Source organism: Mchenga conophoros, linkage group LG3 (assembly GCF_057382185.1).
Source record: "Mchenga conophoros isolate Kocher_MC1m ecotype Shallow Benthic linkage group LG3, M_conophoros_male_GT1.1, whole genome shotgun sequence".
NCBI lineage: Eukaryota > Metazoa > Chordata > Actinopteri > Cichliformes > Cichlidae > Mchenga > Mchenga conophoros.
The window spans coordinates 15,098,470-15,218,090 of NC_140528.1; the positions used below are offsets into that span (position 1 = coordinate 15,098,470).

Consider the following 119,621-nt stretch of genomic DNA (forward strand, 5'->3'; position numbering starts at 1 on the left):
AAACATTAAACATGCAAACACTCAACACAGCAACACTGAAAGCATTTGAGTGTAACTGTCATTCAAATCAAACTTTATACACAATTACAACATGGAACAAAAGACAATCTAAACATTAAAACACTACAACCAATGAAGAAACAAATGAAACCAATCACAATCAACATCAAAATATGATCATGGAAAAATAGAAGAGACATATCATACAATTCATACACGTTCATGTGAAATCTTTGGGTTCAATAACCTTCAATCCTTCTTTTAAATTACATTTAAATTTCAGCTGGTAGCAAAGAAATGAATCAGAAATTAACCTCAATGAATCTGCAGCTTCATCAATGTGATGCTGAGTTTCTGACTGAGATTGAGTCTGAACATGTCTGACTCTGTGAAACAGTCAGAGTGTTTCTCTAACAGCAGGAGCCTCTTTACACTCAGCTTCACACAGACGAGCTGAGGAACGATCAAGCAAACTTCTTCTTCTGTCATTTTTAACAGCAGCTTGCATCCAAAGATGTTGCACTACTGCCATCTCCTGGCTTTTACTCTTACTTCTCCTCCAGATCCTCAGATCCTCTTGATGAGATCAGTATTTCTCAAAAATGAAAAACCACTCCTTTCACCTCATCATGACTTAACTGATTAACCACTTTTTCAAACGTAAGTTTCATTTCACCACCAGTTCCCACCCTCAACACTCTCCTTTGACTTCTATACTTCAACTAATAACCACATGTTCAACCGTCTCCACAGCATTACACCATCACATAACCCAGTCGGATGTTTCCCCATCATAAAAAGAGAACCATTCAGAAAGCAATGACCTGTTTGTATTCTCCTGCTGCCTATTTAACCCACTACTCCTCTTAACTTCTATTGTGTTTTGTACCCATGTCTCCCTTTTGTTCCATTATCCCATGCCATTCTCCAGAAGTTCTTACTTTGTGTCCAAACTATTCTTTTCCCTCAGATTTCAACAATGGTATCTGCACATCTATGTCTACTTTTTTAACAGCTGCTTTAGCCAATCTGCTCTTTCATTACCCACAATACCTCTGTGAGCCAGAGTCCACATTATCACTATATGTTTATTTTCTTCAGACACTCTATGATGAGCAAAAGGACGTCATACAAATTTACTTTCAATGCTGACAACGAATCACTACATATTATTACTTTTGAAATTCTGCTGTCTTCCACCCATTCTAAAGCCAACAGTGTGACATATAACTCAACTGCATATATACTCAGAAGATTTGATGTTGTTTTTGCAATCTTGAGCCTTAACTGCAGAATTACCACTACTACACTTGTTGCTTCAGGTTTGGGATCTTTCGACCCGTCTGTATACACCTGTAAATAGTTCATTATAAAATTCTTCAATTCAATTCAATTTTATTTATACAGCACCAAATCACAACAGCAGTCGCCTCAAGGCGCTTTATATTGTACAGTAGATACATAGAAAAAAAATTACAATCATATGACCCCCTATGAGCAGCACTATGACGACAGTGGGAAGGAAAAACTCCCTTTTAACAGGAAGAAACCTCCAGCAGAACCAGGCTCAGGAAGGGGCGGGGCCATCTGCTGTGACCAGTTGGGGTGAGAGAAGGAAGACAGGATAAAGACATGCTGTGGAAGAGAGACAGAGGTTAATAACAGATATGATTCAATGCAGAGAGGTCTATTAATACATAGTGAGTGAGAAAGGTGACTGGAAAGGAAAAACTCAATGCATCATGGGAATCCCCCAGCAGCCTACATCTATTGCAGCATAACTAAGGGAGGATTCAGGGTCACCTGGTCCAGCCCTAACTATATGCTTTAGCAAAAAGGAAAGTTTGAAGCCTAATCTTAAAAGTAGAGATAGTGTCTGTCTCCCGAATCCAAACTGGAAGCTGGTTCCACAGAAGAGGGGCCTGAAAACTGAAGGCTCTGCCTCCCATTCTACTTTTAAATACTCTAGGAACAACAAGTAGGCCTGCAGAGCGAGAGCGAAGTGCTCTAATAGGGTGATATGGTACTACAAGGTCATTAAGATAAGATGGGGCCTGATTATTTAAGACCTTGTATGTGAGGAGCAGGATTTTGAATTCTGGATTTAACAGGAAGCCAAAACAGGAGAAATATGCTCTCTCTTTCTAGTCCCTGTCAGGACTCTTGCTGCAGCATTTTGGATCAGTTGAAGGCTTTTCAGCGAGTTTTTAGGACTTCCTGATAATAGTGAATTACAGTCGTCCAGCCTGGAAGTAATAAATGCATGAACTAGTTTTTCAGCGTCACTCTGAGACAGGATATTTCTAACTTTAGAGATGTTGCGCAAATGGAAGAAAGCAGTTAAGTGAGATTAGTGCTGTAAAACTTCCATAACACTGAACAGATGCCACCACAGATATGTTGAAATCTCAGTCAAAACTAGCAAAAACAAATGAAATCCATGAATCAGAAATGCTGATTGTTGAACAGATAATTCAGTCTGTACATGAGGAGGATCCACTTTAGACTAAACTACATACAGAAACACAGGAACCAGGGCACAGTGTAAATCCAGGACCTCTGTGTGCAACAGCTGACCTGTATGAACACAAAACACTGATTGAAGTCCACGTTGATGCTTTCTGTCTGTTTAACTTTTACATTTGAAGCAACACATTTTACTTCAAACACACAGATCAGGTAGAAAACTGTGGATTAGAAAACAAATTCATCAAGAAGGTCCTGAAGCAAGAAGTTCATCATTGCATAGAGTAAGAAAAAGGACATGAATCATCCCACGGGTCTGTGCAGTCGTTATGTTATCATCACCTAAATCATGTCTGCATACTGTGTGTGTGTGTGTGTGTGTGTGTGTGTGTGTGTGTGTGTGTGTGTGTGTGTGTGTGTTGCTTTTTTAAATCTTCTACTTAGAGTTCAAACTTGGATAGTGATAAAAACATTGCACTGCTTCATTTAATGTTTAATTGAACACATCTGTGGTTGAATTTGAATCTTAAATGTTTTTGATTTCAAACAGAAAGTAAATTGTTGCCATGGATACAGTGAGACAGATGCCTCAGACCCTTATTTTTTATTTCTTTGACTTTTTATTTTATTGATTCATTTCTTTATTTTTACATTTTAAAAAGTGTATTTGTCTGAATGAACTAATCCCCATTTCCCATGCTTTGTATCACTGGTCATACTGGGAACAGCCATAGAAAATGTTTGTAAAGAAGAAATCTTAAACATGAGCAGATTCTCAGGCGATTTCTGTTTCCTAACCATTGTTTCAGTGCACACGTCCCATCACTACATGTGTGTTAAAGATTTCTTTGGGATCAAAATCATCCACTGACAGTTATCAGTACAAACAGGATGCAAAAATCCAAAGTTCAGACTTCAGAGTTACTAAAACAGAGATCTGAGGAAAACTGGTTCTTCACACGACGTTTCATGTGTGAACAGTAGAGGTGGTTTCATTTTCACATGTAGGTGTTGCAGTGAGGATTGCAGGGAGACATTTGCTGAATAGCTGCAGCTCTGCTCCTGTAGACTGCCTCTGAATGTGTGTGTGGTGATAAAGTCACTTTAATTAAATGTCACCTGTCAGGGAAAACTTTGTGTTGACTGAAGAAAGTTCACTTCTCTTTCATTGCAGCTCCACTCTTATTTTTGATGTACTCATTTGTTTAATAAATGATTTCAATGATTTTGCCACAGCTCTGCATTGTCAGGTCGGAGCATGTGTGCTTTTGATGAAATGCTGATATGATGACGCTTGATTGGGGAAAGATTTCCACAGGTGGTGTTGTTGGTCTCCTTCTTCCAGTTTTCTTGTTGCTGCCTCTCTCCTCGCCTCAGTTGCTGCAGCTGTATCATGTATGTTGTTATGTTACATACAAAGAGGAATTTGTGACATTAAAGAGTAAAGATTCTTCTAATTGTTTTCCATCTCATCTCCTACTGCTTTAGTCTGCGTGGACAATATATGAGTAAATCATTACCAAGCCAGATTATATTTGGAATATTTCAAACAGAGGACATTACAGTGAAATCTGCTTTCAATGTGACATTTACTTTGATCCTTTAAGACACAGTTTATACATCAGACAAGCTGTTTGCAGAGCGATTAAATGTTTGATATTGTTGTTAAAGTTGTACAGATGAGCGTTAATCACCAACAGCTTCATTCATGTGGATGAACTGGACGGTTCCAGGGAAACTATCAGGATCACACGCCTCCAGTGGTCACTGTGAGTAACTACAACTCTGCACATACAATAATTAAGATGAAGAAATGTTTTTATTGTAGAAAGATGAACCAAATGTAGTTTGACTCTCTGACAAACGATGGCAAGATAAAAGTAGTTTGTTAAAAAAGACACAAAAATGGTAACAATGCAAACAAATACAAACAACAGCATATCCTGATATGAGGCTCACAGATCAGGATCAGTACAATACGTAGCAACCGACATTGATGTTGCCATGGTGACCGCTGCTATATATAGTGTTTCTGTTACCTCACTTGTCTTAAACATCAACGCTGGCTGTTTTTCATTTTACTAATGAGTCCACTCTCTTCCCTCACTTTCGTCTCTTCCTCGTGTTTGAGCTCCTCTCAGAGAGGATTTAAGAAAGAGCTTTGATGATGGCTGTAGCTCAGGAGACAGAGCAAGGCATCTAATGATCAGAAGGTTGGTGGTTCAATCCCTGACTGCTCCAGCTGGCACACAAAGCATCCTTGAGCAAGACACTAACCCTCTCCGATGCATCCATCAGAGTATGAACGTGTTAAACAAGAATCAGTCCATTCACCATGGAAATATCAAAGTAGAAAGTGATGGCAGTTATGATTGGCTGCACAGCTGGATCACATGACCAGGTGAGTGGTACAAATAACAGGAAGCTTCTCTTGTGGCTTTAATAATCATTTGAATTGATAACTTGTGATTTACAGACTGTTCTTTATCTTTTCATTGTCGTCTGAAACACAGAAAAATATCAATGTTGGAAAATATGACATTTATATCTAGTTTCTACAGGATGGTTTAATTCTCCAAAGGCCACCACAGACATGACAAAGTTATTTCATCATTATAATGCACAAAAACAAAAAGCAGGATGAGCCCTGCTGCTCACCAAACTTGTGTTGAATAATAATTTGTGAATCATTTAGTTTAAAACATCAACTGACTGAATCCATGAATCTCATCATGTGTTTCTGAGTGAAAGACACAGACATGTAAAGACTGAACTGTTTCTCTAACAGGTAAGACTAACTACACAGAGTCACTGACTCAGGGCCAAGTAAAACTCTTCTTATTACAGACTTCTGCATATAACTTTCTCTAAAACTATACGATGGATCCCAGAACCCAAACCCAGGATAAAGAGTTTGAGTGAATGTGGTGTTGAAGGTGTGGAGGTGGATCAGAGAGTCAGAGGAGACTCTGTAGAAGGACAGAGTGCCAGCAGGACAGTCCACACACACTGCTACTCTGTTAGAGACAGAGGAGGAGGAGGAGGAGGAGATGGGTGTTTCTCTGTTATTGTGCCACACAGAGGAATAATGATCAGAGCAGCAAAGACTCCAGGACTGATCATTTCCACCAAACACACACTCATCACTCCTTCCTTTCCTTTTGATTCCTCTGTAACTCACTGATATCCAAGCCGTCCTCGTCCACTCGACCTCCCAGTAACAGCGACCAGTCAGACCATCTCTACACAGCAGCTGATAAACATCAAATCTGTCTGGATGATCAGGATATGACTGAACCTCCCACACATATGTCACCTTCCTGTTGTTGTCAGACAGTTGGAGCTTTGTGTTCACTGTGTTTGTGTCGATTGTGAGTTGACAGGAATCTGATGGAGAGAACAAACACAATCCAGCTGCAGTTATTGATCCATCATCTGTTCATTGATTGACACTTTGATGATGACTCCTGACATGATGAAGATGGTTGAATGTGTGCTGCTTTGTTTTCATGAATCCCATTAAAAACACACTTACACTTCCTCAGACCTGGTCTCAACCATCGGACTCCAGCAGGCTCCACCCTGAAAGGAGGAGGGGGGTCAGAGCAGCACAGTCAGCATGCACACATGGACATTACATGGCTCTCACACACACACTGTTACACACTGATAAAGGAACAGTCCAACATTTTGACACATAAATGTTTAAACTTCAAAAGAGCAAAACTCATAATCACATCAGATTTAATCTCCTTTATTAAGCACGATGTCCAGGGAGCATTGACATGTGCCACAGTCAAGGTCCAACACACTGTGACATTCATGCTGTCAGGGAGTGGGTGCATATTAAATGTAAAGACTGGGACTGGCTACAAAAACTGATTCAGTACAGGTAGAGTGCAGCAGCCAGTGCATCACATATTTTGAGCTAATGCAGCGGTCATCACACCACATACTGCTTTCTATGTAAAGGAGCCTTCATTCTCAGATTAGGGTGTTTGTGACCATAAAGTCTGTCTCACAAGGGCAGCCACTGGTCCAGGCGAGGATGCCTCCACAGTGGGATGTCTGAGGCTCGTCATTTTGATTTATTTATTCAGAAATGATATTAAACAACAATACAGGGAAACCTTGAATTAAATGACACAATTCTTGGTCATTGATGGTTACAGCTAACAGTGTCTCTGGGACCACTTTTGACAGCATTTGACTGAAGTGCTGGTTGGCTGCAGGGCCACCATGAAGGCTCTTTCTGGAGCTCTCCGGCTACGTCCACACTAACACGTTTTAGTTTGAAAACGCCTTGTTTTCTCTCCGTTTTGGCCTCCCGTCCACACTGAGACGGTGTTTTCCATCCATCCATCCATTTTCTTCCGCTTATCCGGGGCTGGGTCGCGGGGGCAGCAGCCCAAGCAGAGAAGCCCAGACCTCCCTCCTCTCCTCCCTCTCTCCCTCCTCCAGCTTGTCCGGGGGAACACCAAGGCGTTCCCAGGCCAGCCGAGAGATATAGTCTCTCCAGCGCGTCCTGGGTCTGCCCCGGGGCCTCCTCCCGGTGAGACATGTCTGGAAAACCTCGCTCAGGAGGCGCCCAGGAGGCATCCTTGTCAGTTGCCCGAACCACCTCAACTGGCCAAACTTCTCACCCTATCTCTAAGGGAGAGGCCAGCCACCTTCGAGAGGAAGCCCATTTCCACCACTTGTATTCATGATCTCGTTCTTTCGGTCACTACCCACAGCTCGAGGCCATAGCTGAGGGTCGGGGCGTAGGTCGACCGGTAAATTGAGAGCTTCGCTTTTACACTCAACTCTCTCTTCACCACGACGGACCGGTGCAGCGTCCTCATCGCTGCAGCCGCTGCACCAATCCGTCTGTCGATCTCCTGCTCCCTTCTCCCATCGCTCATGAACAAGACCCCGAGATACTTGAACTCCTCCAGTTGGGGCAGGAACTCGACCCTGACCCGGAGTGGGCACTCCACCTGCAATCACGCCTCGCCACCTTAACGTCTATGCTCTCTATGCTGTTGTGTTGGTGTGTGTCGGACTTTGAGCTGCAAAGCTACAGCCGGCTGTGTGCGTACAGCAACCATGTGTGAAAAGTGGTCAATAAAGAGATGCTGAAAAGCGTGTTCATGCAAACATCGTGGGGTCTGCCGTGATATGTTTACAAAGGAACTTCTGCTCCTGAACCTCTGCACACAGTGTCTGCAGATCGGGGCTGTACGAAGTCACTTTCATCTCTACAGGACTGTAAGCTGTGAGACGTGAGGCGTGAGCGGTGCTTGTTTTAACATAGTTCATGGTGGAGAACAGCTGCTGACATAATGTGGATCCGAAGATCTATAACTGGCCTACCTGGGGCTGAAAGTCTCCATAAATGCACAGCGTTTTGGCGGGTACACCGGCTTCCACGAGTGTGACGGATATTTTGAGCGATGAAGAAATAATAGAATATAATTTTATTTTTATATTTCAATATCACAATAATCTTCCAATTTAGAACTACAAGGTAAAAAAGAACTAACATAAATAAAATACACTTCAGCTAAATACTTCTAATGTATTTTCCCGGAGCCGCACTATAAGGACTAAAGAGCCACATGCGGCTCCGGAGCCGACCCCTGACCTAAGTGAAACCACTTGGCTACGCCTAGAAATTCTGTCCATAAAAATTATAAACATAATCGGTGACAAAGGGCAGCCCTGGCGGAGCCCATCACCCACCTGGAACGAGTCCGACTTATTGCCGGCTATGCGGACCGAGCTCTTGCAACGGTCGTATAAGGACTGAATGGCCCGTAGCAATGGGCCAGACACCCCATACTCCCGGAGCACCCCTCACAGGACTCCCCAAGGGACACGGTCGAATGCTTTCTCCAAGTCCATAAAACACATGTAGACTGGTTGGGCAAACTCCCATGCGCCCTCAAGTATCCATGAGAGGATAAAGAGCTGGTCCAGTGTTCCAGGACTAGGACGAAAACCGCATTGTTCCTCCTGTATCCGAGGTTCGACTAACGGTCGGACTCTCCTCTCCAGCACCCTGGCATAGACTTTCCCAGGGAGGCGTTTTCGCTCAAGGAAGACGCTGTGTTTTGAACACGCTCTCGAAAATGCATACATTTGAAAACGGTGCTTTCCCTTCGCAGTGTGGACAGCAAAAACGCAGACTTGAAAACAATGACACCTTTTTAGTCATGTGATGCAGTCATGTGACCAATTAAACAAAGATAGCGGAGGGCATTATACAACAGTTGTTTTGTTTGCTCTCATTTTTGACACCCCTATTAAAGGTTAATATCAGTCTGCACATGCTCCAGATAGCTTTTCTTTAAACTCTGTAACTCTCACTCGCTTTTGCAACTTTGTACTTTTGTGTTACTCGCAGCAACAACTCCACCTCATTGTTAGTCCATTTAAAAACTCAGTGCTTTTCCTCATTTTGCGGCGACGTTTCAACGAGCCGGAAAGTGAATAGACGTCGGACAGAAATGAGGCAGGCCGGATCTTCCTGCGTTTCATGCATGAGCAGGACTGCAACATAAGCGTTTTTTTCGGCCGTTTCAATGTGGACACACAACCTTGTGAAAACGACTGAAAACAATAGTGTGGACGCAGAGCATTTTCAGACGAAAACACCGTTTTCAAATCCATCTGGGCTAGTGTGGACGTGGTCTCAGTGGCACAGCACATATCCTGCAGTGCAGGCTGCAGGGTAACAGCACCAGTGGTTGTCCTTGCTAGATTGGCTTTACAGTCAAAAACACCCACTGGTCTGGGCCTAACACACAACCACCAATCCACCAGCTCCATCCCTTTGTTTCTTAATCTTTGTTTTCTGTTAGCAATGAATGACTGATTTGAATTATTGATTTATATTATATTTAGTGCCGTCAACATTAACCCGTAATTACGGCGTTAACACGGCAAATCCTCATTAACAAGTTAATGCAGATCAGCCCGATGAGGGGTTACACGGCGTTGAAGCGTTAATGTTGACAACACTAATTATATTATAATTTGACTTTGAATTTCAAGGTTAAACATGTCCTGGACATGGTCTCTGCACACAGATAAAACTTAAAATAAATAAAGAGAGTGAAAATGTCAGTTCCTTTCCAGAGATCAGTTTGAACAGGCTGCACCGTTGTTGCTGACAGAGATTTTGTCCTTTGAGACCCCATACAAACATCTACTGTTTATGTTAGACCAGAATGGAAAAATGTTCCTATATGTGTGATTGTTCAAATAACACTGGTTTCCAGCGTTAAGTAATCAGACAGAGCCAGTTTCCTTATCTATCAAACACTGTTTGTGGCTGTAACGGCCATCTACATACCTCAGAGTGTCCAGTCTTAGCTGCTCAAGCATCTTCACTCCTGCCTGTCCTGGGTTATTGTAGCTCAGGTCCAGCTCTTTCAGATGGGAAGAACTGGAGCTAATAGCTGAGACCAGAGACTTGCAACCTTCTTCTGTGATCAGGCAGCCTGACAGCCTGCAGACATGACAAATACTCTTAGAGAAGAGAAAAATAGCTAAATGCAAACAGGAAATTGCAGCCAAAAGTGAAACAGGAGTTAAAAATAGCCATTAGTCAATCTAAACCTTAGATTGTAAACCTCTAAACCTCATCTACTGAACATTTCAAGAACGCTGACCTGAGTGTTTCCAGTTCACAATATGGACTTTTCAGTCCAGAAGACAAAACTTTCACTCCAGAGTCCTTCAGGTCATTGTTACTCAGGTCAAGCTGTCTCAAACTAGAGGGCTGGGAGCTGAGTAGTGAAGACAGAGTTTCACAGCTTCCCTCTGAGAGATTACAGACACTCAATCTGAACAGACAATAAAGAGAAAAATAATAATGTTAAACTTTGTGGTCTGAACCTTTGAAAAATACATGATCTAGATAAAATATCATCTCTATAGAGGTTAAATCATGTGGAGGGTTAATTAATCATCAATAATTAATCAATTAGTCATCATTAAATAATTAATTAAATGTCATTAATGGATTAAGTTCAAAATACTTAATAAATTAAATACATACATCATTGATTTAGTCCCAATTAAATTAACTAATTAAATTAAATTAATTAAATTAATTAATTTTACTGAAGTTTAATGTGTCAGCGGAGCACATGTGGAACTGAACCATTCGCTTGTCTTAATTATCTGATGTTTATATGTGTTACACTTTTTTAATCTTTAATTTTAAATTGAAACTAACATTTAAAAACATTTGGTACAATGTGGAAAGAGGAAGAGTATTTCCACCAGGAGCAGAAACGTCTGACTCAGCATGACGATGCTGTTGGTGGATACTGAAGAGCTCAGCCTGTCAAGACAGGATTAGGTTATCGTTTTCAAAAATGTTTATTCAATTATATTCTGAGGCCAGTTATCTGGTATAATCTTTGGAAGTCTATTAAAATAAAAATGAAATCAGATGTGTGGACTTTTGGTTGTTGTTGTTTTGTTCAATAAGCAGATGTTGGTGTTTCAGCAATGCAGTAACTTAAGTTTAAAAGGCTTGTTAGAAACTATGAAACACATCATACAGACTTGTGGACATTATTGACCCCCCCCCCAACAAAGATCAGATCTTAATCAGACTTATTTTAGAATACAGTTTAATAATATTTTTTTAAAGCAGTTTAATAATTTCTGGAGCAGGCTGAACAGCAGGCTCCACTATCTACAAACAGCATGAACATGCTGTGGTGAAAATGCTCTCTTTCCTCCTTAAACATCTTTTTAATGTTAGTTTTAATTTAATGCTTGTTTCAGATGCATAGTCTTAACTCAAAGTAACGTAAAGTCACAAAGTAAAGTCAGACTTCATTGAAGTCATGAACCGAAAACTCACAGCTGCCAACTCTAGTTTATGGCTAGACTCAGTTTGTTGAACCTGTGCCTTGAAAAGGGTCCTGTTTGTCACATTTTAGACTTTGCTTCTATTGCACTTTTTATCAGTAACACGTGCTTACGTTTTGCTGGAACAGTTGAAACTAACATAAATAAATAACTCCAGAGGTGATAGTCAGCAGGGGTTTACAAGTTGTGGCCGCGTTGTCGGCGGTATGCAAGCTCGACCACTTGTGTGGTCTGGCAGACATCACTGAAATCATCTGAGATGATTAGGTTCATTAAATGTGTCAGTAAAATAATTAAAATAGAAAACAAACCAATAATTGATTAAATATGTAATTAACTAATTTGAATTGCACATAAATACATAATGAAACATTTTAAATGAAATAAATGGATAATTCATTATTAATATATTTCTTTAATTATGTACTTTTTTAAAATTAATTACTGAAATAATTAATTCATTAGTGATGTATTTATTTAATACATCCATTAAAATTATTGCTATTTTACTCAAAATAAATTTAATACATAAATATTAAATAGTTAAATTATAATAATGAACACATGCAAATATAACTGGTTACATAAAAATGAGGATTTCTTAAGCTGAAGCCAAAGTGCTGACTCATTTGACATGTTACTCTCAAATGTTTTCCCTAATAACAAGAACATAATTACACTTCAGCCACAAGAGGGCAGCAGCATTAATACAAGTCACATGTATATAAAGGTACAGTGATTATATTACAGACGGTGATGGCAGTGGGTTTTTCCATAACAGATCTACCAACCAATCACAAGTAATTTTTCTTGGTAGTTTTTTTCCCTGAAGTTCCTCCTTTTGAGAATTGAATAACTGACCAGATCTCTGTCAAACCCCACTGTTGCAGTTTATCTATCCTGCCCTGCGGTTATTTATCTGTTCATTTCTGACACTTTCTCAACTTCTTGCACTCCTTTGAAAGAGATATAAAAGTAAGGATATGTCAGTATAAAAATAAATGTAGTGTTTAAGTTGCAAATTTCAAGTCAAATCACAAACAACAACATCTGACCTGAGTGTTTCCAGTCTCCAGTTTCCAGTCTTCAGTCCAGAAAATAGTGTTGACAAACCTGAATCCTGGAGGTTGTTGTTACTCAGATCTAGAGCTCTGAGCTCACAGTCTTCTAGTTGAAGAGAGGAGGACAGAGCTTCACATGCTCTCTCTGACAGGTTACAGCTATTCAGACTAAAAAAAGATATAAATCATCATAAATAAAGTTACGATAAATTAAATAATAAAAACTTTATAACTTACAGAGCTTTTTTAGAGGCTTTGACCACTGGCAGCAGCCTCAGAAGAGCCTCCTCTGAAGCAGAGTATTTCTTCAGGTCAAACACATCCAGATCTTTTTCTGATGACAGTAAGATGAAGACCAGAGCTGACCACTGAGCAGGAGACAGTTTATCTGTGGAGAGACGTCCTGATCTCAGGGACTGTTTGATCTCCTCCACTAGAGAACGATCATTCAGTTCATTCAGACAGTGAAACAGATTGATGCTTTTCTCTGCAGACAGATTCTCACTGAGCTTCTCCTTGATGTACTGAACTGTTTCCTGATTGGTCTGTGAGCTACTTCCTGTCTGTGTCAGCAGACCTCGTAGGAGAGTCTGATTGGTCTGTGAGCTACTTCCTGTTTGTGTCATCAGGCCTTGCAAACGAGTTTGATTAGTCTTCAGACCCAAGAGAAAACGAAGGAACAAGTCCAGGTGTCCATTGGGGCTCTGTAAGGCCTTGTCCACAGCACACTGGTAGAAGTATTTCTCTGTCTGAGAGCTTGTTTGTTGCTCTTCCAGCAGATTGAGTCCAGAGTTGATGAAGGTCAGGTGGACATGAAGAGCAGCCAGAAACTCCTGAACACTGAGATGAACAAAGCAGAACACCTTGTTCTGGTACAGTTGTTTCTCCTCTTTAAAGATCTGTGTGAACACTCCTGAGTACACTGAGGCTGCTCTGATATCGATGCCACACTCTGTCAGGTCTGGTTCATAGAAGATCAGGTTTCCTTCCTGCAGCTGATCAAAAGCCAGTTTTCCCAGTGACTCCATCATCTTCCTGCTCTCTGGACTCCAGTGTGGATCTGTCTCAGCTCCTCCATCATACTTGACCTTCTTCACTTTGGCCTGAACCACCAGGAAGTGGATGTACATCTCAGTCAGGGTCTTGGGCAGCTGTCCTCCCTCTCTGGTTTCCAGCACATCCTCCAGAACTGTAGCAGTGATCCAGCAGAAGACTGGGATGTGACACATGATGTGGAGGCTTCGAGCTTTCTTGATGTGGGAGATGATCCTCCTGGCCTGCTTTTTATCTCTGAATCTCTTCCTGAAGTACTCCTCCTTCTGTGGGTCAGTGAACCCTCTGACCTCTGTCACCATGTCGACACACTGAGGAGGGATCTGATTGGCTGCTGCAGGTCGTGTTGTTATCCAAAGGCGAGCAGAAGGGAGCAGGTTCCCTCTGATGAGGTTTGTCAGCAGCTCATCCAATGAGGTGGACTTTCTTGTTTCAGTCAGGATTTTAGTTTTGTTGAAGTCCAAATTAAGTCGACACTCATCCAGACCATCAAGTATGAACACAACCTGGAAGTCTTCAAGCCTGCAGATTCCTGATTCGTTAGTTTGATTAAAGAAGTGATGAACAAGTTCCACCAAGCTGAACTTTTCCTCTTTCAGCACATTCAGCTCTCTGAAAGTGAATGGAAATATGAACTGGATGTCCTGGTTGGCTTTGTCTTCAGCCCAGTCCAGGCTGTATTTCTGTGTTAAGACTGTTTTCCCAATGCCAGCCACTCCCTTTGTCAGCACTGTTCTGATTGGTTCGTCTCTTCCAGGTGAGGCTTTAAAGATGTCTTCTTGTCTGATTGTTGTTTCTGGTCTGTCTGGTTTCCTGGATGCTGTTTCAATCTGTCTGACCTCATGTTCCTCATTGACCTCTGCAGTCCCTCCCTCTGTGATGTAGAGCTCTGTGTAGATCTGATTCAGGAGGGTTGGGCTTCCTGCTTTAGCGATGCCCTCAAACACACACTGGAACTTCTTCTTCAGTTGGGCTTTAAGTTCACGTTTACAGAGTGGAGCAAATATTTCTGAAGGTAAGAAATTCAGAAAAAAATATTATATAATAAATATCATAGCCTTTCAGTACTCTGAAAGGATGAATGTCTATTGGTCCATTTCTTGAGCTATTAGGAAAGATCAATATTCAGTCTTTAGAGAAATTCTCTTACTGCTCTGCAGATGGTCAGCCATCTCATGCTGCTTAAGTCTCCTCAAGAAGTGGAGTGTGATCTTCAGAAATGCTTCTCTGCAGCTCTTTCTTTCATCTTCATCCTCTCCTTCAAACATCTCCTCATCCTCCATCTGGCTCTTTAAAGTTTCTGGGTGATCTGGACTCAGAAGCTTCTGGATCTTCTTCAGCTCGTTCTTCACAAACATGGTGATGTTGTCCTCCAGCCGCTGGAAAAGAAGACTATATGAATTACCCAGTGGTAAATGGACTGGTTCTTATATAGCTCTCTTTGATACTCTGTGCACACAAAGCTTTTTATACAACATGCCTCATTCAACCAAGCACATTGTTCTATGCTTAAATACTTTCTTTCACACTCTGATGGATGCATCAGAGGGCAGCTTGGGTTTAGTACGTTACCCAGTACATTTGCCAGCCAGGGTTTGATTCACAAACCTTCTGACTAGTAGCTGACCTGCTCACCTCCTGAGCTACAGTCACCCCAATCTGACTGAAATCATGGAGCCCAAACTCTGATTTATGTTGGACACACTGACAATCCTCTGGTCCACAAAGTGCAGCATAGAGGTGACTGAAAAGAACAAATGTAAACGTAGTACTACAAACCATAACCACAGAGTCCAGGTGTGTTTGATGTTGCTGTGCAGACTGACCAGTGGAAACCTCTGCTCTCTGCTGGTCCACTCTGTGGAGGAGTAATGTATAATTAGCTCATGTTATGTCTGTCCACACACAGACACAAGCTAAAGGTCCATGAAGTGATGTTTGGATGGGTTCAGTCAATCAGATGACTGTCATGGTGAAGCTTTGCTAGTCCTGCTGATCCCACTGAGAATTAACAACTCAGTTCCAGATGTCTGTAGTTTTCTGCTCAGTTTCTTTAGTCCCAACAGCTCTTACCATCTCCTGCATAAAGCTTTCCCTCCATGCTCAGATGCCCTGGAACAAGGTGCTCTCTTTATATCAGTGACTGGTTTAAAGTGACAACTCGCCAAACTTTGTGTCAGCAAAAGTAGTTCTAATGTTTCTTACATTTATTATATTTTTTACATTTTTACACACACAAATCAATGAACGCAAAAACATAAACTTTCCAGATATTTTGTTTTACAATGTTACAAAACTCAGTTCAAAACTACACAGTCAGATTTACAAGTACAAAATATTTATGACCACAGTTTGAGCCGATGTATGTCCCGAGTCTGTGGACTCAGTAGTTTTGTTTTGATTGTTCTTGTCTTTTATTACAATTTCATTCTGATTAAGATTTTCTAGTTCTGAGGTTTTGGTTTCTGTGTTCCCTCTGTACTGTGTTAGTATTGTGTCTCTGTGTTCACTTCCTGTTTTATTTTGACAGTGCCATGTCCTATGTTAGTGTGTCTACTTTTGCTTCCCCTTGTCTGGTTATGTCCAATGAATCCTGCTGTGTCTCCCTTTTCTCATTCCCTGATGGCTCTTTTGTGTATATGAGCACTTTGTTTTCTCCTGCTTGTTGCTGGTTCGTCTGTGTTGTCTCCCCGTGTCTCCGTTTAAGGTTTCAGGTTAGTTTTGTAGTTTTTTCAGTAGAGGTTATCTTAGCTTCTGCACAGGCCATCTCCACTGCACTTCACCGTTTCAATAAAGCTCACTCACTTCACAGCAGTGTCGGCATCTTGGGTCCTTTATTAAATTCAACATGGCTCGCCCCGCTAGCCGTGACATAAGATGTGAAAACAATATCCAAAAAACATGAGGGACAAACAGGGAATAGTTTTAAGGTGCAGGGCCAACAAACTGAGTCTAGCCATGAACTCAGAGTTGATTGAATTAGCATTTTGAATTGGCTGATCTGAGTTACTTCAATCAAGTCTATGTTCACTTTGAGTTAAGATTATACATGATTAATGTCAAAGAAAAAAGCCGTCATCAGCAACTGATTCTGATTTAGCAGGTTTTCAAATCTAAACGGTACCCATCCCTAGCTGGCTGTAGTTAAACCTTTACTTAAAAAGCATCCCTAGACCCAGCTGTCTTAGCTAATTATAGGCCGATCTCCAACCTGACAATCCTTGAAAGAGTAGTTTGGGGGGAGACAATCAGAGGGGCAGTGTGATGATCTTAGGTTACAAACTACTGCAGTCAAGTCATTAAGGGAGACGGGATCAAACTGCTCTAAGACAGCTGAGCACACAGGAGAAAGACTCGGATCTGAGGCAGCAGTCGGCGAGACAAGAGCCCTAATAGATAGAAGCTTGTTGTTAAAAATGCTAAAAAATCATCACAAATACTTGGTGAAGAAATGACTCCGACATTATCACGTAAACGAAGAAAACGATCGAGGACATTAAAAAGTACCTGAGGCCTGTGACTGTTTACTGACACTAAGTTTAAGACAAACTGTGTCTGCAGGTTTTACAGCTTCTTGGTGAGCAGAAAGACAGAAAGTCCTTAAAATCTGTAGAGAAACATACAATCTGTCCTTTTTCCATCTCCTTTCAGCGCGTCTACAATCACGTCTAAGGGAGCGCGTATGTTCATTCAACCACAGCTCTGATAAATGCTGAGCACGCAGAGTCCTGAACGGAGCAATAGAGTCCAAAATATCAGTGCAGGTAGAATGAAGAAAGTCCGAAAGGTCCTCAACACTTTAACAGCTGGAGTTCATTATTCCAGAGTCCATAAAGGCAGCAGAAAAAGCGGCGCTGTTAGAGCATTAAGCGCTCGCTTTTTACACGCTGAGGCGCACGGCTTATCTACCGAGCGGCGCATAGTTACAGTGAACAACACAGGAAAATGATCGGAGATGCACAACTTAGATATTTCAGTGACGCACACATCCCGCCCGTGGGAAAGCTCCAAGTCTAGTGTGTGACCTTTTTCATGAGTGGGACCAGTAACCCACTGGGTCAAGTTAAAAGAGTCAATAATATTTAAAAAGTCCTTGACCAGAAGTTTAGAGTCACAGCAGACATGGATGTTGAAATCACCAAGGCAGCATCATCAGAAGACATAGCACACCCAGCTCTATCTGTCCATGAAGCCAGATAACACACACCAATGAGTTAAACTGCAGGAATGTCTTAAAGACATAAAGACCTGGATGGCCGCTAACTTTCTGCTTCTTCATTCAGATCAAACTGAGGTTATTGTACTCGGCCCTGAAAATCTTAGAAATATGGTATCTAACCAGATTCTTACTCTGGATGGCATTACCTTGGCCTCCAGTAACGCTGTGAGGAACCTTGGAGTCATTTTTGACCAGGACATGTCCTTCAACGCACATATTAAACAAATATGTAAGACTGCTTTCTTCCATTTGTGCAACATCTCTAAAGTTAGAAATATCCTGTCTCAGAGTGACGCTGAAAAACTAGTTCATGCATTTATTACTTCCAGGCTGGACGACTGTAATTCATTATTATCAGGATGTCCAAAAAACTCACTGAAAAGCCTTCAGTTAATCCAAAATGCTGCAGCAAGAGTCCTGACAGGGACTAGAAAGAGAGAGCATATTTCTCCTGTTTTGGCTTCGCTTCATTGGCTTCCTGTTAAATCCAGAATTCAAAATCCTGCTCCTCACATACAAGGTCTTAAATAATCAGGCCCCATCTTATCTTAATGACCTTGTAGTACCATATCACCCTATTAGAGCACTTCGCTCTCGCTCTGCAGGCCTACTTGTTGTTCCTAGAGTATTTAAAAGTAGAATGGGAGGCAGAGCCTTCAGTTTTCAGGCCCCTCTTCTGTGGAACCAGCTTCCAGTTTGGATTCAGGAGACAGACACTATCTCTACTTTCAAGATTAGGCTTCAAACTTTCTTCTAACTTAACGATTAAGTCCCTGTATTCCACCGTTATATGGAAATCAGCCATTATAACTTGTGTCAAATCTACTTGTACCTCACAGTTTTCTAAGCACACAGAGAGCAGTAAACCTCAGAGCAGCAGCACATCAGACTGTGTGCAAAAAATCTAGAAGAGAAAATATTTCGACCCATTTCTAAATGATTCTTGTGACCATGCTGCACCACAACACCTGATCTCTGGTTTCCTCACCTCTTCAATCCCACTTTAATACTTGACTAAACTCATTTTCCTGTTTAGGTGTTGAGGCAAAGCCGCCCATCTACAATGCAGGCAACAGCAAACGGAGCTATTTTTTATTCCCTTTGAGTTTTTTCTACTTTTGTGCTACAAAATGTTCAAGCTGATTAAATTTATTAGAATAAAAGTTCAGATAATTTTCTCATATTAATGTTGGAGGTAGAAATTCAGGTAACTTTGCTCAAAAACTGGCAGAAATTTCCTTCAAAGATGGAGTTTTTACTTTAATACTGTGAGTACATTTCAGAGCCTGTACTCTTTTACCTTTACTTGAGTAAAGAAGCTGAATCAGTATTTCAGCTTTAAGAGGGTATTTTAACACAAACATCAGTCCTTCTACTTAAGTATGTTTGACACTTTGTTTACACCTAAATTAACTTTACTGTTAACCAGTTTTCATGTTTCTGTAATCCACCAGTGTGCTCATGCTTTTTTAAGTGAAAACATATTTTTAATGATCAAATATAATTATGTTTGTTATTTGTGGATTTTAAATGTCCTTGACAGAGACAGATGATGATCATTATCCTGCACTGGGGTCTCAGGTTTGGTCGAGCTAGCACAAAGAATGGCTATGTTGAACTTCCTCCTGGGATCTACACTAAGAAGTGAGTCCAACATTAGCAGGGTCTCTTTCCTTTATCTGGATTCACTTTAGCATTCACAGTCACGTGAAGCTTGTTATTAACTCGATAAGTCAACCCAGGGTTTCAGCTGAGCGCTCACATGAAACACATGGTGTTGGCAGCATCTGATCAATCATATTCATGGAGACGTGTATCAGCAACAGAGCAGCTGAGTTTGCAGAAGGAAGTCAAACTAAACCACAGGAACAATATGAGGAGATTACACACATAATAAAATACTAGCAGTAACACAGCTGCTGCAGACAAATCAGTCGTGTGATCGTGTGTGAGCGGAGAAGGACTGTAAAGGAGTTTGGTGTTAAAAGCTCTGTATGAATGTGGGAGACTTTGAAGGGCTTTAAAAAGGCCAATATAAAATAAAAGGCAGCAAAATTGCTGAGTGTGAAAGTCACCAGACTTATCAGACCTCTGTGATTAAGACCTGTAAGAACACCTATTTGTACTTGTTGGCATTATATCAAACACACACGTATATTAAGCCTTTGTTTGAACTCTGGTTGAATTTGTTACTTTCAGACTGTGAAACATCACAGAGGCTGCAGCTGCAGATCTTTTATTCACCTGGAAATTTACTTTAAATGTTAGATGGAAAATGTATTGCTCAGTTTAACCAAAGTAAGAACAAGAATCCATAAACCTTCATAAAGACAAACATCTCCCAGAACATTGAGCTGCTGAAGTGTCACTGAAGGGAAAAACTATTTGTCCTCCTCCATCCAGCAACACCTGAAACACCTGAGTGGAAGCTCCTCCCTACACTGTGTTTGAAGCAAAGCACAAAGGAGACACCTGCTGGAGCAGCTGGAGTCCTACAGACACTCAGCCTCTTCACTACACAAACACCTCCTACAACATCCACTCTTTCCACTCTGACTGCTGTGTTTGTGGAAACACTCCAACACACACCGCTTCACATACCAACATAGAAATGTGTGAAAAAGAGCTGAGCTGATATTAAACATGAGGATTTATTCAAAAATACAGAGTCAGGAACAACATCTAGACACACATTACCTCTCAGCAGCAGAAGAACAGCCTTTAAAGTTTACAACAACACCCTTCGATACGTTGCTCTTTAAGGAAACACAGCTGGGTTCAGGTCCAGGAGATTCTGGCCTCTTATTGATCCTAAAAGAAAAACAATAAATGTAACAGCTTCATGAGACAGGAAGGAAAAACTGGAAATATTAAATTAAAGACATGATGAACAATCTCATAAAAATAATGTACTTACTCTTTGTCACATAACAGTCTTTTCTTAAAATCTATACCGATATCCTTCGACACGTTGCTCTTCAAGGAAACACAGCTGGGTTCAGGTCCAGGCTCTGGATTAGTTTCAGGGTTATGTCCAGCTGAGCCTGGTACGCCCCACAGCTCTGGGCTTTAAAACAACACACACAGAGGTATGAGTGTGAATAATGATGGAGCAGTGATGTGAGTGCTGAACTGTGACATGGAGAAGAGTCATGGACAGTTAGAGATGGTCATCTCACCTCTGAGCTTTGGTCTGGCTCTCATGTTCCCCACACAGAGTGCTTTTAGAGGGAGGGACTCCCTCCTCTCTGTCCTCACACTGATCCATGCTGCTGAAAACGTCCAGATGAACAGAATCAACTCTTTGGGGATTTACTGGATGATTGAGCATCAAGACACTTTTTAATATTTTACTAATTTCTGAAGCTTTTTACCAACTTTGTTCAAATTGGTCTGCTGTCATTTTATTGTTGACAAAAAGAGATTTTGAGTTTGAGTGTTGACGTTTCCATGTGGGACTGTTGCTGCAACACCAGGATGTTACTACAGAATACACTTTATATTGTGAGCACTTGGATGTTAGTCCAGTGGTCCTAAACTGACACACCTGCACCTGGATTCATTCTGACCAGATTTTAACCCAACAGTGTTTCATACTTAATACATCAGACACAAACTCTGCAGCTGTCATTGTGTGCAGTGTGTGTGCAGTGTGTGTGCAGTGTGTGTGCAGTGTGTGTGCAGTGTGTGTGCAGTGTGTGTGCAGTGTGTGTGCAGTGTGTGTGCAGCGGGACACTGTGTCCTATGAGTGTTATACTACAATAAACAGAGCCTGACCGCGGGCATAAAGAGGGCAAAAACCCACTTATGCTCTAAAGATGAAGTTCTGTTTCTCTTCAAATGAGCCTCAGAGCATGTGGAGGGTCATTGAACGCATCACAGATTACCTCAAGAACAACAGGCTGAAGAACATAAAAACAAACGCAGAGTTTCTGTCTGACGGTTTGAACATGAAACAGGAATTATTGAGCAAAAACGGCCAGTTTACTAATTTATGATCAATCATCAACGCATTCACCTACAATACACGAATGAACATCACCAGTTAAACTGAAAATAACCTGCATACAAATACGACAGCAGACTATAGCGAACGAGCAGAGAAATGCATTTTATAGATGAAGTGTTGGCAGCGACTCTTAGGACAGCCCTGTCTCACTGTCAGCAGTTAAACAACATCCACACACTGGAAGCCCGTTTGCGTCACTAAAAAAAAGAAGGATCCAGAACTCGAAATTTCGACTTATTTTATCGTAATTTCGACTTATTAACTTGGAATTTTGAAAAAACTAACTCAAAATTAAGAGTTAGTGCTGTCAATCAGTCATTTACGTGAATGACGTAGTTTCCTTGTTACCTGGAAGCTGAAGCCCTCAGCTACAAATGCTACAGCTAAGACACCAGAATTACAGCCAGTCATAAACGCACAAGTCGCTGATTATTGTCTGTGTGGCTTCACAAATGATGAAATCCTTCTGTTATTAGCTGAATCACATGGCGTTAATATCAGCTAACGTACTCTCGAAAGCGCCGATTTGTTGCGATGCGGGTTTGAGTGCGCATTGTAGCTGGATTACTGATTGGCAGAACTAACTCGACATTTCGAGCTACTTTCCTCAACATTTCACACGTATTGCTTGGCTAAGTCCACACACAAATTATTTTTCCACCTACAAATCCTGATTTACAAGTACAAAATATTTATGAGCACAATTTGAGCCCATACAGCCACAGACTGATGGAGGCAGGAGAAGCTGCCTACAGACATCAGTCAGTGGATCCACAGTAACATCGAGTTCAGCTGCTGATCATCAACTGTTTCTGTCTCGTTCCCAGACTCTGATCTCACATAAAACGAAGCAGATTTATGCTGAAACTAAGCTGCACACAGCTGATGTCAGCCAGGAAAACAGTACAGACTGCTAACGTTACCTTAACATGGAGACGATCAACTGCGCCACAACATTCACGAAAACGAAAGTAAAAGCGACGGAAGGAAACGCCCAGAGAGGCGTTTGAGGGACGGTCAGAGTCAGGAACCTCAGAAACGCATCAGGCTGGAGTTTAATTCTGTTTTCATCTTTAGAAACATCTGGAAATAGTTATAAAAACACTGCGTAATAAAGAAAAATAGTGTAGATTAGTTTGAGTTGTGTTTAGCTGAGCTGTGTCTTTAATCTGAAGTTCATTTTGTGGAGGAGCAGCAAGACTTTCAGTGTTACTCTCAGAGAAAGCCTCCCAAATGTCTGTTGTCTTAATAGTGGAATTATCTGGAAAATGAACCAGTTCTTATGAGCTGCTTTTCTGTATGAGCAGTCACAGCATTTTATACAGCGTGCTTCATTCACACAAGCACTTCTTTTTCTAACAATGACACTATGATGGATGCATCGGAGAGCAAGTCGGGGTTCCACATCTTGCCCAAGGATACCGTGGCGTGCAGACTGGAGCAGCCAGGGATCAAACCTCCAACCTTCCAGTTAGTAATTCTACCTGCTGAGCTACAGTCTGTACTTCCTGAACATCACACCCTCCTTTTGTTTCTTTATTTCCAGTAGCAACCAGGACCATAATGAACCCTGACTCCAACAGACACTCAGGATCCACCTGCCCAGTAAGTCACCCGCTAACTGCAACTATCAGAGCCCTGACCTTCTGCAGAGACGAGTCACACTGAACACAGCAAGTGTCCCTGCTCTCAGATACAAAACCTGCCTTTAAAAGTTCAGAGTAATGAAATCAGCAGTTCTGATTCTAGAATCTGTAGTCTCACACACTTTTGTTGTTTTGGTTCACATCGGTTGATATTCTGCTGTAAACAACTAATGAGAACATTTTATAAACCTTTGAGTGTCCATCAGGATCCTGTAGAAACAGCTTCCATCTCAAACACTAAACATCATTATTTACATTCTGTTTATTTATTTTTTTAAAGTCCCTCTAGCACAGATTTCTTTAGCCGAATGTCTTTCTGTGTCTTCCATACAAACATTAAACATGAAAACACTCAACACAGCAACACTGAAAGCATTTGAGTGTAACTTTCATTCAAATCAAACTTTATACACAATTACAATAATGGAAAAAAGACAATCTAAATAGTAATACACAACAACCACTGCAGAAATAAATAAAAGAAAACCAAACACAATCCAACATGAATACACAAATATATTTAAATCTATATATTTATACATTTTAATATGATGTAAAAGAAAACAAATACGAAACCTATCAAACTACCAATATATAAAAAAACAAGACCAGAATCAGAGAGACTTTATTTATCCCCAAGGGCCAATTAACATACAACAGAGCAGCATGACGTTGAAGATCAGCACAATAAAAGTGAGATAATAAATACACAGAATATACAGTTTTAAAATTACACAGTTTTAAAATTAAAGTGACTGAAGGTGAATAAATAACTGTAAGCAGTGTTGGGGAGTAACGGAATACATGTACCGCCGTTACGTATTTAAAATACAAAATATGAGTAACTGTATTCCGTTACAGTTACCGTTTAAAAAGGTGGTATTCAGAATACAGTTACTTTGTTGAAATAAATGGATTACACTGCGGTACTTTCCTGTTTCATTTTGTCGCGGGTCAGGACTGTTTGGGTTTTGTTTGACAGCTACGTTCTGTCGTTCCAGGCGGCAGCGTTACGGTTGCCATGGTTACAGGGCGACGCTCTCTCTCTCTCTCTCTCTCTTTCTGCGACTGTGTGTTTCCTGGGTGAGAGAGCGCCTTTTCGTTGTTGTTATTGTTGTGCTAAGCTAACAGGCAGAATGCTACAAGCATAGCTCTAAAGAATGTAGCATCATGGGCAGTGTAGTCCGTGCTGCTGGGAGAATGGACTGCCATACACGTTATGTGTCTGTGAGCGCCAGGAGGGAGAAAAAGGGGAGTGGAAAGGTACGAGCAGTCATCGAGCAAAAACGGGAGCTGGAAGCATGTAAATATAATAATAACCACTGCAGCCAAGAAGAGTGCCTGACGAGCCCAGTTGTAAGTAAGCTATTAAGACTCGACTGTACACCGTGTTCCTGTTTTCCTCCGAAAACAATAAGTTCCGTTGGAGCAGCCTTTCAACGCCTCTCTCTGTCTCTCGCAAGAAAAGTTGACCCACACAACAAAGTAAAGCTATTTTTCGGCTACGAGCTGACAGGGACCCCGCCGTATTAGTCAGAGGTCCCTTTACTACATGTCGCGGACCTACAGTAATAGTAATAAATCACACAGCAATAGTACATTCACGTTGTTGTAAAAAGCATGATAATATATTAAGTAATCCAAAGTATTCAGAATACGTTACTGTCATTGAGTAACGTAACGGAATACGTTACAGAATACATTTTGGGGCATGTATTCTGTATTCTGTAATGGAATACATTTTAAAAGTAACCTTCCCAACACTGACTGTAAGTGACTAAAAGTGAGTAAAGTGTTGGTATAAGAGTGTAGTTTATGTTTCTGTGGGAAATGTTCTTATCAGCTGGAGTTAAAAAGCAGAGCTGCTTTGGGGACAAAGGTGGCGCTCCTCCTCCTCTCAGTCCTGCAGGAAATGCAGCGGAGGCGTCGCCCAGAGGGGAGCCATTGAAATGCAGGGTGAAGAATGTGAGAGGGGTCACTGATGATTTTGGCTGCCTGTCTAAGGGCCTGTTGATGAAAACCTGCCAGAGTTCTGACAGGCAGGCCAATGATTTTAGAGCACACTGATGCTGCAGTCTGTTCCTGTATGAAGGCTGAGGGAGTGGGACCAGCAGGTGATGGAGAAGGTCATGATGCTTTCCAGGAAGGTGTAGTAAAAAGTCATCATGATGGGTGTGCTGACTCCAAAGGAGTTGAGTTTCCTAAGGAGGTTTAGCCACCATGTCCCCTGCATGCTGGTAAGGCCTGGTTAACACACACATCAGCGTGAACAAAGTGGGAAATGTGTTTCTTCTAATTTTGTTACCATTTTTATTTAAGAAAAAAGCATTAAAAGTGCCAGGACACGTGTAAGTAAGTAAATGCCAAACACAGCTTCTTATCATTGCAAACTCTTATGGCTGCAAATGTTTTACAATAAAAGCAAACGTAAGCATTTGTGAAAACAACAAAACAGCTCAATGATTTGCTAAATTTGTACTGTAGCATCCATCCAGAGGGTTTCCCAGGTTTTCACTAATGCTGCTAAAAAGCTGCATGTACATGTTAGCAGGCGTAACAGGCCCCGGGAGGATGGACAGTGTGCACCAGCTGGTTAGAACAAAGGAAATAATCAAATAAAATCATCGTTTTATTTCATCAACACACATAAAGGCCAGTTCACAAAAACTGACAAGCATTAGCTAACAGCTAACATGTAAAGGACGTGTGCAGGAGCCTGGATGCAGTTTGTGGAGTTTATATGATCAACATAGTTTTTGGGTTAAAGGTTAAAACTATAAAGTTATAGCTCACTTGCTTAGAGTTGTATTATATGGGAAGCAGTGCTTACAGACTGACATAGTTTGATTTCTTTTGCTTCAAATGTATGCTTTTATTTTGATAGTCTGGCAGAGACAGGAAGTTAGCTGCCTCTCAGTCTCTCTGTTTGAACTGAACTTTGTAAGACTTTGATCCTTCTGGATTCAGGCACGTGTAGCTGCTCTGGACATTTGTACGGAAATATTTAAAACTGGACTCCTGCTGATTTTTGGAGAAACAGGGACTCAGTGGAGCGTTGAGCTGAGGCTTCATTCACTGCAAAGCTACAAAGTGCATTCATTTATCTTAACAAGCAAAGTTGATGTGATGTGACTGAAAAAACAAATATTTCTATGTTTCTGAACTTTCATCAGCTTGCTGAGCAGAAACATCTATGAAGAGTCCAGTCAGTGATTATTACTCATTAGAAGGGAAGATGAAGAATCCTGGTGTTGGAAGCTCACACTGTCTGCACTGTGCATGCAAAGTCCACTGAATGAATGAACCAGTGAATGTAGGAAGTGCCCACTGTTTCTGTAAGTATGGGAGGACCCACCTCTCTCTGCAGATGTCCCTGACACAGGCGGCCCTGGCCAGGATCTGCTCCCACTGGGCGTCCCTCCCCAGCACCACCCTGCTGTCCTGCTGGCTCATTAGACGCTGCAGCTCTGGGTAGACCCGGTCCTTACAGACATGACCAAAGCAGCACACAATCAAAGACAAACAGAAGCTTTGAACACATGAATATGACATTTATAGTAATGCGTTATTATTGCAAACCTGTTTTTTCCACAGAGCGGTCATGAGGCGCAGTCCCACTGCTCTCAGCTTGGGGGAGCCGGCCAGCATGTGCAGACTGTGCAGCACGATCGGGAAGCAAAGCTGGAATATTACAGCACATATGATCAGAGCCAAGTTTACAAGAGAAACACACGGTTACAGCTGAAGAAGGCAGATGTTAGACGATGACTGCTGGTTTGGAGAGTCCAGCTCACTGACAGAGTGCTTTATACTACAGAGCACTGCATCTATCCCACACAGAGGCTGCTGTGGTGGAGTCCAATCCCAGCTCCTACAAACTGGGTACAAGAAACACTGTCTGTGTTCACACAGAGAAAACTGTGTGGAAGACGTGGGAATTTCTCTTTGCTCCTTTGTCAAAGTGCTAAACATCGAGAGGGGAACATTTCAGTTATGTGCACAAACTGATTTACCAACATTATCCACACACAGTGTCCTGCTAATGGTGCTAATATTTAGCACAGTTTGTTTAATGCAGTGTTTGATTTGTTGCTCTTGATATTGTGCCATTCATTTGTGCACAGAGATGGCGTCACAGAGATTTGATGGACATCAGTCTGATCTCTGCTTTTACACTGATAAACCTCAAAAACACATCTTTGTTTATTAGGTTCATTTCAGGACCACAGACAGCGCAGGACGATCAGCTGTGCTTTATGGAGCTACATAAACTCAGCTGCATTTGATGTGACAGACATGAGCTGTAGATCACAGATACACACACCCCATCAGCACAGATGTGTTAGTGGTGCTGTTAACACCAGCTGGAGACATTTACAGTTTGTTTTATCCCTCAGGTGTTGTCTAAATATAAGAATGTATGTATAGGTAAAATACAGTAGGTTGCAAAAGTATTCGGCCCCCTTGAACTTGCACACATTTTGTCACATTACAGCCACAAACATGAATCAGTTTCATTGGAATTCCAAGTGAAAGACCAACACAAAGTGGTGCACACGTGAGAAGTGGAACGAAAATCAGACATGATTCCAAACATTTTTTGCAAATCAATAACTGCAAAGTGGGGTGTGTGTAATTATTCACCCCCCTGAGTCGATACTTTGTAGAACCACCTTTTGCTGCAGTTCCAGCTGCCAGTCTTTTAGGGTCTGTCTCTACCAGCTTTGCACATCTACAGACTGAAATCTTTGCCCATTCTTCTTTGAAACAGCTCCAGCTCAGTCAGATTAGATGGACAGAGTTTGTGAACAGCAGTTTTCAGATCTTGCCACAGATTCTCGATTGGATTTAGATCTGGACTTTGACTGGGCCATTCTAACACATGGATATGTTTTGTTTTAAACCACTCCATTGTTGCCCTGGCTTTATGTTTAGGGTCGTTGTCCTGCTGGAAGGTGAACCTACGCCCCAGTCTCAAGTCTTTTGCAGACTCCAAGAGGTTTTCTTCCAAGATCGCCCTGTATTTGGCTCCATCCATCTTCCCATCAACTCTGACCAGCTTCCCTGTCCCTGCTGAAGAGAAGCACCCCCAGAGCATGATGCTGCCACCACCATATTTGACAGTGGGGATGGTGTGTTCAGAGTGATGTGCAGTGTTAGTTTTCCACACAGAGCATTTTGCATTTTGGTCTCATCTGACCAGAGCAGCTTCTTCCACATGTTTGCTGTGTCCCCCACATGGCTTGTGGCAAACTGCAAACGGGACTTCTTATGGTTTTCTGTTAACAATGGCTTTCTTCTTTCCACTCTTCCATAAAGCACAACTTTGTGCAGTTGTGATGGCATGCCACACATGGTAAGCGCCACACCTCACCACCCGTGATGGCGTGCACACATATTAACCTTGCAAGGTCAAAGTTCCGTTTTATGTTATATTAATACATCTTTTCTTTGTTTGAGTTACCTGGGGGTTGGCTTCTCCTCCTGTCTGGCAAAGGGCTGGGAGACCTGAAGGAGACCTGAAGTACCACTGACAGCCTAATTGGATTGCACCACATGCTTCATTGCCTGGGGGGTGTTTCATGATTGTTTAAATGTTTTGTATTAGTTGGTTATATGGCAGCCATCTTGTTTCCCCCGTGTGTGTCATTTGGTTTAGCTAAACCAGTATTTAAGTTCCCCTGTGTGTAGTGATGGCCAAATGATAGTGATGGCCAAATGAAGCTTTCCGAAGCACTGAAGCTTGTATTGAAAAACGGTTCATTACTCGAAGCTTTTCAACACAGTCCTCTCCGGTGACATCTGGTGGTGAAAATTTTGAAGAGCAGCTTGAATCTGCAAAATAAAACGGACTGCTCAATTATCACTGCTCACTCAAGAGTGGAGTTCTCTCTGATATTGGGCCACCGTTCCGTTGCTTTGAACATGTAATTGGTTTTGTTTTCTCGATTGGGGGGCTGAAAAAATGTAATGCGTATTTGCGTAATACATTTTGATCAATAAACTTTCCCTATTTAAACATGCACTATGGTGGCCTTTATTTGCTCATAACTCCTTGATGTTGGTAAATACAATAAGTGAGCAATATATATAATATACATATGAGAATGCACAGCACATTATGGAGTATGCCCCTGCTGTGAAGTCCTGCCTCCATCTACTTGTCATTTAATCACTGGACAGCTGGACAGGTTCATACAAAATATTAGATGAGGCCAATTGTCCTATACATATTTTTGACCTAGGGGTGGGATTGATTGTGAACTGGAAAGGGAAAATGCTTAGGAAACTGAGTACGGCTGCATCGTTACTGATTTGTAGAATCATTTTGATTCGATACAGGATCCGATTCAATTTGATTGGAATCTGGAAAGTTTTGCCTCAGTCAGAAATATTACAATTCTGGTCATGTATCAGTATATATCCGGAATTTCGTATCTATTAAAAGAAAGCTGACACATGTGAGACTTAATTAGAGATGTAAACAGAGGGTTATGAAACCTGCAGCTGCAGAAGCCAGCGAAGAAAAAAAGAGGCAAACACAGCGCAGACCCGACGACACACCAAAATCTGATTCTGACGCGTCGGGTCCGCGCTCTGTGTTCACGTTTGTATGCAGAATCCGTAAACCTGGGCCCTGTTTCAGGAAGCCGGTTTAGTGGAAAAACTGAGTAAGTATACCCTGAGTTAACGAAAACTCTGGGTTTTCGGTTTCACAAAGCGAGTTCAGATGAAGCCTGAGTGAGTCACTATGACGACACACTCCGTGAAGCTAACCTGCCCCCTAGCAGGTTTACTACAACTAACCCTGACTGTCTCCGCCCCTTTGTCGGAAACCTGACAGTAGGAAGTGTCGGACATGGCGTGCTCCTTCCTTGAAGAGCCAGTAGATCGTGAAGCCCAAATTCTCCGCAGAGCTCTCCGCCGGGAGAGAGTGATCAGAGCGCGTTTGGACATTTTATCATTTCCTGATGATTTTCTGTGCGAACGTTACCGTTTCTCAGCACAATCTATAAGTTATTTGAATAACATCCTCAGGCCATATATTGCTCATGTGACACATCGCGGACATGCTCTCAGTTCTGTACATATTATTTGTATTGCACTTTGGTTTTTTGCAAACGGGAGCTTTCTGTATAATATTGGTGACGCTGAGCACGTTTCCAAGGCTACCGTCTGTCGGGCAGTCAGGAATGTTACAGTTGCACTGAAACGTCTCCTGTACCCGTTTGTGGTGTTCCCCGGTCATAGACCCACAAGATTCATCAAAGAGGGATGCCACAAAATTGCAGGTATCAGGATGACCAAAACTTAATTTATGATGTGGTGATACTTGAACTACTACTTAAATTTTACATTTATTTTCAGGGTTCCCAGGCGTGATTGGCTGTATAGATGCACTCACATTCCAATCATTGCTCCTTCAGTAAATGAAGGAGACTATGTGAACAGGAAGTCTTTCCACAGCATTAATGTACAGGTACATAGTTCCCTGTAGCATTTCAAACTAACAAATCATTTCATTATAGTAATGGATGCTAATTTGTGTTCTCTGCACTGTGAAGATCATATGTGATGCTGCCAACATTATGACAAATGTGGAAGCCAAGTGGCCAGGCTCTGTCCATGACTCACAAATATTCTGTGAATGTACACAAAATTTGGACATGGTGAGTTGAGAATACTTTAAAATATATAAAGACCAATTGCTTCAGGGACATTTGAACTGAAGTGTATCCTTCTGTCTTAGGAGAGTTCACTGGCTACTTGCTTGGTGATAGGGGTATCCATGTTTACCCTATTTGCTTACCCCTTACTCTGACCCTGAACCGGGCCCACAGCAGCGATATAATCTGGCTCATTGCAGGACAAGAGCCAGAGTTGAAATGACTATCGGAATGCTTAAGGCCCGGTTCCAGTGCCTGCAAAGACTCAGGGTCACCCCAGAAAGGGCATGTGACATTATTGTGGCATGTGTGATTCTTCACAACATTGCCACAATTAGAGGAGAACACTGTCCTTCTGAACCAAACATCAGCAGTGATCCAAACCATGAACATCCTGACCCTCCCACGGACATACAAGATGGAAGAGCAGTCAGAGACACCATATGTCACAATCATTTCTTTTGACCCATCACCTCAACATGTTGAAAGAAGAATAAACAGATTTTCTGTTCAACTGGCTTTATTGGTCGCCTGTGTTTCCTGTACACAAAGTATTAAAAGATGTAAACCTCATAAAGTGTCTCTGTTGCTTCCTCCTCTGTAACAGCTGTCAATGTTTCTTCATTATTTTCCTGTAGTAAAGAAATAAACAACATTGCTGTTCTACTGTAAACTCATATAATCTGTGGAGTATTAAGAGTACTCACAACTGCATGTTGGTCTGGCTCAACAGGAGGCTGCACCAGATGCAGTACACCATCACCATCAACTGATAGAATATGAGGTTTATACAGGTCACTTATAACTTACAAGGGACCAAATGGCAATTAACAAACATACCAATCACCTTACACTTCATTGTCATTATGCTCTCAAAGACAACCAAGACTGAGGGAAGGCAAAATCAGTCGGAAAATAACTTCACTACAAAATAATCCATTATGGTAAAGAGTTTATCAAATGAATGAGTAGCACTGCAAAGGTGACTGTGAAGAAAGGATGTATGCACATCATGTATTATTTTGAATTTACCCCCTATGTAGGCACTTGTGTCTTGCGGGGTTATTGCCTCAGAGGATGTCCCCGCAGAGATGCCTTCGGCCACAGGGCGCCCACTGTTTTGGCTGAGGGCCAACTGCTCAGCCTCTGTGAGTGGTGGTGGTGGAGGACCCCCACCTGTTTTTCGGGCCTCCGCTTTTTTTCTGTTGGCTATAACGGGGTCACATTTGAGCATACAGAGTAAGCAAATATGTACTTGTAATGTGCTCAGATAATTTCAATAAGTGCTTACAGAAAGAAAATTAATGTAGCCTCTAACTGCAATTGATTTACATCGGACAAACAGACCAAGCACTATGGCTCATAATACAATTACACCTTACCTGTTTGGACTATATTTTTATATTTCATTTTTACTTGCTGCCAGGAACGTTTGGGGCCTGTTGGGTTGCACCTGTGCTCACATCACATCACAAAATAAAATGTATAAAATAACAAATAAAATAACATGATAAAATAACGTGTTAAATGGGTGGAAATCCCTAGATCAATGTTTAAATTAACACTCACGCATTGACTCTGTCGGCTATGTTTTGCCATGCATGCTCCCTTTTTTTTGCAGCTGAGGCTGTGTTACTTTTTTTCTGCAAAATTTGCATGTTATCGGCATATGCTGCCATCAGAATTTCGGCCTCAAGCGCTGTAAAATACATTGACCACGCCTTCTTTCCCTCCGTCTCCATGGTGACTCGCTTAATCTGTGCTCCACTAATCAGGGCTTTATGTATCCTCGTCCGCGCGCTTAACTTGGGGTTAAAGCAACTCCGCGTTGACTGAACTACTTGTTATCAGCCTTTCTGAAACCGAATATTCCGAGTTGGACAGTTCGGGGTTACTCAACCCTGAGTATCGTTTTTCACTCTGAGTTTTCTAAACCGGCTTCCTGAAACAGGGCCCTGCTCCCAGGTACTGTTTTAGCTGCATGGTGTTTGACGACATGTTGTGAGGTTTAACCTGAGATGCTGGCGTTTCAGGCATAATGATCTATGTAAGGTAGCCCTTTTGTTATTTACATTTAAAAAGAGGATTAGTGTTACTGTGCGCTGGCTGAGTCTGTTTCTTTTCTTAGAAATAGTTTCTCCTGCCCTGGAGAAAATCCACTTGCATGGAACAGAAGAGGCTGTGGAGTGCAGGAACTACACTGCAAGCTGGTAGATATGCAGGTATTCCTGGGTCCTGCAGACTATCACCTAAAAACAATAAACAAAATGATTTTCTAAACTGTAGCAATGTAATGTACGTATAGTGTCAAATACATTGTTGTAGTCTTCATCAGCTTTAATTCACATGGAAGTGTTCCTAAAGTCATATGCTGTAATGATATTTACATTATGAAAACATGATTTTGGACATTTCAGGTGTTTCACTTCGGCAGATAAAATGAATTGAGCAAAATCAACTCAAAATCCCGTGGATGATTCACTTCCTTATATCCGTTTGAATCAGGTACCGAAGCAGTTACGTGCGTAATGAAGCTTCGGACGTCACTGGTCACGTGACTTTTGCCAAACGAAGCAGGCCTCGATACAGTGCTTCTGAACCAGTGTGTTGTTTTTTTCGACACACGCTCCGGAGCGCCAGCTTCAAGCGGGCCATCACTACCAAATGAAGCTTTCTGAAGCTTGTATTGAAAAACGGTTCATTACTCGAAGCTTTTCAACACACGTCCTCTCTGGTGACATCTGGTGGCCAAAAATACAAAGAGCAGCTTGAATCCACAAAATAAAACCAACCGCTTCATAATGACTGCTCTCTCTACAGAGTGGAGTTCTGTCTGATATTGGGCCGCCGCTGTGTTGCTTTGAACGTGTATTTTTTTTGGTGGTTTAAAAATGTGTTTTATTTGTTTAATAAATAGTTTTGACCAGTAAACTCTCCTTGTTTAAACATGCACCATGGTGTGGTCTTTCTTTGCTTGTGACTTCTTGATGTTGGTAAATACAATAATTGAAAAATACCACGTTACATATAATATACACATATAATAATGTACAACACATTATGGAGTATGCTTCTGCTGTGAGGTCCTGCCTCCATGCACTTATGCAATTAACAGCTAGACAGGTGTATTTATAAATAATATTATATCAGGGAAATTTTCCCAGACATATTTTTGACCTGAGGGTAGAATTGATTGTGAAATGGAAAGGGAAAATGCTTATGAAATTGCAAATTACAAACATGATGCATTTATGGTAACCCTTTTTCATTTTTATTTAAAAAGAGAATTTGTTCTAGTGTGCGATGGCCGAACCTGTTCCTTTTCGTGGAGATAATTTCTCCTGCCTTAAGGAAAATCCCTTCACATGGCACAGAGGAGGCTGGAGTGCAGAGAAACTGGTAGAGATGCAGTTATACAGTCTACCTGGGCCCCACAAACTATCAGCTAAAGAGAATAAAGAAATTCAATTGCTGCACATTTGGCAGACTAACATTTTCAGATTAATTAAACAATAAAATATATATTTTTACAACATTACATGTAAAGAGTCAAGTGGAAGTTTTTCTAAAGTTATTTAATGATATTTATATTATGGAAGCAGATTTTTGACATTTTACCTTTTTCCCGTTTTCAGATATAATAAACACGCACAAAACAAAAGCAAACAGCCAGAACACAAAGCTGGAAAACCCACCCGATTGACCAAAATCCACTCAAAATTCTCCCACACAACAGAACCTCCTCTATTCCTCGCTGGCTCCAAATCTCTCAGTGGAATGATCAGTGGTTCGCTATCTGTCACCATCAAAACGCTCCACAAATCCCGCGAATGATTCGCTTCCTTATAAACCATTGAATCAGATACCGAAGCAGTTAGGTTCTAAATGAAGCTCGGACGTCACTGATCATGTGACTCTGGCCAAACGAATCAAGCTTCGACACAGTGCTTCTGAAGCAGCGCGTTGATCTTTCTGACACACGCACCGGAGCTTCAGCTTCAAGCGGGCCATCCTGTGTGTCATTTCAGCAGGTCAGTTTGTCATATGGTTGTTTGAGGTTTTGTTAATTATTATCTTGAGTTTAGTCTATTGAGTTGACCTCTTTTATTGGTCTGCCTGTTTAAGTTTTGGCTTTGTTAAATATATTTTCATATTTTTGGGTCAATAAAACCCCTTTTTTGAATTAAAACCACCTGTGTCCTTTATGCTTTACTGCTTGGTCCCTGACAGCAGTGCACGACTAATAGTTGTCCTATGGACAGATTCCCCACCTGAGCTGTGGATCTCTGCAGCTCGTCCAGAGTCACCATGGGCCTCTTGGCTGCATTTCTGATCAGCGCTCTCCTTGTTCGGCCTGAGTTTAGGTGGACGGCCTTGTCTTGGTAGGTTTACAGTTGTGCCATACTCCTTCCATTTCTGAATGATCGCTTGAACAGTGCTCCGTGGGATGTTCAAGGCTTGGGAAACCTTTTTGTAGCCTAAGCCTGCTTTAAATTTCTCAGTAACTTTATCCCTGACCTGTCTGCTGTGTTCTTTGGACTTCATGGTGTTGTTGCTCCCAATATTCTCTTAGACAACCTCTGAGGCCGTCACAGAGCAGCTGTATTTGTACTGACATTAGATTACACACAGGTGCACTCTGTTTAATCATTAGCACTCATCAGGCAACGTCTATGGGCAACTGACTGCACTCAGACCAAAGGGGGCTGAATAATTACACACACCCCACTTTGCAGTTATTGATTTGTAACAAATGTTTGGAATCATGTATGATTTTCGTTCCACTTCTCACGTGTGCACCACTTTGTGTTGGTCTTTCACGTGGAATTCCAATAAAATTTATTCATGTTTGTGGCTGAAATGTGACAAAATGTGGGAAAGTTCAAGGTGGCCGAATACTTTTGCAAACCACTGTATTGTACTTCCAGTCCCAGATTGGAGCCTTTGGATCATGTAACCTCTGTTTATATGATTTCATTACAAAGCTGGGGCTGTTCTATTAGCAAATTACTGGCAACCAAAAATCTCATGTTGCTCTGAACTGAGCAGCTCCTGGCAGACTGAAATGACGGCTTTGCAACTTAAATCACCCAAAAATCTAAACTAACATCTATCGCTGCTATTGGTGGATTGTGCTCACAGGCTGGTATTTGGGACACGCGGGTCCCTGGTTTTTAAACTCTAGGAGCCTCCTGGATGAAGAGAAGCTCCTCAGACTACATGACCTGGATGACCCCACAGATAAAAGCTCACATGTGTGTATGATGGACTAAAACACACTGTGAGCGCTCAGATGAAGTAGAAAGGTGCTGCTGATGTTCCAGCCCCGTCTCCAGACGCTCACAGTCAGTACAGGTTCTTCTTAGTCGTGCTGCGTACCTTATGAGTGCCGAGGTTTGGCAGGCTTGTGAGAACAGCGTGAGCCAGGACGGGATTCTTTTCTTTGGTCAGTTTGAACAAAAGAAGCAGCACGAGGGGTGGGACCTGCAGAGGGAAACACCCACATCAGCAAACACACCAACCAAACATCAAATGCACTTTGTCAGACCGTACAGAGGCTGCATCACTGACCTGTACGTGCACACAAACCGACAGCTTCACAGGATGTTCAGCATAAACAGATAGAGCAGGGTTGAGTCTGCCCTTGTGATACTAAATGTGTGGTGCCCATCTTGTACTCTGCAGTCAGTTAAAGCTTCATAGATCACACATGAAGTCCTGACACTTTAGTATGAGACAGGTTACAAATAAGGAAACAGTGAGACAGCATCACGGTCCTTAGGTACACCACGCTGCTGTGCAGTGTCACAGCTTAATTACCACCACACACCTAATGGCACTCCGAGCCTTAACTGTTGCAGAGCGACCGCTTCACCTGCACGGCCCGAGAGCGAGAGGGAGGGGCAAAGAAAATAAAGCTGAGCGATGACACGTTTAATGCTGTCGAGCCAAAAACATCACTTTGAATCAACATCACTGCAGTAAATCATCATTAAGGTTTCATAGTGGTTAGCTTCTGGCTTTTCCTGTAACAAAGACCTGCTGCTGCACGTTTAACATGACAAGTACGAGCGAGCAGAGATCTCCAGAGGACTCAAATATGCCAACAACCTTCAACCAGTGCATCCAAACACCAGTGTGTGCAGCACTCTGGGAGCAATTAGAGCAGAAGGTGAATCCTCTGGGGCCCGGTGCACGCTTGAGTAATGAGGGGTAAACTCACACTTCATCTGCAGCTAGTGACTCCAACACGAGTCCAGAGAGAGGTCTGTCCCCTTAGAGCACTCCCTAACCTCTCCCTTTATACGGCAGCAGATCAGCAGCAATCACACAGCAGTGACAGCTTTTATCTTCCTGCTGATCTGAACCATTTCAAAGTCATGTGTTGGTGCCAAAACACCAGGTTATCAACATGTGTTTCCTGCTCTTAGAAAGACAAACACAAGCTAGCTGCCTTACATACAACATATCTACATGTCAGAGGGAACAACATGCATTACTTTATATTCAGTCCACAGATTTAAGAGAACAGTTGTGTGGGTTATCTACCTGGCAGGGGTCGGCAGCAGCGACAGCCTGGCTTGCTTTCAAAGCCAGCTGGCAGATGTTTTCCTGACCCATGATGATGAGATAAGTCACAATCAGGACAAGAGAGGAGGACAGGCGCTGGCTGGACGACAGGGCGGAGCTAACCGCCAACAGCCAATCGGTCGCTGCTGCTGGATTGTTGGCCACTTTGCGCAGTACCGACAAATAGGGATGGGTATTGATAAGATTTTCACGATTCCGGTTCCATTTTCGATTCTTTATCGATTCTGTTTAAAAAAGGAGAACACTGAGGTCGATTAGCTTAGAACTTTGTTTTATATCTTCTCTTTGAACAAGGTAGAAATTTAGGAGTAACATGGCCTTACAAACCCAACAGTGAGACCTTAAGAGATCCAGCCTACGGCTCTTCAATGGGTGTCACAGGGTCCCCGGGAAAGAAAAATGTAAATGTAAAATAATAAAATAAATATTCTCCTGTAGCAATAACAAAGTATAACATAAATTATTCTGTAGCAATTACACAAGAATATCCAGTAATGTCCCTACAATTAAACACATTCACTTACCGAAAATCGGTGCAAGCCTTTGACCACAAACTGAGTCACTGCTCGGTGACGTTCGTCTGTCCTGCCTGAAAGGAGACGCTACCGGCAGACTGCAGTGAGAACTGCCAGCATCTGAGCCAGACTCTGTCTCTCTCATCATGGTCACTAAATGCACAGTGATGGCAGGTTTGTAATAAGGCAGATCGCGCTAACATAATATGCACTGTTAGCTGATTATTTACCTGCCACATTAACGGGCGAGGACGTGCAAACGTTACCGCTGCTGCTGGGTTGAGATTCACGAGTCCGGAGCGGAATTAAAAACACGACATTCATTTAAAGTTATCGTGTGTTATAATATATATAATATATAATATATATAATATATAATATATATAATATAAAGTTCTTCCTCTCAAACAAATATTCCCAAATGTTTGTCCCAAACAAAGGAAACCAAGATTACCCTTCAGCCATCCACCCACTAACTAAACAACACTTTGGTTTTCTTACATATTTTAATATGAATTTATGCTTCTTGATGTTATGCAAACGGAATATTTTGCACAAATAGAAATTCTCTTTGAGTTGGACTGAATGAATTTCACTTAACCTGATAATAATATTGATAATAATAACAATTATTTATTACATATACTAAACAATGAGGGGATGAGCAGCATCAGTAAACACATATTGCTTTTGAATACTATTAATATACTAACACAGTAACCCAAGCCCCTCCCCAAACACACCCAGTCCCACCCACCTGCTGTTACCATAACGATAAGCCAGGCTGTACTGTCCACCTGCTACCAGCAGCCTGTTTACTGGCTCCCAAAAACAGGAACAGGTAAGTCAGCACCTGTTCATCTTATCAACAGCTTATTTACTACAATATGTAGAACAGAGTTACTGACCAGTCAGAGCAGCGTGACAGTGCACACACACACACACACACACACACACACACACACACAAACGTGTCACCAACATGAAGAAGACGTTCCAACAGCATAAAGAAAGCCTTCATTATATTTGAGGTGATGCTGAAAATAAGCTCAGTCCTGCTTCATGGCTGTGAATGGTTTGAAAGTCTGAAACCAAACAGTGCCAGCGGTTTCTACAGGATGTTGCCTATACAGCAAACAATACAGGCTGTGCTGTAATGCTAGGTCTGCACTAGCAATACAAGCCAGAACAATGCATGAGCACGATGCTTTAGAAATGACACCACGGAGGCTTTGCTGTGCAACACTCAGACTGCACGAGCCCGACGGGCCTGACGGGCCGCGGCTTTTTGGGAGAGCACTCAGCGGCACAGTGGCAGCCTGTGATTGCTGTGGTGGAGCCCTGAGGTCATCACAGTCGGGGCTTTGATGGGCAGAGCTTTGACTTTTCTGTGTAAGTACATGAGATTTATGGCAGTTACTTTTCATTTTGATATGTTCTCGTTTATTCTTGTGTTAGTTTATAGAAATGCTTTAGTCACTCTGGGGTCACCACAGCAGGAAGCTCCATTTGTTTCATATGGCAGCTTTTATTTTTTAAAGCTTCTTATTTGCCTTTAAAAAGTGACTTTGTCACTTCCTGAGCCAACGTGTTACCATGACACTAAGGAGGCACACTGGGAATACTGGGAATACAGTTTTAGACCTGAGGCATCATCTGCAAAGGATTTACATCAAGGTATTAAAAACAATCTTTATATTTAAAATGAATCTGTCCAATAAATGTGGTGAGAGCATTAAAATATTTCTGAGAAATGAAAGCAATACTTTTGTTAAAGCTTCAAATCTGTACTTGAATCATGATTTAAACTGTGGTTGTGAACAGGGAATAAAATGATGTAATGAGGTGATGTTGCTCCTCCTCACCTCAGAGACATGTGATCAGTCTGGATGAAACTTTATATGAACTTACATGACGTGTACATTGTTGTTTCCAAATGCATTTTGCTAAACTATTTTAGTACTGTGGCAGTGTGTTGTCATGTACATCTATCAATAAGTGTTCAAACAGAGATGCTAACAGTGCCTGATTACGTCATCTTATATAACAAATATGTAGCTTTCAAAGAGAACTCATGGTGATAGATGATGAAGTCTCCCAGCAGCCCTCCTACTGCAGTGTTACTGGGATACGGCTCAGAGACACCTGATCCAGTTCTAACAATAAGCTTTAGAGAAAAAACACGAAAACTAAATGGGGAGTCTCGTGAATCCAAGCTGGGAGCTGGTCCACAGGAGACGGGCCACTGAGAGACAGCTGAAGGCACTGCCTCCTATTCTACCTAGCAACAACAAATAAGGCTGCAGTCTGAGGAGGGAGTGCTCTATCAGTATAACTTTGTACTACAAGCTTTTTAAGAGACGACAGAGGCTGATTATTCGAGGCCTCGTCTGTCAGAAGGAGGACTTTAAATCTTGGATTTAACAGGGAGTCAGTGAAGAGGAGCTAATATGTGACAGATATGCTCTCTTTCTACTTCCTGTTGGTACTCGTGCTGCAGCGTTTCAGCTTAACTGGAGGCTTTGAGGCTTTTCATGGCACTTGTCTGATAACACTGACTCACAATCGTGCAGCTAGAATCACTCTCAGCTTAGTTCACAGACCTACGTGGTTGTTTGTGCACACTGAATGATATATTCTGCTCAAAGACGGCTCCTCACAGCTTCACTGGAGGCCACGATGATGCTGTTTCTAAGAGTTTTAGGGCCGAGCACAACAGCCTGTCTGGATTTAGAAGCAGGAAATTAGAGGTCACCAGGTCTTTTAGGTCTCTGTGATCAACAAATCACAACAACAGTCACGTGAAGGCACAGACCACGAAGTACAGAGAAAATCCCACCAACCGCTCAACCCCAATGAGCAAGGCCTCGGCCACAGCAGGAAGGAAAATCTCCCTTTTAGCCGAAACAGACTGGAGGACGGGCAGACGTCTGACCGACTGGTGGAGAGGGAGGGACTCACATGGTGGATACTCATCTCTCACAGACGGTGAGAGGACAAAGACAAAAGTGTCACCTCATATCAGGCGGCACCTCCAGGGCTGAAAACTGAAACCTGTGCAGAAGTGCCAAAAACTGCAATTCCCCTAACGGCCCCTGGAGCCTGCATCCAAAAGTGAGACAACCCCAACAGCCCCCTATATGAGCACTGTCACAGTTTACAGCTGTAGCTTTTTACCAGGCCTCACCTCTGCCCATCCAAGTGACCCACCTGTGTCACACACACTGTGAAGCTGAGCAGTGTGTCACTATGAAAGCTCTGCTTCTTCCATGGTTTATATACACATGCTGTGTGGATCTGTGTCTGAAGGAGCACAATACATTGGGACGCACACTCATTGTGTCCCAAGTGTCACTTTCAAACTATAAAATACAAAAATAAAATCAGCAGCGTTGCTCTGTTGGTCTCTAAGAGGACATCAGGCTAACATCAGGCTAACAGCTCAAATAATTAATCAGGAGTAATCCCCCAGATATATAACAACGCTCAATCTGGAAATGGCAAAGCCGACCACCCAAGACAGAGCAGCATGTTTGTTTCCTGCGGTGCGCAGCTCGTCCTGGTGTTTCCTACATTTCCCACAGGCCAAAGCGCTTCACCACGAAGCTTCCGTACACACGAGGCCATCCACAGTTATCTGGTGATCGTAATACGGAGAAAACTAAACTGTAAAGTCGTCCGGACACAACTTAGCACTGAACAGGACCTGCTAATAGCAGCTTAGCATCAACACAAGCTAATGCTAACGTTATACAGCTGACGGCAGGTTCACTGTAACAGATACGCGGCTGTAACTGTAACTGCAGCAGGCTAAGAAAGACTAACGAAGCTCAGTTAAAGTTATGCATGCTGTTCAAAAAACTTTACCTCCTCCAAATCTCATGAACCCATACTTTACTCATAATGCAACATAGAAAACAAATGAGCTCATTGTGAATTTGGTGGCAGCAACATCCCAAAAAGCTTGCAGCATGGCCATGTTTCCAACATCACCTCTACTTTCAACAACCATCCATAAACACCTGGGAACTGAGGAGACCAGGTGCTGGACTTTTCGGAGAGCATCGTTGTCCCATTTTTGTCTGATATAAGGGACAGAGCTGCTCAACAGTCCTGTGGCTTTTCATCTCGTGATGTCACAAATATCATCAAATATCTGGTGCAGAACTTGCGGTCTTCCACTACAAAGCCCTGCTGTAGTGTGCAGCTTAGCAACATCCTCCATAAACATGTAAAATACATCATCTCCATGGGAGCACATGTTGCTCTAAAACCTGTGTATATAATTCAGTCTTGGTTCCTTTCCAAATGTGCAAGGTGCCAATTCCATAGGCACTGATCTAATGCCAACCATCAGAGATGCAGCCTTTTTAAACACTGATAACAAACTTCAGCTCAGACCATTTGGATATGTCAGTGTTCACAGGCAGAACGTGCAGGTGTTCCTAAACCCATGCAATGATTTCCATGACAGCGCGCCACCTGAGTAACAGAAGATCATGTTGGTTTTCAGATCTTTACTAGATTTACCCAGTAAAGATTTTACACTGCAGAACATTATTCTGATATTGTGACACAGTTTGTAGATGGGTAAACCAATGAGAGCCCTGTTCTTCCAGTATGCTCCTTTTATACACAATTAAATGACTTCCCTATGGCCAGATAAGCGAATGAGTTTCAAAATATTCCTGTCCCTCCAACACTTACTTCTCTGGGTTTTTCTTGTCCCCGTCCCACCTTTAGAAAGATGAGGTGATGCCCTTAAATTCAAGATCAACTAATACTTTTCACAAAGTAGTAAAATCTTTCATTTTAAATATTTTTGAACATTAATTTAAATTAATAACTGTTGCCTGAATGTACAGTTTCCATTTCGTGAATACCAATTTTCATATGCATAGCCTTCTGCTGATATTATTCCTGGTAAATCTCTCAAAGATACCTTTCTGGTCATCTCCCCTTTCCTTCATGTTATCAGCTTTTGCTTTGGATACCTGAACACTTGAAGGCAGCCTGTGTCTTCCACTGTTATATAATTACAGCCACATTTCTAAAATACAAGTCGTTACTGAGGTTTTCCAAAAGCCTGCTTCTTCAACTGGTTAAGGAACCCTGCACCTTGCATCAGTTCTAATCTAGTTTCTCTCAGAGTCACAGCACTAAAACACCATCCATCCATCCATCCATCCATCCATCCTCTTAACCTCTCCTCCAACTTAGGAACCTGTGGTGTCACGAACCCATCCCACCTGTCATGGGTACCTCTTGACCTGCCACTAGTCCATCACTGAGAGACAGAACCACACACTCATATTCACACTATGGTCAATTAAATTTAGGGCCCTTGGATTGTGGGAGAAAACAGGAATACAGCCCCCCGCTGACAGGCGTTAATACCAGGAACAGGTTTTTTGCAGGAAGGCACCAGTGTGTAAATCACTGTGCCTGCTGAAACTCCAAAACAATATTCTTGAGTAATGGTAAGGTGATTAATGCCATTCAAACAGAATAGTGAACTGAGATTATAGTTATAGTGATGCTCTCACATAGTTTTCATCATTCTTATCTCACAAACACTTCAAAATTCATATAAATAACTACAGGGCTTACTCCACTCCTATGGGATCCCACAAGGGTCAATCCTCAGACTAACTCAGCTTTCATTGTATGTTAATTAAGGGTAACTGGACACATTCAGTGGGAAGAATATGCAGCAGTCCTATACTGTACTATGTACCAGTAATAATTAGATGGATAGATAGATTAGATTTCCTTCTATCTCCATCCATTTATCCATTTCCTATTGACTATGATTCACACCACTGCTTTAATGTTAATATGTTTGCAAGAAGGATCTGTAACAGTTTATGGTTGAATATACATATTTCTATACTGTGTGATGCGATATGTAGACCTCTCTGTGATGTGTTAAGAGTTTCAGAAATGTGTTTTAAATAGTGCTATACAATAATGATGGCTATTTATTGTTGTTATTATATGACACTTTAAGCCAATTCTCTGGAGTACACTGAAGGCTAGTTTGTATAAGAGGGTTTTTCATAGACTTTCTTATTATTTTGTCCAAATTTGGGCGTTATTATGCAGTATAGTAAAAAACCTTTTTAGTAACATATATGCACAGAAAAGGGGAAACTGGAGTTCACTGAATTACTTCTTTTCGTTAGCCTGGAACAATCAGATTATCATTTTAAACTCCAGTTCGAGCGACTTTGAACGTTACATTTAATTGTTTTAAGGCAGAAACATCAGGTTTCCTTTGGGACCTGAACGTAGCGTTCTTACGGGAGGTTGCCGATAGTTGATTGGAGATCTGTGGATCTGTTGTTCTCTTATTGGTTCTTTGCATCTCGTGCTCTTTCTGAGGCCTCAAGCGGGTACGCCAAGCCGCGCGTGCGCTGTGCCTCTTAAAGCGATCCGGTTTGTTGAACGTAACAAAGACCGTAACGGAAGTGACCGCATTTCATGCTCAAAATAAAATACTGGATAATTTTTGGAAAAAGTGCACCGTAGTTAGCAGTCATTAAAATGAATTTAAAGATAAATAATGACGCTGTAGTGATAATTAATATTAAATATTATTAATTAATAATTACTATTAATATTGAGTATTAATATAATTATTAATTATTAATATTAAATGATTTCCCCTCGGGATCAATAAAGTATTCTGATTCTGATTAATATCACAATAGCTACACGATCTTTTACTTTCTTAACAAATTGGTTTAAAGTCATGGCAAACAGACTTAACATCCAGTAAGTGTGTGAAAATATTCTCTTTGCCACTGAAGTCCTTTAAAGACTTTATAGACTGTAAATCTCACTCCAGTATCAGTGCTGGGAACCACAGACACGCAGTAAGAGAACAGAGACTCCAGTGAAGGCACTCCTACATTCCTTACTAATACTGCACAGTGAAAACATGCAATTCAACTAAAATAGAGCTTCAGTACCAGCAAGACTTGTCGAATGCACGGACAGCTTCAGGAAACACAAAAGGAACCTATAGTCATAAAATTAGAGAAGCATAGCTTAGTTTTAATCCTGGCAGAGTGCAGAAGTCTTTGGAGCTGCATTAACAGCTTAATGTTGGAAGTAAATGTCTGTGCAGCTGGATTGCTGGCAACGGTATAAAAAAAAAGTAATTTACTAATTAAAATGATTCATTCTGGGTCATGCATATACAGGTTAAAATCATACACGCCAGGATTATAAACAGCTGTGTGTATATATGCTAACAACAAAGTCGAAAAGTAGTTAAGAAACCTGAATCTTTTCAAATAAACACACGTGGAGATTGTCTGAAAGACAAAACAAAAGAAAGACAAATCTAAAGAAATATATATAAGGAGAATGTTAGGTATGTGGGGACCTGGAGTGCATCTTTCCCGCAAGTGTTTTACTTTGAAAAGCCCCAAGCGGATACTGTCCACGTCATTACAGACGCTTTACAGCCGGCGAACCTTTCAAAGTCTTGGGTCTGAGTTGAGTCCCTAAGAAACCATGTCGGCCGTCATAGGCAAACTGCACTCACCTCTCATTTAATATAAAACGAAGTCTCCATGAAATAACACGAAGGCTCGGCCTCAGCTATGGCCAGCTCGGTAAGTAGCTGCTCACGGTGCTTTGCTGTTCCCGGCTCGGGTTTAAACACTATACGCGTGGACATTTATGGCACACCGGAGGGGTCCGTGGGTTTTTCTGCAACAAGGGTTTTCGGGCTGTACTGCTACTTAGCGCGCCGCTACCACATGAAATAATAGAGATGTTAAATTCCCCTCAGAGACAGACAGAGGAAAATCTTTCGGGAGAAACCCCCAAAACGTTTCGGCTAATGCGCCGATAGAGTGTTGGAGAGCGGCTGTAGTCAGTGAGAGGAGTCGCTGGGCCGGTAACGCAGACATGCCAACTTTGTTGAGAAGTTTGCTCTGTATTCTTACGATGTTACGGTTTAACAGTTGTGTAACGTTAGCTCAGGAAACAAAGCGCAGGACACACGAAGGTTGAAGCTCGTCGTGTGTAAGCGTGTACCTGTTGCTTCAGCTGAGAGGAAACAGACGTTGTTGGACAGCAGCAGACTGCAGTGTTTCAGGAACAAACACCTGCATGAAACATGGACCCGTGACCCGTCTTTAGTAACGCTAACCCTGCGTCTTTGTGCTTTGCAGGGTGCTGTACAGGTGAAACTGGAACTTGGTCATCGTGCCCAGGTCAGAAAGAAACCCACGGTGGAAGGGTTCACCCACGACTGGATGGTGTTTGTGCGAGGACCAGAGCACAGCAACATCCAGCACTTTGTGGAGAAAGTGGTTTTTCATCTGCACGAAAGCTTCCCGAAACCAAAGCGAGGTGAGGAGAGCTGCCCTGGTGCTTTGTGTGGAGGGGTGGAGGTTAAGGGCTTCACATCTGTAATTGATCAAACACACACACACACATATATGTATATATGTGTGTGTGTGTTTGTGTGTGTGTGTATATATGTATACTTTTAATGTGTGTTGTATCTTCATGTGCATGCATTTATTTCACACCTGTAGTGCAGCGTTTGCAGAGTCAGGTTCTCACTTAAAGTCCTTTCTGTCTTGTTGTCTGTGTAATGTTACGTCCTGGTGTCGTTTCACTTTTCATGTTTTGACACCAATAATCACATAAATAACAACAGACAACACAAATTAGTGAGTGAAGAGGTGCAGGCTGGTGCTTCGGCTTATTATAATACAGTAATAACAATGATGACAATAATCATATAATCAGGTGAAGTCTGTGTCTACATGCATCTTTTTTATTTATAGCAGCAGTAGTAATTAGTATAACATTAGTAGTAGCTGTAATAGACACAATAATATTACTACATACAAAACTTTATTTAAGTATAAATAGTTTAGTGTGTCATACATTCATTTATGAATTTCCAAACGTTTCCCAGACCAGTACAAACCAGTGTAAACAACTAACCTTGGAGAAGCCCACAGTTAACCTTCAGACTGTCCACCCAGTGTTCATCACATAGCTCCACAGACAGTAAGGATGATCAGTAATGTTGAACTTATTTAGCTCATACAGCCCACCTTTATCCTGGGCCAGATCAGTGAAACTCCCCTTTGTGTCAGTGCAAAGAAGTTAGACTCCGAGGTATCTTAAAATAAGGAAAACAGGACGTCTCAACTTTTCTACATGATAAAGAAAGAAATCTGTCAGCGTGACTCTTTGGAATTAAATTCTAAGAAAATGTCTCAGATAAATTAGTAAAGTTCTGGTAGCTCACTTACTGACCTATAAATCTAAAACTGGACATTTTTAATTTACACAGTTATCAGATTTAACTGTTTCTCTGTTGTTTTATTATGTTAGTGTAGTATCAGTGCCCTTTATCTATCGGAAAAAGCTGTAAAATGTAGAGAAAAATGCCAAGTTTACGCCTTCACAGTGTTTACAGCTGTCCAGTGGGTCAGACTGAAGTCTTTGCTAGACCGATCCTGGTCCCCGGGCCTTATGTTTGACACCCCTGATCTAAAACAATACTGGTGGCCACACAGATACTACTACTACTACTACTACTACTACTACTACTACTACTACTACTACTACTACTACTACTAATAATAATAATAATGATGATCATAATCATAATAATGAAATTATTAGAAAAATTGGTCTGTAATCAAACCAAAACTGTATGATATAATCTTATATAATATAAGTATAAGTAATATATAGTCTTCTAAATGTATTTAACTTTGTTATCTTATCCTGTACTCATCCTAAATACATAACACGTACTTTGTCTAAATTTTTTAATCATTATTTTTATTTTAGGAAACAAATGAGAGACTTTATTCAGACTAAAGTTGGGCGATATGTAAAAATTTTCCAACCGACAATCATCAGTCCAATAATCGGCGATGGGCGATAAATTCGTGCGTCCACAGACTTTTTGATTGCAGAGCAATGTAATCAGTGTAGTACAAGCAAAGTACTCAAACTCGACTAACTTGCATGAGCATGCACGTGTCCACCATCCGGCTGAGTATGCTCAGCCTATCGGCGATAGTCGAAATATTCATCCAGTCGCCCGACCCCAATTCAAACTCATTTTAATTATGTTCTTCTTCTACAATAATTCAGTCATGTAGATGGTAAAGCGTTGTTTGTTTGCGCCCATTGTTCATTAGTAGATCCTGAAATATATTTTACCGCAATAATCTGTAATGAAATTATGTAAAATAAATAAAACCTTTAAGCTTCAATAGTTATTTTGTTAAAGCTAACATATAACTGGGAAAATTTGTTGAAAAATGAACAAGTTAATGTTTTGAAGGTACAACTTCTTCACCACGTGTTGTTGCAGGAGGGGGTCAGAATCGACCCTGTGGTGTCAGTACTGAGTTTGAAATTGTAGTATCCTGACAACCTGTTCAGCAGTGGCAGACATCATCTGCTTGGAGTGACACACAGTTGAGTTTTTAGAGGAGTACAAGTACAAGATTAACTGTTAATGAAACACGGCACCCAGCTGACACAGCCCTACACACTAGAGCCACTGTGGAAAAGAAGGCTTAGTGTGGTAATATGGAAATCCACCACTGACGGGTGAGGTGATGGTGCTGGTCATCTCTTCATCAATGCACCTGTTGGTGAGTGGCATAGATCAGGGAGCATGTGAAGGTTTTCTCTTTAATAGCAGGAAACATGAGCAAGCATAAGGGTTTAAGATTGTGTTACTGCATCTCTAAACCTTCAGCTCCTATGGGATGTTCCCAGGCTGCACTGGTCAGTATCTATCAAAAGTGATCTAATGAAGGTAGGGTTAGTGTTAGTAAACCAGTGGGGTGCAAAGACTGACCTGTGTGTGCCAGTCCAACAGGTGACTTACTGAAGCTCACACTGGTGAAAAGGTTGATGCTGGTTCTGATAGAAACGTGTCAGAACACACAGCGTGTCGCAGTTTGTTGCACATGGAGCTGCACAGCAGTAAGGATGTCCACGCTGACCCCCGTCTACTGCCAAAAGGGTCACCAGTGGACACCTGAGCATCAGGACAGGATGATGGAGAAGTGGGAGAAGGTGCCTTCTTTGAGTAGCACAAACTGGAACAACTGGGACAAGTCTAAGGTGTTGAGTTGGGCTTCAGATTCCACAGATATCAGTTCAGTCGAGCATCTGTGGGGCGTGTTGGACAAACAAGTCCAGTCCAAGGAGGCCTTGCCTCACAGCTTACATGACTTCCAGGATCTGCTGCTCCAGTTTAATCTGCCCCCCGATGGCTCACTGACTGGCCTATAATTCATTTTTGACATTTTCATTTAAACTGTTCTCAAACTGAACTTTATACCTGAGTGTTTCCTAGTTTTACACTAGTTGGTTAGTCTAATGTTTTCCTTGTTTAATCAACTAAGAGATCAGTCACCAGCACATGTTGTTGCACCTGGACGTTGTGTGCTTCGCACAAAGATCTGAGCTCAGCTGTTTTTCTTGACATGGTTCCTTTCCAGTTTAACTGAAACAGCCACACAAGCTCCACCTACACACTGAAATAAAACAGAGACATTTAAAGACGTCACGAGCAGATATTAAAATTACAAACTGAAGTGAGGACTAACAGTTTGCTTTAATGGCAGCAGGTCGTGTGCTGATTTATACGATAACCTTTGCAGCAGTATTTACTACAGATGGTTATAAACTGTAGCCTTGGAAACCAGAGGGTTTGGAGGTGGGGGGGACTAAATGGACGTGGACGTCCTTTTAACATGTCTCCATTTCACTTGGCTTGTCAAATGAAATATAAGCTTTGTATGTCCACCTGGACATATCTGGGGTCTGTCGGGACGCCAAAAAATGTAGAAGGTGCTGAACATCAGTCCTGTTGCTCTGCTGCTGTTTACAGTTGTCAGCTGGTCTTTATTGGCTTGTGTAGCAATACCAAACCAAACTAGGTCCACTGATAAGATCTCAGATCCTAAGTGCTCTCAATATAGTCTTCTTCATATGTCAGCACATCAGTGTTTTCTTATCAATCCAAACATCGAAGGGAGTCAGAGCGAGAACGCCAAAAGATGGCGCATGTCTAACTTCTTCTCACTCTCCAAACGATTGGGTGTGTAGCTCGGAGAAGCTCCCCGAGTCGGCGAGTAAAGCCGCCGTTGCGCTTCATCATTGCTGCTGTTTAGTTAGCAGGCCAGCATGGAGGTGTTTCCATGGTGACAGCCAAATGGCAAAGCTGTCTGAACAAATGGAGGTAAAGACGTTGTTAGGAAGCAGCGAAGGCGGTGCTGTTTTTGGCAGCAGAGGCTCGTGCTGCTTAAGCACCTCATTTGGATTCTGTAGTGCCGTTTAATCTACAGATGGAGGGAATCTCTTCAGAGGTGTTTGATATTTCAGAGAATTGTCACTTTTATGGAAAGTTGGAAGATAAAAAAAATGGTTCATCTCCCTGAAAACTGCGTGAAACGTGTAGTTTGTAACGTGGAGGAAAAATAAATAAGCTCTGAGAAACTGAAGGGCTTCGGGATTTTGCCGGTATTGTTCCTTGATTCCTCAAAAATGCTTCCCACTCATGAAGGTGAAACACAAAGAAAGCTCCAGGCTGGCTGCTGTTGTTTACAAGAAAGCATGGGGTTAGGAGGAGGTGCCGATAAACAAGGCGGCCACCTCCAAGGAACAGGAACTGGGCTGTAAATGCCAACTCTTCCTCGGTTCAATCAATGAAAGGAAGTTTGAGGAAGTGGTTTATTGAAGCTTGATTTATTTGGGGTGTCTGTTGAAAGCTCTTTCACTCCTCTCAGTTGGCCTTACCATAAAACATTTGTCTTTCTTTACAGTCCCTCCCCACAACAAAGCTCCGAGGCCTGAGTCAGGACTCGCTCTGAGACTCGTGGCCTGCTGGTGGAGTTTTATTAGGGCCTGAAACCTGTGAAAGCCTATGCATTCATTTATTATTACTTGTTAACCTTTTTGACATGAATATATCCATAAGTCTGAATAATAAGTCATTGTTGTAGCCATACTCTCCATACTGGGACGTTATATCCAGTACATGATAGCTAGTAAGCAGATGTAGTGCAGCATGTCTTACCTCGTGAGGTAACAGGAGGACAATAGTTTCAGGAAGTACTGGTGCACACCTGAAGCCCACCTCTGATGGTGGTGTAGTTTGGTTTCCACGTGCGTAGATTGTCTGTTGGATCTTTACCCTAAAATATGAAGCACATTAAATCGACTGCGCGTTGGTGCTGTACAAATAAACCACTCTTCTTCTTCGTCTTCTTCGTCTTCTTCTTCTTCTTGTGGCTGCTTCGTTTGAGGGTGCAGCAGATCACCCACCTCAATCACACCCTGCATATCCTTTATTCCCCCCCATGGAAAACATTAATATCGAGGAGCAGCACCGACTGGAGCTGATGTGACCAACCTGCTGTCTCTTTCTGCTGTTCACTTTTTCTCGATGGTTCTCGTAATGTTAGATTCGTTCTAACACTGGTTTGGCAGCTTTTATTGGACGTAAAGAATCATAATGTGCTCCATTATTACTTCCTTCTTCATCGGACTCATCAGTTACACGTCTGAGGAGCTACTTTCGTTATCATTATTATGATATGCAGATGTTGTCATAAATCAGATCTGAGTGTTCTCTGCTGTGATTTCAGTTTACGACTCTGAAGGTTCATCCAAACTTCGTAAACGGTCCTTCTCAGGCATGTTCGAGTTGTCCTACATCGTCTGCATCATGTTTGCTCTTCATCAAACATGTTGATGATGTTGACGCTAATAAAATCAGATCAAATAATAGGAAATTGATCAACCTTTTGCAAGAATTAAAGTTTGCCACCCCGGAGCTCACTGAGCATCCAACACTTCTGTGGTGGTTTTATAGGTGAGGTGTGGAAGTTTCACCCTGCTGTGTGTGCTGTTAGTCTCAGACCTTTGATCAGGAGTTTCTTTCAGTGCGTTTCTGTGGAGGTGTGTGTATCTTAACAGGCTGACATATGTGATATAGTGTGTATGCAGCCTGCTTCTGTACGTGACCTGCATTAGCATGTGTGCTAGCGGGGTGGGAGAGGTACGACGAGCAGCAAGGAGGATGCTAACCTTTAACTTGCTGAGGCTCTCCACCCGTACGGCCTAACTGACCTCCAACACAAACTTTAGCGTGTGCGTTCATCCCTGCTCTGCTCTTGCTGCTCAGGAGCTTAATGTTGACCTCATTTTGTCGAAGGGTCTTGCTGTTACCTGATTAGTGTGATGTAGAGTCAGGAGAGGTCGTGTAGGGTGGGGGAGTGCAGGGTTGTTGTTGGGTGCTCTGCTCAGTCAACCACAGACACTCTTCATCACCTGCGGTGAATATCATGATGAATTAGTGTTGTCTGTGCATAAATAAGCACTAATCAGATTCACCATGACATAAGAAGAATGCTTTTGCTCAGCTTTTTGTAGCGTTCATCCGAGAACAGGAGCAACGGTTGCCTGCTGGACCATAGCTTCATGCTGATGTGCAGCTTTGGTCGGTCCTTGCTCTTTGAGATTGGCTTAGTCAGTACTTTGGAACAGTTTTAATAGCACTGTCTCTAGTAGAGCAACAGTGATTGAACGTCAAAGTGCCTCTTTACAGGGATGTATGAATGTAAGGGTCCTACATTAGCACCAATATAAACCCACAAACAGATGAGACGCAGGCGTTTTCAGACAAAGGAAAATGTGACAAAGCGATTACTTAGATCCAGGTTTGGCTGCTTGATCTTTTCTTTCCAAACTATCACATGTGTGTCTTTCTTGATAATTCCTTCCACCTTGACAAGATTTCCAGTTCCAGATGGACTGAAGCATACCCACAGCCTAATACTCCCACGCCCTCGTTTCACTGTGGGGACGTGTTTTTGGGGTCTACATCAGTCCCTGCGTTCTCCAAACATAAGCAATGTCTCTATTAGGGCTGTCAAAAAATAGGCACTCAGATGTTAATCACTGACTCCAATGGTACATATTTGCAAGAACATCAATACAAACAGTGCTGTTTTCACATGGCACTGCTGCAGTAAGTCAGGCATGCAGCTAACAGCTGTCTTTAACACCGAACAGTCCTTTCAGAGGAATCTCCAGAGATCAGTGAAGCTTGCATTTCACTAGTATTAAAGTATTAAGAAATTATCATAAATATTAACCTGGCAGGAGCACATGTCAGCATTGCTGTTTAACTATTAGCAATTACCAGGATGTAAAGAGCTGCCTGAAAGGTCAGTTTGGAAATCCAGGCAGTGAGCGGTGTGAGCGTTCACAGTAAGCACTCTGTTTTCTGTCTTCTTCATTTCAACACAGCTAATACCACACTTTGTCCAGATGTGATACATCAAGAATGAGGGGATGTAGGGTTGGGAAGTTCATGCCATAGGTGCTCTTCTAAAGAGCTCAGCGTCAAGGTCGGGGATCAAGGATTTGTAAAGTCTTGTGAATGTGATAACTCAAGGAGGAGGTCACCTAAGATTTTCAACTTGATACCAGAGGTGTATCTGCTGAAAATCTCAGATGAGTTTGAATCCCGCTGACCTCGTGGTTGGAGGACAACATCTCTGAAAATCAGCTCTGATTTTTAAATTCGTGTCTTTGGCTGAGGGGGAGCTGCAGGCCACCAGGATTGATTTTATTTAAATCAACTTTATATTTGAAAGAATTAGTTGAAAGGTAACAACTTGACATTTTCAAGATAGAACTTGTTCACCATTACTTCTGTTGGTGTAGGATGCAGTTATACTCTTCACCATGCTATTTTTCTGGGTATTGGTATTAAAACTGAAACTGTAGTATTGTTACAAGCCTAGTGTCTATGACACATCTGTCCTAAAATAAGGATCCTGGTTCATTTTGAGGGTAACAAAGGCTGTGACATTTAATTTTGTCAAACAGCTGCAGATTTAAAAGTGTGGAAGGAAAAAAAATCCTGAAAAGCATGAAGCTAACGTTTCACAACAACCATTATGTGCTCCATCAGGTCATGGCTGCTTTTTCAACCTAAACCACTGAAACCTGAGCACATGTAGGATTTTCAAACTGAGCACATAGCTGTGTATACAAGGACACTGAGAGGTGCCACTGCTGTCATAGCATGAATACATGGACAGATATAGTTCTAGACTACTGGATTAGATCCGTGACCAGTAAGTAAAATAGTTTGTAACTTATTAACAACAATAATTTGAAAAGATGTGATTTTCAGGAACGAAGATGTTGGAGGCAGCAGAGGGACGATGTGAGAAAGATGTCGTCCTTCTCTACTCTCATCCATCCGTACAGCATTTCTACACATTCACACGCATCACCATCGTAGCTGCATGCTGTGATGTGTCAAACGGACAATATTTGAAAATTAAGCAAAGCTTCCTTTGTTCAATAAGCACACGTAACTTAATTAGTACATTTCCTGCATTGGTACATTTTGTGACTCAGGGGGGATCCGCTGTGATCCGTGTGCTCCTCTACGAGCATGCGTGGACGTCTTGGCCTTGTCGTGTGTGTTTAAGGCTTTGGCTCTAATGGACGCCCGCTCTCTGTATCGATGCATCAGAGTAGGCTGCAGAAATTGAGTTAATGAGGTCTCATGAGAACACAGCTGCAGGATTAGTGTGTTTAATGACACAATAAATGAAGCAACAGTCTTAATACAGTCCTGTCACCTGGTTCAGGTGTGGAGGGGATGTGATTTATGTAATGGTTGGGTTTTTTGTGTTTGTCAGAGCGGCCGTCTCCCAGCAACCCAACCAGATGGCTGCAGCACACTCAGCGCTGCTCTGCATTTCATGTAACTGCATGAATTTAAAGCAAGCTTTGTGAACTGTCAGCCTCCTGGTGCTGAAGTCTAACAGCAGTTTTCTCTTTCAGTGTGCAAGGATCCACCGTACAAAGTGGAGGAATCTGGATACGCAGGCTTCATCTTGCCCATCGAAGTTTATTTCAGAAACAAGGTACATTTAACAAGCAGCACTCAGCTGCCAGGGTTTGTGTCTGTGGGTAATGCACTATTGTTGTAAGACCCTGAACCTCTAAACCATGAAGGGGTTTTTGTGTATGCTCTGAACATGTGTCGGGTTTGCACCAGGTCGTTCCTGAACTGCAGCTTTGGAGAGGCTGATTGTCAAATGTGTCCATTCAGAGCTGTTTTCATTTTTCTATCAAGAGTCACGTCTTTTCAAGCTGTTGCAACATTTTATGTATTATGTGGAAGCTTCTGCAGCGACGTTACTGAAGGAGTGTACGCGTGATTCAGTTGTGCTCTCTTGAAAGTGTTTTTGCTGGAAAAGAGAAAAAACTGGCCTACCATACTCAGAGGTGTGTGTGCAGCTCTAACAAAGCAGCAGGTCACACACACAGCTGGGCCTAAAGGCGATGCCACCTTTGCCATGTGAGGGTAAAGGCTGGATGAACTGGTTCTCTCTTTGGGTGACGACACCTGGTAACGTAGGTCATGAATGCAGAGATTTAAATTAAACGACCCCACACAGATACTGGGTCAGAGCCATGAACTGGCACATCCAGTGGAGAGAAAGGTGCATTTTGTAGTGCTGGAAGAGCTCCATTATTGGTTATTGGTGCAAAATTCAGAAGCAGCATTTGTTCCAGAGTTTTAGCTTGTTACTGGTTCCACTGGCTCCATTTTCTTTGACGTTTTCTAGCAGAGAGCCTTTCGAACACATCTAACAGATGCTGACTCCTGAGCAAAGGTCGTCTCAACCCAAACTGTCATCATTTCATCAAATGGTGATTCAAACTAAAAAAGCCAGTAAAAATAATGAAACTAAGTCCAAAAGCAAAAAATCAAAGTTGATCTTAACCCAGCAAAAACATGGATGTTCATTTGAAAGCTGCCTTAAATTTCTCAACTTATTTTTTTAATTACAATCAGGACTTGAGTTTGCTGTGTTACTGTGGTACTTACTTAGTGCCTCGTGTATCATATTTAACAAATACAGTTCTTGTACATAATCAGTGTGATTTATTTATTTTCCCCTGAAGAAAGTAAATAAATTGCACAACACATTTTTGCCAGATGTAGCAAATTCAATCAAAATGAAGGGTTTATATGCAATTTAAATTTTAATTAATTAATTAAAAAAAAAAATTCTGTCTGTTATTTCATGGTTCAGGCTTCAGAGGGTGTTTGGGATCTGAATAATGTAGTCCGGTCACAGCAGATGGCCCCGCCCCTCCTGTTAAAAGGGAGTTTTTCCTTCCCACTGTCGCCAAAGTGCTGCTCATAGGGGGTCATATGACTGTTGGATTTTTCTCTGTATCTACTGTCCAATATAAAGCACCTTCAGGTGACTTTTGCTGTGATTTGATGCTGTGTAAATAAAATTGAATTGAATCTAATTAAATGATGCAGTCAAAAACAGAGCATGATGTGGGTAACGTGCTGCATGACGGGTTTTTATTGTTTGTCCCTTTCGTGGTTTTCCTTCCACTTCTCCGTAGGAAGAACCGAAGAAAGTTCGCTTTGATTATGACTTGTTCCTCCACCTGGAAGGTCACCCGCCCGTCAATCACCTCCGCTGTGAGAAGCTCACCTTCAACAATCCAACAGAGGAGTTTCGTAGGAAGTTACTGAAAGCTGGAGGGGTAGGCACGAGGGCGTGACAGACCAGGTCCATCCTGGGCTGTCGCTTTATATCATGGATGTAGTATGTGTGGAGTATATGTGTATAGTCTTTACAGCAATGACATTAGTTTACGTTCCTCAGTAAATGTGAGGGTTTTAAAACTGCACTTCAGTATTGATTCACTTTATTTGACATGTCTGGAGCCTCTGATTGGCCCCACAGTGGGCTGAAGTGCTACAGTCAGTCTGGAGAGGACAGTCAATGGCTGAACTAGTTTACCCTGCATATGTGAGATATGAATAGTAATGAATAGTTTGAATTTTTCTGTTTACCAAGATTGTCACCCTGTTCTTCTGTTGTCCTTCACAGCAACGAAATCCTCACAAAAGAAGTTCAGAAGACTCAAAGGTAAGATTTCTAACAGGCTTGTAGCTCATGACTCCTCCTCCCTGTTACTGTTACCACCTCAGCAATGACACAATGTAGCAGCTATTGTTGCTGCAGATGTTGAACTTTGTTGTAGCACTTTAATGTAAGGGATTTCAGTCAAAACCAGTTGTTTCAAATGTGTCCCGTTACTAAATTGTGCACTTGAACGACTGTCAGATCCACATAAAACGCCTGCAGTCATGGAAACACGGCGTTCACGGGGCAGTGTATGTACGGCCCTGCTGCTCCACACCAGCAGAGGTTTTGGTTGTTTTCTTGTCTGGAGCGTTTACATCTACGTTAACATAGTGCGACTGTCTTCCTGGAGTTTGCCAAAAATAACAGAGCAGCACAGTTGAGCTTTACAAAGTCACAAATCTGTGGTTGTGTATGGACAGGACCAAAGTGGACATGTTTGCTATAATGTGCAGTACGAAAATCAAACGCTGTTGCTAAACATAAAGCATGTGTTTCTTTTTAAAGCTGTGCCAGAAATCGTGGAACAACGGTTTATGTTGTTAAAATGTTGATAAAGTGTTTATAATGAATTCAATAAACACATCTTTAACTTGCCATCCTTTGCTAAGCTTTTCAATTCCCTCACTGGGACTTTCATGTGCACTGACTTCATTTTAATCCAGTTTATTTACCTCCTCAACATGTCCTGAAGTTCTCCAGAGGCCTGGTAATGAGCTAGTCATGTGATTCAGGTGTGTTGACCCAGGTTGCGCTCTGTAACCTGCAGGACACCGGCCCCGCCCCTGCACTGCGATCTAAGATGACAGCAGGTCCACTTCATGATTAGCCGTAATTAGCTAAATGTTTAGGCTAGGCAGGAATCGGGTTCTGTTCTTGAGTAAGATTTCAGACCACGTGAGGCGTTTCATGAAGAGGGGTATGTGGTAGCACATGATGACCTATATAAGCATTCGATCAAACGTTTGGGGATTGGAGTTGCAGTTGGAGCGGTGCTCACTTGTTGTGCTTCAGGTGAACCTTGAGTGCAGCCAGTATAGTCTATGGTCATATGGTTTTGTGTGTGTTTGGTAACTGTGTGGCATTTATGTGTTACTCTAAATCTTCATGATATCCATCTTCACTTGTACAAGTGAAGAATCCTTTGTTGTTCTTTCTTTGATTGTTGTTGTTGTTTTTGATGCAGTTTTTTTTTTATGGGAATGGGTTTGAGCCAAGTCAGTTACATGTACATGTGAGGCACTGATGTCACTGGGATGACTGGGATGAAATCGATGTAATATAGAACAAATATGTACAAAAGTGCTCACACAAGCTGCTTGACAGTAAAGCTGAACATTCTTTACTGATGTCCTTTTTTCTGGTACTTGACTCTACAAACACAGTGATATTACTCAGTAAATGACTGATTCATTATCAGCTGTCCTGGTAGAGACTGAACACTCTACATTTACTGAAAGCAAAGAACTCTGCTCATTTAAGCTGCTGATTTTCCTTTGGCAGGTGATGATAATGCAGGAGGGCTCAACCTCCCTGTTTGGCTCCCACCTCAAGCTGGCAACACTTCCCAACAGCTCTGACACAAAGAAAAGCAAAGGCTTTACTGCGTCCAAGGTCAGTGTCTCTGCTCTTTACCTTGTTAGCTTATAGCACCGCTGCTACAAAGGTCGCTCGTTTTGCAGCAAAGACCAGCTGCTGCAAAAAAGTTGTAGCACAAGCATGAAATATGTTTTTTAAACCTCAGGGTGATTCCGGCTTGTACTGCACTAAACGCTTTGGCCTGTCGGGGCCTGGAGCCTCTCCCAGGGTGCACCGGTGTTTGGTACTAATTTATTTATTTTGTTTTAGATGAATCACTAAAACTACAATATTGTTAGTTGATATACTTAATTAAAAAAGTAAAAAAAATCAATCAATAAATAATAATATGGTGGTAAAGTTTATATATGCTAAAAGCTTGTTTGTAGGCAACATGATTATGTCATAATGTGTATAATTGAGCTGTGGTGAACAGAACTGAGATGGTGTTGTATGTGGATAAGATTTTTCTCTGTATCTGTTATTATAGGATATACTGTACAATGTAAAGCTTGTTGTGATTTGGCTGTATGAATAAAATTGAATTGAACTTCTTAGCAGGAATGAATCATCAGAGCTGCTGTCATTAGACGTATCAGAAGGACTAGTTGTTTAATGTTAACGCTTTAATTGGTGCCCAATGGGAGAAAATTGTGTCTCCCATACGCAGTCGTCTGCCAGCAAATGGCAAAGCAGCCATCGCTTATAAAACTAGGCCTGTTATTGTTACTCACTGCTGAAGTGCAAAGAATGAGATCGCAGATGCAAGACGTGAGCTTTCTCCGAAGGTGGGCTTTTGCTTTGTGATAGGGTGACGAGTTCAAGAGGGACTCGGACTGCAGTCGATGTCCTTCTACATCGAAAGGAGGGCGATCGTGGCTCAAGAGTTGGGAGTTCGCCTTGTACTCGGAAGGTTGCTGGTTTGAGCCCCGGCTCGGACAGTCTCATCGTTGTGTCCTTGGGCAAGACACTTCACCCGTTGCCTATTGGTGGTGGTCAGAGGGCCCGGTGGCGCCAGTGTCCGGCAGCCTCGCCTCTGTCAGTGCGCCCCAGGGTGGCTGTGGCTATAATGTAGCTGCCATCACCAGTGTGTGAATGTGTGTGTGAATGGGTGGATGACTGGATATGTAAAGCGCTTTGGGGTCCTTAGGGACTAGTAAAGCGCTATATAAATACAGGCCATTTACCATTTGAGTCAGCTGTCGCCGCGGTGAGGTGTTCAGGGCGTGGCCTTCTGGGAGGCGGTCCCAGGAGAGGTTGCTTCTCGGCTGGCTTGGGAATGTCTCTGTGTTTCCTTGGATAAACTGCAGAAGGCGGTTGTTGTGAGGGAGCTGTGGGCTTCTTCACTATATTTTCATTTATACTGTTTCTAGCACGTCCTTGGGTTTCATGTGAGGCGCTCTGCAAACCAAAGTCATTATTGATATATTTATTTTAATGCAACGACCCGTCAGAGGAAATGGATGATCATTTATGGTTTCTATGAATTGCATCAATGTGCATCATTAATAATGCACAGCACAATGTGCCACAGTGTATTCGTTTTGTCATATTTAATAGTGCATGAACATCTTTAGTAGAAAGTTATCTTCACATCATATTTAACCTTTAGATGAGAGACTGGACCCTACAGTCTTCCACAGGTGGGTCACAAATGTTCAAATCAGTGTTTTTATGCCACCTGTGTTATTTTGGTTACTAGTAACCAATGTTGTGCTTTAATGTTTGAAATATTTTCTTTTTAACGTTTTAAACATTTTTTTAAACACTTTGAAAATTGGAAAAAGGGAAAATAATTCCTCAGCAGCAAAGATGTCATCGTCCGTTGTGTGTATATGCATGAGTACATCAGTGTATGTGGTAAGTTTAAAATTTAAATGGCATGATATCAAAATCATGTTTTTATAGCTGGAACATGAAACCAGAACAACTGCTGTTAAAACCAACCTCAGCAGGTTAGTTTGGAGCCTCTGATGCAGCTGAGGGTTACCATCAGGTTACCTGTTTCTGTTCTGGGTTTAGTCTGGTGTTGGAGGATAACGTGTTCATCATGCACGATGTGAGACGCCACACAGCTCAGCAGCATTTACAGTGTTTGTCCATTATACAGCCCTCAAACTGAACCCACAGTGTGTTGCAGTGTTTCTTAGTTTCACAGCAGCCGTTTGGCTTTCCTCGTTTAGTCGGCTTAGAAATGAGTGGCCAGGAACATCCCTCATTTTTCTGAGATTGTTTGGATCCACTTTATAATATCTGACGTACATCAGAATGTCAGGGGCCGAAGATTTACCCGTGTGGATGTTTGTGGACAAAGAAACAGATATTTAGTGTTTTACAGTAACACAGCATCAGTGTTTCGCTGTACAGTTGATCATTGCAGTGTTTGTCAGCCAATATTGGGACACTGCGTGAAATGTAAATAAAAACAGAATGCACTGATTTAGAACTCATATTTACTCAGAAAAACTTGGTTTAAACTATGAAAATGTAGAAAGATATTAGCAACACATTAGCAAACAGAATCAGCTGATCTGTTCCACACTTTGTGTTTTTGTTTCGCCCAATCAGCTTTGGTTTCAACATCAGCGTGAGGGACAGGATTAGAGCCAATCACCTGTTCAGATCATGATCCCACAGACTGGGACGAAACCACACCTGAGCAGTGTGACTGCTTCCTTCATAAAGGAGGCGTCTTGAAGCTGTACTATCAATAAAGGTTTTTGTACAAGTTTCAGTTAGTGTGTTCAGCACTTTTCCCTGCATTGTTTTTCATTACTATGCATAACTTAATATGTGCACGTGTATGATGTCTTTGCATGTGTGGACTGAGTGGGTTTCATGTCCACGGCACCTTTAAAAACATCTTTGCTTGTAAAATCGGTGGCGTGTTCGATACTGTATCAGCTGACAGCGGTATGGTCTCATTAGCGCCCTGACAGCGCGAGGAGCTTCCCTTTGCCTTGTGCCTGAACACTCTGAGCTTTACGTGTTTTTCCCGTGTAGCTTCAGTCTTTCTTTCTCTTCTGTTATTGTTTTGCTTGATGTCACTTTTCATCTCCAGCTACTTAAATATCCGACGCTACTATCTGATCTCCTGTGTTTGTTTCAATCTGCAGGATGGCTCTACAGGAAACACTTTCCTCATCATGGCCACAACCACCAGCTCTGACAACAGCAGCATCTCCAAACTCCACAAGCCATTTAAGGACCATATAGACAAGACCCCAAAAGATTTAAAAGACCCCAAAAGTGCCTTCAGGGACTCGGGCTGGGAACCCGGAAAAGCCCCCAAAGAATCTTCCAGGAAACCCAAAGAGAACCAGCCACTTAGAGAGATCAATCCTAAGATGGGCTTCAAGCAGCCCAAGTCTTTGTCTAAGGAGCGTAGGACTGAGGGGATAACTCATGCGTCGAGGTTAAACAAGCGCTTGTCCGGCCTCGAAGGTGACGATCACGGGACCAAAAGACGCAAAAAGGGGTTTGTGAATTCCTCGGAAATGCAGATTTCAGAGTTGGACGGTCCGTGTTTGGATAAGAAACTACTGAGAGACAGATCGCAGCTGCACAGCAGTAAGCTACGAGCAGAAAGCGAGGATGCAGACCTCAGGAGCGTGTCCACGCTGCCGCCATTCCAGGACCTGGTTGATGCTAATGACTCTGATATGGAGGACCAGTCTGCCAGATCGGATGTGAGTAAACGTGACGCTTTACTGTCGTTACAGCTGGGAATGAGCTCATCTACTGGTAACTTCCACCAGTAAACCTGGTGGAAGTTCTGGTGCGTTCGTCTGCACATTGATTGGTTTGGGAGCAAACAGCTGATGATGATGTCGAGTGTCTAACAGAGTGTCTGCGTCTTCTTCAAACCCATGAGCCAAATTAGGAAAATGCTGCAGCCTCATGAACAGGCTGACATTTGACCTTGTTGCCATGCCCACGCTGGTTTGCAGAGAGCCTCCCCATAAAGAAGTTTTAAAGCCAAATCACAGACGAGAAAGATTTATGGTTTTACGGCACCTGAGGAGAAACGAGGGCCGTAAATAGCACAGCTCCTCTTTAATTCTTTTAGCTTTGAAAGAATCAAATGGCTGCGTGTTTGTGCTTCACAGCATTTCTTTCTGCAGCAGTTTTTATTTCTGTTGTCAGTGATTGTATGAAGTGCAGCTCTTTCATGCATCGTTCTCTGCCGCGTGGTTAGTCAAAGGAGTTCTCACAGAGTGGCACCGAAACCTGTGTTTTTGTCATGAAAGTAGCTTTGGGGTGGGGGCTGCTGCAGCTACTGGTTGTAAAAAGCATGTGGGCTGACAAATTCCAGGCATTTGATTGTGCCCAGGCTAGCAACCCTGGTGGGCCTGAGGCGACACAGCCCAGCGCTCCCATTGCTTCATCTTTGATCTCAGAGTTTGGGAGCGAGTGCTCGGATAAAAACGGCAGAGAAGGAAACGCGGACGAGGTGATGACATGAAGGAAGGGAAACTGGGTGTGGCCTCCGACCAGCACACGTCTGTTTAAAACGAATCGGTTTTATTTCCATGGCGCCGCATCGTCGAGGCGCTTTGTGCTGGATGGTCCGGACCCCACAGAGATGCTGGTGTCTCAGGATGCTGACGATGTCACACTGGTGACGTTCTGGTGACAGATAAATTTAGTAAAAGAAAGTTTATCATCTATTTGATTTAAGTGTCCACTCATCATCATCACACAGCACGAAGAACATTTAATTATGGAAGAGTGTCTAAAAATTCAAACATGATAAAAATAATATCTTTATTTTGAATGACAGTATTCATGTTATCCTGAGTCTGTGCAGTGTTTTTCTACATTCAGCTGTTTTAATCACATCCCAGATTTGTTTGCTCTTCATGAGATGTCGTCTGCTGCTGTGGACAATCCTCTCACTCTTATTTTCAAACTGAAATGAGTGCCAGCCATCTGTTGTCATTAGCTTTGCAGGTTAGCGGGATTCATTATTGTAGGCTGAACAGATCACAGATGGGATATTGATCTGTGACAGTGGACGCGTGGAGGAGCGAGCGGGTTGCTCGCTGTGCAGAGCAGCGGGGGAACCGTAGCTGAACCCATTGTTGGGAACTAATCAGAGGAAATCCAGAGCAGATGAATCGGATGGTTCGAGCGTGAGGAGCAGAGCGCTGCGAGCTGTGGATGTGAGAGCGGCTGCAGGCATCAACTTTTCCCACTTTGTTCCCCGTGGTTTCTAAACTAGACCGTCAGACAGTTTCCTGGATGTGCTGTCGGTTTATTGTCTCTTGATGTGATTGGGTTTGCTTACTTGGAGTAAAGGAGAACAAAAGCCGTAAACAGGAGTGCCGGTCAGATTTATGACACTTTGAAGAAGCCTGTAAACCAGCAGAGCAGCTGTGCGCTCTTTCTCTCACGTTTCTCCTCACCATGTTTTGCACTGTGAAGGTTTCCTTATGTATCTGTGCATGTACATTGAAACACGTTTAAACGTGCACTGTCATTGTTTAAGTCCACATCTCAGTCAATCTGAAAGAGTCAAACATCCTCACTCTGGGCTGTGTGAGCCTCTGCTGCCTGTGGGCAGATGCTGCTTCAAGAAAGGGTTTAAAAGAACGATTTTCATTTTTGGCTTTTATGAATCCAAACTACAGACGTGTCAAACACAAACATGGACATGAAGGGAAGGACTGTATGGAAATGTCAGCACACACTGTTTCATGTGAACTGTGTGTGCTGTTATAAAAGGTACTGCTTCAACCTTGAACATTTACACAAAAATCTAATTTTCTCTTGATGCTTTGCCGACCCAACAGACGATGGATGGCACTATGAAACCAGGCTCCTGTTGGAGCTTTTCTTTTTCCAACTAATGTCAGGACAGATAGTTCTGACATTAGTTGGAAAAAGACATCCAGTGCTCTCTGCAGCCTCGTTTGTTTTATGTTTGTATTTGTTGAAAATAAATACAAACCTTGATAAATAAACATATTTTTAATAAAGAGAGTCCCCCTCACTGTAACTCTTAATTCCTGTCCCTTGGAGGTGGTTTGAAAGCCGAACGTGTTCAGAGTGGGAACACTGGTGAGTCCAGGTTGGTCCACTCCTGCTGGGTTTGGTCTTCTTTCAGCACATACATAATAATAACAGTAAATGGTAAATGGCCTGTATTTGTACAGCGCTTTTCTAGTCCCTAAGGACCCCAAAGCACTTTACACATCCAGTCATCCACCCATTCACACACTGGTGATGGCAGCTACATTGTAGCCACAGCCACCCTGGGGGGCACTGACAGAGGCGATGGTGTTGGACACTGGTGCCACCGGGCCCTCTGACCACCACCAGTAGGCAACGGCCCAAGGACACAACGACCGAGACTGTTGGAGCCGGGGCTCGAATAGTATTCATTTGCTTCTGTGTTTGCAGAACCGCCACATTCAGTCAAACAGCAGTTTGAGTCATATTTTTATCATTAATCGCTGCCTGTTTCTCTTCTTCCTCCCAGTCTGAGCAGCCCAGTCCAGCGGGTTCCAGCTCCAGTTCAAGCTTTGCTCCCACACCCCACAAACGACAAGGTAACCGACTTGGACCGTGCACACAAGTTACAAAGTTTAGTTTGTGCTGTTTGTTAGTGACACTAACATCATACGTGACACTTCGTGCAGTCAAAGCGATGTAACCAATAAACTGCAGCGCTTTGATTTGTTTGTTTTCGTGATTAGATTTATATCATGAGTGCCACGTGAAATTAAACATAATCGTGAGCAAATGATTTAAACTGTACAGGCACATGTGTTCAGTGCCATTCAGCAAACCAGCAAACAGCCGCCTCGCACACATGCGTGTGCTCAGCAGCACCGTAGAAGAATTGAATTCACTTTTTAATGACTTTTCTTTTCAACAAATCAACAACAGCACACGACAAAGGGGGGTGGGTGGTGGGGTGTTGAGATGTAATCAGATAAATCTGGAATATTAACTGTGATAACAACAATTATCCTAATAGATCTTCAGCTGCTTGTTGGGAGAATCTGGGAGAGGAAAACTAATGTGAGCACAAAGTGTCTGAATGTTTTCCCATCGTCACTTTCCACGATGCACAGAGGACAGGGCTGGGGTGATGTCAGGATGTGACGAGACTATAGTGAGTCCAACTGTTATGTTACACAGGTGGAAGTATTCAGTCTGGCAGTGTGAAGCTTAAACAGTGTTTTTAACATCACTTTAGGTCCAGCTGACATAAACTTATCACACTCACTGGTAGAAATCAAAGAAAGCAAAATGATGCGTCCAACAGTCTGTTGTCATGCAAGCGTAACACCAAGTACACAGTGGTAGCCTAACACTTATTGTGTGCCCTGTAGAGACTGTGGTATGGTTGTCATAAGGTTGCTACACTGTTTGGATTAAACGCTCCTTAGCAGCAGGATCGATATTGAACAGTGTTGTTTCACCGCCTCCAGCTGACACGCAGCACCCCTGCACACAGGCAGACACACAACCTCTTTCCTCACTACGACACATGTAGCTGACATTCACAACAATGCACAGCACTCAGCAAAACTCCAATGTAAAGAAAACTGAAGTGTTACACAGTTACCATGATCGTTAACCTGCTTGGTGGGAATTTAACATGCTCACGATTTGAGATAATTAGCTGTTATCATTAAAGTGGACATGAAACGCTACATGTATGAAGGCTAATTTACACCACTGAGCCCTGCTCTCAAAGGTAACGCTGTCTGTGCAGCTCGATTTAAGAAGTAAGTGCTTAAAGTTTAAGTTTATATAACACGTTTACCGACATCAGCATGTGATGTCACTGGGTTGGTTAGTTTATGTTAGCTTACTAGTAACAGTAACACTTTAAAATAGTCGGTGCTAGTGCCTATGGCTGATTACAAAACAGTAACAATACTGTGGCTCTATGTTAATTACACATGGAGGCGTTTGCCTGAAAAATGTTATGCTCATGTTAACCTCCTAGGACCGGGCGTCCACATATGTGGACATCACATTTTGGGTTATTTAGACCAAAATACTAAATTTTGCTCTACAAGGGCCTGATATCCACTTACGAGGACATTATACTGCTGCTGTTCTATAAAATTTTATCAGATGTGGCTGATATTTTTCTTAAAAACAAAAATAAGGTAAAAAACCAAATCTGGTAATTCTTTGTTTTTACATTCATCGGGCCCCAATGTGACCAAATATCAAAGAGAAAGTCTGGAACTGAAGTTAAGAAGTACCCACTGAAGGAAGGATGAATGGCTGGATCATGAAAACCTGACATATCTCTGCATGTTGTGTTTTTCCTCTCGGCTGTAAAAAGGCTGATTGTCATCACCCCGCTGGTCGGATGGTTGGGGTGGAGAGCCAGGTTTGTGCATGCAGTACCTCAAGAACGAGGCTACGTAGGATTTAAGCTAACGACGTCGACGAGTTTGAATCTCGGTGACCTCGACCTCGAGGTCTCTGGCAGTGGACCCGGTCATGTGAGAAATGTTGTGCCTGGCTCTTCCACTTTAGGGATTACAGCTCCTAACGCGTTCATTCCTACTGGGACCACTTCGTTCTTGACCTTCTACGTTGGCTCCAGTTTTCCTCCAGTTTTTCTCATGCTCCCCTTCCTGACATGCTCTCTGCTGGGACTGCCACATCTATCACAACTGCAGCCTTCTGCTCCTTGTCCAGCACCACTGTGTGTGGTTGATTAGCCAGCAGCTGCTGCCAGGTGTTCTTGGAGGGCTGTTTGCCTCTTTAGCCAGTAGGTGTCCAGTACTATCCAGCTCTTCATTGTGGAGTCATTGTTGGATGTCTGTGTTTGTTATGTTGGCTTTTTCTGGGAGGTTCTTTGGTCTGCTGTTGGGTCCTCCAGCCACCTGATGTTGGTGTTGTGTGATGCTACTTTCTCACAGTACTGCTCAGTCTCAGGACCTGGTCATGGCGCCATCTCTGTCTTCCCTGGCTAACAGTAGTCTTGCATTCTTCCAGCCTGTGCGCCATCGCCCCACATAACCTGCACTGTGGCTCCTCCGTCATTGACTTGTAGACTAAGCAGAGCAATATTAAGATGTGGAAAGGCTCCAAAGTTAAAGCCAATTAATCGTCTGCTTTGACAGGTCCCACTATGTCCAGATTCCTTGTAAACCCAGTTCCGTGCTTTCCTCCTCTAGCTGCCGGACCTCGGCTCGGACCATGCCTCTCCTCAGCCAGGGCTCAGCTATTGCCCATTGTTGGAAGTGGGTGGACCCGAGTCCCTAACGCCCCATGCAGGACTTGCCAATGAGTCTTGGTACTATACCATGCTGGTATAGCCAGACCTTGAATTCGCCTGGTATGCCTGAACCTGCATCTTATGTAGCCACTCTACATCGTGCTCCTGCAGTGGACGAACTCTCATTTCCAGCCCGCTGGCACAGACTTTCCCGGGAAGGCTGAGGAGAGTGATCCCTCCTACATATTCTAATATGAACCATAAGCTTTATTATTGTAAAGTGGAAGCATTAACTAGCTGTGTATATCATATTGTCTGCAATCATACCGGTACAAATTCTTACGTGATACAAAACTGTCGTACTGAGATATCATTGCTATAGCAACACCAGGTGGTTATGATCCCTAGTGCATGCAATTAAGAGACAAGCCTGGGCATGTCTGGGAGTGAGAGCCACATGTGTCAGTCTGCAGTGGAGCAACTTCAGGAACCTCCAACAATCACAGTGCTCTGCAACATATGCAAGAACCTGTTTCAGCCCTTCAGGTGAAAAAACTGTGCGCTACAGTCAGGCTGTGTGTGACCCAAATGTAAACAAATGACTCCACCAAGTGTGGCTGAAGGACGTCATGTGACAGGAAGAGCAAACAGTGGATGAAAGTTACTGATACAGTACATGGTGCAAGACCAAAGCAGCAGGTTAAAAAGCTCAACTCATGACCCAACATCCCAGGTAGAAGAGAGTCTTCAGTTTTATTGTGAAAATATTGTGCAGGTTCCTAAAGAGTCACAAGGTTAAGTTACTTTAGTTACTGTTTAACAAAAGTTTCCAGGCCAAACTACGACTAACACCAACCCTGTTTCTGTACTACATTTGACTTATTCTGTGTTGCAGTGCCGTGCCACTTTAATGCTGCTGCAAACGGCACTGTGTCATCAGTGACAGTAGCTCATTGGAAGCAATCATGGGATGCCCTTCATTTAATCAAACTTAGAAATGCTGCAGAAAATATCTTTTTGTGTAAATGATCAGAAACATTATTACCACAAATCTTCTTAAAGTATCACTTTGAGCCTGTAAACAAACGGGCACAGCCCTGGTTTATAAACTTTTACTTTGAGTCGGTTCAGAAAGTTGAAGACGTCGTAAGAGAGGCTGCTAAATCATTTTGAGATTGAAGAACATGAAAGAATCATGTTGTTTTCCTGAGCAATGAGAACAATTGAAAACCAGAGCTGTAAGTCAGCTATGTAGAGTTCGAGATGTGTGCATGTTCCCTTTGAAAGTCAGATCACCAGTCCACATTTGCTGAGCTTTACAGTACCAACGTCACAATCTGCAGCTTTCTGCTTGTATTCCTGAGGTTTAAACTGCAATGACTGAGGCTTTATTGAACTGTTCCACTCAGTGCTTGGCCCGCTGCAGTCAGTGATGCAGGATCTGCACTCGGACGACGACGACGATTCAGAGGACGACAACGACGACGTGGATTCAGACACGGATCGAGCAGCACACCTCACACACCACCAGCACAGGTTAGTAACCCGAGGGCAGCTTTTCGAATGGCTGAACCGCACACTAGTTTAGTTTCATAGAGCTGTGTGCAGACATTGGTAATGAATTCCTTTTAACCAGGATATTGCTATTATGAGGGCTACTTTGTATCTCACATGTTTGTGCAGTAGAGCCAGCCTTTAACAACAAACCTGTAAAATGATGAAGAGCCGCTATTTAAATCTTGGTTAAAATTGCTTGGGACAGTTTCTAAAGGTTCTTTCAACGTGCCTTTTACTAACTTTTCAAGTATTTCATGTAAGCTCTTTCCAACTCTCTCCACCATCCTGTTGGTGGAGGCGTGCCGTCAACCTTGGCCAAAAAGCATAACTTAACCAGATCGTCTCCGTCTCCAACAGTTGACCGGTTTTCTATCATCTATGCCAGGGGTGGGCAATTCCAGGCCTCGATGGCCGGTGTCCTGCAGGTTTTAGATGTGTCCTTGATCCAACACAGCTGATTCAAATGGATAAATGACCTCCTCATGATGTCTTGATGCTCTCAGAGGCCTGGTAATGAACTAATCATGTGATTCAGGTGTGTTGACCCAGGGTGAGATCTAAAACCTGCAGGACACCGGCCCTCGAGGCCTGGAGTTGGACACCCCTGATCTAGCAGGCCCCTCCCTGACACTGATTCTGCGAGAGTCATCTTCATGTTAAAGACCGTCCTTCGTCCCCACTCTCTCAGATGGGGGATTTTTCATTGTTAGCGGTTTTTAGCTAACAGCTGAGACAACAGTTTTAATGTCTTTATTCTTTGTGACTTCACACTTAGGATTAGTTTAAGTGATGGCAGCAGAAGTGACAGCTCCTCCCATTCCCCGCTGTCGTGCAGTGAGGCCCCGCCCTTATTAAAGTCTACTAATAACCAGGTAATCATATCAGTAATATACTGGCTTATGTCTTAGAGCAGCATGATTGAAAGCCACAGTATCCAGGTGTGTGCGTGACCCTGGGTGACTCTTTGCTCTTCTGTCTGTCAGATAGTGGAAGTAAAAAGTCCCACCAAGCAGAGCAAGCAAGACAAAAGCATGGAGTGTGATAAGGTGAGAACGAGTGTCTTTGGTTTTTAGATGTGGAGTAGACTAGTAAATATTCTGAAATATGGAAAGTGTTGTTATGTCTTGGGGTTTGTTACCATCAGCCACTGCTACATCATGACAGCCATGTTTGCTGTGTGCTTTTCAGGTTTACCTGGATGAGCTGGTGGAGCTGCATAAAAGACTAATGACACTAAGAGAAGGTCACATACTGCAACAGGTGAGCTGATGTCAGCAGCTCACATACTGCTCCTATGTGGTCATGTGTTGGGTTACGCCATGTCGCAAGTTTTCTGAGGAGCTTTTGTGATATTTAGTAGATCGGATTACATCTTTGTTTATTTATTACTTATATACGATCCAGTAATTTAGGTCAGTATCGGACTGATACCGATATGCAACATCGGCTCGGTCCATCTCTAGTTCAGATGGCTTTTAATGAGCCTTATAAAATAAACACAGTTTAAAAACATCTAGCAACTAAATCAAGGGTAGCCTGAACTTACAGTCACTGAACACAGCAAGTGTCCCTGCTCTCAGATACAAAACCTGCCTTTAAAAGTTCAGAGTAATGAAATCAGCAGCACTGATTCTATCATTTCTAGTCTCACACACCACTTGTGCATTTCTGTAGTTTTGGTTCACATCGGTTGATATTCTGCAGTAAACAACTAATGAGAGCATTTTCTAAACCTCTGAGTGTCCATCAGGATCCTGTAGAAACAGCTTCCATGTCAAACATTTCTGTTTAGAAAGAAAAAGATTTTTAGAAAATTCTCTAAAGAATTCAACATCTGTTTTGTTTTCTACTATTTATTTATTTTTTAAAGTCACTCTAGCACAGATTTCTTTAGTCACATGTCTTTCTGTGTCTTCCATACAAACATTAAACATGCAAACACTCAACACAGCAACACTGAAAACATTTGAGTGTAACTGTCATTCAAATCAAACTTTATACACAATTACAACATGGAACAAAAGACAATCTAAACATTAAAACACTACAACCAATGAAGAAACAAATGAAACCAATCACAATCAACATCAAAATATGATCATGGAAAAATAGAAGAGACATATCATACAATTCATACACGTTCATGTGAAATCTTTGGGTTCAATAACCTTCAATCCTTCTTTTAAATTACATTTAAATTTCAGCTGGTAGCAAAGAAATGAATCAGAAATTAACCTCAATGAATCTGCAGCTTCATCAATGTGATGCTGAGTTTCTGACTGAGATTGAGTCTGAACATGTCTGACTCTGTGAAACAGTCAGTGTTTCTCTGACAGCAGGAGCCTCTTTACACTCAGCTTCACACAGACGAGCTGAGGAACGATCAAGCAAACTTCTTCTTCTGTCATTTTTAACAGCAGCTTGCATCCAAAGATGTTGCACTACTGCCATCTCCTGGCTTTTACTCTTACTTCTCCTCCAGATCCTCAGATCCTCTTGATGAGATCAGTATTTCTCAAAAATGAAAAACCACTCCTTTCACCTCATCAGGACTTAACTGATTAACCACTTTTTCAAACGTAAGTTTCATTTCACCACCAGTTCCCACCCTCAACACTCTCCTTTGACTTCTATACTTCAACTAATAACCACATGTTCAACCGTCTCCACAGCATTACACCATCACATAACCCAGTCGGATGTTTCCCCATCATAAAAAGAGAACCATTCAGAAAGCAATGACCTGTTTGTATTCTCCTGCTGCCTATTTAACCCACTACTCCTCTTAACTTCTATTGTGTTTTGTACCCCATGTCTCCCTTTTGTTCCATTATCCCATGCCATTCTCCAGAAGTTCTTACTTTGTGTGCAAACTATTCTTTTCCCTCAGATTTCAACAATGGTATCTGCACATCTATGTCTACTTTTTTAACAGCTGCTTTAGCCAATCTGCTCTTTCATTACCCACAATACCTCTGTGAGCCAGAGTCCACATTATCACTATATGTTTATTTTCTTCAGACACTCTATGATGAGCAAAAGGACGTCATACAAATTTACTTTCAATGCTGACAACGAATCACTACATATTATTACTTTTGAAATTCTGCTGTCTTCCACCCATTCTAAAGCCAACAGTGTGACATATAACTCAACTGCATATATACTCAGAAGATTTGATGTTGTTTTTGCAATCTTGAGCCTTAACTGCAGAATTACCACTGCTACACTTGTTGCTTCAGGTTTGGGATCTTTCGACCCGTCTGTATACACCTGTAAATAGTTCATTATAAAATTCTTCAATTCAATTCAATTCAATTTTATTTATACAGCACCAAATCACAACAGCAGTCGCCTCAAGGCGCTTTATATTGTACAGTAGATACATAGAAAAAAAACTACAATCATATGACCCCCTATGAGCAGCACTATGACGACAGTGGGAAGGAAAAACTCCCTTTTAACAGGAAGAAACCTCCGGCAGAACCAGGCTCAGGGAGGGGCGGGGCCATCTGCTGTGATTGGTTGGGGTGAGAGAAGGAAGACAGGATAAAGACATGCTGTGGAAGAGAGACAGAGGTTAATAACAGATATGATTCAATGCAGAGAGGTCTGTTAATACATAGTGAGTGAGAAAGGTGACTGGAAAGGAAAAACTCAATGCATCATGGGAATCCCCCGGCAGCCTACATCTATTGCAGCATAACTAAGGGAGGATTCAGGGTCACCTGGTCCAGCCCTAACTATATGCTTTAGCAAAAAGGAAAGTTTGAAGCCTAATCTTAAAAGTAGAGATAGTGTCTGTCTCCCGAATCCAAACTGGAAGCTGGTTCCACAGAAGAGGGGCCTGAAAACTGAAGGCTCTGCCTCCCATTCTACTTTTAAATACTCTAGGAACAACAAGTAGGCCTGCAGAGCGAGAGCGAAGTGCTCTAATAGGGTGATATGGTACTACAAGGTCATTAAGATAAGATGGGGCCTGATTATTTAAGACCTTGTATGTGAGGAGCAGGATTTTGAATTCTGGATTTAACAGGAAGCCAAAACAGGAGAAATCTGCTCTCTTTCTAGTCCCTGTCAGGACTCTTGCTGCAGCATTTTGGATTAGCTGAAGGCTTTTCAGTGAGTTTTTAGGACATCCTGATAATAATGAATTACAGTCGTCCAGCCTGGAAGTAATAAATGCATGAACTAGTTTTTCAGCGTCACTCTGAGACAGGATATTTCTAACTTTAGAGATGTTGCACAAATGAAAGAAAGCAGTGAAGTGAGATTAGTGCTGTAAAACTTCCATAACACTGAACAGATGCCACCACAGATATGTTAAAATCTCAGTCAAAACTAGCAAAAACAAATGAAATCCATGAATCAGAAATGCTGATTGTTGAACAGATAATTCAGTCTGTGCATGAGGAGGATCCACTTTAGACTAAACTACATACAGAAACACAGGAACCAGGGCACAGTGTAAATCCAGGAGCTCTGTGTGCAACAGCTGACCTGTATGAACACAAAACACTGATTGAAGTCCACGTTGATGCTTTCTGTCTGTTTAACTTTTACATTTGAAGCAACACATTTTACTTCAAACACACAGATCAGGTAGAAAACTGTGGATTAGAAAACAAATTCATCAAGAAGGTCCTGAAGCAAGAAGTTCATCATTGCATAGAGTAAGAAAAAGGAGATGAATCATCCCACGGGTCTGTGCAGTCGTTATATTATCATCAGCTAAATCATGTCTGCATACTGTGTGTGTGTGTGTGTGTGTGTGTGTGTGTGTGTGTGTGTGTGTGTGTGTGTGTTGCTTTTTTAAATCTTCTACTTAGAGTTCAAACTTGGATAGTGATAAAAACATTGCACTGCTTCATTTAATATCTAATTGAACACATCTGTGGTTGAATTTGAATCTTAAATGTTTTGATTTCAAAGATGTGGTTCTGATATGAAGAAACAGGAAGTAAATTGTTGCCATGGATACAGTGAGACAGACGCCTCAGACCCTTATTTTTTATTTCTTTGACTTTTTATTTTATTGATTCATTTCTTTATTTTTACATTTTAAAAAGTGTATTTGTCTGAATGAACTAATCCCCATTTCCCATGCTTTGTATCACTGGTCATACTGGGAACAGCCATAGAAAATGTTTGTAAAGAAGAAATCTTAAACATGAGCAGATTCTCAGGCGATTTCTGTTTCCTAACCATTGTTTCAGTGCACACGTCCCATCACTACATGTGTGTTAAAGATTTCTTTGGGATCAAAATCATCCACTGACAGTTATCAGTACAAACAGGATGCAAAAATCAAAAGTTCAGACTTCAGAGTTACTAAAACAGAGATGTGAGGAAAACTGGTCCTTCACACGACGTTTCATGTGTGAACAGCAGAGGTGGTTTCATTTTCACATGTAGGTGTTGCAGTGAGGATTGCAGGGAGACATTTGCTGAATAGCTGCAGCTCTGCTCCTGTAGACTGCCTCTGAATATGTGTGTGTGGTGATAAAGTCACTTTAATTAAATGTCACCTGTCAGGGAAAACTTTGTGTTGACTGAAGAAAGTTCACTTCTCTTTCATTGCAGCTCCACTCTTATTTTTGATGCACTCATTTGTTTCATAAATGATTTCAATGATTTTGCCACAGCTCTGCATTGTCAGGTCGGAGCATGTGTGCTTTTGATGAAATGCTGATATGATGACGCTTGATTGGGGAAAGATTTCCACAGGTGGTGTTGTTGGTCTCCTTCTTCCAGTTTTCTTGTTGCTGCCTCTCTCCTCGCCTCAGTTGCTGCAGCTGTATCATGTATGTTGTTATGTTACATACAAAGAGGAATTTGTGACATTAAAGAGTAAAGATTCTTATTCTTAAATGAAGATGAATAAAGGTTTTGTGAAATAACTACTGAGTTCTGGTGCCGTCTCTGGATGCCTCGACGAATAAAAGAACCGGGGTAAAACTGATTTCGTAACAATTTATACCCATATTTCTGTATTTCTCTATTTATCTGAATATTTATTTATCATAACTGTTTCTACACTCACTTTATATGAGTGCTTGTTGTTTCTTGTATATTTGCTGCTATGACAACTCAGTTTCCCTCCTGGATTAATAAAGTTTCTCTGATTCTGAAATACAGTGAGCCATTATATTTGTAGTTTCTAACTAACAATATAAAGGCTCAGCAACCGATAGAGCCACAGCACGTCCCACTGGCAGCTGAAGGAACTTTTAAACAAAGGACTTTGTAATTGAAGCTTTATTTATACAGGTCGGCTCATTGAGACTCAATGTCTCATTTACAAGAGAGACCTGTTCCAGACACACATATTAAAATTACAACAATAAAAGAAAAGTTTGTGTAATGTACTCAGTCACATTAAAAACGAGAACAAGTTCCCAGAGATGGTTTCACAAAAACATGTGTACGTCTTTTGAAGTCTGCAAGTGAAATCAACGGAGAGCCTTAAATCCTTCGGTTATGTTTTCCATGAAGACGGAGCAGAAAAGGAGAACGCCTTCTTCCCAAGCTCTGCATGAACTGATGGAACAGTGGATGTAATGATGTCCTGAGACTGCAGGCTGTGACTAAACTGTTTGCCTAACATGTACTCTGATGAATAGGAGGCAGTAACCCAGAAACAGATTGATAGATAAAATGATACTAATGGACCATCCTGTGTAAGACCAATGAGGACCAGTTAACCAGAGAACACAGAGTACAGTGGTGTGTTAAAGGTTTACAGACAGTTATAAATCTTAATGCCCCATGATGGACAAAATCCAACAGATGAAGAGAGCGAGCAGAGTCATTCATATAAATCAAGTCACTGTAATCCAGGGCAGGTAAAAAAAAAGGTGGCAGCAACAAGCTTTTTCCTGTGAAACATGATCTGTTCCTGGAAGAGAAGCCCAACTTCAGCCTCAGTGTCTTTATTAGATGTTCAATGTGTGGCTTATAGGAACGACTGTCATCAACCACAATACCGAGGTATGTGTACGAGGCCACAGTTTCAATAGAAATACTTTGAGCAGATACAGGAGAAGGAAATAAAGCCGGACCCTCTTTCTGTTTGTGAACAACATGACTTTGGTTTTTTCTACATTTAAAGCCAGTCTGAGCCAGCTGAGACTGAATACTATCAACAGCTGCTGTAATGGTTTGAAAACTATGTTGATGGTATAAAATGAACAGATGCATCTAGATTTTGTGCCACACCGTTGACATAAGTAGCCCAGGACAGAACCCTGTGCATTCATTTAGTGACATTTAAAAAGCTGGAAGAGAGACCATTGAGCTGAACGCACTGCTGATGTCCAAAAGAACATCAGAGAAGCAGCCAGCTGCTCGGTCTGAAAGGCCTATTTCCAGTAATCTCTGACATAAAATGCTGTGGTCAGCAGCTCAGCTCATAAACCAAGGGACTGGGAGCAGCTGCTGCTGAGTGTTGCTGGAGTTCCTGTGCTGTTAGATCCTCATCCTCTCCACGCAGCTTGGAAGTAGGTGAAGTTGTGCCAGAAGATTTTTTGTTGTGGTCAACAGTGTCAAAGACTTTGATAGATCAATAAAAAGAGCTGCACAGTAGTTCTTTGCATCCAGCGCTTCATAGACGTCTTTGAGAACTTTTATCGAAGCAGTTCCAGTACTGTGCAGTTTCCTACAACCAGACTGGAAGGGAGATAAAATCCTATTTTCATCCAGATAACTTTGAAGTTGATTTACCAGCCTTTGAAGAACCTTAGATAAGACACAGAGTTTGGAAATTGGCCTGTAATTACTAACTGTTGAAGAATCACCAGCTTTCAGTGGGAGAGTACAGAGGCACACTTCCACATCTGTGGTAAAGCCTTCTGTTGTAGAGAAAGATTAAAAATATAAGACACTGGCTCAGCTATGATATTTGCAGCCTAGTGCAAGAAGGAAGGAGAACGATTGTGAGGACGAGTTTCTGGTGTTGGGGCTATTCAAAGCCTTACAAACCTCTTCTACTGTGACAGGTGTGAAGGAAAAGGTATCAGTAAGCAGGAACTACGAGCAGAGTTGTGTGCAAGAGGTTTACCATCAGATACTGTGCTGAACAAAGAACAAGAAGCAACAAAGTGTTTGTTAAAGCAACATTTCAGTTTTGTGTGACACAGGAGTGGAGTCGATATTTAAGTGAGGAGGAAGCTCTGAGGAGTCACAGCTGGCAGAGACACTTTATAGTTTGCCAAAACCTCCTACGGTCGTTTGGACTGTCAGTCGTTAAAGTAAAAAATAGTTACATCTTGATGATGGAGGCAGTAATCCGATTACACAGCTAATGAAAACGTAGCCAATCAGCATCAGAGCCAGACTTCCTGCCCAGGCCTGGTTTCTCTCATGTAGGAGATCGGCCGGTACTGAACCAAACCAGGCCTGTCCCGACCTTTCACCCTGACCTGGCAAAAAGGGGCGTGTCTGTCCACAAAGTAGACACAACTCTCCTGTAAATGTTCCCAAACTGACATTGTCAGCCTGTTTAATACGACCCCAGTTCAAACTGATGCGGGCTCGGAGCGTGAGATTTTAGTGTTTCTCACAGCACCAACTATGCAGTGATCACTCAGGTCGTTGGTAAAAAGTGCAGATGTGGAAAACTTACGCAGCATATTAGTTAAAAAAGGTCAATAAGAGCAGATTTATCTGGGTGTTTAGGATCAAGGCGTGTGAGGCTTTAAATAATTTGAGTCAGTTTTAAAAACAAGCAGCGTGCCTTAAAATCATCAGACACAGAAGAAAGCCAGTCCCAATGAAAATCATCCATCTGAAAGACGTCATTAAAATGCAGCTCAGATAAAAGCTGAACCAGAGACGGTGATGTGCTGGGGGAAGCAGGTGGAGGCTGATAGCAGCCAACAACAGTCTGATTTCCAAACAGATCAATAGTTAAGGCCAAGATTTCAAATGGCTGAGGTGCAGATGGAGAGAACAAGACTTGAGCAGCAAGACAGACCTTCACATAAACTTCCAGACCTCCGCCTTTTCTGGGACAGTCTGAGTGCTAAATGTTAAATCCATCAGTTGCTACGTTTTTATCCAGTAAAGATTTGGAAAGTCTCAGAAACAACAACGATACCAGCACCGCTTGAACAGGCCCAGATTCCAATCATATCCATGTTAGGAAGCACACGACGTGATGCACGTGTAACCCAGACAGTTTTTAACATCTGCTGGTGTTTCACATTCAGCCAGAGGCCCAGGGTTAGGTTGGATACCAGACAATAATAAAAGCATCGTTATTAGACTCTAGAGCTGGTTTATAGCTGACACCACATGTAGAGTTTAAGTTCACACAGAGACGATGACATTTTTCTAAAACCAGCAAACAATAAACAAGAAATGTAACAAGAGTTTCAGAAGAAGCTGTTTTACAGAGAAATGATTCCCTGAAGACAAAATTATTATTATCATCTTTATTTCTCCAGGTGAAAATTTAATTGAGATTAAAAATGTGGTTTTCAAGAGAGACCTGGCATCATGGCAGAAAGAGTCAGAAATACATCATAATTCAAACAAATACAAAATAGGAAAAACATCCTACATAAACTTCATAAAGTTTCATTAACAGACTTTGAACAATGGACTTCAAACTTCCCCCCAAAACAACAGAAACACATTTGAAGACAATGAATGACATTTATCCCTCTAAAGAAGGACTTAGACTACGATTTAATATGAATGAGAACATGTTCATAAATGGATGCAACCAAAGATTTCATCAATCCCTGATTCAGAGACAACAGAACATTTGGTTTGATTTCACAAGATAAGAATGACGACTGAGTTGGAAGATTGTTTTACGTTTAGTCAAATCTTTCATACATAAAGTCGGATTACAAAATCATCCCCTAAGTTTGTTGTTTTATTCAAGGAATTGAAATTATAGAGAAAATCTGTGAAATGACTTAAAGAAAACAAACCACAAAAACTCTATGATGCTCTAAACCCCCTGGTTTAGGTCGGCAAAACTTTACTAGACCCGCCCCTGCACAGTTACAAGCTGTCAGCTACATAGAAAAGCATCCTGGTGTTATTTATCACTCAGAAACAGTTCATAACTTCCCATCAACTCATTCATGTCACCTAAAAGGTAAACCTGTTTCTCAATCACCTGCTCAGCTCTGATGATTCATTTGTGGCTTTAATGTAGTGTTACATCCTGTTTGTTTGCTTCCCTCTGTATACATGTCCAGATTCACTGTTGTGTTTCTATTCTTACATTGCTGTGTGATCACTGTTCCCTCTGCTGACTGATGTGACCTTTTGTATCTCACACTGATACTTGTCATATTTGTATCTGCACCTAAAAGATAAAAAGTTTTCCATGCTAAAACACAGCTCCAGCTCCTGCAGTTCTCCCTCTGAACCACTAGATGTCTCTGTTATCTAAATGAAGACGTGCAGCACAGCAACCACAGCAGCGCTCAGATCACACGTGTCCTGTTATTATGTATAAAAGCATGAAACAGGTGAGACAGGTGGGATCAATATTAATGTTGTGGAAATATATGAAAAAGCAACAGAAGAGTGAAAACATTTCGTGTTTCTAGAAAGATCTTTCAGCTCACAGCTGCTCACAGACTGTATTTACAAGTGACAAACTGCAACTCTACAGTACATCTACAGTATATATCAAATATATTCTGTATTCAAATCTATTGAGTGATGTTTGAAAGTCTTTCCAGGTGAGTTTGATCCAGGAGGGTCTAAAGCCAGAGTCAGACAGAGACTGTGCAGAGACTGTAGAAGGACAGAGCAGCAGCAGAGCAGTCCAGATACACTGATGATCCTCTGTCAGATCCAGAGGGACACACAGGGATGATGCTGGACTCTACATTGTGTCTGACAGTGGAGCTGTTCTCAGAGCAGTTCACTCTGCAGCACTGACAGTCATCTGCACTTCTTCTCATTCCTCTGTCAGTCACTGCTGGATGAAGCTCTCCTCTCCACCTCCCAGTAACATGGCCCAGTCAGAGCGTCTCTACACACAAGCTGCTGCTGCTTCAACCTCTCTGGATCATCAGGACACAGCTCCTCCTCTCTCAGCACACACACCGTCCTGTTTACCATCACCAGCTCCACCTGCAGAGAGAAGAAGGAAGAGCAGAGGAGATAAACGAGTGTTTCCAGAGACTCTTCATCAGCTGTCAGTCAGTGATGCAGCACATCCAGTATAAAGAGCAGCAGGGACTTCAGTGCTGGGACTGTACTAGGACTCATTGTTGCTTCACTTTTTCTAATCTTTGGATTTTTATTGAAGTTGCTGAAAATGTTTTTCCCTCCTAGTTTGAGTTTGGACTTTCATTCATTAGAAGAACCTTGGTGTGTCCACTCTGAGCTCTGTAGGAACCCCAACAACAAGCCCAACAATCCAGATGGACGGTTCCAGCTGTTAACTGGAGGAATTCCATCCAAACATCTGCTCTCACTAAATTCTTCCTCACCTACAGACTGTGTTCTTCACTGCTTTAAACTTGGAAATGAATGCAGTCATTGGTCTGCGTGCTGCTTTGTTCAGAGAGCTGATTGGCTGTTGACAGTGTTTGATCAGAGCGTGTCAGCTGTTACTATGGTGACCATAAAGGTCAGAAACAGGAAGTGTTTGTGTCCAATCCTGAAGCCTGTCACCATTCTCCTCTCACAGCTTCACTGAGAAGCTGCAGCTTTACAGGAAACACTGGATCTTTGTTTCATACTGACTGTGTTTAGTACAATACTGCTGACAGCACCACCCACTCACTCCATCACTCTACTTACACCAGAGTCTCCAGTCTGTAGTCTGGACTCTGCTGAAGATCAGACAGCTGCTTCACATCTGGATCCTTCAGGTTGTTTCCCCACAGCTCCAGCTCTCTCAGATGGGAGGGGTTGGACTTCAGTGCTGCTGCCAGATAATCACAGCTGATCTCTGACAAACCACAGTCCCTCAATCTGTATAAAGAATGAAAGATGTAAGTTTATTAGACAAAGTGTGAGCTTGAAATCATTCAGTGTTTCATCATCTGTTCAGAGCTGAAGAAGGTTCAGAATGTAGAAGTTTAGAAAATGGAAACTCCAAACAGCTGAAGCCAACAGGAAGCAGCTTCAAACAGGAAACTGTGCAGAGTTTCAGACTATATGTCCTGATGCAGCCAGTTGGATTTTGGAGATTTGAATCTCTGTTCGGTGACTAAGACCTTGAATCATTTCTTCCAGTTGGTCCAACAAGACAGACTAAGTGTTGGACATGTGTTGTGGCTCCATTAGGGGAGCTTCTAAATGTGATGTGATGGCCCCTCTGGGTCTGTCAGGTCACAGCACTGAAGAGAGCTCAAACTGGGCACACAGTTGTTCCAGTCTGGACCAAAGACTCTATACTGGGACTGAGGGACTGCTTTGACTGCACCCACTGGGACTTTTTAAAGGCTCATGTTCTCACTTAGATCATCGATTTCTACTTACATTTCTTTTTGGGAAAAATGGGGATTACTTTGGAAACAGGAAGTATTTTCCCCAATAAGCAGCCCTGGATTAGTAAATCACTCCAACATGTTCTCAGGCAGAAGAAGCTGTCTTGTTATGAGGGAGAGAAGAAAAAGATTGAGGCACAGAAACTTGTTGAAAGAGAGATAAAGCAGCTAAAATCAGGTGTAAAAGTAAAGCAGAGGATGAGCTGAATAAAGGACACTCAAGGCTGGCTTGGAAAGGAATGAAGTCCATGGTGGGGATGCAGGACAAGGAGCAAAGATGAATGTGATGCTGAATCAGCAGAAGACTTGGACTCATTTGATTCCAGCTTTGATATCATTGATTTCAATGAAGAGCTTTGTGATTGTAGCAAAGGGCTGGTAGCTCTGAGAGTCCCACTGATGAGGTGTTTGTGTGGAAATCTCTTAGTGGGACCAAAGAGAGAAAAAGCCCTGGTCCTGATGCTGTGGGAGGGAAATGATTGAAGTGTGCTGTGAGGAACTGACTGGGAGATTTTCACACATTTTCCAGTCCTCCTTGGAACAACAGGAAGTTCCCAGCATATGGAAACAAAGGTTAAGTGTCCTATGGCACTCAGTGATGATGCTGCTGTGGCCCCACCACCTCCACCTCTTTGTAAAGGAACTAACTGTAATCTGAAGCTTCAAATGGAACTAAGACTTCCTCCACTAGGTGGCAGTGTCTGATGAGAAAGTGTTAGTGGAGCTGGCCTGGAGTCAGAAACAGGAAGATGCAGGATTTGGGCTGAAATGGGGAAAGTGGTTCGCACTAGTGCCTTAAAGCAAGAAGGTTGTAGGTTGAAGCTTGTTGGCCTTTCTGTGGAGGTTGGATGTTCTCCCACAGTCCAATGAAATGCTGCTTAGGTTCATTGGTGCTTCTAAATTGGCTGTAGGTGTGGATGTGAGAGAGTGCTTCTCTGTCTCTCTCTGTTGGCCCTGTGATGGACTGCTCACCTGTGCAGGTGGACCACGCCTCTTGCCCTATGACAGCTAGGGCACAGGCTGCAGCCCTGTGAGCCTAAGCTGAATAAACAGTTAGCAAAAATGATCCATAGATGGCCTGAAATCCCCCAGTTAGCAGTTTGGTAGATAGCTATGACATGCTAATCCCATCCAGCAGCTGTATTCTACCTGTAAGCTGATCCCTGCTGAGCCAAAGCACTTTTTCATATACAAATTACAACCTTTAATAGAAACCTATTGGTCAGCATCTTATTAGCCTGCTGTTAGCTTCATTCCACAGAAAACTGAGAGAAACTAACAGAGTTGATAAAGAATAAAGAGAAATGTGCTGATTTAAAGCCTTTGAAGTGCTTCAGATGATCTCTGTCCACTTCTGTCCACTCATTCATTCATGTAAGCTTTCTAATGCAGCTTTGATCTTCACAGTCTGCTTGATGAAACTCATTCTAACCCTGAATGTCAGAGTGTTCCTCCTTCTCTTTCCCATCATTCATGCTGGCAGTGGAGGAGATTTGGATGTTGGACTGTGTTTTGGATGATGTGTGTATGTTTGTGTTGGACTGCTGTCTGTAAAGCAAACGCACATTTTGCTTTGGATTTCAGTGTCAGACAGACTTTAAGGTGGAATGAAGAGTTGGAGAGTTTCAAAGTGAATTATCCAGTGGAGGATTTTTCTTCTTCTTTGAAGGTTTGAAATGTGAACATTGTTCTGCTGCAGTCAATGGACTAAACCAGAGAAGAAGAAAACAGACTTTACCATGAAGATCCTCAGTGTGGATCAGTATAATATCAGCCTGATGTCTGCAGTTTAGTGTCAGCACAACTTTCACATCATATTCATCTCAGCACAACTAAAACATGCTGACTGACCTCAGAGTTTCAAGTCCACATCCTGGACTCTCCAGGAAACCACACAGATGCTTCACTCCTGAATCCTGCAGGTTGTTCTTGGTCGAAGACCAGGAGTCATTACTCAGGTCCAGCTCTCTCAGATGGGAGGGGTTGGACTTCAGTGCTGCTGCCAGATAATCACAGCTGATCTCTGACAAACCACAGTCCTTCAATCTGTATAAAGAATGAAAGATGTAAGTTTATTAGACAAAGTGTGAGCTTGAAATCATTCAGTGTTTCATCATCTGTTCAGAGCTGAAGAAGGTTCAGAATGTAGAAGTTTAGAAAATGGAAACTCCAAACAGCTGAAGCCAACAGGAAGCAGCTTCAAACAAACACAACAAGAGAAAAAACTCTGAATGTTTCACATTAAAGTCGTACATTTATCATAAAAACAGGACAAAGACTTGAAAAAGTCGTGTTTTTCCTTCCAGGAACCACAAGGCTTCACTTTTAAAGGTGAAGTGTGAAAGAAATGGACATATTTGAAGTCCAACACCTTTTTCCAGTCACATTATTAAAGCAGACAAACTACAAGCTCATTTTCATTCCAACAAGTCATCTTCTGACCTGGACTAACAACACTGGTCTCTATGTGCAGCTGGCTATGAGACCAGTGCTCAGGGAGCGTCTACAAAGTGCAACACTGAAAGAACATCACACACTCATTTGCTTCCAGCACTTTCACACAAACATCTACTGTCATTATTGTCACCAAACTCTGTGGATCCTTTATTGCAAATTCAAATGGGATCAAATGGTCAGACAAAAGAGGGTTATGAGGAAATATGATGAAATGTTGTGTATTAGCAGCAAGTTATTGAATCATTTTCCTCAGAAACCAAACAAAATGACTGACAAACATGTTTTTACAAACTCAGTGTTGGACTTGGATCAGCAGGATAAGCTGATGTTTAAAGGCATTTGAGTCTCGCTGTATGAGAGTCCAGTTATTACTCAATATTTATGGATGATGTTCTTTCAGTGTTGCACTTTGTAGACGCTCCCTGAGCCTCACAGCCAGCTGCACATGGACCAGCTGACATTACCCAGCATTAGAGGCGGCTGTAAAAAAATGGATTTTCCTATTTAAATGGTTTTAATTTGAATAAAGCGATGTTGATTCATTCAATCCTGAATCGATTTTTAATATAAATGTATTTTTCCAGAATCTCAGGTTAAAGCTCCCAAAAGTATTTCAACAACAAGCAAACAAATAAAACAGTAAATGAGAGCAGCTAAACACACAAAGATGGAAACACAGAGCGTGGATCGTTCACTCGACGGCACGTACACGGACACGCCGTCGGGGCTGAAAGTGGACAGCTCACAGATCCTGAAGCTGCAGGTTTCATCTGTCTCCAACCAAAACTGAGTGAACCAGCAGCAGAAGAAGATCCAAACTACGCTTTACGTTTGATGAACATCGTCATGAATTCTCTCTGACTTTGACATTTACTTCCTGCACAGCTCTCTCTCTCTCTCAGTGTACTTCAAGAACAGTTTACCTTCAAAAATCTGTTTCCTGCATTATTCACTGCTTATTACGCACCAGTCTGCTGTTGTGTTCACTGCTGTCGGCCTCCGAAAACAAAGCCTCATTTCTGCTGTTCAATACTGAAGAAATGTAAACCTTTTAAAATGATGACAGATTACAAACTCTCAGCTGTGTCTGTAATCAAACCTCTGTAACTTTGCTTCCCTTCAGCAGCATCAGCTCATGTTCACATGTTGATTCATGGTTTGCTTCACTTTTTGATGGACTGCAGAATATTTTGAAGGTTATCTGCTATAAAAAGCCAGAACAGGAAAATCTGCTTCATGTGTTTCTGTTTGATCCTCAGTGACTTTGACACAAAGGCCTCTGCTGTGATGATCACACCTCTGATCAAGTCTCACAGTGTCAGCTTTGTTTTTATACATATGGATATGTGCTGATAAATGATCAGAGTTATAATATTTCCCACTGTCTGCTGTGTGCCGTGACCTTTGACCTGCTAAAGACAGTCAGCTGTGGATTATTCATTGTTGTGTCTGATACTTAGAACTGTGAGGAAGAACACTACACAGTTAATCAGGGTCCCCTCTCTCTGAATCAGGAAAGGTGGGCAGGCCGCGTGTGGGCCGCGGGCCATACGTTGAGTCTCACTGTTTGAAATGTGAACATTGTTCTGCTGCAGTCAATGGACTAAACCAGAGAAGAAGAAAACAGACTTTACCATGAAGAGCCTCAGTGTGGATCAGTATAATATCAGCCTGATGTCTGCAGTTTAGTGTCAGCACAACTTTCACATCATATTCATCTCAGCACAACTAAAACATGCTGACTGACCTCAGAGTTTCAAGTCCACATCCTGGACTCTCCAGGAAACCACACAGATGCTTCACTCCTGAATCCTGCAGGTTGTAGTTTCTACTCATGTCCAGCTCTCTCAGATGGGAGGGGTTGGACTTCAGTGCTGCTGCCAGATAATCACAGCTGATCTCTGACAAACCACAGTTGATCAATCTGTGTAAAGAATGAAAGATGTAAGTTTATTAGACAAAGTGTGAGCTCCAAACAGCTGAAGCCAACAGGAAGCAGCTTCAAACAAACACAACAAGAGAAAAAACTCTGAATGTTTCACATTAAAGTCGTACATTTATCATAAAAACAGGACAAAGACTTGAAAAAGTCGTGTTTTTCCTTCCAGGAACCACAAGGCTTCACTTTTAAAGGTGAAGTGTGAAAGAAATGGACATATTTGAAGTCCAACACCTTTTTCCAGTCACATTATTAAAGCAGACAAACTACAAGCTCATTTTCATTCCAACAAGTCATCTTCTGACCTGGACTAACAACACTGGTCTCTATGTGCAGCTGGCTGTGAGACCAGTGCTCAGGGAGCGTCTACAAAGTGCAACACTGAAAGAACATCACACACTCATTTGCTTCCATCATCCAACCTGAAGAGGAAACAGAGACGCCTCCCCTTCAAAGTAAAAGCTGCTCCTTTTGGACACAGTATCAAAGAAAGTCTACAGTATAACATAGAAAAGACAGAACAAAGTTTTGGTTGTTTTTAAATTGTGCAGAAATGAAACTACACTAAGCTCAATTATGTGACAGACATTTCATCCCATGTCAGTTTGGCCTCATCCTGGGCCGGATTATCCAGCACACACTCTGACCACAGGCCCAGGGGCCACGCACAGCTGGGCTCCATCCAAGAGACAGCAAACAAACCAACACAATAATAAAAAGCACCATGTGATCTTCTTACATCTTCAAGACAAACATAGTAAAAACATGAGCATATTTGTTTCCTGATAAAATGATGTGACAGGTAGAACAGAGTAAAGTGGTGGTGTTACAGCCTTTCTCCCCTCTGCTGCCGAGGCTGTTAGTCTCTCCCAAACTCAGCTACAGGACTTCCAAATGAATGAAAGCAGCAGAAGTGGCTTTACAAATGAAAGAGGAAGAGGAGAAGAAGAGGAGAGGGAGGCCACCCTGACCATCACTCCAGCTGAAAACATCACACTTCCATTAAAGTTGGTGAGGAAATGTTGAGCAGGATGAGCTGCTGGCTAATCTGGAGGCTGTAGCAGCAGCTCACAGTCACAGTGGATTTCCACTCATGAAAAAGCTCTGGCTGCTTCATTTCTCATATCAGAGACTTTAATGCTTCACTGAAGCTGTACTGTGATGCTTCCATATCCCAGTGAGGCCTCCATAATGATTTCAGCTGTTCTGTACACACACTGTGTGCCCTGTATGGCTCAAAGTCTCTGCAGCCTGTTTTTATCTGCTATCATCAGATCTTCATCATCCTCATTCACATCCCTCACACACTCTACAGCCTCATCAGCACTGACTTCATCTTCACTGACTGATGGAGCACAACATGAACCTGTGGAGGCTGAAACACTGTCCTGTCAAACATCTCCCCGTCACCACTCCACTTCTGTCAGCCTTTAAATGAACCCTGCTCAAGTCTGTCACTTCTGTTTGGAGCCAAAAGGAAAAACTGTTGTTCAGTCGTTTGGAAAGACAACATTTCTGAAAGCACTCAAACTTCTTCACATTTGTCTTCAGACACATCCTGAACATTTAGGAACTAAAGAAAGTTTCAAACATCAATCAAATACCTGAAATATAGAAAAACAACAACAGCCGCAGTCAGTGAACTCACCTCAGAGTCTCCAGTCGACAGTTTGGACTCTCCAGTCCAGCACACAGAAGCTTCACACCTGAATCCTGCAGGTTGAGGTTGTTACTCATGTCCAGCTCTGTCAGATGGGAGGGGTTGGACTTCAGAGCTGAGGCCACAACTTCACAGTGAGACTCTGAGAGTCCACACCGAGTCAGTCTGTGATGATAGAAAATATAAAATGTGTTATTATAAAAGCAGAAAATCTGCATTATAAACACAGACTGAATGTATATGAAGACAAAACAGAGTGAGGTCATAATCTGATGAATCTGCTCTTCACATCTGTGCTTCAGCTCCTCTTACTGTGTTTGACATGACACAACGATTGAGTCTCTCTCAGACCTGCAGACTTTTAATGAGAATCTTTGTTTGGCTTTAATCTGCAGATGAAGGAGGAAGATGGTGTCACATTTAGGCTTCCATAATGTCCACAGTCTGTCACTGAGATCTGATCCAGAGTCAGAGTGAAGACACACATTTGGACTGTTTCCTGTTTTGACTCCAGAACATTTTGAATGAGTTCAGCTCAGTGAAGAGTTCCAGCTGGAAAGATAATCTCTGTTTGCTACCTGCTGTCAGGTACGACTGTTCACGTCCACACGCAGGAAAAACCTGCTGACTGTTACCAAACGGAGCAGAAATCTCATCACTGGACAATAATGATGAATGAACTCAGAGCTGCTGATATCAGATCTGATTTCAGGGGAACTAAACACAGAAATGATTGGCTCATTTTAGCTTTCTGAGCCATTATCTGCTGGTGTGTCGCTAGTTGGCAGAAAATGATTTGTATTCCTGTTCAGGGCTTCAGTGTTTATGAGTCCAGATCCAGGTGACAGCAAGTCAAAATGATGTTACCTGTCTGTGTCCAGCAGCAGCCTGTATTCACTTTGAATATTGTTATAACCTGACATGGATCAGTTTGTCTTTGATTGGTTTGTAAATGTCACTGTTTCCATTGGACCTGAGTGACGTACAAAGACAGAGAGGGAGAGAAAGGAGAGAGAGGATGGAGACAGCAAAGAGAGAGCAAACACAAACAGGTGAGAGTGGACAGGTGACCAAGGTCAGCAACCAATCAGAGAGCTTCTGTTTGACCCACAGTCACTGATGATGACTGCACATAACCAAGCAGTGTGTTACTCTGATATCAAATATGGATCCTGCTCTTATAATAATGATCATCAGATGATATTATTGTGTTATTTTGTAGCTGAATACGATGTTTGTGTGATTATCAGTGAAAGAAGCAGTGAGGAGGATGGAGAGAGAGAGAGGACAGAGGCTGAAGTTAGAAACACTAAAAGGATTTTTCATGGATTTCATGGATGATTTGAGTGATTTCCAGCAGGACACTTAAACATGTCAGTGGACGTCCTAAAGAACATATTCACTGATATGAAACGTGTCATTGAACAGGATTAATATCAGTGGAAACATGGTGGAAACAGCTGTGACTGCATGGATGTGACACACTTCAAATCTGTTCTCCACTCTTGGATTTGGGATCCATGGAGCTGCTGCTGAGTCTGTACAATAAAGGAATGGTGTGGAAGGTTGCAGCGTACGGACACAAACACTTTGTGGTTACAATCTGATTTTATTTTCAACATTAAACTACTAACCTACACTGATCAATGATGTTAATGATCACATCTGGACTCACCCAGCCTTTCTGCAGTTCCTCACAGCTGGAATCAGTCTCTGTCGTCCCCGCTCTGATGTGTTGTACTTCTGCAGGTCCAACTCATCCAGAACCTCCTCTGACATCTGCAGCATGAAGGCCAGAGCTGAGCACTGGATCTCAGAGAGTTTCTTCTTTGACTTCAGGAACTCTTGGATCTCCTGAAATAATGAGAGGTGGTTCATCTCCATCAGACAGTGGAAGATGTTGATGCTTCTGTCAGGAGAGATTTCATCACTGTTCATCCACTTCAGGTTGTTGATGACTCTCTGGATGGTTCCTGGACTGATCTCTGTCTGACCCAGCAGACCTACTAAGAGTCTCTGGTTGGACTCCAGACAGAGGCCATGAAGGAAGCGAACAAACAGGTCCAGGTGGCCATTTTTACTCTGGAGGGATTTCTCCATGGCTCGTTTAAGGAAATCATCCAGAGAGGACTCGTTGTATTTTTGTCCCAAGAAGTTCTCCAGCACCTCTGTCTTCCTGTTGGTGTGACAGTGGAACTTGTAGACAGCAGCCAGAAACTCCTGAATGCTCAGATGAACAAAGCAGTAGACTGGTTTCTGGAAGATCACACACTCTCTTTTGAAGATCTCTGTACAAACTCCTGAGTACACCGAGGCCTCTGTCACATCCAGACCACACTGCTCCAGGTCTTCTTGGTAGAACATGATGTTTCCTTTCTCCAGATGTTCAAACGCCAGCCTCCCCAGCTTCAGAAGAACTTCCCTGTCAGCCTCCGTCAGCTCCTGTGGACTCGTCTCATGTCCCTCATGGTACTTGTTCTTCTTCCTCTTTGTCTGAACCAGCAGGAAGTGTGAGTACATGTCAGTCAGGGTCTTGGGCAGCTCTCCTCTCTGCTCTGTAGTCAACATGTGCTCCAGAACTGTAGCAGTGATCCAGCAGAAGACTGGGATACTACACATGATGTGGAGGCTCCTGGATGTCTTCATGTGGGAGATGATTCTGCTGGACAGCTCTTCATCACTGAATCTCCTCCTGAAGTACTCCTCCTTCTGGGCGTCAGTGAAGCCTCGTACTTCTGTTAGCCTGTCAACACATGTAGGAGGGATCTGATTGGCTGCTGCGGGTCGGGAAGTTATCCAGACGAGAGCGAAGGGAAGCAGATTCCCCTGGATGAGGTTTGTCAGCAGCTGGCTGACTGATGACTTCTGTGTGACATCAGACAGCAGCTTCCTGTTGGTGAAATCCAATGAAAGTCTGCTTTCATCCAGGCCGTCAAAGATGAACAAAAGCTGAGAGACAGCCAGCTTCTCTGCTGTGACCTTCTGTAATGTTGGATGGAAAACATGGAGCAGCTCCAGAAGACTGTACTGCTCATCTCTGATCAGGTTCAGCTCCCTGAATGAAAGCAGAACCACCACACTGACATGTTGGTTCTCCAAGCCCTCTGCCCAGTCCAGAGTGAACTTCTGCACTGAGAAGGTTTTTCCAACACCAGCCACGCCGTTGGTCAGAACCACTCTGATGGGTCTCTGTTGGTCAGGTAAGGCTTTAAAGATGTCCTGGCACCTGATTGGAGCGTCATGGAGGGCGTCCATCTTGGAAGCTGTCTCCAGCTGCCTCACCTCATGTTGGGTATGAACCTCTTCACTCTGTCCGTCTGTGATGTAGAGCTCAGTGTAGATCCTGTTGAGGAGGGTTCTACTTCCTGTTTCATCACTTCCTTCAGTCACACGTTCACATCTCCTCCTCAGACTGATCTTATGTTCATCTAAAACCTCCTGCAGACCAACATCTGCTGAAAGAAAGAAAAACAATGAGACTAAAGAGAAAGAAAACTCTTCAATGTCTGAACAACACAAGAAGTCCAGTTTTCAGAAATGAGTCCATCAGCAGACAGATGTTCAGTCTTACTTTGTACACAGCTGCTCTGACTGGCTGTCTGCAGTCCAGCTCTGCTTCTGGATCTTTCTCCACACTGGGGACAGGACGAGTCTCCTGATGAAGCAGACTGGTCCCAGTATGAGGAGATGCACTGTCTGCAGAACCAGTGTCCACAGCTGGTAGAGACTGGATCCTTCAGGACGTCCTGACACAAAGCACAGCAGGACAGCTGCTCCTCCTCACAAACACCACTCCTCTTCCTCTTCCTCCCTCTGTGAACACATTTCTTCATCACTAAAAACATTTACTGTCAGTGAAAAACATCCAGATGTGACCAAACTGCAGTTCCTCACAGTTCCTTTGATTTCATCAACACTAATGAGCTGCTCTTCCTGTCTGCCTGTCTCATTAAACACTGAGTGATGAATACAAACTCAACACTTCCTGCAGACTTCCTGACTTCACAATAAAAGCTTTCCATCAGAGAGACAGTTATGACTTTCACTGTTTTACAGCCGCTGTGTGCAGATTATCTGGGTCAGTTCACTCTGAAGCAGCTTAGAAGTGTCCGTGTAGAGCCGTGGTCTGACACACAGAGACTTCTGATTTTCTCTATTTAAACAAACATGATGAAGATGAGCAGGTTTCTCTTCTAGTATAAACTCTGTGTCTCTCTGGCTGGCTCATGATGGCTTTTCAGGTTTTATGTTTTGCTCTCTCCTGCTAGCGTTTTGCCTGCCTGGGTGGAGCTTGTAATGGCCTCTCGTTCTTGGTCCACACAGCTATGATGATTACACCACCTGTTGCTGACTCACCTGGGCTTACCGGGAACCATTTAACGCTGCGGCATGGAGCAGTTTGTCGCTGGGACATTGACCCTCCTGTGTTCATGATCTCAGCTCTTTGCTAAGAAATCTCTCTCTTAATTCACCAGTTGGGTTAACTTTGTGTATACTTTGAGTAAATATTTCCCCGGACCTGGTTACAGACGCTTACCTGTGACTCCCGTGTGTGGCTGTGTGAGTGCAGAGCAGGACAAGAGTGACTGAAGAGGAGTGAGTGTGGACTCCCTTCCCTCTTTTCCCTGGAGCCCTGGACCCCCTCCCCAACTCACTGTACATAGAGCACTGTGGTTCACCCCTTTGGTAAATAAACTGTCACCTTTTTGTTTGTCAGAACTCAGTCTGTGCTTGAGTTCCTCTGTTAGCCATGACATTTTGTTGGTTCTCTGTCTTCAGGTCCCTGTAAGTGTTTGATCTAAAACATTATATTTATTCTGCTTTGATTGTTTTGTGTGCTGAGGGACATTGTTGCACGATCCACTTTTTCTTATCACTCAAATATCCTGATACTTTCAGAAAGTTGGAGAGCTCTCCTGGCTTGCTTAGTCTTTGCTCTGTACTGCAGTACTTGCACTGGTTTCACTGGACAAGTCTGCATGTGAATCTACAACTGATCTGACATTGTGGCACAAACACAGTAAACAAACACTACGAGCACCTTGTTTCATGTGCAGTGGCTTTCTTCTCATTCTGTTACTGAACACTGTATGAAAAGCCTCTCACTGCCAGCATCCTTCCAGCCCCACGACAACAAGACCAACTCACATCTTCACAACACCAAGAATTTTTCCCCTTTTCTTTGGAGAAACTGAGAAGCCAATAGGATTGTAGCTCAAACTTGCCCACAGTCCTGCTTCATCACTGCTCACTCCTACCTGTGTTGGTGCTCAGTGGACAGTCATTAGGGTTGCCAACTCCCTGAAAAATAAATAAGGAGCACCTCGTGGCCAGGGCCGGGCAACCTAGTTGTCTTCACCCTTCCCAGTGTGGTAGCTCTTTTTTTGTGTGTGTGAAATTATTTTTTAACCATTTGACTTGAATTTGATTTAAGCAGATGCATATTCTTTGTGATATGACCATATGAGAAACAAATGATCATTTGGCCATTTATTTTTAGCTCAAAATGACAACATTAACACAGTAAAACAGGTCTCTTTCTTAAACAGAAGCCTGTCATGCTTAACTTTTGAGAATATAAGTAAATCTTTCTTTAAAAGAACTCTGTCCTGCTTAACTTAAAATTATATAAATTAATAGAAAACAATAGAACGAAAAATATTCTTGTAACAGTGCACATATAGTGCATTTAGTACAATTGGCTTCAGTTGAGGTATTATTTCAGCTTTTCTAAAGCTAATCAGCTGCTCCTGTTTGTAAACCCACTTGTTCCCATGATTACGCATCATAACTCATCATCATTATTCATCTATGTATTACTTTTATGTATTAGTCATCTATTTGTTGTAATCATCTATCCTTGCAGTTGTTTATTACACAAAATAAATTATATTATCACACTTCTGGCCACATAGCGCTGATATTCACTGCACATGCCCATATTAACCTTAACCAGAGGGTTTAAAAAACAAACCAGTGTTTACTAGGGGTGCAACGATACACAAAATTCACGGTTCGGTTTGGTTCGATACTTTGGTGTCACGGTTCAATATTTTTTCGATACAAAAAAAATGTTCATGCCTTTTTAATTTGTCATTTATTAAAATTATAAATATATATTTTAACTCAAAAGTACAGTTTTTAATTTTAACCCTAACCCTTGTGCGTGTTTTTTATTTTGACAGCGAATGCGCACCTGCGGACCACTTATGTGCAGCCCTGGTTATTTAGCTCGTCATATTGCAGCCACAGAAATTCTTTTGTCCATGAAACCATAAAGCTGCACTTTCTTTTTGCCTTATAGTCTGATTTGTCATAACTTCTCCGTTTTGTGGTAAGCTTTTCTTTGGCTGTCACTTCTTCACCCTGACCTGTCTTATTTGGCTCAGCAGAACTAAAATATATATCTGTCTGTGAAGGTTCTCAGTCATCCAGGTCATCGTAGTCAAATATATATCCTGCTGCTTTTACACACGCACTCACATAAGCTCAGCGATTCTCTGCGCGATCAACCTCTCACATGTTTAAGCTTGCTGCGTGAGATTTCACTTGTCATGTTTGCATAGTAAGCTAACGATTAATAAGACGATGTCAGAGGAATTGGTGCACAAATTATCATCACTCACAGATCAGTGCTGTCGCTCTCTATACACAGTTCGCACGATTGCAAAGTGAAAGCAAAAAACAAGCGCAAATTCAAACGCGATTTCAATATGTCACATATTGATAGTGGCTCACCGATGCCAATGACATAATTACCCAGCTACATTTCTGAAAGAATGCAAAAGCATTGACATATATTTTTCCTTCCTACAATAGCCCGACGGGCAGGGAAGAGATAGATTTTGGTAGCCCGTCTGAAAAAAATCGCTAGCCCCAGGACGTCGGGCTAGCGATTTTGCGAGCCCTGTATCTGATTGAGGAATCACTCATCTTTGGAAAAGAGAGTTTATTACAGAGAAATGTCTCTTTCCAAAATAAAAGCTATACTATCCGCTTCTTCTGGGCTATATTCTCAGCAGCATAGGAGAATCATGTGCTAACAGCGGTCTAAATGACTCGGCTAAAGTTAGTAGCATGCTTGCTTTTTTTTGTCTGCTTCCACTTGTCTTTGCACTAGGATGATGTCGGCATAAATGTGCAGTCATATTCGTTGTGTTCCCACTAGTGCTTTCAGGTTGATCTCGTTGAAATGACCTTAACGCCACAACACAGCAAATCTCCGTTAACGAGCTACCGCCGATCGCCCCGTGCATGGGGCTAGACGGCCAACACGTTAACGAGCTAACTGCGCTAACACACTAGTTCCCACCCATGTAATTAAGCATTGCATGGCACATCCAACATACTGTTTTACTTTAGTCCATGACTCGCTTACCTTCAGGGTCATACGTCACATGAAAACCAAAATAATTCCAAACGCCAGATCTGAATGAGGGTGGGGGAGGTCCATCTTGCAAGGAGAGCTTAACTTCTGTCTCGCTAGCTTGCCCTGCGCTCTTCCTTCTGACTATGCTGTCTGTGTTGAGCGCTCAGTGGATCTGCGCTGGACAGTGCAGCCTAGGCGGAGTAGTCGAACGCAGATTCACTGAGCGCTCAACACAGACAGCATCGTCAGAAGGAAAGTTGATAAAATAAATTACAAATGTTGTATTGTTCGATACATATGCGTACTGAACCGAAAGCACTGTATCGAACGGTTCAATATCGATACGAATATCGTTGCACCCCTAGTGTTTACATACCATATCTGCTTCTGCCGTGGCCTGGTGGACAAAAAATTGGTTAAGGGTTCCCCGAGCTTTCACGCCCCTCATGTTCTTCATGTGCCCCCACCATTAGAAGCATGCCTATGGAAAAAGTGCGCCGGCACACAGTGCAGTGCGCTTTATAGGTGTTATGGTGACCTTTTCCAGCCAGGTGTTTCCCTTTTCCCATTCCTCCCTGTACTTTTGCAGCCTTTTTTCTTTCTCTGAGGGGAACAAACATTGCTGCTCTAATGCTGGGCTCACACTGTGCGATTTTTGGCCCATTTTGAGACGATTTTTGAGTCGTGCGACCGATTTGGTGATCGGCCCGATTTTGGCCTTCATCGTGCATCGTGTAGTATACGTGGGGTAACGAGAAGCGATTAACACCTCGAGCAGCTCCCGATCATCAATCGCTCGTGAGCCGCTCACACTGCTCACGCGCAAACACGTAAACGTCGGTGAAAAAGACGGAGCAGCACGGCTGTGCAGCGTGTGATCTGGACACAAGCGATGGAGGCACAACTTGTAGAACTTTGGAAAGCTCATCCGAGCCTTTTCGATGTGGCATCACAAAATGATCACGACCACAACAACCGTGAAAATAGTTGGATTTACATTGCTGCTCAATCACAGCTGCCTGATCATGTTTTTCATTAGCAATTTAGCAAAGTTGATGGTGGTGGTGTGTCTGTGTGAGTGAAAGACAGAGAGAGCGACAGATTTTCTGTTATAACCTTCATGTTATGGAGGCACAGTGTGAGCACTCAGGTCGCATCAGAGCATCGGGCGGTATAGTGTGAGACCTGCATCGTGACCTACCAACTTCTAACCCCTGCGAGTCAATCGTGCAGTTTGAGCAGGAGCTGAATAACGTGACTGAAAAAATCGCACAGTGTCTGCCCAGCTTTAGGTGTACTGTCGTCCGAGACTTGCACCGCAGTGTCGGCGTTTGTTTCCCTGTTGGCCATGCTTCTTGTTGTGGTCATCTGTTGTCTTCCGGTATTTTCTCCGCAAGCGACCTTTCCTCGACCAATGAGATGAGCGGTAATCTGAATTGTCATAAGTGTGCTGTCAGCTCATTGGTCACAAAGCAGGAGAGGGGCTGGGAATTATGTTTTCCAACAAAGCGTTAATTCCATTAACATTTATAGACTACTTTTGATTCTCACTGTATTACGGGACAAAGTGCGTCCCTTATTAGCTCAATACGGGACAAAGTGCGTCCCTTATTAGCTCAATATGGGACGTGTACTTTTGTTTCGAAATATGGGACGATTCCGTTTTTTAAGGGACGGTTGGCAACCCTAACAGTCATAGCCTGCTGCTAGCATGAATGCTAAACGTACTGCTGTGGATGATCAGCAGAAAAACATGTGGTCAGTTTGACTGTTTGCTGTATTTAAAGTGTTTTTCTCAGTTTGTCTGTATTCAAAGTGCATTCGGGGCTTTAGCTGACAGCTCTTTGTGCTAACAAACTAAACTCTCTTAGTTTAAGCCAACAGACTTTACCAAACACAAAGCCTGCTGCTGCCTCCATGGGTTAGCTTGTGTGACTGGTGTTTACACCAATGAAATCTAAATCACACTAATGTGTCCTCCAAGGTGTTTGGTGGGAGCACTGAGTGAAACATAAGAGCTCTGGTTAAGCCTCATCAGCTGGATAGGCTGTCCACCCTAGTCCAGGCTTTAACTCAAATCTCTGATTGGCTTTCTAACAATTACCTTGTTAGAACAAGACAGAGACCATGATCATAGCTCCTCCTGATCTATATTCTAAAATCAGTCAAGTTGTTGCCCCTTTCTGTTCTTCTGCTGAGCCAAATATTCGAAATCTTGGAATAATATTTGACTCTTCTTTGGGCCTTGACTCACATGTAAAGTCTCTGTCTCGTTCCTGGTTCTTTCATTTAAGGAATATTTCTAAACTGTGACATATGGTCTCCTTAGCTGAACTGGAAAAAATTGTCCATGCATTTGTGTCATCGCGTTTAGATTATTGTAATTCCCTGTTTACCAGCTTGGATAAATCATCTCTTTCTCGCCTCCAAGCTGTACAAAACGCAGCAGCCAGACTACTAACTCGCTCTACCCAGCGAGCTCACATCACTCCTATTTTATGTTCTTTACATTGGCTCCCAATAGATTTTAGAATTCGTTTTAAATGATTGTTTTAACGTACAGAGCACTAAATGGCCCCAGATTATTTATCCAAGCTTCTCACTAAATACACTGCTGCTCGCTGTCTCCGCTCACAGACTCAGAGTTTGTTGGTTGCTCCCAGAACACGTCTGAAGACGAAAGGGGGCGGAGCCTTTCAGTCTGTGGCACCAAGGCTGTGGAACAGTCGACCTCTACAACTACGTTTGGTTGACTCTGTGGGATCCTTTAAAAAACAGTTAAAAACTTTACTGTTTAAACAAGCTTTCTGTTGACCAATGCTGTTTACATTTTTATACTTTTAATTTACATTTAAACTCTATATTGTGTATATTGTGCATTTTGCTATTTATCGTACTGTTTATTTTAATCTCTGTGTGCAGCACTTTGTGACTACCTGTCTATGAAAAGCGCTTAATAAATAAACTTTACTTACTTACTTACTAAAATAACAAACAGGGCTGTGAGAGCAACTGAAGTGATAAAAATACTGTTTAAAGATAAAAAACACTTTGATGTTCTCTCGTCACCTAACAAAGTCCAAACCCTGTGAACTATTTTAGCTTTAATAACTGTGGATTCAGGTATCCTGAACCCATCTTTGGACATTTGTAATTAAATATTTTAAAGTTCCATCAGAGACTCCTGATGTGGCTGTTTGGAGAAGGAAAAGAGGGACAAAGTGCAGCGTCGAGCTGAGGCTTCATTCACTGCAAACCTACAGTTGTGTTTCCTTATTTCTGCTGTTTGCATGTTCACAGCTGAAATAAAGCTGCCTCTTTGACTTCATCCTGTTGTGTTTGGGTCCAATCCTGCCTGCCACACAGCGCTACAGGACAAAGTCTAATATTTTTATCTTTTTAATGAATCTTTGGTCATATTTATCCAGGAAAACACAAACATGTAAAGGAGTCATCACAGGTCTCTGACCTCGTTGGTTCAGGTTCAGCACTGAACTCTGGAGGGTGATGTTTGGACCGGTCACTCCTCACAGACGGACAGCTGGATCCTGCAGACTGTGACCTCTGACCTCTGCAGACACAAACATGTTTTATTCAATGATCAATTCTCTGATAAAGTGATTGAAGCAGCTGTGATCACATAGACTGCAGATAATGCAGCTGCTTCCTGTCAGCAACAGTCCTCTTAGATTAGAGTTCAGCTTTTTACAGGAAAACAAATGTCCCTGAATGCAACAGTGAGACACAGTCTGCCTGTGTGGCTGTGATAGCTGCCGTTAGGAGCGCTCATGTGTTTGCAGTTAGATGAGGAGATGTTACCATCATGGACACGTTAACAAATCCTGCAGCATCACGTGGCACAAACACTTTGTGTTCCTGTCATCTGCAAGCAACAGGAAGTTCATTAATAAAGGCGGGATGGAGACGTGCCTGTGATGGTTCTCCTTCATCCAGCTGTTACACACATCTGGGCTCACACGACGAGCCTTTGTCTAATACAGCAGCTGCTCTCTGAACACTTTTCTGAAGAGGAGCTGCACAAACCTTTGTTTGCTTTCTAGAGCAGCGTATCAAAGTCAAACTACCCACTGCTAGCAGCCGTTTCTATCATAGTTTAGGATCCAGATGTGTGAGGTCTGAATTTACACCTCTGATTAAAATACATAGTTAAAAACAGCCAATTGAGTCCAAATGTGTCTTAAACCAGATAAACTGACAGTTACAGCTGAGCCTGTGTGTCCTTGGAGACACTGCTCTGCTACAGAGATGCATTTTAGAAACCAGGAAACATCAAAATCATTTAAATCAGAGAGTTCTTGTTACTAACAGCTCACCTCTCTGCAGCAGAGACTTTGAAATCAATGAAGTCATCTTTAGACACGTCACTCTTACAGGACACACTTCTGGGTGGAGGTCCAGGCTGGTTCCTGTGAATAATGATGGAGCAGTGATGTGAGTGCTGAGCTGTGACATGGAGAAGAGTCATGGACAGTTAGAGATGGTCATCTCACCTCTGAGCTTTGGTCTGGCTCTCATGTTCCCCACACAGAGTGCTTTTAGAGGGAGGGACTCCCTCCTCTCTGTCCTCACACTGATCCATGCTGCTCAATTCACATCAGCTCACACACACTTTCTACCTTCACCTGCAGAGGAAACACAAATCATTCATGTGCACATCAACTGAGAGCTGCAGAGGTCGTGTCTGATGTGTTGGACTAACATCTATCTGAGACGCAGCTTTCATCAGTTCACTACAAAAAGTGTCACAGAGCCGAGTTCAGCCTCCAAATCCTCCATTACTGTAGTCCTACAAAGCAGCAGGTCAAACATGGCTGCAGAGAGCAGCTTTATGTCAGTAACCATGTCCAGGACCGAGCTGACTGCTTACAGAGTTCATACTCTAACTGCTAGCTGCCCTGCTAGCTAAGCTAACTCAGTAACAGTGACTCTGACAGCAGTTACTGTGGAACAGCGGCCGAGCTCAGGACACATTCAGTGTGTTTAGTCTGAGTCCTGGACTCTGATCCAATGGATTCAATCCAGCTCAGAGTTTCATGTGTTCATCAGAATAAAATACATGTACTAATATAACAGAAGTAATGCTCTGAATGCAGGACTGTAATGGAGGATAAACAAGCCTGAAAGAAACATTCAGTTCATGTATTTGTAGACAGTGAAGCAGTTTTTAATACTGCAGCTGTTTCCTTCACCTGTGTGTGTGTGAGCCACACCTTCATGTGCTGCTTTAGAAATATGTGGTCTGACTGCTCAGACTGAGTCTAGGAGGAAAGTTCACACGCTGGAGAAAGTTTTGTTCCTAACTTTGTCAGAGTTCGGCTCCAAAGACAAAGAAGACGGAGCTCACAGTCTGTAGATGGTCCTCAGTGTGTGTGTGAAGCCAAGAGAGCACACAGGAGTGTGTTTATGTCAGCAAATCAGTGTGTGTGAAGAGTCTGAGGGAGTGTGTGAATGAGACTAAACACTGAAACCAACAGTCCAAGAAAAGCGTCTGGATTTCTTTAAGTTTAACTCAATTAAACTTACTTAAGACTAATCGATAATCTACGACCAATAATATTAGATTGGTTGTAGATCTACTGGATTCTAATCACTTAATTGAAGATGATGGTGTGATTCTTTTTGTAGACTTTTATAAGGCATTTGATACGGTCGAACATCCTTTTATTTTAAAAGCTCTACCCTATTTTTCTCAAAGGCTTCTGGTTTGTACCTGAATATTAAAAAATGGGAATAATTAACTATTCATGATTGTGACCTAGTAGCTATTAAAACTGACATTAAATATTTGGGTATTATAATGTCAAAGAACACAAATAATAGAGAAAATCTAAATTTTGAGCATATTACCCAGAAATCTAAAAAGATTTTAAACAGCTGGCTACAAAGACACCTCTCCATCTTTGGACGTGTCTTGCTTACTAAAACAGAAGGTATCTCTTGATTGATTTGTCCATCACAATGGTTATATGTTTCCAATAGTCTAATCAATAATATAAATCGAATTAATTTCAATTACATTTGGAGAAACGAGCAACATTATGTTAGGAAGAAAGATATAGTGAAGTCATTTGAAGAAGGAGGTTTGAATGCGATAGATTTTGAAGCAATGATGGTTCTATCAAACTCAAATGGTTGCAATCTTTCATAAATATTTCAAACAGTATTTGGTTTTATTTCCCCAAAGTAATTTTGGAGAAGCTGGGTGGCATTGAATTTCTTATAAAGTGCGACTTTGAAATTTCCAAATTAAATTATCCAATTTTCACAAACAGGTTCTCCAGTACTGGAAAATGATATACAAGCATATTTTTTCTCCACATACAAATTTGATTTGGAACAACAGATGTATACGATAAAAGAAAATCCATCTTTTATAAGGATTGGATGGATCATGGCATTTGGACGGTTTTACACCTTTTAGACAATGACGGAAATGTGTTAACATATAACAAATTCATAGATAATTACGGCATATCATGTACTCAGAGTAAATTCATTAAAGTTGTGAAAGCTAGTGATGGCCCGCTTGAAGCTGACGCTCCGGAGCGTGTGTCGAAAAAAACAACACACTGGTTCAGAAGCACTGTGTCGAGGCTTGCTTCGTTTGGCAAAAGTCACGTGACCAGTGACGTCCGAAGCTTCATTACGCACGTAACTGCTTCGGTACCTGATTCAAACGGATATAAGGAAGTGAATCATCCACGGGATTCGTGGAGTGTGTTGATGGTGACAGAGAGCGAAGAGGTGATCATTCCACTGACAGATATGGAGCCAGCGAGGAAGAGAGGACGTTCTGGCGTGTGGAAATATTTTGAGTTGATTTTGCTCAATTCATTTTATCTGCCGAAGTGAAAAACTTGAAATGTCCAAAATCATGTTTTCATAATGTAAATATCATTACAGCATATGACTTCAGGAACACTTCCATGTGAATTAAAGCTAATGAAGACTACAAAAATGTATTTGACACTATACGTACATTACATTGCTACAGTTTAGAAAATCATTTTGTTTATTGTTTTTAGGTGATAGTCTGCAGGACCCAGGAATACCTGCATATCTACCAGCTTGCAGTGTAGTTCCTGCACTCCACAGCCTCTTCTGTTCCATGCAAGTGGATTTTCTCCAGGGCAGGAGAAACTATTTCTAAGAAAAGAAACAGACTCAGCCAGCGCACAGTAACACTAATCCTCTTTTAAATGTAAATAACAAAAGGGCTACCTTACATTGATCATGTTTTTACTTTGCAAGTTCTTGATTAGGGGTGGGTTTTGATTATCGCTTTTCTGATTACAATCCATGCTAAATTGAATAAAGTGATATTGATTCATTACAATCCCGTGTCGATTTGTAAATTAACGTTATTATGCCTGAAACGCCAGCATCTCAGGTTAAACCTCACAACATGTCGTCAAACACCATGCAGCTAAAACAGTAACTGGGAGCAGGTTTACGGATTCTGCATACAAACGTAAACACAGAGCGCGGACCCGACGCGTCAGAATCAGATTTTGATGTGTCGGCGGGTCTGCGCTGTGTTTGCCTCTTTTTTCTTCGCTGGCTTCTGCAGCTGCAGGTTTCATAACTCTCTGTTTACATCTCTAATTAAGTCTCACATGTGTCAGCTTTCTTTTAATAGATACGAAATTATGGATATATAGGCTACTGTTAAATGATCAGAATTGTAATATTTCTGACTGAGGAAAAACTTTCCAGATTCCAATCAAATTGAATCGGATCCTGTATCGAATCAAAATGATTCTACAAATCAGTAACGATGCAGCCGTACTCAGCCCCCTAAGCATTTTCCCTTTCCAGTTCACAATCAATCCCACCCCTAGGTCAAAAATATGTATAGGAATTGGCCTAATCTAATATTTTGTATGAACCTGTCCAGCTGTCCAGTGATTAAACGACAAGTAGATGGAGGCAGGACTCCACAGCAGGGGCATACTCCATAATGTGCTGTGCATTATCATATGTATATTATATATATTGCTCACTTATTGTCAGTGTTGGGGAGTAACGGAATACATGTACCGCCGTTACGTATTTAAAATACAAAATATGAGTAACTGTATTCTGTTACAGTTACCGTTTAAAAAGGTGGTATTCAGAATACAGTTACTTTGTTGAAATAAATGGATTACACTGCGGTACTTTCCTGTTTCATATTGTCGCGGGTCAGGACTGTTTGGGTTTTGTTTGACAGCTACGTTCTGTTGTTCCAGGCGGCAGCGTTACGGTTGCCATGGTTACAGGGCGACGCTCTCTCTCTCTTTCTGCGACTGTGTGTTTCCTGGGTGAGAGAGCGCCTTTTCGTTGTTGTTGTTGTGCTAAGCTAACAGGCAGAATGCTACAAGCATAGCTCTAAAGAATGCAGCATCATGGGCAGTGTAGTCCGTGTTGCAGGGAGAATGGACTGCCATACACGTTATGGGTCTGTGAGCGCGAGGAGGGAGAAAAAGGCGAGTGGAAAGGTACGAGTTGTCGTCGAGGAAAAACGGGAGCTGGAAACATGTAAATATAATAATAACCACTGCAGCCAAGAAGAGTGCCTGACGAGCCCAGTTGTAAGTAAGCTATTAAGACTCGACTGTACACCGTGTTCCTGTTTTCCTCCGAAAACAATAAGTTCCGTTAGAGCAGCCTTTCAACGCCTCTCTCTGTCTCTCGCAAGAAAAATTGACCCACACAACAAAGTAAAGCTATTTTTCGGCTACGAGCCGACAGGGACCCCGCCGTATTAGTCAGAGGTCCCTTTACTACAGTTCGGAGTCGCGGACCTTCAGTAATAGTAATAAATCACACAGCAATAGTACATTCACGTAGTTGTAAAAAGCATGATAATATATTAAATAATCCAAAGTATTCAGAATACGTTACTGTCATTGAGTAACGTAACACGTTACAGAATACATTTTGGGGCATGTATTCTGTATTCTGTAATGGAATACATTTTAAAAGTAACCTTCCCAACACTGCTTATTGTATTTACCAACATCAAGGAGTTATGAGCAAAGAAAGGCCACCATAGTGCATGTTTAAATAGGGAAAGTTTATTGATCAAAATGTATTACGCAGATACGCATTACATTTTTTCAGCCCCCCAATCGAGAAAACAAAACCAATTACATGTTCAAAGCAACGGAACGGTGGCCCAATATCAGAGAGAACTCCACTCTTGAGTGAGCAGTGATGATTGAGCAGTCCGTTTTATTTTGCAGATTCAAGCTGCTCTTCAAAATATTCACCACCAGATGTCACCGGAGAGGACTGTGTTGAAAAGCTTCGAGTAATGAACCGTTTTTCAATACAAGCTTCAGTGCTTCAGAAAGCTTCATTTGGCCATCACTAGTGAAAGCCATTCCCCCTACAATGATTCAGATGTCTTCCCCAGATTGAACAACAACCTGTCAACAACATGCTGAGCTGTGACTCTTCTCCCCTCTAAAGTCCTGGTGTTAACACTCACCCTGCATCAGCTTCACTTATTTTTAAATTGTTTTTACTTTTCAAACCGACGGATCATTTGAAGCCAACCATCGGAAAACCGCTTCAGCTGTGTTTGATGTTTATGCTACAGCCTGTTTACCAATATAATCAATATCAGATATCAGAGCAACAGAAACCTCGGTGATCAGGACGCTGGGACTGAGAACAGGAAGTGGCTCAAACGTCACAGTTTCATAACGTCACCCTGAACTCCACTCACGGAGTTTCTGTCGCCATTGTAGTTTTTAAAGTCCCGTGATGAAGGCGGGTCTTTCTGTGAATCCGCACGCTCATTGGCTAATAGCTCGAGATTGACACATCGTTATCCAATGAGCGTGCGGGAACTTCCGACATAAAGTTGTTTCCTTTGAAAAACCAAAGTCTGATTATTTTTGCCTCCACTGACGGAGCCTGTTGTTCCCGCCACAGAGACACAGTAATGTCAGAGCGGTGTTAACACTCACCCTGCCTCAGCACAGCTCTCACTCTCCTCCTGCTCTCTCACACTAAACGGAGGCTCAGCTAAACTCACTTCCTCTCTACTTACAGGAAACCAGCGCTCAGAGGAGCCGACCGGCCTCACATTTCACCCACAGACACGAACAGCGTGGAATTATTTTATGTCATAAGAAGAAACATATTCATGTAAACACTCACCTGCGTCACCTCCACCTTCGTCCTCCTGCTGCTCTGAACGGAGGCTCAATACTTTCACTTTCACTGCTGCTCCCTAAACACAGAGGATGCTGGGACTTGTAGTTTTTTCCTTCCGGTGCGGTCTTCCTCTCTGTTTGTTTGTGTTCAAGTTATTTCGATCATGTAAACATCAACAGAACACGTGAAGCCACACAGAGTTTGTATGTCGAGGTGGGTAGGAGGGTTTGAGGGTTTGAGGAGGGGTCAGAGGGAAGAGGTCTCGCCAGTTGCAGGATCTCTAACATTAGAATCTAAAAATGTGTCTCATATAGGTGTTATTTTGGTACTTTACACATCACACAGTTTCAACAACTCCTTATATGGCACAAGTTCATCTTTTCTTTCTGGCTTCCTGTATTTATTAATATGCTTGTATATTTCTACACTAACTTCCTGTTTTTCAGTCTGGCTGAGCACTTAGTTTGTGAGTCAAAAGTGGCCTTGCTTTACAAACCTTCATTATTAAAGTACATAAAACTATATAATCAGAAAATAAGCACTAAGAATATATTAATTACATGACAGTTCTTCCCTTTTCGTGTTTCCTAAGAAACACACATAATTCCTGATTTATCCCATTAAGTTTACTCGCATGTTAAAAGGCTAAAATATAACAAAAGAGATTATGCTAAACAAAATGAAACCTTTCAATTGCCCAACCCTATCTGTCCCCTCAACGGGTTTTATGTTTTCAATGTTTCCTTATTATTCCGTCATAATTACTTCTATCCACAACAAATAAATCAAGCTCAAAGACAGCACCTGTGAAATGTGAAATGTCCTAAATGTCATGGTCCTGAGTCTGAGGACTCAGTGTTTTGTGTTTCCTTATGCTTTTGTTCATTCCGAGTGTGTATTCTGTTGTGATTTTGCCATTTGTTAGGTTTCTGTTCTTTGCCTGCCTGCTCCCACTTCTCTGTGTTCCCTCTGTCTGTCCATGGTGTTATTGTGTCTGCTCATGAGTCTGCCTGTCATGTTCAGTGTCCTGTCTGATTCTGTGTCAGTTTCCTGTTTTATTCTGAAAGTTCATGTCCCATGTCAGTGTGTTCAGTTTTACCTCTCCCCTGTCTCGTTAGCCTTATTGCTCCCAGCTGTGTCTCCCTCCTGTGGCCCATTCCCTGATTACTCCCCGTGTACTTAAGCCCTGTGTTTTCCTGTGCTCTCTGTGACGTCGTCCCTCATGCTGCGTGGATTTCCCTGTGTCTCTCTCTCCGAGTGTTAGTTTACTTTTCCCAGTTTAGTTTTGTATTTCCTATGTCCTGCCTCTTCAGCAATAAAGCTGCCTTTTTGAGTTCATTCCCTCGTGCCTGTGAGTCCTGCATTTTGGGTCCTCCTCCTGCCTGCCACACAGCCGAGCCTTGACAGTACGACGTCACCAGACATGGACCCAGCAGGCTCCTCCCGGGAAAGCGATTTGGCCCGCATCTTCGGCCTGTGGGAGCGAGTTTCCCACGCCTCGGACATTAAAGCCGTGTCCATTGGGATAAACGCCATCGAGGCTATTCTCAAAGGGAATCCCCATCTCCACGAGCTCTCAGGATTTTCGGGCCTACTGTCCAATCTGCAGAAAGCCAAGGAGACAGTACAAATTCGCGAGCTCGTCATACCGCAACAGCGACCGCCACAATCGGGAAACGTTTCCACGCTGCTGCCACTGGACTCCTCTCCATCCACCCTCCACTCTGACTGTCACTCACCCGCTGCTTTTCTCGCAGCAATGTGGTCGGAGGATGAGGAGCCGGCCGCGATCTCTCCGTCGTTGCCGGTTTCCTCCATCACCGCACCTCCGGCTTCCCGAAGAAAACGGCATTCACGCCGCCGACGCGCCACCCCACAGCCGGACATTCGGCCTTCTAATTCACCTGCTGTGGTGAGTGAGAACTCTGTGTCTTTTCCAGACATTATGACTGTTCATTCAGGGGCTGTGTTTTGTGTGGCGGAAGTCAATGCGAGCTGCTTATCTCCCTCGCAGCCCTTCACAGCTCCGTTAGCTCCCTCGCAGCCCTTCACAGCTCCGTTAGCTCCCTCGCAGCCCTTCACAGCTCCGTTAGCTCCCTCGCAGCCCTTCACAGCTCCGTTAGCTCCCTCGCAGCCACCCTCAGTTCAGTTAGCTCCCTCGCAGCCACCCTCAGTTCAGTTAGCTCCCTCGCAGCCACCCTCAGTTCAGTTAGCTCCCTCGCAGCCACCCTCAGTTCAGTTAGCTCCCTCGCAGCCACCCTCAGTTCAGTTAGCTCCCTCGCAGCCACCCTCAGTTCAGTTAGCTCCCTCGCAGCCACCCTCAGTTCAGTCTCCTGTGTCCCCGCTAGCTCAGCCATTAACTCCACCACAAGCTCCATTTTCACCTCTACCATCGCTTCAGTCATCAGTTCGGTCTGCCACTCAGTCGCCCTTAGCTCCATCATCCACACTACCACCTGTTTCTCTTCCACCACAACCGTCACTACACCCAGCCACTCAGGCTGCTACTCAGTCAGTCATTCAACCCATAGCCCTGCCGTTACCATACCCTGTAGCTGAGCCACTAGCCGTCCGACCCACAGCCACTTCAGCCACTCCTTCACCCGTTACACCTCCACTACAACCATCACTGCAGTCTCCAGTGTCCCCAGTGCAGTCTCCAGTGTCCCCAGTGCAGTCTCCAGTGTCCCCAGTGCAGTCTCCAGTGTCCCCAGTGCAGCATCCCTTAGCACAGTCATCCACTCAATCACCAGCTCCACTTTCCCCTCAACTATCACTACCACCTCTAGCTCAATCTCCTGCGCACTCACCTCTGGGTCATTCTCCTGTGAAGTCATCTACTCCACTGTCTACTCCACTCTCACCACCTCCGTTACAACAGACATCAGTTCAGTCCCCTGTGCCAGTGCAGACGCCCTCAGTTCAGTTCCCCGTGCAGTTATCTACTTCACCACCATCAGTAGCTCAGCTCCCACTCTCATCCGCCTCTCCAGTAGCTCAGCTCGCACCTGAACCATTGGCCCAGTCCCCGATAGCAATACGGTCTTCTGTTCGGCTTAACATTCAGCCAGGGGTCCCAAACCTCTCTGGCTCTACATCAGCTCCTGCTGGAAGCTCGGATGAGCTCATCCAGGACTCCGTGGCTCCCACGCCGCCATCTACCTCGTCCGCTGGGGGTTCCAGTGAGCCCGGCCAGCACCTCCTCGTCTCCGCTGGAGGGTCCGAGGGGCCCGTTCAGCCTCCTGTCTCCGCTGGAGGGTCCGAGGGGCCCGTTCAGCCTCCTGTCTCCGCTGGAGGGTCCGAGGGGCCCGTTCAGCCTCCTGTCTCCGCTGGAGGGTCCGAGGGACCTGTCCAGCCTCACGCCGCATCAGCTGGAGGGCCCGAGGAGCCTGTCCAGCCGCCTTCTGCGACCGCTTCGTCATCGCCTGGGCCAGCCTCTGCCTGTGCTTCTGCTACGCCTGGTCCGGCCTCAGCCTCTGCAGCTCCGCCTGGTCCGGCCTCAGAGCCTTCGTCTGCTGCAGCCTCCTCAGAGCCTTCGTCTGCTGCAGCCTCCTCAGCCTGTGCTTCGCCTGGTCCCGTCTCGACTGGTCCTGTGCCCACCGGGCCTCGGCCAGTACGCCTGACACTGGAGAGCCGCCGCCGCCGCTGCCTTCCGCGCGGCCGGCCCCCTGAACTGCACCGTCATCGCCTGAGTGGCCGCCGTCGCCTTCCGCACGGCCGGCCCCCGGACCGCCTTCGCCTGAGTGGCCGCCGTCGCCTTCCGCACGGTCGGCCCCCGGACCAGCGCTGTCATCGTCGCCGCCGCCTCCTGCGCGGTCGGCCTCCTGAACTGCTCCGTCGTCTCCTTCACCGCCGCCGTTGCCTTGCGCACGGCCGGCCTCCTGAACTGTTTCCACGTCGCCGCCGTTGCCTTGCGCACGGCCGGCCTCCTGAACTGTTTCCACGTCGCCGCCGTTGCCTTGCGCACGGCCGGCCTCCTGAACTGTTTCCACGTCGCCGCCGTTGCCTTGCGCACGGCCGGCCTCCTGAACTGTTTCCACGTCGCCGCCGTTGCCTTGCGCACGGTCGGCCTCCTGAACTGTTTCCACGTCTCCGCCGTTGCCTTCCGCATGGTCGGCCCCCTGAACTGCTCTGTGTTTGGGTTATTTTCTTGGGCTCCGGTGTTTGCTGTGCTCTTCTTTTGTTTTCTGTTCCGGGCCCTCCGTCCTGGGCCCCCGCCGCCCGCCCTGGGTTGTTTTCTGTTTGGTTTTGTTTTTCTGTGTTTGGGCTGTCTGGAGCCAGCCCTTGAGGGGGGGGTACTGTCATGGTCCTGAGTCTGAGGACTCAGTGTTTTGTGTTTCCTTATGCTTTTGTTCATTCCGAGTGTGTATTCTGTTGTGATTTTGCCATTTGTTAGGTTTCTGTTCTTTGCCTGCCTGCTCCCACTTCTCTGTGTTCCCTCTGTCTGTCCATGGTGTTATTGTGTCTGCTCATGAGTCTGCCTGTCATGTTCAGTGTCCTGTCTGATTCTGTGTCAGTTTCCTGTTTTATTCTGAAAGTTCATGTCCCATGTCAGTGTGTTCAGTTTTACCTCTCCCCTGTCTCGTTAGCCTTATTGCTCCCAGCTGTGTCTCCCTCCTGTGGCCCATTCCCTGATTACTCCCCGTGTACTTAAGCCCTGTGTTTTCCTGTGCTCTCTGTGACGTCGTCCCTCATGCTGCGTGGATTTCCCTGTGTCTCTCTCTCCGAGTGTTAGTTTACTTTTCCCAGTTTAGTTTTGTATTTCCTATGTCCTGCCTCTTCAGCAATAAAGCTGCCTTTTTGAGTTCATTCCCTCGTGCCTGTGAGTCCTGCATTTTGGGTCCTCCTCCTGCCTGCCACACAGCCGAGCCTTGACACTAAATCTACTTCCCACACCCCCTTTTTTACCTAGAATCCCAGTTTAAACCCACTTCTGACTTCCCTCAGTGCTCACTGTAAACTCCAAACAGATACAATCAGCTTTTCTGGTAAAAGGTCCTAGATTATTTTGTCAATCTTTGGAAACATCCTCCATAGAGTTAACCCGTTTCATCTTCAAAACGTAGTCCTGGTTTCTTTGCCCCCTTTAACGGGTAGAGCATATCCGGCCTGAATACTGTGTTTGGGCAATTTACATAACATAGAAATCCTGCAACTATTCCTAAAGTCCCTCTCATTACTCTTTATTACTTTTATGCTCACATTTAACCTGTGTCTAACGAGCTTTTAATTTCCTAAACAACACATTTTCTGGAACTATGGTTCTGTGCTCTGTGCTTCTTTTGGTTCCCCTTTCTCTGGTTGGTTCCTTTCGGTCTCGGGCTTCCAGGATTCTCGCCACCAATGTGGTCGCTGTGGTCGCTATTCTAAAATCCTTCTATCCTTTATATTAACTTTACTTAATCTTCACTTAATCTTAATTTACTTGATCTCAATGTTCTTTAGAATAGAATAGAATTCAACTTTATTGTCATTGCACATGCACAGGTACAGGGCAACGAAATGCAGTTTGCATCCATCCAGAAGTGCTTTAGTGATATAGATATATTACAATATATATTAGCAATAGTATAGATATGTAAGTATATTACAGAAATGGGTCTATTATGTTATAATGTACACGGTATGAAGTATGTTGTGAATATTCTATAACTATAAGTATGTACAGGCTGTAGTGAGTACAAGCTATGAACAGGATATAAATATGAAGAACTATACAGAATATGAAATAAATAACTTTACAGAATCTGAGATATACAGCTATACAGAAATGGGAACTGTGCAAGTTGTAAACAGTTGTAGGATTAAAGATTATTGAATGTACAGAATGATTATTTACACAGAGCTATACAGTAGTGCAGTTAAGATAAGTGAGGGTGTAGGTAGTTTCTACAGAGGCTATATAAAGTGCTGGTGTTTGTGAGTGGTGTTCAGTCCATGTTATTATTGTGTGTTTGAGGGTACAGTTGTCCATTGTGGGTGTGTGTATGTTCAGTCCATGAGTTTAACGTGGGTCAGATGTCAGGAGGCAGAGTTCAGGAGTCTGACAGCTGTGGGGAAGAAGCTGTTCCGGTACCTGGTGGTCTTAGTCCGGAGGCTCCTGTAGCGCCTCCCAGAGGGCAGGAGGGTGAAGAGTCCATGTGATGGGTGACTGGGGTCTTTGATGATTTCCCCAGCCCTTTTTAGACACCGCTTCCTGTAGATGTCTTTTATGGCAGGAAGTGGTGCTCCGGCGATGCGCTGGGCAGTTTTCACGACCCTCTGCAACGCCTTCCGGTCCGAGGCAGAGCAGTTCCCGTACCAGACTGTTATACAGTTGGTCAGGATGCTCTCGATGGTGCAACGATAGAAGTTCACCAGGATGTCTGAGGACAGGTGGTTCTTCCTCAGAGTCCTCAAGAAGAAGAGGAGCTGGTGAGCCTTCTTGACCAGCTTGGAGCAGTTGGTCGACCAGGTGAGATCCTCGGAGATGTGGACTCCCAGGAACTTGAAGCTGCTCACACGCTCCACAGCCGTGATGAGTTGTGAGGGGTGGATTGTATTGAACGCTGAACTGAAGTCTATAAACAGCATTCCAGCGTAGGTGTTGTGAGCAACACTTTTAATTTTATTAAACACACCCAGGGTCAGATATACACCATCACCATATCAGCATAAAAACAGACAGAGACGTTCCTCTTTCTGTCACATTCTTCCATACATGGCAATTTGTTTCACCTTCCAGATGATTCCTGGGGACTTACAATTTCTTGACTCTTCTTCTGTCACTTGTTACTAGGCAGCTCAAATGCAGTTAGAAGCTAAATGAATTCCAGGCCCTCGGCCTGGCCTATGTTTAAATCATTTGCGTTTGTAAGCGTGTATGCGGTTTAACCTTCTGCTGCTCCAAGTCACTTACACAATAGATCATCGGGACATTGCGCCCAATGAAGCTTAAGACTTTGAATAGACTGAGCATCAACTCTTTCACGAGCACAACATGCAATGTGTGTATACAATGATTATAGCTGCACCTTTAATAAAAGTTTTAGTCTAATGCCAGTAGCTTTAATAAACATTTTAATGCAATGTTAATGATGAAGGCTATATTGTAGCAGTAAAGTATTTTCTTTATTCCCACATTCCCTCTCTTGACCTTTCAAAAAGAAAGGTCACCACACTTCGTGTTGTGTCACTCCTCGGCCCATTTGGCCGCTTCTAAGTCCATCAATGGCATCATGGCCACCAGAACCACCGTTCCAGGGTCCACTGCCCTCGTTATTACCTTTTCCAGCAGTCCTCTGGCGCAAGGAATGACAACAACCGCAGGTGACCAGTATCGCTAAAAAGTGGCAGTAGAAAACATTGCAGACATGAAAAACCCCTTCCATTTCCCAAACACTGAGGTCATCCAGCTGTCCAGTGGATTGTCAATTCCCGAGTGCTCATGCATGGTTTTAGACAGAGTTTTCAGCCCCTCCAGAGCTCGGGTTACTGAGCCATCTGGAGCAGTGTTGTTGGGGATAAAGGTACAACACACTGCTCCAAACATGGCACCACACGCCCCCTTTCTTTCACGCCAACAACATGTCTAGGGCCATTCGATTTTGCACTCCCATCAGTGAGGTCAGACCCAACTGTTCTGTGAACCCCTCCATGGCATCTCTGGTCAGGTTAGAGAGGCTCAGCACATTATAATGAACATAGTTTATGCGATCAACATTCTTATTTGGAGTTATCCATATGAACATACTTTCAAATCCTGAAGCTAGTTGGTCCACTAGTTTATACTCATCTGGAACTCCCCTGGGCACTCCTATTGAGTCAGTCCAGGTAGGCGAGTTCATTCTAGCGTCATAAGCATGTATCCCCTGTGTCCCTCTCTTTGCCAAAATGTGTCTCTTACGTCTGGCTGCCAATGTGCGTGTGTTGCGTTGTGGTATGGCTTTTACTTTGTTCCCGATTAGCATGAGTGGAGCTCCGAGTCGCACCATTGCGCACGTCCCTTCACTTCCCATATGGGCACGAACCAAAAGGGTGTTACGTCCACAATAATAATAGAGCCCACTTCTTGCCCATGGTCCAATTAAAGTGTTCGTTTGGCTTACTTTGTTTGTGGTTCTCCCTGTGAGTGTGACAGAGCACCAACTTGGGTCAATCTCTCCCAACTTGTACTTTACCGTATCCGTTGAGAATTTAAAGCATGTGTAGTTGTTTCGTTTGGGCATGAATGGTCCTACTTGTGTTTGCTTGTGAATTAGGGGAAATGAGCTGGACAAGATAGTCCAGTTGCCAGTACTCACCGCTTCTCTAGTAATCTGCAACATGCAGTCATAGCCCCACTTGTCCGCTGGATACAGTGGTGCAGGCTCCGTGAACAAACGTGGTCTAGCTGAAGCACAGGCAACACAATCAGATACATGTTGTTCTTTAGCATTTTGAGCCACCCAGTCCAGCCAGAGGTTACTGTCACTGAAGCCGGTGGCACGCTCAATCAGGTCCTCAGTCCTAGTGTAATCCACCGTCAGGACTGGTCTCCCGTTTGTTTCCTGCTCCTCTTAATGTAATGGTACATTTTATTTTACTTTATCAGACTTACCCAAAATATATATGCTTTCGTTACTTTGCTCCTGTCTCCCTCCAGTACCAGCTGTTTTAATAATTTACTGTTTTAAAGGGAAAAAACCTTGGTCACTTGGACAAGTCTTTGTAATTATTTTCCTCTATCAAATTTAATTGACTTCTACAGTGGCCTGCTTTTGTTAATGGTAACATGAGTAACATCCAACATTTTCTCCCCTTTAGCATTTGGTATTTTCCCCACTATATAATGTACTACCATAATCTACACCCAGTCAATAAAACAGAATTTTCTCAAAGCAAACATCAGCAACCCAAAATCAGCAGGCCCAGAATTAAGTCTTCCGCTCCTCCTGCTCATGGCAAAAGCAAAGCAAAGCAAAGCAAAGCAAAGCAAAGAAAAGCATCCCCTTTCTCTTGCCAGCATGGTGAATTGTTTGTCAGCATTTATTCATCCTACTCTTGGTCCAGTCTTTATCTCAGTGTCCAGTCAGTCCAACCTTTAGTCCACATCGTCAGTCCAGTCACAGTCCAGTCACACACATTCACACCAGATATTGCTGATAGTGGAGATTCCTGCGCAAATAATCAGATTCTCCACCCTCAGCAACGTGAGCTCATTCATTTGTTTTATTTTGTTTTGTTTTTTGTTTTTTAGGGAAAGAGTTCTTTATGCTCTTGGACTGGATTGACTCGCTGCAATCATTTTAGACAGGGACTTACAACCTGATCAGGTCCCCACAGGTCAGCTTTTCCTCAGCCAGTTGTAATCTGGAAAAGCTCCCCTTATATTTGTTCTCCCGAAAATTTTTACAGCGCTGTTAATTCAATCTTTCAGGCCTGCTTAGAACAAAAATGAGAAAAAGAGAGCTGATTATTAGCTCATCAGAGCACAAAACATCATCACCTGACAGGTTTTCTCTAAGTGCACTGTTACAATGTTAAAGGGCCCAGTTCTAACCATGTCCATGTTTAATAAAACTCCCTCTATTAAGATAAGAAAACAACCCAAACCTAACCGACAGAATCAACCCATCACTAAAACAAAAACCCCAAAAATCTCAATCACAGAAAAGTTTTGCCTCAAGTTCTTCAGCGTCCTGACAGTCTGAGGTCAACTGACATAGTCTCACCTGCTCAATACACAGAAAATCTTGTTAAAAGCTGCACAGTTTTGCAGACCATTGATATTCTCACTAAGCTCTTTCTAAAGATGTTATAACCATCTATCATCACTAAATTCTAAATTTCTTTTCCAAATCTGGACGACTGCACGTAGTCACAGACCTGACCACTTTATTTAATTATCCTGTCTGTTACCAAGCCTTTCTTCTCACACAGTCACAGTGTGTGTTTCAGTGCAAGCTTCACTCATCCAGTCAGACAGGAAACACAAGTTCTTCTTTTTCTTTTCCTGTCTCCAGTCATTCAACTCATTTGCATACTGAGTCATATCTCAAGAAGTTGCCGTGACAAGACAAATGCATATTTAAACATCACCACATTATTGAATTATTTTTATTTTCTTTCTACAGTAATCACTTGTTTTGATCAATCTGTACAGGAGCACTTCTAATTCACTATTCTAAAAACTACTTTAAGCTTTAATCACTTTTTCCTTTTCACAAAAATCACTCTATTGTCATGAAACGTCCCTGAGTTATTCCTCAACTTCAGGGTTTAAGTGTGTTACATTCACACTATTTTAACACTGATGAAAGATAACAAGCTGATTTTCATTGCATGTGTGTTATTAGTCTGGTTTAATCGATGTCTGTGCAGTGGAGCTGCAGATCCACCAGGGCATGTTCTCAAAGCTGCCTTTCCTACACATTTCTCTGCTATAACTGGATCATTTTTAACTACTTTGCTATGAGTCCAATGATCTTTGTATCACTTTTTCATCACACTAAGTGACTTGGACAAGATGATAAACAGACTCACATGCTGAAGATGCTGTCTAATCTTCATGAGCTCTCTTGTATTTGTAAGTGTTTGTAAGGTTAATACATTTTCTGCTTGTGTGTGTGATTTTGTGTATGTTTCTTTTTGCAGTGTTTCAGACTCCTTCACAATTTTCCCATTTAAGCAGTCAGTTTTCTTTTCCCCAGGTTTGCTAACCCAAATTTAGATTTCCCACATTAAATAACAGCGTTCCTCTGTGTTCTCACCTACTGCTCTCACTCCTTTGTCCTCTCCCACTTCAACAGTCCAATAACAGCAAGTTCTCTTTCAGCTTTGTCCTGCATTCTCCACTGTCTCTCTTTAACTGCCATGTTATTGCTCTTTGGAGCTGCATTCCTCGTCTTCAGTTAGGAGTGAAAGCTCGCTTGTCAGGTTTAGTGACACATGACGCTGTAAACAATTCAACCAGAAAATTGGCCTGAACGTTTCCAATGATGTTAAACTATAACTTGCTTCCGACTGCTGCATGTAGGAAATTGAGCCAAGTCTGCTTTTCACCTAAAAGTGACAAAACTAAGACATTTTCATTATTATCATCACTGCTTAAACAACACACTTCTCTCTCTCCGGCCAGAAACACCAATTTATGTCATGTATTCACATTCATGAGTGTAAGCGTGTCTTTGTTGCGTGTATGTTGTGTATTCATATTAATATTGAGTGTAAGCTGGTCTTCGTTGCCTTGATGTGTTTTTATAATCAGATTTAATTCCTGCATCTTTGCACTGAGCTGTGGATTCAAACGGTCTCACTTCTGATTCTCTCCAAAAATAATTTCACATGTGACAATTTGCGTATGTGTGCTTTCTATTCATTCATGTAATTATTAGTTTATGCATTTCTTTCTCTCTCTCCCCTTTTTTTAAAAAAAAGAAAAAAAAGAATTACCTTTCTTTTATGATGCTCTGGACATTTCTAAACCTCCACCAGTTCAGCCTCAATTTTCAATCCAATTCCCCACACGCTCTCACTCGAACTCGTCCGGCTTGACCTCTCACTGGTCCTTGTCCCTTTTCTCACAGTTTCCTGTGTGGCCTTCAAATCTCCAGCAAACACAGGCCCAACTCAGCTGTTTCTTCTTCTCTGTTTCTTCTCTCTTCATCTTTTCTTGTCGGTTAACTCCCAGCATGGCAAATATCACGTCCAGTGCCTTCACACAGTCATGTCACTGGTTAAGTTCCCAGCTTGTAATTCAAAGCTCATGTTCCATCAGTGGTGTTCATACATGCTGCTGCCTGACCCTTCAGTGTTTTAGGTCAGTTGCACTGTCTTTTGCCTGCTGTTAACTCTTCAAGTCCACGGTGTTCTGTCTTCTGTCTTCATCAGGAGATTGACTGTCCTTTAAGCTTCTTCTCAGGATGAGGACAGAATGAGAGGTCAAGCTGTCAAAATTTTAAGCCAAAGTCTGTTTGTCGTCCCAATTCTGTTAATCTATCATTTTGCCGCTGTACTCATGTTTTGAGGTTGAGTAAGTCCATGGGCACCTGTATTAACACACTAAAACACTTATTTAATATCATTTTCCCACACATCAGCCAGTTCCTTTTATGGGCATGCAAAGTTGTTCACTTCCTGCCAGACACAGACACACTCTCTTCTCAGACTTCCTCTTTCCACGCACTCTGCAATGAACCCACGATCTTCACCCCAGTAGTGTTATTATTACTTATTTGTTATTTTGTACAAATCACACAGAATCACTCAGATGCAGTACCCACAACGTGGTCAGCGGGGGAGCTGGCCCCAGGGAGGGGTCACTGCCCCTCCCTTCCTTCCCTCCCCATCTCCAGCTGCCTCCCTCTTCCCGCTCCACCACAACCACCCACACATGCAGGGCCTTGGAGTAGGGGTATGTCACCAGGGTGCAGAGGAGGCTACCCCCCCCCCCCCCCCCCGTCCCCGTCCCCGTCCCCTTCTGGCTGCCTCTGCCTCAATTTTATCCCACAACTTAGACATTCACATTACTCACACTCTCATTACGCATACATATAGGATCTTGGGGGTGGGCACGATACACGGAGTCCAAATTACCATCAGGGTGTACACCCCACCCCTGGCATCGTTGCCCACCTCTCAATTTTGAATACACGTAGACATTGAGGGCTAGCAGGAGGGACTATGCGCTTACCTGCTGCTCTCTGGCAGGTAGCTCCATGCCCTCCTGGGTTTTAATTGCACCTTAGAACACACATGCATCAACACTACAATGAGCGGGTGGAGGGAGGTTTGGAGTCTTCTCTCACCCCCGTTCTCTGCGGCCTGCTGGAGCGGGGGGACTAGGAGGAGGAGTTGGCCGTCCGACTGCGGTCTGGAGTGTGGGGCCTCCCTGCTGCTGCGGAGTCGGGGCGGTCTGCCTCCCCCCACCGCAGGGAAAAGGGTAACACCACCTGGGTCTGGGTGCAGTTCCCCCCTCCAGGGGCAAGGGTACCTAGACCCGGTTTGTAGAGTACGCTTGGGGAGTGTGATCGTGTGTACAGCGTCTCTTTATGTCTGTCTCCACGTTGGTTGAGTGTGGAGTAAGTGCATATGAGAGCATGAGGGTGGGAATGGATGTTTGTATCTGTGTGTGCCTGTATTTCTGTGTCTATATGTCAGGTTGGGTGTCAGGCGCCACCTCTCTGGGGACACCTCAGGCCCTCCAAGGTTTGGAGGCCTATCTCCCCCTACCACCACTTCCCCTGCCAGTGGCGGACTCCCTCAGGTGTCGGTGCGTTGGTGGTTCTTTGTGTCTGGGGGTGGGCGTCCAGGTACACACCGGCTCACTCCTTGGCGGCCGCTTATCGGGGCCTGGAGCCTGGGGCTCGCTCGGGCCACTTCGGAGGTGGGGTGCCCCCGGCCTCTCGGCCTGGGGCTCGGTCACTCAGGCACAGCTGGCTGTCGGCGGAGCTCACGGGCGCGTCACTGCAACTCCCCCTGGCTTCTGCTCCGCGGCTGCTGAATGAGCCCTCATCTGGGACTCTCCTCAGCTCTTACTGGGACAGTGGCGCGGCTGCCCCTCTGTGGGTCTTCCTTGGTCTCTTGTGTTCTGGGGGCCTCTGGATGTCTGGAGTTTTGATCTCCTCCATACCTGCTTCATGCCCTGGAGGACGGGGCTGTGGCTCCCCCACACTCCCTAGCAGATCGTTACATGGAGAAACCTTTGGAATGCAAGCATGCTGATCCACACAGGTATGCACACACGGGTATTCACAGACGCGGACTACAGCTTTCTTGGCTGCTGCCTCAAAGCACATTGTGCGCTGTCTATCTTGCGTGCTGCACAATATCGTTTATTATTTAGTATCTACTGATATCTACTGCTAGCTAGTTTATTGTGATGGTGCCGTTTTTTTTATTTATTATGTTGCTCTTTGTTGTTTGCTTTCTCTTCTGTTTTTTTTCTCCATACAGGTGACCCAGGTGTTTTGTTCTTTTTTTTTTTTTTTTTCTCTTCCCCCCCTTCTCACCGTCTCTTCTCCCCTTTGGTTTTCTTTCTCTCCCTCTCTTTCTTTCATTCTTTCTCCCTGTCCTATCCCCCAGTCATGTCTGTCCCGTTTGTAGCAACTGAAAATAAAATAAATTCATAATTATAATAAAGGTCAATCAAATGG

General features: G+C 42.9%; 4 protein-coding genes across 9 annotated transcripts; 1 reads left to right on the top strand and 3 right to left on the bottom strand.

The window, feature by feature from the left end:
- Window positions 1–3,102: 3,102 nt before the first annotated feature.
- LOC146577387 (protein NLRC3-like) lies at window positions 3,103–22,631 on the bottom strand. Of its 2 annotated transcripts, XM_085253749.1 has the most exons (12): window positions 20,853–22,631; window positions 20,591–20,740; window positions 20,371–20,484; window positions 15,234–15,312; window positions 14,605–14,833; window positions 12,639–14,463; window positions 12,396–12,569; window positions 10,125–10,298; window positions 9,806–9,961; window positions 6,002–6,048; window positions 5,648–5,853; window positions 5,290–5,483 (listed from the first exon to the last, which is right to left on the bottom strand). In XM_085253749.1, exons 1-12 carry the CDS (start codon window positions 21,002–21,004, stop codon window positions 5,424–5,426), a joined length of 3,366 nt encoding a protein of 1,121 aa, XP_085109875.1. In that variant the 5' UTR covers window positions 21,005–22,631; the 3' UTR covers window positions 5,290–5,423. The 2 variants fall into 2 exon arrangements, with proteins under 2 accessions (XP_085109867.1, XP_085109875.1); XM_085253741.1 differs by having other exon boundaries at window positions 3,103–5,853; window positions 20,853–22,627.
- A 1,820-nt stretch (window positions 22,632–24,451) lies between these two features.
- Window positions 24,452–38,249, bottom strand: LOC146577388 (focadhesin-like). Its single transcript, XM_085253958.1, has 6 exons — window positions 38,111–38,249; window positions 37,545–37,810; window positions 36,375–36,479; window positions 26,908–27,009; window positions 26,684–26,811; window positions 24,452–25,572 (listed from the first exon to the last, which is right to left on the bottom strand). The coding sequence occupies exons 1-6, from the start codon at window positions 38,247–38,249 to the stop codon at window positions 25,530–25,532; spliced, it is 783 nt and encodes a 260-aa protein (XP_085110084.1). The 3' UTR covers window positions 24,452–25,529.
- A 7,338-nt stretch (window positions 38,250–45,587) lies between these two features.
- mllt3 (MLLT3 super elongation complex subunit) lies at window positions 45,588–73,043 on the top strand. Of its 2 annotated transcripts, XR_014889430.1 has the most exons (14): window positions 45,588–45,726; window positions 46,291–46,471; window positions 54,989–55,071; window positions 56,579–56,722; window positions 57,073–57,111; window positions 58,612–58,722; window positions 61,803–62,375; window positions 65,171–65,240; window positions 69,295–69,421; window positions 70,218–70,314; window positions 70,426–70,488; window positions 70,631–70,702; window positions 71,925–72,021; window positions 72,115–73,042. XR_014889430.1 is itself a non-coding variant. In XM_085253859.1 (13 exons), exons 1-13 carry the CDS (start codon window positions 45,715–45,717, stop codon window positions 71,940–71,942), a joined length of 1,590 nt encoding a protein of 529 aa, XP_085109985.1. In that variant the 5' UTR covers window positions 45,588–45,714; the 3' UTR covers window positions 71,943–73,043. The 2 variants fall into 2 exon arrangements, 1 of the variants encoding a protein (XP_085109985.1); XM_085253859.1 differs by having other exon boundaries at window positions 71,925–73,043.
- A 5,819-nt stretch (window positions 73,044–78,862) lies between these two features.
- Window positions 78,863–99,984, bottom strand: LOC146577390 (protein NLRC3-like). 4 transcript variants are annotated; one of them, XM_085253770.1, is made up of 10 exons: window positions 99,849–99,984; window positions 99,672–99,764; window positions 98,807–98,908; window positions 91,540–91,781; window positions 89,644–91,420; window positions 87,957–88,133; window positions 86,117–86,293; window positions 83,764–83,958; window positions 81,221–81,394; window positions 78,863–80,545 (listed from the first exon to the last, which is right to left on the bottom strand). In XM_085253770.1, exons 1-10 carry the CDS (start codon window positions 99,935–99,937, stop codon window positions 80,533–80,535), a joined length of 3,039 nt encoding a protein of 1,012 aa, XP_085109896.1. In that variant the 5' UTR covers window positions 99,938–99,984; the 3' UTR covers window positions 78,863–80,532. The 4 variants fall into 4 exon arrangements, with proteins under 4 accessions (XP_085109896.1, XP_085109888.1, XP_085109913.1 ...); XM_085253762.1 differs by having other exon boundaries at window positions 89,644–91,423; XM_085253787.1 differs by lacking the exons at window positions 83,764–83,958; window positions 86,117–86,293.
- Window positions 99,985–119,621: the final 19,637 nt, after the last annotated feature.

What these genes read in the sequence shown, in the direction of transcription:
- LOC146577387 (XM_085253741.1), bottom strand. Translation starts at nt 21,004, where the DNA reads ATGCTCAATCATCCAGTAAATCCCCAAAGAGTTGATTCTGTTCATCTG. An exon ending in TGGAGACTGGAAACACTCAG is followed by an intron (nt 10,299 to 12,395) that starts GTCAGATGTTGT and finishes TTGTCTGTTCAG; the next exon opens with ATTGAGTGTCTGTAATCTCT. An exon ending in TGTGAACTGGAAACACTCAG is followed by an intron (nt 9,962 to 10,124) that starts GTCAGCGTTCTT and finishes TCATGTCTGCAG; the next exon opens with GCTGTCAGGCTGCCTGATCA.
- LOC146577388 (XM_085253958.1), bottom strand. Translation starts at nt 38,249, where the DNA reads ATGATGAGAGAGACAGAGTCTGGCTCAGATGCTGGCAGTTCTCACTGC. An exon ending in CAAACCTCGGCACTCATAAG is followed by an intron (nt 27,010 to 36,374) that starts GTACGCAGCACG and finishes GTAATATTCCAG; the next exon opens with CTTTGCTTCCCGATCGTGCT. An exon ending in AGGGACATCTGCAGAGAGAG is followed by an intron (nt 25,573 to 26,683) that starts GTGGGTCCTCCC and finishes TGTGTTAACCAG; the next exon opens with GCCTTACCAGCATGCAGGGG.
- mllt3 (XM_085253859.1), top strand. An exon ending in CTCACACACCACCAGCACAG is followed by an intron (nt 69,422 to 70,217) that starts GTTAGTAACCCG and finishes CTTCACACTTAG; the next exon opens with GATTAGTTTAAGTGATGGCA. An exon ending in AAAGCATGGAGTGTGATAAG is followed by an intron (nt 70,489 to 70,630) that starts GTGAGAACGAGT and finishes TGTGCTTTTCAG; the next exon opens with GTTTACCTGGATGAGCTGGT.
- LOC146577390 (XM_085253762.1), bottom strand. Translation starts at nt 99,937, where the DNA reads ATGGATCAGTGTGAGGACAGAGAGGAGGGAGTCCCTCCCTCTAAAAGC. An exon ending in GCTGAACCTGAACCAACGAG is followed by an intron (nt 91,782 to 98,806) that starts GTCAGAGACCTG and finishes ATGTGTTCACAG; the next exon opens with AGGGAGGAAGAGGAAGAGGA. An exon ending in TGTCGACTGGAGACTCTGAG is followed by an intron (nt 86,294 to 87,956) that starts GTGAGTTCACTG and finishes TTCTTTACACAG; the next exon opens with ATTGATCAACTGTGGTTTGT.